General features: G+C 41.5%; 1 protein-coding gene across 1 annotated transcript; it reads left to right on the forward strand.

Annotated features, from left to right (window-relative positions):
* The first annotated feature begins 3739 nt into the window (after positions 1 to 3739).
* Positions 3740 to 82063, forward strand: LOC132390896 (disintegrin and metalloproteinase domain-containing protein 12-like). The gene is made up of 10 exons (XM_059963435.1): positions 3740 to 3936; positions 5564 to 5655; positions 15136 to 15212; positions 37237 to 37315; positions 38160 to 38236; positions 46754 to 46913; positions 60924 to 60989; positions 72901 to 72972; positions 80171 to 80337; positions 81971 to 82063. The coding sequence occupies exons 1-10, from the start codon at positions 3807 to 3809 to the stop codon at positions 81987 to 81989; spliced, it is 939 nt and encodes a 312-aa protein (XP_059819418.1). The 5' UTR covers positions 3740 to 3806; the 3' UTR covers positions 81990 to 82063.
* The last annotated feature ends 62116 nt before the right edge of the window (positions 82064 to 144179 follow it).

Raw genomic sequence — 144179 nt, forward strand, 5'->3', positions numbered from 1 at the left:
GCTTTCGCGCAGCAGAACTTAATAGTTAAAAAAGACAAATACTGGAGCGTACGGCGGCAACCAACAGGGAGTTCACGGGTAGATTGACCTGGCTGATGACGAACATTGAAAAACTGACTAACTCTGTTGTATTAATAAATCACCTTGTTAAATGTATAAAACATGTCTGCATCCGTGTTATCTTGTATTTCCATACAATGTTACATTAGGCTGTTACACATCTATTGTCAGAGAAGTACTTACATAAATGGGTAAACCACCTTCGTACGAGCAAGGACAGAAAACAGGGCAAAGTGAGTATACTTATTTATTCAGTAAGTTATGCATCAAAGTACTTGGTGAGTACATTTCTAACTCTTCTGGTGTTAGTTTCATTGCCATCTATTCTGAAATTGTTAGGTTGCATTCAAGAAAACAATGAAATAGTGCACTGCTGTCTGATAGTGTTTTCAGAAGTCTCCGGTTACCCTGTTCACACTGATCCGGCTAATCCAGCATTTTCAAAATTACACACTTTGGAGATCGTTTCTGAAAAGCTCCGATTTCGGGGGACGAAAATGCTGTTTTAGTGTGGACGAAGGGTGAAAACGAAGGGAAAAAGCTTTGGTTACGGATTTATCCGGTGTAGTGTGGATGTAGCCTTAATAATTTAGATAAGAGACTCTACCGAAATTAGGAAAGGAATATAAGAAATGCCTTAACTCCAGCTTTTGTCAAAACCAGAAAGTTGTGAAAAGTGAGGAGACATCCTGTCTGTGTGAGCTTTTAATCCTTATCTCCACTCAAAAGAAGTAGCTACACAGGCACAGTCCGTATTCAACCTTAACCCATTATTTACAGGAATCTGAGAATCCCCCAATTCCCTTAAAACTTTTATCGGTAAGGCATGACCTGCCTTTGACAAAGCCCTAATCATATTATGCATCTCCAAATGTTCATAATCCTGCCTCTCAGGATCTTCTCCATCAACGTACCAACCACTGAGATAAGACTCACTGGTCTATAATTTCCTGGGCTATCTCTACTCCCTTTCTTGAATAATAGAACAACATCCGCAAACCTCCAATCCTCCAGAACCTCTCCGGTCCCTATTGATGATGCAAAGATCATAGCCAGAGGCTCAGCAATCTCCTCCCTTGCCTCCTTGCCTGGGGTACATCTCATCCAGTCCCAGTGACTTATCCAACTTGATGTTTTCCAAAAGCTCTTGCATTTCCTCTTTCTTAATATCTACATGCTCAAGCTATCAAGTCTCTTGGTGGCCTCTCTCATTAGTCCCCTTGCATCAGTTTTTGGGATGGCCTGCTATAGGCCGATTTACAACTGTGTCATACTCTTCTATTTCTTGATGATTGACTTAACTGTACTCAAGGAATATTCAGTGACTTGGAAATGTTCTTGCATCCATCTCCTGACTTGTGCTTTTCAATAACCTTTCTGTGGAGATGCCTGTAGTGATCTTTTATCATCGTTGTGTAATTTTTGCCAGGATACTGACTCACCCACAGTTGGACTTTACAGGTGTATTTTTACTACAATCAATTGAAACAACTTAACTGCACACACATCACCAAAAACAGATCTCTATTTAATTAAAAACACAAAATGCTGGCAGAACTCAGCAGGCCAGACAGCATCTATGGGCCAAAACATCGTCACTACCTCCTCCCATAGATGCTGTCTGGTCTGCTGAGTTCTGCCAGCATTTTATGTTTTTATTTATTTCCAGCATCTGTGGATTCACTCGTGTTGCCTCTCGATTTAATTAATTATGTGACTTCTAAAACCAGTGGGCTGCACCAGTGATGGTTTTGGTGTGTCATATTAAAGAGGGAAATAGTTATACAATTATCTATTTTGTGTTTTATATTTGTAATTAATTCAGATCTCTTTCTAGAGATCTGTTTTCACTTTGACATGAAAGAATCTTTTTCTGTTGAACAGTGTCAACAAATTAAATCCACTGTGATCCAGTGTTGTAAAACAAAACATGAAAACTTCCAAGGGAAAGGAATACTTTTTATTATCACTGCATTAGCAACAAGCAGGAAGCTGTATTCACCAATGAGAGGGACATGGATGATAATGAAAACAGTGAGGGCTATGTTCGTACTAACAAAGACGAGGAATTGGGTCGCTTCAGAAATTTTACTATGTTTAAGTTCTAAGTGTCTGATGGGATCTGTGCCAGGATACTGAAGAAGGCAGAGGTGGAGACTGCTGGAGTCTTGACAGAGTTCTTTGTATCTGTAGGCAACATAATACAACTGCGGCTAACAAAAGAATTTAAAGTCAACATAAAAGTCAAAGAGAGGACATATCATAGAGCAAAAATTAGTGGGAAGTTAGAGAATTGGGAAGCTTTTAAATACCAATAGAAGGCAACTAAGAAACATTATTAAGATGGAAAAGATGAAATACAAAAGTAAGTGAGCCAATAATATTAAAGGAGATACCAAATGTTTCTTCAAATGTTTATAAAACTCTTGTCCGTCCAAGACTTGAATACTGTAGTGCCTTTTGGGATCCCTACCAAATCATTCACATCAATAACCTTGAGGAAGTCCAGAGAAGAGCTGCCAGGTTTGTAAACAGTGATTATAGAAAGACCAGTAGTGTTACAGATATGTTTCTTGACCACAAATAGGATACCCTCCAGAGACGCCGCACAATAGGCAGGCTTACTACAATTCACAAGGAAACTCATTCATTAACTCCATCCAACATTAGTCACTTTTTGTGTAACCAGAATAACAGACCAGCAACCCGACAAAGCCAATCCCTGAACTACAAGACCATCTAGTGTAGAGGGTAGTGAATTTGTGGAATTTATTACCACAGGCAGCTGTGGAGCCCATGTTGTTGAGTATATTTAAGGCAGAGTTTGATAGGTTCTTGACTGGACATTGTATTAAAGATTACAGGGAGAAGCCAGGGAAGGAGCCAAAGGATCGGCTATGTTTTAAAGGTGGACCAGACTCAATGGGCCAAATAGCCTAATTCTGCTCCAAAGTCTCATGGTTTCCAGACGAGACCTTTCAACAGGACTGGAAAGGAAAGGGACAACAATCAGGTGAAGGTGGTGGAGGAAGACAAGCCAGAAGATCTGAGGTGAAAAACAAGATAAAATCTGCAGATGCTGGAAATCCGAACAACACACATAAAGTGCTGGGGGAATTCAGCAGGTCAGGCAGCATCGATGGAATAAAGCACAGACGACGTTTCGGCAGGACTGCAGGAAGACTCCATCGATTGCAGAGCAGAGGTGAGCTCGGGTGAATTGGGTGGTGACGAAGAGAGAAACTGGGAGGCGACAGATGGAAACGGCAAAGGGCTGAAGAAGGAAACTGACAGGAGGAGAGGAAACCATGGGAGAAAGGAAAGATCTCGTCCCGAAATATCGACCGTTTATATCCCGTATATAATTTATACGGTTATACAATTGTAACGAACGGACCTGCATGGACGAGTATTTCGGAACAGTAACAATAAACCAAATCCATATTTGTTTCGACAGATACTGCGGGACTCACTGAATTTCTCCTGCAGCTTGTTAGTTGCTCCAGACTGGCCGCGCGGGCGGGGGCGCGCCGCGCGGGAAGGCTGCGCGCGGGCGGGGGCGCGCCGCGCGGGAAGGCTGCGCGCGGGCGGGCCGCGAAGGGAAGGCTGCGCGCGGGCGGGCCGCGAAGGGAAGGCTGCGCGGGGGCGCGGGCGGGGCGGGCCGCGCGGGAAGGCTGCGCGCGGGCGGGCCGCGCGGGAAGGCTGTTTGAACCGAGCTGGCGGTTGTTCCTCAGTTCAGCGTCGCCATGCCTCGTTACCTTGGCCTGATGGGCTTCGCCATTTGTGGCCGCCTTCTCACGGCCCTGTGGACAGGCAGCCCCGAGCCCATGCCGCAGAGTAGCGCAGAAGGTCCCAGCGGTCACGGCCGGCTGGCAGGTGAGGAGCCTCGCCTTTAGTGGGCTGCCCACCGCTCCAGGCCTTCCTTCGCACCTCCCCTCCTACCCACCTTCCCATGTTTGTTGTTTTTTGCTGGATGGTGCAATTATGGATTTATTATGTCCGCAAGAAAATTAATCTCAAAGTTGTATCTGGTGACATATGTATTTTTATAAATTTATTTTGAACATTGAAGCCTCATTCTCTGGTATTCGAAATTTCGATCCTAGGAAAAACACTTATATCCATGTGAACACAGGGAAATCTGCAGATGCTCAAAATTCAAGCAATACACACAAAATGCTGGTGGAACACAGCAGGCCAGGCAGCATCTGTAAGCACCATGGACGAGTCCTGATGAAGGGTCTCTGCCCGAAACGTCGACAGTGCTTCCTTCTCATAAGATGCTGCCTGGCCTGCTGTGTTCCACCAGCATTTTGTGAACATATCCGTGTATATGACTTCCCGAAATTCAAAGCACAACAGTTGTCCGTCCATATTTCCAATTATCTGGGGCAAAGAAGAGACCTGATACGAGTCTAAAATTACTGAGGGACATGCACCGTAGCATAGCAGTCAACCCAACACTTACAGCTCGGGGCATCGGAATTCAATTCCACCACCCTCTGTAAGGAGGTACCCCATGACCAGTGTATTTCATTTCAGTCCAAAGATGCACTGCTTAGCTGGGAGTTGCTGAATGGTGTGGCTCGTTAGGCCAGAAGGGCCTGTTCTGTGTTGTTTCTCTTCTAAATAAAAAGTAAAAAGAAAATAACCACACAATATTTTTCTCCTGAGTAGAAATGGCAAGCACTGGAGGAAAGGTGCTTGAGCCGAAAAGGAGATGTGAGGAGCACATTATCTTTTACAGAGAGTGGTTGGTGTCTTGAAGGGCTGTGGCAGTTATTGGTGGAAGTAGACATCATAGTGATTTGTAACTTTCAGACAGACACTTGAAAATGAAGGGATAGGGATCATTTTCAGACAGAATATGTGTAGTTTAATTTGGCACAAACATCATGAGCCAAAGGGCCTGTTCACATGACACTGATCTATGATCTATATCCTGCTGTCTGCTTTGACAACCTTCCTCCCTATCCTCAACTTTTTTTGTTGTTCTTGTTTGCATACTTACTGATCACTCCCCTGATGTTTTTATTCAAAGAGGTCCCAACAATGATCTCTGAAATACCACTGGTCACAGGACTCCAGTCAGAATAACACCCTATCATCACTCACCCCACCCAGTTTTGAATCTAATCTCCCAAGTCACCATGTTTTCATTTTCTGAATCACCTTACCGCGATGGACCTTGTTGAAAGCTTTACTTCATGCATATAAAACAGCCCTCAATCATCTTCATAACTCCTCAAATAAGTCATTTGTAGGATATGATCACCCTCAAACAAAGCCAAAATGAATATCCACAATAAGTCCATGGGTTTTTTCCAGATGTTAATAGATCCTATTACTAAGAATCTAATAATTTTCCAATCACTGATTTGAGGTTCTCTAGCCTATAATGACCTGGTTTGTTTTTGATAATTGTTGTTCAGCTTATTACTCAACAATAGCTAATTGAAATAATGATATCTTGTTTTTTTCTGACAATGAAACATACTCAAAGAAAAGCTTCTTGGAGAAGATCCACAGTACAGAGTCATCTCACCATTCATTATATCAGGAGGTCAGATGCGAAACATGGATCATTTACAACAGGTAAATAAATCTACAGATCTGTTCTGAATGCATTTTAATATTTCAGACGTTTTATGGGAGGCACAGATAGAGTCGGCAAGGGTTGACATGCATTTAGGGTGAGGAGGTAATTTCAAAGGAGATGTGAGGGGTACATTTTTTACAAAAAGAGTTGTGGGTGTCTGGAGTGTGCAGCCTGGATTTGTGGTAAAAGCAAGTGGTACGTGGTGGTACAGACTTTTAGATAGGCACGTGAATGTAAGGAAAATGGAAGGATATGGACTTCATGTGGGCAGAAGAGATTCATTTGGTTGTCCATTTGATTACTCCTTTAATTGGTTTGACCAAACATTGTGGGGTGAAGCACCTGTTCTGTGCTGTACTGGTCTGTAGAACATCCTCTCTCTTACTAGATATACAGAAATGGGACCTATAGCCTGGCTGATTGATGTATACTATCCCATTTACCAGCAGTTAGTCCTAGCCATAACTTACCAGTTCAGTGTCTCTCAGGATATGACTGAGAGGACTGTTGTAGAACAGAAGACTCTTGGAGTACAAATGGAGTCATGGGTAGCTGGCTGTTGACATACTGTCCTTCAGTGATCAGGATAGTGAGTATAGAAGTTGGGAGGTTCTGGTGAAGCCTCATTTGAAGTACTGTGCTCAGTTGCCTGCTATAGGAAAAAAGTTATTGAATTAAAAAGATTGACAAGGAGATTGCCAGGACTCAGGGCACTGGGTTACAGGGAGTGGATGGACAGTATAAAATCACAAGAGTTAGAGTTAGGGTAAGTGCACTCGGGGTTGCGGAAGCAAGAGTTACAGGCAGTAGACAGACCTTTATTGATCCCGAGGGAAATTGGGTTTTGTTACAGTCGCACCAGCCAAGAATAGTGTAGAAATATAGCAATATAAAACCATAAATAATTAAATAATAACAAGTAAATTATGCTAAGTGGAAATAAGTCCAGGACCAGCTTATTGGCTCAGGATGTCTGACACTGAGGGAGGAGTTGTAAAGTTTGATGGCCACAGGCTGCAATGACTTAGTTTCTGGAGAAAGGTAAAAATTTAGTCAGAACCATGTACAACATTACACAGAGGCAGATCAGTAATGGAGTAAGCTGGTTGAGATTTGTACAATGGTTATTCAGAGGTGGGGAGGGAATGTGGGTTTATCAGAAACATCCAACAGCTCCCTTCCTGTTTCTGACTTCCACCTACACTAATTCAGTAGACAATCCTTCCATGACATTCTCCCTTACTGCGGCTGTGATACTATCCCTGCTTAGCATGCCAGTAACCCCCACCCAGTTACTTCCCTCCCTGTCCCTTTTGCAACACCTCAACCCTGGAACATCCAGCAGCCATTCCTGCCTTTATAACAGCCAAACCACCATAATGGCCATAACATCCTCATTCCGTGTACTGATCCACATACATCACCCTTTTTAATATAATCATATTTAAAATAGGCACCTTTCCACCCATTCAACTGGCTGTATTTATGCCCTGTCTATTGCCTCTCCTTCCTCACAGTCTCTCAACACATTGCATTTATCTTTATGCCAACTGCTCCATCCTCTGACCTAACACTGGCTCATAACCCCGTGCCAACCTAGACAAATAGGCCTCACATTGTCCTTGTGTTTAATCCATCCCTGTTACAGTACCAGTTCATTGGAACCTGCTCCCTCTTGCTAGATAGACACGTTTTAGGAGCATTGCAGCACTTCCATTGGCTGCCATTTAACCATATAACAATTACAGCACGTAAACAGGCCATCTCGGCCCTTCTAGTCCGTGCTGACGCTTACACTCACCTAGTCCCAGTGGCCTGCACTCGGCCCATAACCCTCTATTCCTTTCCTGTCCATATACCTATCCAATTTTACTTTAAATGACAATACCAAACCTGCCTCTACCACTTCTACTGGAAGCTCATTCCACACAGCTACCACTCTGAGTAAAGAAATTCCCCCACATGCTACCCTTAAACTTTTGCCCCCTAACTCTCAAATCATGTCCTCTTGTTTGAATCTCCCCTACTCTCAATGGGAAAAGCCTAGCCACGTCAACCCGATTTATCCCCCTCATAATTTTAAACACCTCTATCAAGTCCCTCCTCAACCTTCTACACTCCAAAGAATAAAGACATAACTTATTCAACCTTTCTCTGTAACTTAGGTACTTAAACCCAGGTTACATTCTGGTAAACCTTCACTGTACTCTCTCTATGTTGTCGATACCTTTCCTATAATTTGGTGATCTGAGCTGTACACAATGATAGAATAGAAACCTAGCGCACTGAGGGCTTTGCTTTGAGGGCTTGCTGACAGACTGTATTGTGACCAGTGCTGCGGGAACAGTGGAAGCATGCCACAGTGAGAGAGGGCCCAAGCCCACAGTTTAGATAAATATTTGTAACTGGGTGTAATTTGGTTTGCTGAATATTTAGTATCTGTCTTGTGTAAAGTAGCACTTAACTTGCCATTGGTACCGAGTGTCTTCTGTCCCCACTCGCCGAACCTGATTTCACACAGCAATCCCTCACCCACCCTGTCAGTAATTTAAAACTAATCTGATAAACAAGTACTGCACAAGCTAGAAATCTGAAATAAAAATGGAATATTCTGGAAACCTCAGCAAGTTATGAACGTGTATTGTCAGAGAAACAGTGAATGTTTCAAGCTGAAGGTCAATTTCCAGATGAGATGGTAACTTGGTTTCTCTTTCCACAGATTCTGTCAGACTTAGTAGGTGTTGACTATCTACCTGTGACATTCAGTGATACTGCTGTTAGCACATCCCACTAACAACATCATAAGGGCTACCATTAATCTGATATTTTAGTCGAATGCGCATAAAAACTGGCTTCAGGGCAAGTCTCTGGCTGAGGATTTTGTAAAGATTGACTAAACTCCCATCCATGAGATTTCACAACTTATGAAGCAGAATCTGGAGTGTGTGCTGAAATACTCCCAGGCCTATAAACATAATAACCTCAATGTGATGCCGTGCAGGACAAAATAGTCCATTTGTCTGGTCAACGGATCCACACCCAACTTCTCATAACCTGAAGACTTGTGAGTTCATTGGCTGGAATGTAGATTCATGATAGAATCTAGGGTAGAAACTCATCATCACCTCTACTTTCTGATGAGGCTTGAAAAAGCTGGACTATGCACATCTGCAGTGCCTGTAAAAGGTATTCACCCCCTTCACCCCCCCCCCAGGAGCTTACATGCTTTATTGTTCTACAATATTGAATCAGTGTATTTTTTTAACCCAGAGAGTTCTGGATCTATGGAATTGTCAGCCTCAGAAGGCAGTGGAGGCCAATTCTCTGGATGCTTTCAAGAAAGAGTTAGATAGAGCTCTTAAAGATAGCAGTGTCAAGGGATATGGAGAGAAGGCAGGAACGGGGTACTGACTGTGGATGATCAGCCGTGATCACATTGAATGGTGGTGCTGGCTCGAAGGGCCAAATGGCCTTCTCCTGCTGCTATGGTCTGTTGTATTTAATTTGGCTTTTTCGACACTGATCGACAGAAAAAGACTCATTCATGTCAAAGTGAAAACAGACCTCTACAAAGTGATCTAAAGTAATTACAAATATAAAACAGGAAACAATTGATTGCATAAGTATTCACACCTTCAATATGACACCAAATCGTCACTGATGCAGCCAATTTGTTTTAGAAGTCACATTATTAGGTAAATGGAGATCTGTTTCCGGAGACTTGTGTGCAGTCAAGGTGTTTCAATTGATTGTGGTAAAAATACAGCCATATCTGGAAGGTCCAACTGTTGGTGAGTCAGTATCCTGGCAAAAACTACACCATGAAGACAAAAAACACTCCAAAAAAAAGCACAATTCAGAGATAGATACAAGAACATTTCCAAGTCACTGAATATTCCTTGGAGTACAGTTAGGTCAATCAACAAGAAATCAAAAGAATATGGTACAGCTGTAAATTTGCCTAGAGCAGGCTGTCCTCAAAAATGTAGTGACCGTGCAAGAAGGGGACAAGTTTTGGGGGCCACCAAGAGACCTATGACAACTCGAGGAGTTACAAGCCTCAGTGCTGAGATGGGAGAGACTGCACATACAACTGTTGTCCGGGTGCTTCACCATTTGCAGCTTTGTGAGAGAGTGACAAAGAGAAAACCACTGTTGAAAAAACCTCTCATGAAAATTCAAATGACATCTTGGCTGGAATTTGCCAGAAGATGTGGGAGACTCTAAAGTCAGCTGAAAGAAGGTACTATGGTCTGGTGAAACCAAAATTGAGCCTTTCGGCCATCAGATTAAGCATTATATTTGGTGTAAACCAAACACCGCACATCAAAAGCACCCCATCCCTACCCTGAAACATGATGGTGGCTGCATCATGCTGTGGGGATCCTTCAGTGCAACAGGCCCAGGATGACTTGTGAAGGTAGAGGATATGATGAATGCAGTAAAGTACAGGGAAACCCTGATACAGTCTGCAAGAGAACTGTGACTTGGGAGAAGATTTGTTTTCCAGCAAGACATTGACCGATACCAAGCATAATGCCAGAGCTACACAGGAATGGCTTAAGAAATAACAAAGTCAATGTTCTGGAGTGGCCATGTCTGTCTAGATCTCAATCCAATTGGGGCTTTGTGGCTGGATGGACTTGAGAAGGGCTGTTCACTTATTCATTTGTCATGTAATCTGACTAAACTTGAGCAGTTTTGTAAGGAAGAATGGGTAAAAATTGCAGTGTACAGATGTGTGAAGCTGATGGAGACCTATCCACACAGTTTCAATATCAACTTGAATGGGGTGAATAATTATGCAATCAATTATTTTGTGTTCAATAATTATAATAAATTTAGACCAATTTGTAGAAACTTGGTTTCACTTTGACACAAAAGAGTGTTTTTCTTGATCAGTGTCAAAAAAGCCAAATTAAATCCACTGTTTAAATTAAAACAATAAAACATGAAAACTTCAAAGGGGTGGTGAATACCTCTTATAAGCTATATACTCAAGTCCTTTTACAAAGGCACAGTGGAGAGCATCTTAACAAGTTACATCACTGCTTGGTATGGAAACTGCACTGACAGACTACAAAGCTCTACGATGGGTAGACAAAACTGCCTAATGCATCACAGGCATCAGTCTCTCTGCCATCAAGGATATTTATACAGAAAGGAGCCCGAAAAAGGTAAGTAACATTATGAAACATCCCCCACACCCTGTTCATGGACTATTTGTCCTACTCCCACCGGAGAGAAGATACGCAACATCCATGCCAGGATCACCAGACTCAAAATCAGTTATTTTTCCCAAGCAGTAAGGCTGATTAACACTGTCACCCATTAACCTATCCCTCCACACCCCCAACTGCCACTATTTTATCATTTCCTGTCAGGGTCACCTTATGTGCTTAGCATCACTTTATGGACAATTATTTCGTTCTCCTTTACACTTGTGTACTGGAAATGACTTTAAACAATCTTGAATGATAAATTGAATTGAATTGACTATTTCTTACAACCTTCACATACATGAGTAAAAATCTTTACGTCATGTCTCCATCTAAATGTGGAATCATAGTAATTTATAATAAATGGAACAGTCAATGTAACAGAAATATACTCAAAATCTTGATGGGAAAGTGGGGAGAATAAAAATGGAAGTAGTGTGGAATCAGGGTAAATGGGTGCCTGATGTTTGGTTTAAACTCACTAGGCCAAAGGGACTGTTCCCACAATCAACGATTATGCCTCTACTCTATACTCTTGCAGTGGTGTAGTGGGTTTCATTCCACAGTCCAAAGACATACTGGTTGGTAGGTTAATTGTCATTATCAATTGTCCCGTGATTAGGCGAGGGTTTAATCAGGTGTTGCTGGGCAGTGCAGCCCGAAGTACTGTAGCGGCTTATACCATGCTGTGTCTCAGTAAAGAAATGCCCCTTTCTATAGCTCTAGCCAACCTTTCTAATAAATTCCCACTCCAGTATCTTGCTACTAGTCTTGTTCATATTGTTCAAAGCTCAAATTAAAGTTATTATCAAAGTACATATATGTCATCACTGAGATCTGTGTTCTTGTGGGAATACTCAATAATCCCATAGAATGATAACCATGACAAAATCAATGGAAATTGCCGACTTGGGCATTCAGTCAGAATACAGAAGACAACAAACTGAAAATACAGAAAGAAAGAAATTAGTAAATAATAAATGTCAAGAACATGAGATGAAGAATCCTTGAAAATGAGTCCATTAATTTTGTGATGGGGCAAGTGAAGTTGAGTGAAGTTATCCCCTCTGGTTATAAAGTCTGATGATTGAGAGGTAATAGCTGTTCATGTACCAGGTGGTAGTGAGTCTTGAGGTCCTGTTTTTGTTTTAATGCCGTCTTTAACTTCGTTAGTAAGCCGCAGAATAGGCCAGTACTTCACAGGGAAAGCCCTCCTGACTGTTGAGTACATCTGCATGAAACACTGTTATAGGAAAGCAGCATCTATTATCAAAGAACTTCACCACCCAGGTGTTGTGATGGAAAATAACTGGTTCTTTGAGTCTCAACAGTAGAGGCCTGGACACACACAGTTTTAATAATAAGGAATTTATTTACAAGGGGAAGTCGGGTCAACACAAGCAACTACAATACATGGGAAGTGGTATGGGGATAGGGTACGGTTACACAAACAAAGAACAAGGGAAAAGCACTACAACAGCTATCCCCCTTGACCTTGGATAGCTGTGGCTCCCTTACCAGGACAAACAATGGACCTTCCCAAGCATAAATCAATGCACTTACCTCCAATGTGGTGGTCTGTAAGAGAGGGCTAGCCAAGGGCAAGTCTCACCTTTTAAAGCATGGGGCTGGGCGAGATAATCCAATTAAGGTGACCAATAATTTAGGTGTGCATTGATTAGTTGGGAGGGACTAAATGTTGATTGGCATGTGGTGTGTCCTCCGACCAGCCAGGTGCCAGTGCATCTGTCATGTGGCCGGTATCTCTGGATACACCAGGCCATGCTTTTTCTTATGCTGCCATGAGGTAGAAGGTAAAGAGTCTCAGAACTCCGCCACCAGGTTCAGGTTCTTGACTAAGAAGGGGTAACTATATTCACTTGTCCCACAATCAATCATTTCATTTTAAGGACTCATTATCTTGTTATTCCATGTTCTTGTTATTTATTGTTACTTTTTTTGCATTTGCAGTTTGTTGTCTTCTGGTGGATCTTTCATTTATCCTTTTTTAGTTACTATTCTATAGTTTTGCTGAGTATGCCCACAGAATAATGAATTTCAGAGTTGTATGTGGTAGCCTACTGTATATGTACTCTGATAATAAAACATTATTTTGAACTTTTGAACATCCTCCTTCTTCCCACCAGAGCAGATCAGATGTATGAAATAAGTCACTACATTTTGAGGGCAGAATAAACTATAATGTAAAACAAGATACTAAAAGTTTTTTCAGTTATAGAAAAAGTAAAAGGGAGGTGATAGTTGATACTGGACATCTGAAAAATGATGCTGGTGAGGTATTAATGGGGGACAAAGAAATGGCTGATGAACCTAATGAGTACTTTGCATCTGTCTTCACTGTGGAAGACACTAGCAGTGTGCCAGAGGTCAGTGAGTGTCAAGGAGCAGCAGTGACTGCCATTGCTATTGCAAAGGAAAAGATGCTAGGCAAACCAAAGGTCTTAAGGTCGATAAGTCACCTGGGCTGGATGAACTAAATCCCAGAGTCCTGAGAGAGGTTGCTGAAGAGATAATAGATGCATTGGTCATGATCTTTCAAGAATCACTTGATTCTGGCATGGTCCTAGAGGACTGGAAGTTTGCAAATGTCACTCCACTAAGAAGGGTGGAAAGCGAAATAAAGGAAATTATAGGCCACTTAGCCTAACCTCAGTGGTTGGGAAAGTGTTGGGGTCTATTATTAAGGATGAGGTTTCGAGGTACTTGGAGACTAATGGTAAAGTATGTCAAAGTCAGCATGGTTTCTATGAAGGGAAATCTTGCCTGACAAATCTATTAGAGTTCTTTGAGGAAGTCACAAGCTGGGTGGACAAAGGAGAGGCAGTGGATGTCATTTACTTGGATTTCAGAAGGCATTTGATAGGGTGCCAAATGAGACTGCTTAACAAGATAAAATTGTATGGTGTTACAGGAAAGATACTAGCTAGTGGAATGGTTGATGGGCAGGAGGCAACAAATGGGAATAAAAAGGGCCTTTCTGGTTGGCTGCAGGTAACTGTTGGTGTTCCTCAGGGGCCAGTATTGGGACTGCTGCTTTTCACATTGTTTGTCTATGATTTGGATAATGGATTTGATGGCTTTATAGCAGAGTTTGTGAATGATATGAAGATAGATGGAGGGTAGGTAGTGCTGAGGAAACAATGCGATTGCAGCAGGACTTTGACAAGTTGGAAGAATGGCCAAAAATGTGGCAGATGGAATACAGTGGTGGTTAATATATGGTAATGCATTTTGGTAAAAGGGACGATAGTACAGACTGTTATCTAAATGGTGAGAAGGTTCAAACATCAGAGGTGCAGAGGGACTTGGGAGTTCTCATGCAAGACTCCCAGAAGGTTAACTTACAGGTTGAGTCTATGATAAAGAAGGCAAATGCAATGTTGGCATTTATTTCAAGGGAAATAGAATAGAAAAGAAAAGAGATAATGTTGAGCCTTTGTAAGACATGAGTCAGGCCGTACGTAGAGTATTGTCAACAGTTTTGGGCCCCATATCTCAGAAAGGATGTGTTGGCATTGGAGAGAGTGCAGAGGAGGTTCATAAGGATGATTCTGGGAATGAAGGAGTGAACATATGAGGGACGTTTGACAGCTTTGGGCCTGTACTCACTGGAATTTAGAAGAGTGTGGGGAGATCTCATTGAAACCTACCAAATATTGAAAGCACTAGATAAGGTGGATGTGGAGAGAATGTTTACTATGCTGGGGGTATCCAGAACTAGAGGGCACAGCCTCAAAACTGAGGGGCAACCCTTTTGAACAGATGTAAGGAGGAGTTTTTTTAACCAGAGACTGGAATGTTCTGACGTAGACTGCGGTGAAGGCCAAGTCCAAGTGTATATTTAAGGTGGAAGTTGATCATTTCAAGATCGGTTAGGGCATCAAAGGATATGGGGAGAAGGCAGGTGTATGGGATTGAGTGGGATCCGGGATGAGCCATGATGGAATTGTGGAGTAGACTTGATGGGCTGAATGGTCTGATTCTACTCCTATGTTGTATGGTCTAAACATCTGCTCTGCTGATCTATCATCTTACTCTTAAATGCTAGCAAGAAACAATGATTGCAGGGATCACATGTTTAAGTCTCTGTAGAATGATAAAGGGAATAACAATATGCTGCATTAGCGTCAAGGAGGGATGATAGAATATATTTGTCCTGCGGTGTTTCTTTGCTCAAATGTAATCAGAATTATCTTCGCTCAGAATTCTGATTAAAAGCCCTCTTTTTACAAGCAGAACAATTATACTGATGACGTTGAAATTTGGATGGAAATAGAAGAACAGCATTTAACTCTGGACCTTAGAAGAAATCAGTAAGTAAATTGGGATCCTGGCCTCTACTGGGTAAAAGGTAATTGCTTAATAGACATGAGAAGCAATACACAGTCAGGGGTTGGGCATCAGTGGCTCAGTTGGTCTGAGCCAGACTGCTGAAAGCTGTGACTGAAACTACACGTAAATCTGAGACAAGTTGTGTGTAGAGTTGCCTCTTGCCTGATAATTTGATTTTACTAATCAGAATCGGGTTTATTATCACTGAAATGTGTTGTTTCGCAGCAGGAATACAGTGTAAGATATAAAAGTTACCGTAAGTTACACAAATAGGTAAATAGTGCAAAAGACAGATAATAAGATAAGTGTTCATGTTTTCATGAACTATTCAGAAATCTAATGGTGAAGGGGAAGAAATGTTTCTAAATTGTGTAGGGATCTTCAGGCTCCTGTACTCTTCCTCTGTGAATAGGGCATGTCTTGAGGGTCTTTAATGATTGAACCACTACTCCGTTCTTGATCACATCCTTAAATAAGGTAAAGGGGTCAGAAATTTTGGTCATTTTAATATTTTGCAGTTCTGACTAATGTTTTATATTAATCAGGAAATTTGATAGGAAGGATTATTTGGATTTAAAAGAACAACTGGAAACATTACTATAAGGAACTATTAAATTAGTTAGGATTTTCACCATAGCTGCTGGATAATCACTGGCAGAATTTTAATTAGAAATTTTAGGAAAGAAAATTTTGATTCCATTTGTGATGGGATGAAAAGGAGGGGAGGTTGAACTATTGATTAGGGATGTCCTGGAAGAAGAATGACCCAACAGGTGATATGAGTCAAAATTAGGAAGAAGAAAGGTGCACTTACTTTACTGGGGTTGTTTAAGCCTTCCTTGGTGTGCTTAGCCCACTACTCTACTCTCTGTATACCCATGACTGTGTGGCAATGCCATCTATAAATTTGCTAACAATACAACCATTGTTAGTGGAATCTCAGCTGGTGTAGGGTGTACAGGAGTGAAATATGCCAACTAGTGGAATGCACCCTTTTTATGGTTTCCACATTGTTCCTACAGTGAGGTGACCAGAACTGAGCACAGTATTCGAAGTGGGGTCTGACCAGGGCCCTATATAGCTGTAATAACATCTCTTGGCTCCTAAACTCAATCCCACGTAATGAAGGCCAATGCACCGTATGCTTTCTTAACCAGAGTCAACCTGCGCAGCAGCTTTGAGTGTCCCATGGACTTGGACCCCAAGATCCTGCTGATCCTCCACACTGTCATACCAAATCCCTTCAAACTCCTAATGAAGTATAGTCGTTGTTTTGCCTTCTTTATAACTGCATTGATATGTTGGGACCAGGTTAAATCCTCAGAGATCTTGACACCCAGGAACTTGAAACTGCTCACTCTCTCCACTTCTGATCCCTCTATGAGGATTGGTATGTGTTCCTTTGTCTTATCCAACCTGAGGTCCACAAACAGCTCTTTCGTCTTACTGACGTTGAGGGCCAGGTTGTTGTTGCGACACCATTCCACTAGTTGGCATATTTCACTCCTGTACACTGGAAGGGTGTATGTAATAAACAGTAAACGACCCTGGCAGCTGGAACCCATGGTGTTCACAGACCTCTGATGTCCTGATGAGCTGGGACTGTTGAAGCCGTAAGGTGCTTGTCACATTCTAGCATACGTAACCAGGGTCGTTTACTGTTTATTACATACACCCTTCCAGTGTAACACAGATGCTCAAGTGAGTGTGACCCAACAGGTGACACTGCATCAGTGGGTGATGTTAGTCATGGGAATTCGTCCTGGCTAAAGTGGCTAGACTTCTGCTCAGTGCAGATTTCGTGTGTGCCCAGGACAAGGAGTCGATCTTAAGAACTGTCGCCTTGTGACATCATGGTCAATCATGGAAAACCCCGAACATCCTCTGCACAGCACCATCCAGAGACAGAGAAGCAGCTTCAGCGGCAGGTTGCTGTCAATGCAATGCTCCTCAGACAGGGTGAAGAGATCATTACTCCCCAACGCCATTCGGTTCTACAATTCAACCACCAGGGGCAAGACATGTTAAAGTGCCGGGGTTAGGACTGAGCTTAAGTTACCACTCAATGCACTTTAGTAAAATATTTAAGAACTTTTTAAAAGCTATTTATTAATGCTTTTTGGGAGGGTGATTTTATATGCATATCATATTTATTCTGAGTTAAATACTGTATGTAATTAGTTTTGCTACAATAAGTGTATGGGACACTGGAAAAATGTTGAATTTCCCCTTGGGGATGAATAAAGTATCTATCTATCTATCTTGTGGGTGTCAAGGACTTTGGATTGTTACTCTGTTCCTGCAGTAAGTTCCCCACAGCGACTCTATGAAGTAAATATACCGCCACCTGTGAGTTTCTCGACTGTTGGGTGAGTTCCCAAGCCTCACCAAGCCCACATTCTCCACTACAAGCCCCACATTTCTACATCTGGCTGGCCAGTCCATTCCTGCACATATAAACTGGACCCAGAAAAGCTGGCAACCTTGAAGGCTAGGTTTGCCAATATGGAAAGACTCGGCCTTGTATGCGGGTCGAATTGCTGCTGTGCTTCACCCCTCCCATGGCTCCTAAGTCCGATGATGGTTGCTTCTTATGTGTGACTGCCAACACCTTAATAAGGTCACCACCCCCATTGTTACCTGGTCCTATACTACCAAGACTTTTTGGCACACTTAGCTGGAAAGTTAATTTTTTCCAAAGTTGATCTAGTTAGGAGCTACCATTAGGTATCCGTGTGCTCGGAGGACATTTCCAAAACAGTTGTGATAACCACATTTGACCTCTGAGTTTCTGTGCATCCCATTTGGGCTGAAAAATACAGCCCAGACTTTACATCGGCTGATAGACTCTGTATTGAAAGACTTAGATTTTCTTTTTGTTTATCTGGATGATTTACCTGTCGCCAGTGCATCCAAATCCGAACACGTATCACATCTCCACACATTTGGAGCACTTAAGCCAACAAGGGTTGATTTTTAACCCTGCTAACTACCAGTTTAGGTTGTCAAGCATTGTATTTCTTGGTCATCGCATTTCCACAGAAGGTCCAAAATCACTCCCCTCAAAAGTAGCCGTAATTGTGTATTTCCCACCACCCTGCACTACTAAAAAAAACTACAGGAGTTTTTGGGCACAGTGAATTTCTATCACCGATTCATTCCACTTGTGAACTTGTGCTTCCCCTGTATAGTGCACTTAAGGGCGATAACTCTTAATCACATGCTTGACTTGTCAGTGAACAGGGCAAGGGCCTTTGATGATGCCTAATAAGCTGTTTCCATTGCGACCCTACGGGTGCACCCACTCTCCAACTCACCTATAGCAATTACTACTGCTGCTTCAGACTTTGCTCTGGTTGCTGTGCATGAACAGTTGGTTAGAGGCATGTGGCAGCCACTTCAACTGGTAGTTCCATCCTCCCAAAAGAAACTACAGCACGTTTGACCATATGCTTCTCAGTCCCTATCTGGCTGTCCACTATTTTCATGCTGTTCTAGAGGGTCGCCATTTCACAGTGTACATTGACTCATGCATACGATGACCAACTGATGTAAATATCAGAGTTCACAAATGATATACAACAAATCAAGGGGAATAATAGTGCCGAGGCTGATTGCCTCTCGTGGCCGGCCATTGAGGCCGTACACACAGCGGTTGGGTATGCTGGCATGACAACTGACCAAGCTACTGACCCAGAAGTCCAGGCTTCACGGCAGCAGTCACAGCGTGAGGTTGGCTGACATTAAGTTCAGGAAATCTGGAGTTTCTCTCCTGTGTGATGTCTCATATGGTCACCCTCGCCCCATAGTGCCCGCAAACTGGAAGTGGACGTTTTTAATTCCGTACATGGCCCCTCGCATCTGAACTGGAAGGATCACAGAAACTGGTTGCATTCAAGTTTGTGTGGCATGGCCTCAGAAAGGACGTGAGCGATTGGACTGCAGCCTGTGTGGAGTTCCAGCAGGCGAAATTAACCACCATCTTCAAATGCTATCGGCACTTTCTGAATGACCCTTTGAACGTGTCAATGAGGACCATTGATCCTCTTTCTCCACTCCGGCAGTTTCACGCACCTCCTTACCATGGTGGATCATAGCACCAGATGGCCAGAGGTTGCCCGTCTGGTATTGATGATGGCCATAGACGTGGCTCAGGTGTTCATCAGCACCTGGATTGCTTGGTTTGGCACCCCACCTGATATTTCCTCTGACCGCAGTCCCCAATTTAAATAGCTGTGGTGTGTCCTTCATGCCGGATGTTGGCATCTCGGGAGACCCAGAGTCTACCAGGGAACTACATCTCCATGAAATGCATCTGGCTGCAGCTCCTTAAAAACTGTGTTAGGGATCTGGAGCAGCAACTTGTACAAGAGAGCGAGGATATAATTGATCAAAGTTACAGGGATGTAGTCACCCTGAAGTTGCAGGAGGCAAGCAGCTGGGTGACTGTCAGGAGAATGGAAATAGGCAGTTAGAGTAGAGCACCCCCGTGGCCAGTTCCCTCAAAAACAAGTATACCGCTTTGGATACCTTTGTGGGTGATGACCTCCTGAGACTAGGTTACAGGCACTGAGCATGGATCTGAGGTGCAGGAGGGAAAGAGAGAAGAAGGGAGTGTTAGTGATAGGGGACTCAATAGTGAGGGGAACAGACAGGACACCCGGATGGTATGTTACCTCCCAGGTGTTAGGGTCAGGGATGGCAGATCGGGTCCACATTTTGGAGAGGGAGGGGGAGCAGCCAGATGTCTTGGTACATATTGGTACCAATGACATAGGAATGAAAGTAATGAGGTCCTGAAAATAATTTAGAGACCTAGGTAGAAAGCTGAGAAGCAGGACCTCCTGGGTAGTAATTTCTGGAATGCTACCCGTGCCATGCTCCAGTGCGGGTAGAAACAGAATGATTTGGCAGATAAATGCATGGCTGAGAAGCTGGTGCAGGAGGCAGGGCTTCAGTTTTTTGTATAATTGGGATCTCTTCTCTTCTGGGGGAGGTTACAACCTGTACAAGACTGATGCGTTGCACCTGAAGCCAAGAGTGGACTAATATTCTCACAGGCAGATTTGTTAGGGCTGTTGGAGAAGGTTTAAACTCATTTGGAAGGGGAGTAGGAACTGGAGTGAAGTAACAGGATGGGACAGAAGGTAAAAAGTAAAGATAACGTGCAGTCATACTGTCAGGTAGGACAGGCAGGTGACGGAACTTAGTTGCAATCAACTGGCTGAGTATCAAATTGTGAGGGATGCAGAGTCAGAAAGGACAGCAAATATGGTATTCAAAGTGTTGTATCTAAATGCGTGCTATAGAAGAAATAATTTTGTTGCAATATTACAGAATGCCAGGTATGATGTTGTAGCCATTACTGAAGCATGGCTGAAGGATGGTTGCAGGTGGGAGCTGAACGTCCAAGGTTACACATTGTATCAGAGGGATAGAAAAATAGGCAGAGGGGGTAGTGTGGCTGTACACCAACTCTCACATAGTCCCACCCCTACAATCTCACCATCCTTACCAAGTTAAGAGCCCATGGTATTACAGGAAAGTTACTAACATGGATAGAGCATTGGCTGATTGGTAGGAGGCAGTGAGTGGGAATAAAAGGCTCGTTTTCTGGTTGGATGCCAGTGGCTCGTGGTGTTCCACAGGGGTCAGTGTTGGGACCATTTCTTTTTATGATGTATATGAATCAGAATCAGGTTTATCATCACCAGCATGTGACGTGAAATTTGTTAACTTAGCAGCAGCAGTTCAATGCAATACATAATCTAGCAGAGAGAGAAATAATAATAATACATAAAACAATATATAAACAAGTAAATCAATTACATATATTGAAAAGATTATTTAAAAATGTGCAAAAACAGAAATACTCTATATTAAAAAGTGAGGTAGTGTCCAAAGCTGCAAAGTCCATTAAGGAATCGGATGGCAGAGGGAAAGAAACTGTTGATGGTAACAGTAAGAAAAGGGCGTGCCCCAGGTGCTGGAGGTCCTTAATAATGGATGCTGCCTTTCTGAGTCACCGCTCCCTAAAGCTGTCCTGGTTACTTTGTAGGTTAGTGCCCAAGATAGAGCTGACTAGATTTACAACCTTCTGCAGCTTCTTTCAGTCCTATGCACTAACCCAGGGGTCGGCAACCCGCGGCTCCGGATCATCTCTGTGCTGCGGCTCCCCGTGGTTTGTTAGTTTTTGAAATGTAATTCGAAATTTGAAGATTATGGTGATCTTGTACAATCTAAATAAAACGTTGTGGAGACCCCATTTCCTGGCACATCTGAACCGGCTCACAATTAGCCACCGTTCCGGCTAAGGGAGATAGCCTACGGGGGTTTGTGAGTACGTGTCTTTTGGAGCATCCGCGCCCACGGGGACGGGTTAAGGGAGGCTTTAAAGCAAGGCTGTTTAGTTCGAATAGTTATCTTTGACTGCAGAGTCTTTATTTTAGCGCTGTGTGTAGCACACTGCTACAACGTGTTTTTTTATCGCTATTAATATACATCACCACTGCCAATGCCTGACACCCGCCAGTGCGCGCTTTCTTTTAATTCTTCGATCCTAGGTAGGCTAACTATGGAGTAACCTTCAACCCAATGTCTTTTTTTCGGAGTTCAAAATGTTTTTGTTGCATGCAGAAATGTCATTTCGTTTTCTCTGCAGGAGTTCATCAATTTCATAAATGCAACACATTATAGTTTGTTTATACATCGCATAAAGGCAAAAAAAAACCGTTGTATGCAGTGTTATTTCATTTTAAATATCAAATGGGTTTTGTGTCTCCCAATGTTTTCTTTTCTGTGGGAAATGGGTCCATATTGGCTCTTTCAGTGGTAAACTTTGCCGACCCCTGCACTAACCCCTCCATACCAGACACTGATGCAGCCTGTCAGAATGCTCTCCACGGTACAGCTAGAGAAGTTTTTGAGTGTATTTGTCGACATGCCAAATCGCTTCAAACTCCTAATTTAGAATAACTGCTGTCTTACCTTCTTTATGACTACATCAATATGTTGGGACCAGGTTAGATCCTCAGAGATCTTGACACCCAGGAACCTGAAGCTGCTTACTCTCTCCATTTCTGATCCCTCTAAGAGGATTACATGTTCTTTCTTCTTACCCTTCTTGAAGTCCACAATCAGCTTTTTTGTCTTACTGACACTGAGTGCCAGGTTGTTGCTGCTGCACCATTCCACTAGTTGGCATATCTAACTCCTGTATGCCCTCTCGTCACCACCTGAAATTCTACCAACAATGGTCATATTGTCAGAAAATTTGTAGATGGTGTTTGAGCTATGCCTTAGCCACACAGTAATGTGTATACAAAGAGTAGAGCAGTGGGCTAAGCACACACCCCTGAGGCGTGCCAGTGTTGATCATCAGCGAAAATGATATGTTATCACCAATCTGCACAGACTGTGGTCTTCCAGTTAGGAAGTCAAGGATCCAATTACAGAGGGAGGTAGATGATAGAATAGATGGCTTTGTTGCCAAGTTTGCAGATGACATGAAGATTGTTGGAGGGGCAGATAGTGTTGTGGAAACAAGTAGGATGCAGAAGGACTTAGACAGGTTAGGAGAATGGACAAGGGAGTGGCAAATGAAATACAATGTTGGAAAGTACATGATTATACACGTTGGTAGTAGATATAAATGTGCAGAGTATTTTCTAAATGGGGAGAAAATCCAGGAATCTGAAATGCAGAGGGACTTGGGAATCCCTGAAGGTTAAGGTGAGGAAGGCAAATGCCATGTTAACATTCATTTCAAGAGGTCTAGAATACAAGAGCAAGGATGTGATGCTGAGGCTTTATGAGGCACTGGTGTGGCTTCACCTTAAGTATTGTGAACATTTTTGGGCCTCTCATCTTAGAAAAGATGTGCTTGCATTGCTGAGGGTCCAGAGGAGGTTCTCAAGGATGATTCCAGGAATGAAAGGGTTATCGTACAAGGGAAGTTTGATGGCTCTGGGTCTGTACTCACTGGAATTCAGAAGAATGAAGGTGGTGGGGGGGGAAATCTCATTGAAGTCTTTTGAATATTGAAATGCCGAGCCAGAGTAGATGTGGAAAAGATGTTTCCCATGGTGGGAGAGTCTAGGACAAGAAGGCACAGCCTCAAGATAGAGGGGCGCCCTTTCGAAACAGAGATGCGGAGAAATTTCTTTAACCAAAGGGTGATGAATTTGTGGAATTTGTTGCCACATGCAGCTGTGGAGGCCAGGTTGTTGGGTGTATTTCTGGCAGAGTTTGATAGGTTCTTGATTGGACATGGCATCAAAAATTCGGGAGAGAAGGCCAGGAACTGGAGTTGAGAAGGAGAAAAATAAAGGACATGCTCCGAAATTATTTGCTTACTTTGCTGTTTAAACCAATCTCGGTGAGAGCACCATGAGTAGAAACCACTCTAAAAAAGAGGCTACTTTAGAGACTTTGACTGAAATGTTTCAACAAATGTCAGAGAGACTCAAAAGATTAGATAAACTGGATGGCTTGGAATTCCTTCAACCTGGTTAAATCTGAACTGAAAACGCTTAGTCGGAAACTTGCTAACAGCAAACCGTGAATGACCATGAAATTCGTATTAAGCTACACGAAGAATCTCTGCTGGTGTTGCAGAAGGATTTCGAAGGTTTCAAGAAAATTTCTAAGGAACAACTTAAAAAATACGATGCATTACTGAAGAAACTTACAGATTTGGAGACCAGGAATCAAAGGTGCAATATCAGAATTCTTGGGCTTCCTGAAAAACTGGAGGATAATCAACCTATCGATTTTTGTGCTCAAATGCTGAAAGATTTATTCCCTGATATATTATTGGAACCAAAATTACCAAAATTTGAGCGCGTTCACCGAGTTACCTAATTGGGATCCTGCCAAACCTCGCTCTATTACCATTCGCTTTTATGACTATCAGATTAAAGAACAGATCCTTCGAGAATCAAGGAAGAAATGCATATTACAATTTCGTGATCAACAGTTTCAGACCGTTCAAGATTATCTACCAGAAATTCTAAGAGCTAGACAGGCTTTTAAAGAGGTCATGTCTGATCCTTTTAAGCTTGGCTGTCGCCTTTCTCTCAGAGATCCGTGTAAACTCAAGGTTACTACTTCTGATAATAAGGTTTCTTGGTTTACGAAGCCTGAAGAAGCTAAGAAATTTTTACATAGTCTCCATACTTAAATTCAACCTTGAATATTTCTTTTTATGCCAAATGTTTTCATTTCAGGTGCTCAATCAAGTAATTGGTGCTTTGTTGATAACAAGGTTTCTTGGTTTACGAAGCCTTAATCATTTGATTGAGTAATTGGCACCTTGTTATCTTTCAACTATGTAAAATATGCAGGCAGACCACATCCATTTTCTCTTTTGCTGTTTTCCGCCTTTATACGGGTCCTCTAATGTTACTTTTTCGCAGCTCTTTTTAAACTATACGTTATATTCTTTGTGTTATGTTGATTTTTACCTTCCTTTTAGTAATTTGACTGAAAGTCATTATGTAGGGTGTACATGTAGTAATTACTGAGGAATGAAACTATAGGGTGTTTTGCTCTACTTTAAATTCACTCTGATCTTTCCTATCTTTTGATTATTTATATACCTTTCGGTCTTTTACTGTTTTTCAATAGTATACAATATTCTGTATTTCTTATTGCTGGTTTTTGGTTTTTTCATTATTTTACCATTTTGTCATTTTGTTTTTTCTCTCCCTTGAATGCCTTAAATTAGTCATGTAGGAAGCTATCTAAACTGCTTCCCTTTCTAATTATTTTCTATTTGTTTCTTTACTCTTTTTTTGCACCCGCAAGTGTATGTTGTTTTCCTTATTGGTTTCTACTAATATTTGATTTTATTGTCTTTCCTTTTTACCGAGACTAATAATTATATTTTTTCATGGTTTTTTTTCATAAATAGCGAACTTATTTACTTTGATATTTTGTTTTTGTATATATATATTTACAATTGTTTATTCAGCACAGCTATACATATATATTTTCTGGAGCCACCAGAGTTTTGGGTTGGGAACGTTAGATTTAGTCTTCAGCCTCCCTTGGCTGATTTCTTTCTTTGAGGGAGGGAGGGGGGAAATGGGTTCTTCCAGAAAGCTGATTGGATGCTTTTACTGTTTTATTTATTCGCTATCTACATGTCTCTGATTACCTTTTATACATTACTAAAGGATACTTTATGGATTCTTTTATTAATATACTCAGTTTTAATGTGAAAGGTCTAAATAACCCTGTTAAACGAAATAAGATTTTCTTATATCCGGAAACTTAAAATTCATATAATCTTTCTTCAAGAAACCTATATTTGTAGTGATATTTCATGTTCTTTCAAAGGATGGAAGGGTATACATTTTCACTCACCGTCTCAATCTAGATCGAGAGGCGTCTCTATCCTGTTTGATCAGAATGTATCCTTTATTCACATTCAGATTCAGTTTATTGTCATTTAGAAACCACAAATGCAATGCAGTTAAAAAATGAGACAACATAATTCAACATAATTAATTTATTCAATATAATGTAATTTCTGATACAAATGTCCATTTTATTATTGTTTTGGGTAATTTTGAGAATAAACTAATGGTATTTGCGAATGTATACGCTCCAAATACAGATGACTCCTTGTTCTTGGAACGTCTTTTCTCTTTTCTGCCTGATTTGAATCGGTTTTCCTTAGTGATGGGTGGAGATTTTAATTTTTGGCTTGACCCTGTATTAGACCGCTCTTCAAGTAAATCCCCTGTCACTAATAAATCAGTCCTACTTTTTAAATCTTTTCTATTTCAATGTGGTATTCTCGACGTGTGACGTTTTTGCACCCACATGAAAAGGAATATTCATATTTCTCTCAGGTTCATCATATGTATTCTTGGATTGACTACTTTTTTATAGATAGAAACTTGCTTCCACTGGTATGATCCTGTGATTATAAGGAGATTGCTTTGTCCGATCATGCACCTGTGCTTTAAGATTACCTGTTTACTCTGTACCAAATAGAAGTTGGCATTTTAACTTATCATTGTTATCTGATAAAAATTTTCTAAAGATTTTGGAAAACCATATTAATTTTTTCTTTAAAGAAAATTTTAAAGGAGATACTGCTGGTACTATAGTCTGGGATACTTTTAAAGCATATATTCATGGAGAAATTATCTCTTGCTCTACCTATATAAAGAAAAAAGCTGACAAAGAAAGGTCTGACCTAGCAGCGATATTAAAAGATCTTGATCGAAAGTATGCCCTATCTCCAGATCCAAGTATATATAATAAGCGGATCGAAATCCAATCCAAGTATAATCTTCTGCTGACTTACCCAATTGAACAACAGCTGTTGAGAGATAAAACTCAATTTTACATTCACAGGGATAGAACAGGTAGTTTATTAACCAATCGCTTAAAATCTTTTACAGTTAATCGTCAAATCACCGAAATTTTTAAAGATAATGGTACTAAGATATCCGACCATTCTGAAATTATCAACGAATTTAAAGACTTTTACTTTAAATTGTATCCATCTGATTCTTCTTCCGATGATACCTATATGAATGCTTTTTTTCAGTAATATCAACATTCCTACATTGTCTGCTGATAGCCTAATACAGTTAGATCAGCCTATTTCCAATGAAGAAGTGGCTGAGGAGATGTCACTCTGCCTCAATCTTTTTATGAAGCTTTTATTTCTCTTATTCTTAAAAAAAATAAAAATCCAGCTGAATGTTCTTCATACAGACCGATTTCTTTATTAAATGTTGATGCAAAAATTTTATCCAAAATCTTAGCTCGAAGACTTGAAAATCTTTTACCATCTATTATATCACATGACCAGACAGGATTTATTAAAAATCATTACTCACATTTTAATATACATCGGTTATTGAAGGCGATATATTCACCATCCCAAAAAAATCAGCGTGTATATTATCCTTAGATGCAGAAAAAACCTTCGATAGAATTGAGTGGAATTATCTTTTTAAGACCTTAGAAAAGTTTTATTTTGGGGCTAATTTTATTTGTTGGGTTAAATTAATTTACTTGTCTCCTACCGCTCAGGTTATTACTAACTCTCAAATTTCTAAGCCCTTTAAATTACAGCGGGGAACTAGACAAGGTTGCCCTCTTAGTCCTTTACTTTTTACTTTAGCTATAGAACCCTTAGCAATAGCATTTTGAGAATCTAAGGACATTTCTGGTGTACTAAGGGAAGGTATGACTCGTAAAATTTTATTATACGCTGATGATATTTTACTTTTTATCTCTAACACTGAAACTTCTTTAACTTCAGTTCTTTCTTTAATTTCCCAGTTTAGTTATTTTTCAGGATATAAGCTGAACTTACATAAAAGTGAGCTATTTCCTTTAAATGACCTAATGTCATCAAATGCCAAATTTCCAATCCAAGTTGTTATAAGTCAATTTACATATCTAGGTGTAACAATTACTAAAAACTTCAAGAAATTACTTAAAGAAAACTTAAACCCCTTATTGAATTATGTGAAAAAGACGCTTTCTAAATGGTCTCTTCTTTCTTTATCCCTAATTGGCCAAATTAATTCAATTAAAATGAAGATTCTTCCTAAATTTTTATATCTTTTTCAGGCTTTACCTATTTTTATTCCCAAGACCTACTTTGATTCTTTAGATTCAATCTTAACACCTAATATTTGGAATAATAAACAAGCTTGTTTAAGTAAAGTTTACCTACAAAGAAATAAGGAGATGGGTGGATTAGCCCTACCCAATTTTAGGTTTTACTATTGGGCTGCCAATATAAGGAATATTACTTTTTGGTCCTTGTGGTATTCTATGTATACCTGTCTGGACACGCCTCTCTGCTGACTGCTCCTGTGGCTCCTCCCACAGACCCCTGTATAAAGGCGATTGGGGCACTGCTCCTCCCTCAGTCTTCAAGATGTCGTGCTCCCTTTTGCTGTTAATAAAAGCCTATCATTCACTTCTAGTCTCCGAGAGTTGTTGATGGTGCATCAATTTTACTAACAGCAATTTTAAAACATGGAGAGCGTTTAACGACCCGACAGATTGGATCTTGACCCTCAATCCCAGGAAGCCGGCAACGCTTTCGAACTCTGGCTAGCATACTTCGAATCGTACCTGGAGGAGATTCATATGACTGAGCCTGCCATGGTGCACAGAGTTCTCCTTTCCAGGGTCAGTCCACGGATCTACTCAATGATCAGGGACCAACTGAACTACCAGGGCGCGCTGGATGCCCTCAAAAGACAATGCCTGCGGCTGGTGAACACCGTCTACGCAAGACATCGCTTGACGCAGCAGCAGCGGGCCGGAGAGTCGAGCGCTGAGTTTGTCCGGGCCCTACAGACACTCATGTGGGCCTGCATTTGCAGGGGGCTGACGGCGGAACAGCATGAGGAGCTCCTAGTAAGAGACGCCTTTGTTACGGGGATCAGGTCAGCGTACTTGTGCCAGCGGCTGCTGGAACACGCCGATCTTACCTTACATTCAGCGATTGAGCTGGCCGACACGCTGGAGGCCGCTCTGCACAACGCTGATGCTGTCCAGGCGCCCTATCTCCCGCCAGCCTCATGGATGTTGCAGACCCTGTAACCTGCCAGCGAATCGACCTCGGCTGCTGCCAGTTGCGAGTCCGTGAAGTTCCCACAACCTGCTGGCGAATCGACCTCGGCTGCTGCCAGTCACGAGTCCGTGAAGTTCCCACAACCTGCTGGCGAATCGACCTCGGCTGCTGCCAGTTACAAGTCAGTGAAGTGTTACTTCTGTGGACTCGAGAAGCACCCCCAGAAATGCTGCCTGGCCTGAGAAGCTACCTGCTCTAGCTGCGGAAAGAAGGGCCACTTCGCCAAAGCCTGTAAGTCCAAACCGCGAGCGAGATCGAACAGCACCGCGTGCGAGGCATGGGGGTCGCCATCTTGCCTCCCTGCCGCATGCAAGGCATGGGGACGGCCATCTTGGTCACCACCATCTTGTCTGCCTACCGCGTGCGTGGCATGGGGGCGGCCATTTTTGTCGGCGCCACCTCGCCCCGCCTCTGACCCACGGGTGCTTACTGGGCACCAAGACAGCGATTCAACCTGGCCTCTGTGACCCTCAACCAAAGCACTCCACACCAGGTCGCAAGGTCAATGATGGACATCCTGGTGGAGGGGCACGGGACTAGCTGCTTGTTTGACACAGGCAGCACTGAGAGTTTTATTCACCCGGACACGGTGCAACGCTGCGGACTCGTAACACGGCTGGAAAGCCAGAGGGGTCGCCATGCCTTCTGGGTCGCATACAACAGACATCCAGGGGTTTTGTGTAGTGACACTAGTGGTGCAGGGCACAGAGTATCGGGACTTTGTCTTACTGGTCATGCCTCAACTGTGTGCCCCTGTGCTATTGGGGCTCGACTTCCAGAGCCACTTGAAAAGTGTGACAATGGAGTATGACGGGCCCCTCCCATAAATCACTGTCAGAAATCTTCAGTTCTGTGGGAATTCATCACATACCCCGCTACTGCCCCCACACACACACTGACCCGCACAGGCCACCCAACGCCATGCCAACAGCCACGCTACGGACACCACTTGCAACCTCTCCACCCTCAAGATCTCTCCCACATTGCTGTTCACCAACCTGACCCCCGACTGTAAACCTGTGACAACTAAAAGCAGGAGGTACAGCATGGGGGACAGGGCCTTCATTAAGTTGGAGGTGCAGTGGCTGCTCAGGGAGGGGATCATTGAGCCAAGCACAAGTCCTTGGAGGGCCCAGGTGGCCGTTGTTCAGAACGGACAGAAAAATAGGATGGTCGTGGACTATAGCCAGACCATCAATAGGTTCACGCAGCTTGACGCGTACCCCCTGTCCCGCATCGCAGATATGGTCAATCAGATAGCTCATTACAAGATGTGCTCGATCATAGACCTGAAATCCGCTTACCACCAGCTCCCCATCCGCCCGGAGGACCACCCCTACACTGCCTTCGAGGCGGACAGCAGGCTCTATCACTTCCTGCACGTCCCCTTCGGTGTCACAAATGGTGTCTCTGTCTTCCAGAGGGAAATGGACTGGATGGTGGACCAGTGCCAACTGAAGGCCACATTCCCATATCTGGATAACATCACCATCTACGGTCACTACTGGCAGGATCACGTCACCAACTTCCAACTATTTTTCCAAGTGGCCAAAGCTCTTAACCTTACCTATAACAGGAACAAGTGTGTGTTCGGAACCACCCAACTTGCTATCCTTGGGTATGTTGTGGAGAACGGAGTCATTGGCCCTGACCCCGACCGTATGCACCCCCTGTTGGAACTCCCTCTTCCCAACACCCTCAGAGCCCTCAAACGGTGCCTTGTTTCTTTTCTTATTATGCCCAATGAGTCCCTCACTACGCAGACAAGGCCCGACCCCTGGTCAAGTCCACCACATTTCCCCTCTCAGCTGAGGCCCGCGCAGCCTTCAGCTGCATTAAAGGGGACGTTGCCAAAGCAACGATGCATGCAGTGGACAAGACCATTCACTTCCAAGTAGAGAGTGACGCCTCTGACTTTGTGCTGGCTGCTGCCCTCAATCAGGCAGGAAGGCCTGTAGCATTCTTCTCTCGTACCCTTCAAGGCCCTGAAATTCAGCACTCCGTGGTGGAGAAAGCAGCCCAGGCCATAGTGGAAGCTATTAGGCACTGGAGGCACTATTTTGCCAGCAAAAGGTTCACCTTGCTGCCTGACCAGCGCTCAGTTGCGTTCATGTTTAGCAACCAACAGCGAGGCAAAATCAAAAATGATAAAATTTTGAGGTGGAGAGTCGAACTCTCCACCTACAACTATGAAATCCTGTACCGGCCTGGAAGGCTCAATGAGCCCCCTGATGCCCTATCACGGGGAACATGTGCCAGCACGCAGCTCAACTGGCTATACGCCCTCCATGCAGATCTTTGCCACCCGGGGGTCATCTGACTTTTCCATTTCGTGAAAGCCCAGAACCTGCCTTACTCCCTTGAGGAAATCAGGACGATGACCAGGGACTGCCAAGTCTGCGCTGAGTGCAAACCGCACTTCTGCCGTCCTGAAAAGGCACAACTTATCAAGGCCACCCGCCCCTCTGAGCGACTGAGTGTCAACTTTAAGGGCCCCCTTCCCTCCACCGACCGCAATGTGTACTTTCTTAACATAATCGAAGAGTACTCGCGGTTCCCCTTTGTCATCCCCTGCCTCGATACCACTGCCACGTCCATCATAAAAGCCCTGCGCCAGCTCTTCACTCTGTTCGGATATTCCTGCTATATCCACAGTGATAGAGGGTCCTCATTTATGAGTGATGAGCTGCGCCGATACCTGCTGGCTAGGGGCATTGCTACTAGTAGGACCACGGGCTATAATCCCCGGGGGAATGGACAGGTGGAGAGGGAGAATGCCATGGTGTGGAAGACCACACTCTTAACCCTTAGGTCAAAGGGATTGCCGGTCTCTCGCTGGCAGGAGGTCCTCCCCGAGGCACTCCACTCCATCCACTCCCTGTTATGCACATCCACCAATGCCACCCCTCATAAGCGACTCTTTTCTTTTCCCAGGAAGTCCGCCACTGGGACCACCCTACCGGCTTGGCTGACATCCCCAGGGCCAGTACTGCTCCGGAAACGTGCGAGGAGCAATAAATACTCCCCAATGGTCGAGAGGGTTCACCTACTTCATGCGAACCCCTAGAATGCCTACGTGGTCTTACCCGATGTGCGGGAGGACACGGTCTCCAGCTGCGACCTGGCACCCGCAGGAGCACCAGACCACTACCCCGAACACTCCACGGTGACTATGAACCCCGTACCCACCAATATATATACCCATGAGACACCGTGCACGCCAAGCCCTACACAGACTCCTCACGACACTCCCATACCGGGCACTACGCACACGCATGAGGGGTTACTGATGCCTAATGGGCTGGCACCTCAAGTCAGGCTGGAGCCAGCATGACCACCGGCACTGGTGCAATCACCATCGGTGCTACGTAGATCGCAGTGACAGACTCGACCGCCTGATAGACTTGACCTGTAAATATATTTGCCCCCTGGGACTCTCTCTTAAAACAAAGGAGGGGTGAATGTGGTAAACTATGTATACCTGTCTGGACACGCCCCTCTGCTGACTGCTCCTGTGGCTCTTCCCACAGATCCCTGTATAAAGGCGATTGGGCACTGCTGCTCCCTCAGTCTTCGAGATGTCGTGCTCGCTTTTGCTGTTAATAAAAGCCTATGGTTCACTTCCAGTCTCTGAGAGTTAGTGATGGTGCATCAGTCCTATTATATTTATCATAAAGATTGCCCATCATGGGTCTCCTTAAAAGTTAATTCTGTTAAAAAATTCCTCTATTGTCTCTCTTCTTGGATCATACTCTTCTTTTTCAGCAAATAAAACAACAGATAACATAATTGTTAAGCAAAGTTTAAGGATCTGGTCTCAATTTAGAAAATTTTTTGGTTTAGCGAATTTTTCATTATCATCTCCCATTCTCCTTAATTATTTTTTTATCCCTTCCATGACTGACAATGTCTTTAAGGATCGGGATGAGCTAGGTATTAAGTGATTTTGGGACCTGTTTATCCCAGGATTTCTTGCTTCATTTGACCAGTTGTCAACTAAATTTGCACTGCCAAAAACACATTTTTATAGATACCTTCAAATTAGAGATTTCTTAAGTTCCCAATTAACTATTTTTCCTATAGGTCCTGATAAAAATTTACTGGACGATCTTTTAAATTTAAAACCTTTTGTTAATGGTTCTATTACCGGTATCTATAACTTGTTGATTGATTCTAGACAAGACTTTTTAGATAAAATAAAAAAAGCTTGGGAGGATGACCTAAATTGTCAGATTTCTGATGAAAGATGGAATAAAATTCTTAAATGGGGTAATAAATCATCTTTCTGTGCTCATCATTCTCTTCTACAATTTAAAGTGGTTCATAGAGCTTACATTTCTAAACAGAAGCTGTCCTGTTTTTATCCGAACGTTTCTCCACTTCATAATAAATGCAACTCTGCTGATGCCTCTTTAATTCATATGTTTTGGTTTTGCCCTAAAATTGAAAAGTTTTGGCGGGAAGTATTCCATACCTTCTCACAACTTTTTAGGGTCCAATTTGACCCAAATCCCCTTAACGCCTTGTTTGGTATTATTTCAAATGAAGATATAACTTTAAATACTCCTAACCTACAGGTTTTAGTTTTTACCTCTCTTTTAGCAAGGAGAGCAATCTTGCTTAAATGGAAGGAGTCTACCCCTCCTACAGATCTTCAATGTCTACGTGATATTATATCTTATTTAAATTTAGAGAAGATCTGCTGTTCAGTCTTAAATTCCAAACAATCTTTTTATGATATCTGGGACCTTTCCTAAATTACTTTTCCAATTTATAAAGTTTAACAGTGCACAGAATTTTATGTATATTTCTATCTTCTCTTCTTAAGCGAATATGGTTTTTTTTTCTAATTATCCATTATCATCCATCAGCTTTTTTCTTTGGTAGTTGGTAGAGGGTTGATTTTTTTATATAAAAAATTTCATTTATGATATATGACCTATCTTTAAATTTTTGATTAAAGAGTGGTATACCTTTATGTGATATGCTATAACATTTTGATCAATTTTCTTACAATATATGAATGTACACAATTTATGTTGAGATGTATCTATGTGTTGCACTCTGTAAATCTTGTTTTTTCTTCTGAATAAAAATACTGTAAAAAGAAAAGAAAGATTGTCTCCCGTGAGTTTTGCTGGGCCTCAGAACAGCTGCAAATGAGTTCCACCCTTCTCAGTAAATTCAATTCCTTTGCACTTACTTCTACCTCTCATCATGGCATACTCAATCATACTGTGATTCTTTCCAAGAGGATCCCTACCTACAGGATCACGAACTTTACCAGTCTCATTGCACAGGACCAGATCTAAGATAGCACACTGCCTTGTAGTGCATACAAAGTCACCAAGAGTAGTGGAAAACTAGAAGATTGGGAAAACTTCAAAAAGCAACAAAGAACTACTAAGTGAGCAATAAAGAAAGGGAAGCTAGGTTATAAAAATAAACTAGCATAATATATAAAAGCAGATATTAAATGTTTTTATAATTATATAAATCCAAAAAGGTGGCTAAAGTGAATGTAGATCCCTTGGAGGACGAGAAAGGGGAATTGATATTGGGGAATGAGGAAATGGCAGAGGCTTTGAATGAATATTTTGTATCGGTCTTCACAGTGTACGACATGCCTAACATGCCAATGAGAGATGTTATGGATGCAATGGGAGGCGAGGACCTTGATACAATAGCTATCACTGAAGAAGTAGTGCTGAGCAAACTTTTGGGCCTGAAGATAGATAAGTCTCCGGTCCTGATGGAATGCATCCCAGGGTACTGAAAAAAATGGTAGAAGTTATAGTAGAGGCTCTGGTGGTAATTTACCAAGATTTTCTGGACACCAGGCAGGTCCTGGTGGATTGGAATTCGGCAAATGTCACTCCACTGTTTAAAAAAAGGATTGTAGGCAAAAGGCAGATAACTAACATCTGAGATTGGGAAAATGCTTGAAGCTATCATGAAAGAAAAAGTTTCGAGGCATCTGGAAAGAAATGGATCCATCAGGCAGATGCAGCATGGGTTCAGCAAAGGCACATCCTTTTTGACAAACTTACTGGAGTTCTTTAAGAATATAACAAACACAAAGGATAGAGGGGAACAGATGGATATTATTTATTTGGATTTCCATAAGGCGTTCGATAAGGCGTTGTATAAAAGACTTATCCATAAGATAAAGATGCATAGAATTGGAGGTGATGTATTAGCATGGATAGAGGATTGATTAACTGATAGAAAGCAGTGAGTTAGGATACATGTGTGTTATTCTGGTTGGCAATCATTGGTGATCGGTGTGCTGCAGGCGTCGGTGCTGGGCCTGCAACTGTTTATGATATACATTAAGGATTGGGAAGAGGGGACTGAGTGTAGTGTATCTAAGTTTGCTGGTGATACTAAGTTGAGTGGAAAAGCAAATTGCAGAGGATATGGAGAGTGCAGAGAGATATGGATAGGTTAAGTGAGGCAAGGGTCTGGCAGATGGAGTAGAGTGTTAGTAAGTGTGAGGTTGTCCACTTTGGAAGAAAACATGAAATAGCAGATTATTATTTAAATGGTGAAGAATTGCAGCACGCTGCTGTGCAGAGGGACTTAGGAGTGCTTGTCCATGAATCACAAATTGTTGGTTTGCAGGTCCAGCAGGCTATCAAAAAGACAAATGGAATGTTGGCCTTCATTGCTAGAAGGATTGCGTTTAAGAGCAGGTAGGTTTTGTTGCAACTGTACAGGGTACTGGTGAGGCCGCACCTGGACTACTGCGTGCAGTTCTGGTCTCCTTATTTGAGGAAGGATATACTGGCTTTGGAGGCAGTGCAGAGGAAGTTCACCAGGTTGAATTCAGAGATGACCGGGTTAGATTATGAAGAGAGATTGAATCGCCTGGGACTGTACTCGCTGGAATTCAGAAGAATCTTTTGGAATCATATAAAATTATGAAAGGGGTAGATAAGATAGAGGCATGGAAGTTGTTTTCACTGGTAGGTGAGACTAGAACTAGAGGACATAGTTTTAAGATTCAGGGGAGTAGATTTTCAGCAGAGATGAGGAGGAACTGCTTTTCCCAGAAAGTGGTGAATCTGTGGCATTCTCTGCCCAATGAAGCAGTGGAGACTACCTCAGAATTAAAGGTTATGGGGAAAAGGCACATAGGTGGAGATGAGTATACGGCTAAGTTGGCTGTGATCTTATTGAATTTCAGAGCTGCTCAATGGGCCAGATGACCTATTCCTGCTCCTATTTCTAATGCTCCAAGCACTCTTGGATTCTTACACTGCACATCATTTGTTTTTGTCCGCCACGATGCACATCGAAATCCCCTTAGGCCCTCTTCTGATGGCTTGTTCTGTGTTTTGGAACAGAGAGAAAAGACTTTTGTCATAGGTAAGAGGGGTAAACCTGAATATTTCGGTAGATCGCCTTCAACCGGCCCACCAAGATTTGGTGAATTCCGCTACCATTCCCTGCTGTCACAACGTGACCATGAGCGTGTCAACACCCTCTGGATAAGCCAGAGGTACCTGCTGTTCCTCCACCATGGAACAGAGCTGGGCAGCTCCTCCAAGCTCCAGAAAGGCTCACAATGCCATTTTTAGTAAATTCTGGGAGGGGCCTGGTAGGGTAATGTGGTAATGTAATTGATGGAAGCATAATTCACAACCACTGAGATTGAGTTGGGGCTCACTTTCAGAGGCTGGTCTGATGTGGTGACATATTATGTAAAGTACTTTTACCATGCTTTGTGTTCAGTGTTTGGAGTAAAATAAATGAGTTGTTATAGAACATGGAATAGTACAGCACATTACTGGCCCTTTGGCCCACAATGTTGTGCCGACCCGCAAACCCTGCCTCCCATATAACCCCCCCACCTTAAATTCCTCCATATACCTGTCTAGTAGTCTCTTAAACTTCACTAGTGTGTCTGCCTCCACCACTGACTTGTTTTTCTATATATAAAATGCCTCACATTCTTTATTTTTGTGAAAACCTGCAATGAAAAAAGAAGAATAAATCAGATTTTAGCAGTATCTGATTTAGGTAAATTAGTTCCATACGAGTTTAGCTTTTATTTTAGAAGTCACCTGTTAAATATATGAACAACACACACAAAATGCTGGAGAAACTCAGCCAGCCAGGCATCATCTGTGGAAAAGGGAATGAAGGGTCTCAGCCTGAAATATCAATTGTACTCTTTTCCATAAATGTTGTTTTGTGTGTGTTGTTTGAATTTCCTGCATCTGCAGATTTTCTTCTTTGTTAAGTATATGAAATATTTTGTTGGAGACAGGCTTAACTGTCTTTTATTGTGATGAAGAAAACCTAAACAAAGTAAAATGGTTCAAGTGCTCCACAGAGCTGAAGAGCATGCTTGCATAAAACTTCCGTGTTTCTTGCAGCTTCCTCATACCAGAAAGTCTTCACGTGTCATATTATGATGCAAATGGAACACTGGTGACAGAACAAAGCAGCAGTTTGGTGAGAGGACGCATTACATAAAGATAACATTGAATGTTGCATTCTCTTGTGAGATCAAACTTTGAAACTATAAGCTACTTTGATAGTACATCAAATAGTTAAGACCAGCAAATGTGAGGAAAATCCTAACCCCTGTGCCTACTGATTTACTTTGTTTTAAATGTTTAAGGTCCTGAAGGAAACAGTAGATTCTTCTCAGAGGAAGTGTCTTTGGTTACTTATTCCCCACAAAGGGACATCAGTGGCAATGTATTGATGAGCTCTCTCCATGAACCCCTGTGCACTGCATAGAGAAGATACTGTTTGGAAGTTTGATACAGCCCTAAGCGAAACAGAAGTCCTCTTTTCAAGGCGCAAACGGAAAGGGAAGGGTTGGGTTTGCAACAATCCAAACTCCCAAGCTCTTGAACTCAGTCCCTTGACAAGTAAAGGCCAAACACAATATATCTAATAACCTTACCAACTTGTGCAGCAACTTTGATGAATCTGCGATCATGGAGCCCAAGATCCCTCTGTTCCTCCACAAGCTTCACTGGATCCCACACCTCCTGACTTCCTTAATGAGCCTTTCATGGGGAATCTTATCAAACATCGTACTAAAACCCATATACAACCCATCAGTTACTCTGCTTTCATCACTGTGCTTTCTCACATGCCCAGAGAATTCAATCAGGCCCCTTTGATGTGATCTGCTCCTTGAAAAAGTCAGAAAATTTCACATTTTAGCTAAATGCCTTTTGTCATTTTTCATTTGTTTGGCATGAACAAAGTGACAAAGATTGGCATTTCTTTTCTCCCAAACATCAATGTCAGCTTATTTAAAAGTTTATTGTCTTCTCTCCAGACTCACTGTTTCTATGAAGGGACAGTAAGAGGATTCCTTGGATCCCAAGTTGCAGCAAATATATGTTCAGGACTAAGGTAAGTATTAACCTGCTTTTGAAACTCTATTGCCTCATTAATTCCGCATCACCCCGCAAACGCTTATCACACTGAAATTAAACTATACCTGTTTGCAATCAGATTGCAATGAACAAAATTGATCCTATGGAAGATCAGAATGGCAATTCATTTGTGGAGCCAAAAGAGATAGGGGAGATCTTAATTGTTTTTTTGGGTCTGTATTTACTCAGGAGACAGACCAACAGAGTCTATAGAAGAAAGGCAAAACAGTATCAACTTCATGGATCCTGCAGATTACAGAGGAGGAGGTGTTTGCTGTCTTGAGGCAAATTGAAGATCAGAGTGGTCGGCTATGTATGCAACCAAAAGAAATGGGGGAGATCTTAAATGGGGTTTTTGCATCGTATTTACCAGGGAAACTGGCATGGAGTCTATGGAAATAACTAAGGAAACAAACTGGAACTAAAAGGATGGAGTTAAAGGGAAAGAGAATAAGAAAAGTTAAGAAAGACAACAGAATTAAAGGGGCAGAAAGCTCAGGAATGGATCGGAGAGTATGTCCAAGTGCAATAGGGATCAATGTGAGAAGCGAGGGGGGTAATGGATTAAAGGTAACCCTTTTGAATGCACAAAGTATAAGAAATAAAGTGGATGAGCTTGAGGCTCAGTTGGAAATTGGCAAATATGATGTTGTAGGAATAACAGAGAGATGGCTGCAAGAGTACCAGGGCTGGGAAATGAATATTCAAGGGTATACGTCCTATTGAAAGGACAGACAGGTGGGCAGAGGAGGTGGGGTGGCTCTGCTGGTGAGGAATGAAATTTAGTCCCTTGCGAGGGATGACATAGAATCAGGTGATGTAGAGCCAGTATGGATAGAACTGAGAAATTGTAAGGGCATAAAAGACCCTAATGGAAGTTATCTACAGGACCCCAAATTAGTAGCCTGGATATAGGGTGCAAGTTGAATTAAGAGCTAAAATTAGCGTGTGGCAAGGGTAATGCTACAGTTGTAATGGGGAATTTCAACATGCATATAGACTGGGAAAATCAGATTGGTACTGAACCCCAAAAAAGGGAGTTTGTGGAGTGCCTCCGAGATGGATTCTTAGAGCAGCTTGTACTGGAGCCTACCAGGGAGAAGGCAATTCTGGATCTAGTGTTGTATACTGAACCGGAGTTAATAAGGGAACGAGGTAAAGGAGCCATTAGGACGTAGTGACCATAATATGATAAGTTTTAATCTACAATTTGAGAGGGAGAAGGGAAAATCAGAAGTGTCAGTATTACAGTTGAACAAAGGGGACTATGGAGCCATGAGGGAGGAGCTGGCCAAAGTTGACTGGAAGGATACTCTCGCAGGGGTGACAGTGGAACAACAATGGCAGGTATTTCTGGGAATAATACAGAAGGTGCAGGATGAGTTCATTCCAAAGAGGAAGAAAGATTCTAAGGGGAGTAGGGGGTAACTGTGGCTAACAAGGGAGGTCAAGGACAGTATAAAAATAAAAGAGAAGAAGTATAACATAGCAAAGATGAGCAGGAAGCCAGAGGATTGGGAAACTTTTAAAGAGCAACAGAAGATAACTAAAAAGGCAATACAGGGAGAAAAGATGAGGTACAAGGGTAAGCTAGCCAAGAATATAAAGGAGTATAGTAAAAGCTTCTTTAGGTATGTGAAGAGGAAAAAATTAGTTAAGACCAAAGTTGGGCCCTTGAAGGCAGAAATGGGTGAATTTATTATGGGGAACAAGGAAATGGCAGACAAGTTGAACAGTTACTTTGGATCTATCTTCACTAGGGAAGACACAAACAACCTCCCAGATATAATAGTGGCCAGAGGACCGAGGGTAACGGAGGAACTGAAAGAAATTCACATTAGGCAGAAAATGATGTTGGGTAGACTGATGGGACTAAAGGCTGATAAACCCCCAGGGCCTGATGGTCTGTATCCCAGGGTAGTTAAGGAGGTGGCTTTAGAAATAGTGGACGCATTGCTAATCATTTTCCAATGTTCTATAGATTCAGGATCAGTTCCTGAGGATTTGAGGGTAGCTAATGTTATCCCACTTTTTAAGAAAGGAAGGAGAGAGAAAACTGGGAATTATAGACCAGTTAGCCTGACATCAGTGGCAGGGAAGACGCTGGAGTAAATTATAAAAGATGAAATAGTGGCACATTTGGATAGCAGTAACAGGATTGGTCCAAGTCAGCATGGATTTACAAAGGGGAAATCATGCTTGACTAATCTGGAATTTTTTGAGGATATAACTATGAAAATGAACAAGGGAGAGCCAGTGGATGTAGTGTACCTAGACTTTCAGAAAGCCTTTGATAAGGTCCCACATAGGAGGTTAGTGGGCAAAATTAGAGCACATGGTATTGGGGTTAGGGTACTAACATGGATAGAACACAGACAGGAAACAAAGTGTAGGGATTAACGGGTCCTTTTCAGGATGGCAGGCAATGACTAGTGGGGTACCGCAAGGCTCGGTGCTGGGACCACAGCTATTTACAATATACATTAATGATTTAGATGAAGGGATTCAAAGGAACATTGGCAGATTTGCAGACGGCACAAAGCTGGGTGGCAGTGTGAAATATGAGGAGGATGTTAGGAGAATGCAGGGTGACTTGAACAGGTTGGGTGAGTGGGCAGATGCATGGCAGATGCAGTTTAATGTAGATAAATGTGAGGTTATCCACTTTGGTGGCAAGAACAGTAAGGCAGATTACTATCTGAATGGTGTCAAGTTAGGAAAAAGAAGTACAACGAGATCTAGGTGTCCTTATTTATCAGTGACTGAAAGTAAGCATACAGGTGCAGCAGGCAGTGAAGAAAGCTAATGGCATGTTGGCCTTCATAACAAGGGGAGTTGAGTATAGGAGCAAAGAGGTCCTTCTGTAGTTGTACAGGGCCCTGGAGTGACCACACTTGGAGTATTGTGTTCAGTTTTGGTCTCCAAATTTGAGGAAGGACATTCTTGCTATTGAGGGAGTGCAGCATAGGTTCACGAGGTTAATTCCCAGGATGGCATGACTGTTGTATGTTGAAAAATTGGAGCGATTGGGCTTGTATACACTGGAATTTAGAAGGATGAAAGGGGATCTGATTGAAACATATAAGATTATTAAGGGATTGGACACGCTAGAGGTAGGAAACATGTTCTCAATGTTGGGGAAAGTCCAGAACCAGAGGCCACAGTTTAAGAATAAGGGGTAGGCCATTTAGAACAGAGTTGTGGGAAAACTTTTTTACCCAGAGTGTTGTGAATCTATAGAATACTCTGCCTCAGAAGGCAGTGGAGGCCAATTCTCTGGATGCTTTCAAGAAAGAGTTAGATAGAGCTGTTAAAGATAGCGGAGTCAATGGTTATGGAGAGAAGGGAGGAACAGGGTACAGATTGTGGATGATCAGCCATGATCAGATTGAATGGCGGTTCAGGCTCAAATGGCCGAATGGCCTACTCCTACACCTATTGTCTATTGTCTAAATAAGGCAAACAGGTAGTGAGGTCATGGATCCTATACAGATTGAAGAGGAGGAGGTGCTTGCTGTCTTGAGGCAAATCAGAGTAGATAAATCCCTAGGACCTGACAGGGTATTCCCTCGGACCTTGAAGGAGACTTGTGTTGAAATTGTAGGGGCCCTGGCAGATATATTTAAAATATCGGTATCCACAGGTGAGGTGCTGGAGGATTAGAGGATGCCTCATGTTGTTCTGTTGTTTAAAAAAGGTTTCAAAAGTAATCTGGGAAATTATTGGCTGGTGAGTTTGACGTCAGTAGTAGGTAAATTATTGGAAGGAGTACAAAGAGATAGGATCTGCAAGTATTTGGATTAGGAAGAGTCAACATGACTTTGTGTGTGGTAGGTCATGTTTAACCATTCTATTAGAGTTTTTCGAGGAGGTTACCAGGAAAGTGGAAAAGGGAAAAGCTGTGGATGTTGTCTACATGGACTTCAGTAAGGCCCTTGACAAGGTCCTGCATGGGAGGTTAGTTAGGAAAATTCAGTTGCTAGGTATAAATGATGAGGTAGTAAATTGGATTAGACATTGGCTCAATGGAAGAAGCCAGAGAGTGGTAGTAGAGGATTGCTACTCTGAGTGGAGGTCTGTGACTAGTGGTGTGCCACAGGGATCAGTGCTGGGTCCATTGTTATTTGTCATCTATATCAATGATCTGGATGATAATGGGGTAAATTGGATCAGCAAATTTGCTGATGATACGAAGATTGGAGGTGTAGTGGACAGTGGGGAAGGTTTTCAAAGTTTGCAGAGGGATTTGGACCATTTGAAGGAATGGGCTGAAAAATGGCAGATGGAATTTAATGCAGACAAGTGTGAGGTATTGCATTTTGGAAGGTCAAACCAAGGTAGAACATACAAGGTAAATGGTAGGACACTGAGGAGTGCAGTAGAACAGAGGGATCTGGGAGTACAGATACACAATTCCCTAAAAATGGCGTCACAAGTAGATAGGGTTGTAAAGAGAGCTTTTTGTACATTGGCCTTTATAAATCAAAGTATTGAGTATAAGAGTTGGAATGTAATGGTGAGGTTGTATAAGACATTGGTGAGACCGAATTTGGAGTATTGTGTGCAGTTTTGGTCACCTAATTAAAGGAAGGATATTAATAAGGTTGAAAGAGTGCAGAGAAGGATGTGTCCGGGACTTGAGAAACTGAGTTACAGAGAAAGGTTGAATAGGTTAGGACTTTATTCTCTGGAGCTTAGAAGAATGAGTGGAGATTTGATAAAGATATATAAAATTATGCTGGGTATCGATAGAATGCTTGCAAGCAGACTTTTTCCACTGAGGATAGGAGAGAAATTAAACCAGAGGACATGGGTTAAGGGTGAAGGGGGAAAAGTTTAAAGAGAACATGGCGGGGTGGGCTTCTTCACACAGAGAGTGTTGGGAGTGTGGAACGAGCTGCCCGATGAAGTTGTAAATGTGGGCTCACTTTTAACATTTAAGAAAATCTTGGACGGGTACATGGATGAGAGGGGTATGGAGACATATGGTCCAGGTGCAGGTCAGTGGGACTAGGCAGGAAAATGGTTCGGCACAGCCAAGAACGGCCGAAGGGCCTGTTTCTGTGCTGTGATGTTCTATGGTTCTAGAGTAGATAAATCCCTAGGGACTGGCAAGGTGTTCCCTCAGATCCTGTGGGAGGCAAGTGCAGAAATTACTGGGGCCCCAGTAGAGATATTTAAATCATTCTTAGCGACCAGTGAGGTGTCGGCAGATTGCAGGATAGCCATTGTTCTTCTGCTGTTTAAGAAAGGCTCTAAAAATAATCCAGGAAATTATAGGCCAGTGAACTTTACATTGGTAGTGGGAAAGTTATTGGAAGGTATTCTAAGGGACTGGATATACAAGTATTTGGTTAGACATGGACTGATTAAGGATAGTCAGCATGACTTTGTACGTGGTAAATCATGTCTAACTTATCTTAAAGAGTTTTTCAAGAAAGTTATCTGGGAAGTTGAAGGCAAGGCAGTGGATCTTGTTCACATGGAGTTTAGTAAGGCATTTGTGAAAGAAGCCAGAGAGTGGTAGCAGATGGTTGCCTTTCTAACTGGAGGCCTGTGATTAGTGGAGTGCCGCAGGAATCGGTGCTGGGTCCGTTGTTGTTTGTCATCTATATCGATGATCTGGATGGCAGTGTGGTTAACTGGATCAGCAAGTTTGAAGATGACACCAAGATTGGGGATGTAGTGAACGGTGAGAAAGACTATCAGAGCTTGCAGCGGGATCTGGACCAGCTTGAAAAATGGCAGATAGAATTTATTGCAGTGAAGTGTGAAGTGTTGTACCTCGGTAGGGCCGGTCAGGGTAGGTCTTACACAGTGAATGGTAGGGCACTGAAGAGTGCGATTTCAGAACACAGGTCCAGAATTCTTTGAAAGTGGCATCACAGGTTCAAAATGTTTATAGTTTCAAAGCATTTATTATCAGAGGATGTATAAATTATACATCCTTCAGATTTGTTTGCTTGCAGGCAGCCAAAAAGCAAGAAACCTGAAAGAACCTAATAAAAGAATTAAGATAAAGGCCAATACCCAATTCGCAGAGATAGGGGGAAAAAACAACTGAAATTATGCGTGCCACCCCCCCCCCCCCACCCTGCCGGTAAGCCTCAGCTTACACATACAAGATAGCATTACAATTCTCCATTGGTTATTCCCCCCTTATCGGTAGCCATAACCCAAACATACCAGACACAGAAACCCATTACAGCATTACAGTGAAGCCATTTTGTTAGCCTGAACAGTTAACACCACTGTTACTGGTACTGAGAGTCCTACACATGCAAACAATAGAAGTGAGCTTGAATGTTCTGAATCAAAGTGAGTCCTTAGATTCAAGCCCTGGAGCAGCCCAGAGTAGTCCCAAAGCATTGGTATTAGTACATCAGATTAGTGGGCAGCCTTCATAGCCTTAGTGCCATGGAGAGAGGAGTGAACATCATGGGAGAGCAAGCAAAATCAACTCTCGTTTCCAATCCCAACATCCTGCCTTTCCCAGCACCTAGGCCGGTATTTAAGTTGACCAAACAGTGTATCATACCTTGCACTGGGACCTGGGACAGCGAAAGGCTTCAGCCTAGACCACACCGCCAGTGATGTGTTCAGGTGCTAGAAACACCGCCCAGCAATAAGTTAAAACTTTGAAACTTTGGAAGGATATAAATAAGCTTGAAAGAATACAGAGAACATTTACTTGGATGTTGCCAAGTCTGGATGACCTGATTTACGTATATGGAAAGATTGAACAGGTTAGGACTTTATTCCTTAGAATGTAGCAGACTGAGAGGAGATTTGATAGAGGATGTAAATTTTTAAGGGGTATAAATAGGCTAAATGGAAGCAAGTTATTGGCACCAAGTTTGGTTGGGCTACAACTGGAGGTCATGGGTTAAGGGTGAAAGGCAAAAAGTTTAGAAACATAGAAAACCTACAGCACAATGCAGGTACTTCAGCCCATAAGATGGAGCTGAACATGTCCATACCCTAGAAATTGCTTGGCTTACCTACAGCCCTCTATTTTTCTGAGCTCCATGTACCTATTCAAAAGTCAGTTAAAAGACCCTATCGTATCAGCCTCCACCACCTTTGCCGGCAGCCCATTCCATGCACTCACCACTCTCTGAGTAAAAAACTTACCCCCAACATTTCCTTTGTACCTACTCCCCAGCACCTTAAACCTGTGTCCTCTTGTAGCAACCATTTCAGCCCTGGGAAAAGCCTCTGACTATCCACATGATCAATGCCTCTCCTCATCTTATACACCTCTATCAGGTCACCTCTCATCCTCCGTCGCTCCAAGGAGAAAAGGCCGAGTTCACTCAACCTATCCTCATAAGACATGCCCCCAATCCAGGCAACATCCTTGTAAATCTCCTGTGCACCCTTTCTATGGCTTCCACATCCTGTAGTGAGGCGACCAAAACTGAGCATAGTACTCCAAGTGGGGTCTGACCAGAGTCCTGTATAGCTGCAACATTACTTCCCGGCTCCTAAATTCAATTCCACGATTGATGAATGCCAGTACACCGTATTCCTTCTTAACCACAGAGTCAACCTGCACAGCTGCTTGAAGCATCCTATGGACTCGGACCACAAGATCTCTCTGATCTTCCACACTGCCAAGAGTCTTACCATTTCTGCCATCATATTTGACCTACCAAAATGAACCACTTCACACTTATCTGGATTGAACTCCATCTGCTACTTCTCTGCCCAGTTTTTCTTCCTATCAATGTCCCACTGTAACCTCTGACAGCCCTCCACACTATCCACAACACCTCCAACCTTAGTGTCATCAGCAAACTTACTAACCCATCCCTCCACTTCCTCATCGCGAAGAGTAAGGGTCCCTGAGGCACTCCACTGGTGACCGACCTCCATGCAGACTATGCTCCATCTACAACCACCCTTTGCCTTCTGTGGGCAAGCCAGTTCTCAATCCACAAAGCAATGCCCTCTTGGATCTCATGCCTCTTTACTTTCTCAATAAGCTTTGCATGGGGTACCTTGTCAAATGCCTTGCTGAAATCCATATACACTGTATCTACTGCTCTTCTTTCATCAATATGTTTAGTCACGTCAAGTTTAAGGGGAACATGAGGGGCAACTTGTTCACTCAGAAGGTCATAAGAGAGTGGAATGAGCTGCCAGTGCAAGTGGTGCATGTGAGCTCAATTTCAACATTTAAAAGAGGTATGGATAAGTACATGGACAATAGGGGTGTGGAAGGCTATGATCCCTGTGCAGGTTGATGGCAGAAGGCAGTTTAAATGGTTTAACATGGACTAGGTGGCCAAAGGGCTGTTTCTGTCCTGTAGTTAACTATGACTCTATCAGGACTAAGGTGATGGAGAGCTGATTGAGCTTTCATATGACCTTTTGGTGCTTCCAATAACTTGGATGTCTTCGTGAGAACACAATATCAGAACTAGACTCTTCAGCATTATTTTTATCAACGTTCAAACAACATCTAATGCTCATTTTTTTTTCTTGTCAGCGGTCTAGTTATCCTGAGTAATGAGAGTTATGTTATTGAGCATGTTGAGCGAGAGGGACATGGTTATCACCTGCTGTTTGGACCTAAGCATCTGAAGCTAAAGGAGATGAAGAGCAGTAGCAAACACCTATTTTCTGAACATACTCAACACCCACTTCGGGTAAGCATTCTACATCATTTTTTTTTCATCTGGGTTGATTGATAAAGGTGATTTGCAAATCATTGATACACCTGCTGATGGTTATAGTCCAGAATCATAAGGAAAAGGGTCTTTTTAGTGCACTGCACACACAAGACTGCGGATGCTGGAATCAGAAGCAATACAGTCTGCTGGAAGAGCAGGACAAGCGGTATTGATGGTGTTACATTACTGCTAAAGCTTTTCATTCAGGCTTGGCAGAACAACATGGACTCCAATTATCTATGTAGAACTGCAAAACTTTTGTTTATTAGGACAGATTAATAAACATTAAAACACTTCTCTAGATGTGCACAGGCTCCTCTCACTGCAACGCAGATCTCACTCTACAAAATCTGCGGTGCCGTGTATGAACAGCCTTTTGATGAGGCCTCAAAGAACTACCCTCAAGCCCACCAAGCGCTCTACTTCTATATGTGTATCACTGATATGCAATGTTGAAGTAAGTGGACCAATCCATCAACACCAGCTCGAACCACTGAACCAGAACCAATCACATGTCACCACTCTCCACTCGCCCCTGTGTTCACCTGAGATTCATGTTTTCTACAGCTGTAATCTCACAGACATATTGCACTCCCAAGTTCTCTGGACTGTATTGTATTCCTACAAATTATTGCAGTCCCATATTTACGGGATCGTATTGTACCCCTACAGAATATTGCATTCCCAGCTTCGCTAGATCTGAATGTGTCCATACAGTGTATTATTTTCATGTTCATCTATTCTATCCTTACAGTATATTGCATTCTCATGTTCATCAGACCATATTATATCCCTACAAAATATCCCATTCCTAGATTCGCTGGTATTGAATCCCTAGAGTGTATAGCATTCCCATGTTCGCCTTATTGTATCCCTACAGTATGACATTTCCATGTTTGTATGACCATATTGTATTCCTACAGCATTTTGCAGCCCCATGTTTGTCGGACCATATTCTATTTCTAAAGTATATTGTATTCCTGTGTTTGCCATATTGTATCCCTACTGTATATTAACCATACAACCATATAACGATTACAGCATGGAAACAGGCCATCTTGGCCCTTCTAGTCCATGCCAACGCTTACACTCACCTAGTCCCACTGGCCCGCACTCAACCCATAACCCTCCATTCCTTTCCTATCCATATACCTATCCAATTTTACTTTAAATGACAATATCGAACCTGCCTCTACCACTTCTACTGGAAGCTCATTCCACACAGCTACCACTCTCTGAGTAAAGAAGTTCCCCCTTGTGTTACCCTTAAACTTTTGTCCCCAAACTCTCAAATCATGTCATCTTGTTTGAATCTCCCCTCCTCTCAATGGAAAAAACCTATCCACATCAGCTCTATCTATTCCCCTCATAATTTTAAATACCTCTATCAAGTCCCCCCTCCTTCTACGCTCCAAAGAATAAAGACCTAACTTGTTAAACCTTTCTCTGTAACTTTGGTGCTGAAAGCCTGGTAACATTCTGGTAAATCTCCTTTGTACTCTCTCTATTCTGTTGACATCTTTCCTATAATTCGGTGACCAGAACTATACACAATACTCCAAATTTGGCCTCACCAATGCCTTGTGTATTGCATTCACATATTCACTGGACCGAATTGCATCCCTATATTGCATTCCCATATTCACCAGACCGTATTCTATTCCTGGACCTTATTATATCCCTACATTATTGCATTCCCATGATCGCCGGACTGTATGGTATCCAACAGTCCCATGTTCCCTTGGAATTAATATTCCCATGTTAATTCTATTCTATCCTGACATACATTCCCATGTTTGCTGGACAGAATTGTATCCCTATGGAATATTGCGTTCCCAAGTTCGCCAGATCATATTGTATCCCTATGGAATATTGCAGTCCCATACTTGCCAGACCATATTGTATCCCTACAGTGTTCTCATATTCACTGGATGGAATTGCATCCTTACAGAATATTGCATTCCCAGATTTGCTGGACCGTGTTGAATCCTTACAGTGTATTGCATTTCCATGTTCACCATACTTTATCCCTACAATATTGCATTTCCATGATCATCCGACCGTATTGTGTCCAACAGTATATTGTACTCCCATGTTCACTGTAACATATCCCTACAGTACATTGCATTCCCATGTTTGTCGACTATATGGTATCCCCACAGCATAATGCATTCCCATGTTTGGCAGACTGTATAATATCCCTACAATATAAGACTTTCATGCTACAGGACTGCTTTGATGGCATCGACTGAATTGTTTTCCATGATGAAGATGTCTCCAAATTTACAGAAGGGGTCACAAGCTCATCTGGAAGTGCATCGAGGATATTGTCTCCCAGAAATTGGTCAGGGTCTACCCAAACCAGAAACACTAGTTTAACAGTTTTGTGTGAGCAGCACTTACCGTGCGAGGCAGAGCTGACATTGCCAGTAATCAGCAGGAGCCTCAAGAAATGTAGCTACGATCTGTGCAAAGTCATCAAGGTAGTGATATGTCAATACAGTGACAAGATCTAGACACAACTCACCACCAACAACACACGCAGCTTATGCAAGGTCTGCACATCATCACAGACTTCAAAGCTAAGCACAGTGGTGCTGCCAACATCACTGCCTGTCTCCCAGATGAGCTAAATCTTTTTTACTCAGTTTGATATCACCAACACTGAGCCCTTGAGGAGAGCCTGCACTTTGGTCATCTCTGAGGCTGAAGTACACGGATGTTTCCAATGGGTGGACAGTCGCAAGGCTGCAGGACTGGACGGCATCCCAAGGCGAGTACTCTGGACTTACATGGCACAACTGGCAAGTGTGTTTACAGACATTTTTAAACTCTTCCTCTCCCAGTGTAGAGTGCCTTCTTGCTTCAAAACATACACCTTTGTCCCTCTACCTAAAAAAACCAAGATAACATGTCTGAACAACTGGCGTCCTATCACACTCACCTCATAATAAGCAAATGCTTATGAATAGAGGCTGGTCAAGGACTTCATCTGCAGCATGCTACCACCCACACTGGACTCCCTACAATTCACATACCAACACAACCAATTGACAGATGACGCAATAGTCAGAGATGCGGAGAAATTACTTTAGTCAGAGGGTGGTAAATCTGTGGAATTTGTTGCCACGAGTGGCTGTGGAGGCCAAGTCATTGGGTGTATTTAAGGCAGAGATAGATAGGTTCTTGATTAGCCAGGGCATCAAAGGGTATGGGGTGAAGAGAGGGGAATGGGGATGACTGGAAGAATTGGATCAGCCCATGATTGATTGGCAGAGCAGACTCGATTGGCTGAATGGCCTACTTCTGCTCCTATATCTTATGGTGTTATGGTCTTACATTGATTGGCCTGATCTCAAATAATAACGAGTGGTCTATAGAGAAAAAGTCATCACCCTGACACAGTAATGTCAAAAAAACAACCTCTCCCTCAATGTCGCAAAAGTAAAAGAGCTGGTTGTGAATTATAGGCGGAATGGAGACAGGCTAACCCCTGTAGACATCAATGGATCTGGGATTGAGAAGGTAAACAGCTTTAAGTTCCTCAGCATAAACATCACCGAGGATCTCACATGGATTGTACAGACCAGCTGCGTGGTGAAAAGGACACTACAGTGCCTCTTTCGCCTCATACAGCTGAAGTTTGGCATGAGTCTCCAGATCCTAAGGACTTTCTACAGGGGCACAATTGAGAGCATCCTGACTGGCTGCATCACTGCCTGGTATGGGAACTGTAATTCCCTCAATCGCAGGACTCTGCAGAGAGTGGTGTGGCCAGCCCAACGCATCTGTAGACGTGAACTTCCCACTTTTCAGGACATTTACAAAGACAGGAGTGTTAAAAGGGCTTGAAGGATCACTGGGGACCCAAGTCACTCCAAACACAAACTGTTCCAGCTGCTACCATCAGGGAAACAGTACCGCAGCATAAACGCCAGGACCAACAGGCTCCGGGACAACTTCTTCCACCAGGCCATCAGACTTCAGACTGATTAATTCACACTGATACAATTGGATTTCTGTGATATATTGATTGTCCTGTTGTACATACTATTTATTACAAATTACAAAGGTTTTTACTCCTCATTGATGTGAAGGATGTAAGTAATAAAGTCAATTAAAATCAATTCAGTATTGCTTTCCCATGTTTGTTGTGTTCTTTTCCTACAGTATATTGCATTCCCATATTCATTGGAGCATATTGTATCCCTGTAGTATATTACATTCTGACGTTAGCCGGAGCTTATTGTATCCCTACTGCATATTGCATTCACATGTTCATCATACTGTTTTGCAACAAAATACTTAATTGTAAAGTTCACTGTTTTGTATCCCTACAGTATATTGCAATCCCATGTTCACCAGACTGTATTCTATACGTACATATTGCATTCATAATTTCGCCAGACCATTGGAGAACCTGAGACCTGACAGAATCAGGCATAAAATGGTGATCAGCGGGTCCATTGCTGGGGTCAGGCTTCCTTTACTATGAACTCAATCTCCCAAATGAAAGTGGCCACCACGCAGGATGGTGGGAAGATAGTCTCTGGGCTAGAAGTATCCTTCTTGGAGTTGTATTGGCGGGAGAGCATGCCCGGCTTCCTGTTCTTGGACCCTGGACGGTATGTGAGGGAAAACCTGAACCGTCCAAAGAATAATGCCCAATGGGCCTGGCAGGAGTTCAAATGTTTGGCGATCTGAATATGTCCCAAGTTCTTATGATCAGTCCAAACAATAAACGAGTGTTCTGCCCCCTCCAGCCAGTGCCTCCACTCCTCTAATGCTAGTTGACTGTCAGTAGTTCCCAATTCCCCACATTGTAATTCCGCTCGGCAGGGGACATCGGTGAGAAAAGAAGGCACAGAGATGAAGCTTATCATCCAGACTTAATGGTTGGGACAGGATTGCTCCTATCCTGGAGTTGGAGGCATCAACCTCAACAATGAATTGACAGGAAGGGTCCGGTTAGATCAGGATGGGAGTGGTTGTGAACTGCCTCTTCAGGTCAGTGAATGCCTAATCAGCCTTGGAGTCCCAACAAAAAGGTGTTGTAGGTGAGGTAATTCAGGTAAGGGGTGCCGCCACCTGACTGTAATCCCTGATAAGTCGGCAATAAAAGTTTGCAAACCCCAAAAACCGCTGAAATTGCTTGCGGGTTATGGGTCTGAGCTATTCTTCCACCACCTGGATCTTCTCGGGATCTGCCCTCACCTGCCTGCTCTTGAATATATAGCCCAGTAAGCTGACCGAAGGGACATGAAACTCACATTTCTCCGCCTTCACAAATAACTTGTTCTCTCACAGTCTCTAGAGGACTAGACGGACATTGTGAATGTGTTCCTGGGGGCTGCTAGAAAATATTAAGATATCATCTAGGTAGACGAACATGAAGCAATTAATAAAGTCCTTCAGCACATCATTGATTAGGGCTTGAAAAATGGCAGGGACATTAGTGAAGCCAAGCAGCATGACCAAGTATTCGAAGTGGCCCAAAGGTGTATTAAAGGCCGTCTTCCACTCGTCTCCTCCCTCATCCTGACTAGATAGTAGACACTACAGAAGTCCCAACTTCAAGAAGATGGTGGCTCCGTGAAGTGGTTTAAATGCTGTTAATGAGGGGTAGTGGGTACTTCCTTTTAACTGTCATATTGTTTAGGCCACGGTAATCAATACAGGGAAGAAGCGACCCATCCTTCTTCTCTACAAAGAAGAAACCGGCACCCAGTGGGGAGGATGAAGGTCAAATAATGCCCGCCGCGAGAGTCACTAATGTATTTCTCCATGGCCTCTCTCTCTGGTCGGGATAAGTTATAAAGATGACTGGTGGGTAGCGAGGTAGCGCAATCATACGGGCGGTGTGGAGGCAGGGAAAGAGCCTGTTGTTTGTTGAATACCTGTCCCAGGTCATGGTATTCTGTAGGGTCTCCAAACAAGTCGAGGGGTTCCAAGACAGGTGAGGTTGCAGTAGCCTCCCGAGGGGATGGAGCTGACTTCCGACAGGTGGCATGGCAAAAATGGGCTCCAGCTGGCTAAACTCCCGGTAGACCAGTCGATGTTGGGGTTGTGGTGGTTTAGCCAGGGATATCCTAGAACTGCAGGGATTTGAGGAGAATGGAGGAGATTAAATTGTACTTCCTCTCGATGGTTTCCGGACAGAATCAAGGTCAGGGGTGTCGTACAGTGGGTAAACCGAGCCAGCAGTTTTCTGTGCAGTGCCTGGGCCTCCAGAGGGGTACTTAACGGCACCTGAGGCATTCTGGCCCGGGAGGCTATATCCTCATCTAGCAGGTTTCCCTTGGCACCAGAATCCTGATAGAGGCAGCAACTGTTGTTGCTAGTTCACGGTAGCCGGGATCTGCATCCAGGTCTGTGGGACTGAAGGGAGTGTCATCTGACTCAACAAAACAGTAGGAGCGGGAGATCTGCTAGGAATGGAAGGGAGAGAGAGGTTATGGCTGGTTAAAGTTAGTAAAACGGGCCATGGGGTGACCTGAGGAGTGGGTCGACCGGTTTTCTCTCTCAGACACTCTCGAGGCCGATTATCTAGCCTGGTGGCTAGAGAGTTCAGAGAGTCCAGGATGTCTGCGTCATCCCTCGCTGCCAATTCATCTTTTATCTTATCTGAGAGGCCCTGTCGAAACACTTCCCGTATGCCTTGTCATTTCACCCAGATTCAGCTGCTAATGTTCAGAACTCGATGGAGTATTTTGCTACGCTTTGCAAACCTTGACAGAGAATTAGCAAGCGTTTAGCGGCATCCTTACTGCGAATGGGCTGTTCAAAGACCTTTTTCATTTCAGAGACGAAGGAGGGGAAGGAGGAGCAGACCTCTAGCCGGTTGTCCCAGATCATGGTAGCCCATGCCAAGGCATCGCCTCGTAATAGCCCCATGATGTACGCAATCTTTGATCTATCCAAGATGTATGTACTTGGCTGTTGCTCATAGACCAAAGAGCATTGTAATAAGAAGGCTCAGCACTTCCCTAGGTCACCAGCGTAGAGTTCCGGTTTGGGTACGTATGGCCGTCGAGGTGATGGTATTGCTGACCCAAGTGGAGTAGCCATCACAGGCTGTGCGGTTTGGTTGGTCAGGGTTCTTGGAAGGGATGGAGTACAGGAAGCGGATACCTGGTCAACCTTCCTCACATTTGTGGACAGCACACGGAGGTTTTCCGTGACATCTCTGAGCGGTTGGTTGTAGGCGCCCAATAGACAGACTGGCTGGGCTCCGTGTCCACTGGGTTCATTCTTGGCCAGTTCGTTCTGTTGGAAGGATGAGGCTGCGGACAAACCCAAGTGCAGGACACGGGTGCGGAGGCAGAGTAGTGAGGCATTAGCACAGTTGCGAACGGGGAACCAGTATCCAGGAGAGTCCAAACACGGAGACAAGGTTTACGTACCTTCAGGGTTGGCAGAGGTGCAGTTAGTGAAGGAGTGAGTGCAGGGATTGGCTGAGAAGGTAAGCTCTTGGGAATCTTTTTTCTGTTGCTTTCAGGGGTGCTTGATTTAAAAACCAGTCGGGACCAGCCTGCTACAGCTGTGAAAAGTGTGTCCAGGTCCAGCTCCTGAAGGACCGTGTTGGGGCACTGGAGAAGCAATTGGATGACCTCGGGTTCATCCGGGAAAACGAGAGTTTTCTGGACAGGACCTACAGCGAGATCATTCCACTGAAGATACCGGAAGAGAGAAGGGGGGCGACGATGAGGAAAGGATGGATGCTTGGCATACAGGAGAACCCGGCGGATGTACCTCTTGAAAACAGATTCACCCTCTTGGAAGCTGTCGGGACAGAAGACACTGCCAGTCTGAGAGGCGGACAGGTCTGTGAGTCAAAAATTGGCACTGAAGCAAAGCCAAGGAGACAGACATCAAGCAGAGCCGTGGTTGTAGGGGACTCCGTAGTGAGAAGTACAGAGAGGGGCTTTTGCGGCAACAGGCAGGTGTGTTGCCTCCCTGGTGCCAGGATACAGGACGTCACGGACCGATTGCAGGGCATCCTCAAGGGTGAAGGGGAACAGCCAGAAGTGATAGTGCATGTCGGCACAAATGACGTCGGGAAGAAGAGGAAAGAAATTCTGCAGTGTGATTTCAGAGAACTCGGAAGAAGGCTGAAAAGCAGGACTTCCAGGGTGGTTATCTCTGGTTTTGTTCCAGTTCCTCGTGCTGGTGAGGGCAGGAACAGGGAGATAGGGAACTGAATGTGTGGCTGAGGAACTGGTCCAGGAAGCATGGATTTAGATTCGTAGACCACTGGGAGCTGTTTTGGGGTAAGGATGAATTGTACAAAAGGGATGGGTTGCACCTTAACAGGCGGGGGACCAGTATTCTGGCAGGCAGGTTTGCCACTGCTGTGTGTTCACAGGTGTGTTTAAGTTGGTGGGGAGGAGACTAACTGGAAATATAAGGATGGAGTAAAAAAGGAGAGTATAAGAAAAGTTAAGAAAGACAACTGAATGGGGTAGAAAGCTCAGGAAGGGATTGGAGAGTATGGCCAACTGCAATAGGAATCGATGTGAAAGGTGAGGGGAGTAATGGATTAAAAGTATTATATATGAATGCACGAAGTATAAGAAATAAAGTGGATGAGCTTGAGGCTGAGTTGGAAATTGGCAAGTATTATGTTGTAGGAATAACAGAGACATGGCTGCAAGAGGACCAGGGCTGGGAAATGCATATTCAAGGCAATACGTCCTATCAAAAGGACAGACAGGTGGGCAGAGGGGGTGGGGCGGCTCTGTTGGTGAGGAATGAAATTCAGTCCCTTTTGAGGGGTGACATAGAATCCAGGAGATGTAGAGTCAGTATGGATAAAAATTAGAATTGTAATGGCAAAAAGACCCTAATGGGAGTTATCTACAGGCCCTCAAACAGTAGCCTGGATATACAGTGAAAGTTGAATTACGGGTTAAAATTGGCATGTCAAAAAGGTAATGCTACAGTTGTTATGGGGGATTTCAACATGCAGGTAGACTGGGAAAATCAATTTGGTACTGGACCCCAAGAAAGGGAGTTTGTGGAGTGCCTCTGAGATGGATTCTTAGAGCAGCTTGTACTGGAGCCTACCAGGGAGAAGGCAATTCTGGATTTAGTGTTGTGTAATGAACCAGATTTGATAAGGGAACTCGAGGTAAAGGAGCCATTAGGAGGTAGTGACCATAATATGATAAGTTTTAATCTACAATTTGAGAAGGAGAAGGGAAAATCGGAAGTGTCAGTATTACAGTTGAACAAAGGGGACTATGGAGCCATGAGGGAGGAGCTGGCCAGAGTTGACTGGAAAGATACTCTAGCAGGGATGACAGTGGAACAACAATAGCAGGTATTTCTGGGAATAATACAGGAGGTGCAGGATCAGTTCATTCCAAAGAGGAAGAAAGATTCTAAGGGGAGTAAGGGGCGACTGTGGCTCACAAGGGAAGTCAAGGACAGTGTAAAAATAAAAGAGAAGAAGTATAACATAGCAAAGATGAGCAGGAAGCCAGAGGATTGGGAAGCTTTTAAAGAGCAACAGAAGATAACTAAAAAGGCAATAAGGGGAGAAAAGATGAGGTATGAGGGTAAGCTAGCCAAGAATATAAAGGATAGTAAAAGCTTCTTTGGGTATGTGAAGAGGAAAAAAAAAATCAGTTAAGACCAAATTGGGCCCTTGGAGACAGAAATGGGTGAATTTATTATGGGGAACAAGGAAATGGCAGACGAGTTGAACAGGTACTTTGGATCTGTCTTCACTAGGGAAGGCACACCCAATCTCCCAGATGTAATAGTGGCCAAAGGACCTAGGGTAATGGAAGAACTGAAGGAAATTCACATTAGGCAGAAAATGATGTTGGGTAGAGTGATGGGACCGAAGGCTGATAAATCCCCAGGGTACTTAAGGAGATAGCTCTAGAACTCGTGGACACATTGGGAATCATTTTCCAATGTTCTATAGATTCAGGATCAGTTCCAGTGGATTGGAGGGTAGCTAATGTTATCCCACTTTTTAAGAAAGGAGGGAGAGAGGAAACAGGGAATTATAGACCAGTTAGCCTGACATCAGTGGTGGGGAAGATGCTGGAGTCAATTATAAAAGCTGAAATAGTGATAGATTTGGATAGCAGTAACAGGATTGGTCCAAGTCAGCATGGATTTACGAAGGGGAAATCATGCTTGAATAATCTTATGGAATTTTTTGAAGATGTAACTATGAAAATGGTCAAGGGAGAGACAGTGGACGTAGTGGACTTTAAGAAAGCCTTTGATAAGGCCCCACATAGGAGATTAGTGGGCAAAATTAGAGCACATGGTATTGAGGGTAGGGTACTGACATAAATAGAAAATTGGTTGGCAGACTGGAAACAAAGAGTAAGGTTTAACAGGTCCCATTCAGAATGGTAGGCAGTGACTCGTGGGGTACCGCAAGGCTTGGTGCTGGGACCACAGCTATTTACAATATACATTAATGATTTAGATGAAGGGATTAAAAGTAACATTAGCAAATTTACAGATGACACAAAGCTGGGTGGCAGTGTGAAACATGAGGAGGATGTTAGGAGAATGCAGGGTGACTCGGACAGGTTGGGTGAGTGGGCAGATGCAGTTTAATGTGGATAAATGTGAGGTTATCCACTTTGGTGGCAAGAACAGGAAGGCAGATTACTATCTGAATGGTGTCAAGTTAGGAAAAAGAAGTACAATGAGATCTAGGTGTCCTTATTTATCAGTGACTGAAAGTAAGCATACAGGTGCAGCAAGCAGTGAAGAAAGCTAATGGCATGTTGGCCTTCATAACAAGGGGAGTTGAGTATAGGAGCAAAGAGGTCCTTCTGCAGTGGTACAGGGCCCTGGTGAGACCACACCTGGAGTATTGTGTTCAGTTTTGGTCTCCAAATTTGAGGAAGGACATTCTTGCTATTGAGGGAGTGCAGCTTAGGTTCACAAGGTTGATTCCTGGGATGGCGGGGCTGTCATATGTTGAAAGATTGGAGCGATTGGGCTTGTATACACTGGAATTTAGAAGGATAAGAGGTGATCTGATTGAAGTATATAAGATTATTAAGGGATTGGACACACTAGAGGCAGGAAAAATGTTCCCAATGTTGGGGGAGTCCAGAACCAGAGGCCACAGTTTAAGAATAATGGGTAGGCCATTTAGGATGGAGTTGAGGAAAAACTTTTTCACCCAGAGAATTGTGGATCTATGGAATGCTCTGCCTCAGAAGGCAGTGCAGGCCAATTCTCTGGATGCTTTCAAGAAAGTGTTAGATAGAGCTCTTAAAGATAGTGGAGTCAAGGGATATGGGGAGAGGGCAGGAACGGGGTACTGATTGCAGATGATCAGCCATGATCACAGTGAATGGCGGTGCTGGCTCGAAGGGCTGAATGGCCTACACCTGCACCTATTGTCTATTGTCTATGCCACAAGTAACAATCCTGAGATCACAACCCTGAAGGTCAGCCCTTTAGGTTAGCACCTAACTCCCTAAACTCGCTGTGCAGAATTTCATCATTTGTGCTACCCATGTAATTGGTGCCTACATGGACCACGACTTCTGGTTGTAAACCCTCCCACTTAAGAGTGCCGAAGACTTGATCTGAGATATCCCATACCCTGGCACCCGGGAGGTAACATACCATCCAGGAATCTAGATCTCGTCCACAGAACCTCCTGTCCATTCCCTTCAGTAATGAATCCTCTATCACCATGCTGTACCTCTTCTCTTCTCTCAGCAATATCCTTTCATTTTCTCATTACCTGTTATATGTCTATATCTCCTTCTTTCTCTCTTTTCCCTTGACCAATCCCTTCCTGCTCCTTCTTCCACTCCTCCTTCCACTACCCCCCCGCTCCCTGTCCCTCTCCCTCTACACTCCCACTTCCTCTTCCACTCCCCATTGCCCACCCTCTACCTCTCCCACCCCTCCGTAATATATTATCACCAGCTTATTGCCATGGATGTACTGGCCTCACAGGTATTCCCCCTCCACCATCAATTCCCACTCTATAGCCTTTCTAGGGAACTTAGCTTTTCAACCTGAAACAATAACTCTGTTTCCCTTTCCCTGGCTACTGCCTGACCTGTCGGTTGTTGGTGTTAACTCTGTCTCTCTTTCCCCGGCTACTGCCTGACCTGTCGGTTGTTTGTGTTAACTCTGTCTCTCTTTCCCCGGCTACTGCCTGACCTGTCGGTTGTTGGTGTTAACTCTGTCTCTCTTTCCCAGGCTGCTGCCTGACCTGTCGTTTGTTGGTGTTAACTCTGTCTCTCTTTCCCAGGCTGCTGCCTGACCTGTCGGTTGTTGGTGTTAACTCTGTCTCTCTTTCCCAGGCTGCTGCCTGACCTGTCGGTTGTTGGTGTTAACTCTGTCTCTCTTTCCTAGGCTGCTGCCTGACCTGTCGGTTGTTTGTGTTAACTCTGTCTCTCTTTCCCCGGCTACTGCCTGACCTGTCGGTTGTTGGTGTTAACTCTGTCTCTCTTTCCCCGGCTACTGCCTGACCTGTCGGTTGTTGGTGTTAACTCTGTCTCTCTTTCCCAGGCTACTGCCTGACCTGTCAGTTGTTGGTGTTAACTCTGTCTCTCTTTCCCCGGCTACTGCCTGACCTGTCAGTTGTTGGTGTTAACTCTGTCTCTCTTTCCCCGGCTACTGCCTGACCTGTCAGTTGTTGGTGTTAACTCTGTCTCTCTTTCCCCGGCTACTGCCTGATCTGTCAGTTGTTGGTGTTAACTCTGTCTCTCTTTCCCCGGCTACTGCCTGACCTGTCGGTTGTTGGTGTTTACTCTGTCTCTCTTTCCCCGGCTACTGCCTGACCTGTCGGTTGTTGGTGTTAACTCTGTCTCTCTTTCCCCGGCTACTGCCTGACCTGTCGGTTGTTGGTGTTAACTCTGTCTCTCTTTCCCCAGCTACTGCCTGACCTGTCGGTTGTTGGTGTTAACTCTGTCTCTCTTTCCCCGGCTACTGCCTGACCTGTCGGTTGTTTGTGTTAACTCTGTCTCTCTTTCCCAGGCTGCTGCCTGACCTGTCAGTTGTTGGTGTTAACTCTGTCTCTCTTTCCCCGGCTACTGCCTGACCTGTCAGTTGTTGGTGTTAACTCTGTCTCTCTTTCCCCGGCTACTGCCTGACCTGTCGGTTGTTTGTGTTAACTCTGTCTCTCTTTCCCAGGCTACTGCCTGACCTGTCGGTTGTTGGTGTTAACTCTGTCTCTCTTTCCCCGGCTACTGCCTGACCTGTCGGTTGTTTGTGTTAACTCTGTCTCTCTTTCCCAGGCTACTGCCTGACCTGTCGGTTGTTGGTGTTAACTCTGTCTCTCTTTCCCCGGCTACTGCCTGACCTGTCGGTTGTTGGTGTTAACTCTGTCTCTCTTTCCCCGGCTACTGCCTGACCTGTCAGTTGTTGGTGTTAACTCTGTCTCTCTTTCCCCGGCTACTGCCTGACCTGTCGGTTGTTGGTGTTAACTCTGTCTCTCTTTCCCCGGCTACTGCCTGACCTGTCGGTTGTTGGTGTTAACTCTGTCTCTCTTTCCCCGGCTACTGCCTGACCTGTCGGTTGTTGGTGTTAACTCTGTCTCTCTTTCCCCGGCTACTGCCTGACCTGTCGGTTGTTGGTGTTAACTCTGTCTCTCTTTCCCCGGCTACTGCCTGACCTGTCGGTTGTTGGTGTTAACTCTGTCTCTCTTTCCCCGGCTACTGCCTGACCTGTCAGTTGTTGGTGTTAACTCTGTCTCTCTTTCCCCAGCTACTGCCTGACCTGTCGGTTGTTGGTGTTAACTCTGTCTCTCTTTCCCAGGCTGCTGCCTGACCTGCTGATTGTTGGCTACGGTTTTTGTATTTAATGAAATAGAAGTTTTTTCTGATCATGTGTGCATCAATACTCTTCTATCAAAGTGGACATCAAAAGGAGATTTCATTTGGGAAAATACAATGAAACTGAAAGTATGTGGTCTCCACATTAATTTGTTCCTGTTATGGATTGAGTAAATATTGTCTAATTTTAAATTTTATTTTTCAGTTAAAACGGTCCCTTGGTCCAGAAATGAAATATTTGGAGTTGGTACTTGTGGCAGACAAAGTGGAGGTGAGTGATATATAAAATTGACATTGTAAACATCTTTCATCACAATGAAGTCTTTCCACATGCTTTATAACAAATTACTTTTAAATAGTATCACTGTTGCAGTCTGTGAGAAGTGAAACCAAATAGTATACATGGAATGAAAACTTCACAAAAAGGCCTTGGAACGTTACCTGCTTGAGCTTGCCAGTACTTGGTGGTGTTGTTCAGATATGGTAAAGTCCCACTGCATCAGAATCACATAAAAATTGGAGCACAGAAATAAACATTAGATTTTTCACATGTGCTGCCAATCCTGTTAGTTTAGACCATAAGATATAAAGCAAAAGTAGGCCATTCAGCCCATCGAGTCTGCTCTGACATTCAAACATGGGCTGATCCAATTCTTCCAGTCATTCCCACTCCACTGCTTTCCCCCCATACCCAATGATGCTCTGGCTAATCAAGAACTTATCTATCTCTTTTTGAAATACACCCAGTGACTTGGCCTCCACAGCCACTTGTGGCAACAAGTTCCATAGATTTATTGCCCTCTGACTAAAGTAATTACTCCGCATCTCTGTTCTGAAAGGACGTCCTTCAATCCTGAGGTCATCCCCTCTTGGCATAGAATTCCCTACCACGGGAAATAACTTTGCCATATCCAATCTGTTCAGAGCTTTTAACATTGGGAATATTTCTATGAGATTCCAAGGGCTGCCAGATGTTCCTCATAAGGTAACCCTTTCATTCCTGGAATCATTCTCGTGAATCTCGTCTGAACCCTCTCCAGTATCAGTATATCCCTTCTAAAATAAAGAGCCCAAAACTGCATGCAATACTCCAAGTGTGCTCTTATGAGTGCCTTATAGAACCTCAACATCACATCCCTGTTCTTATATTCTATACCTCTAGAAATGAATTCCAACGTTACGTTCACCTTCTTCACAACCGACTCAACCTGGCGGTTAACCTTCAGGGTATCCTGCACAAGGACTCCCAAGTCCCTTTGCATCTCTGCATTTTGAATTCTCTCCCCATCTAAATAATAGTCTGCCCGTTTATTTCTTCCATCAAAGTGCATGACCATGCACTTTCCAACATTGTATTTCATTTGCCACTTCTTTGCCCATTCCCCTAAACTATCTAAGTCTCTCTGCGGGCTCTCCATTTCCTCAACACTACCAGCTCCTTCACTCATCTCTGTATCATCGGCAAATTTAGCCACAAATCCATTCATACTGTAGTCCAAATCATTGACATACACCATAACAAACAGCAGTCCCAGAACCGACCCTTGTGGAACTCCACTGGTAACCGGCAGCCAGCCGTACTAGGATCCCTCTACTTCCACTCTCTGTTTTCTGCTGACCATCCAATGCTCCACCCATGCTAATAACTTCCCTGTAATTCCATGGGCTTTTACCTTGCTAAGTAGCCTCATGTGCGGCACATTGTCAAAAACCTTCTGAAAATCCATGTATACCATGTCTACAGCATCTCCTTTGCCTACTCTACTTGTAATTTCCATAAAGAATTGCAGTAGGTTTGTCAGGCTGGATTTTCCTATCAGGAAACCATGCTGGCTTTCACCTATCTTGTCATGTGTTTCCAGGAACTCCATAATTTCATCCCTTGCAATCGATTCCAACAATGTCCCAACCACTGATGTCAGGCTAACAGGTCTATAGTTTCCATTCTGTTGCCTCCCACCCTTCTTAAATTGTGGAATAACATTTGTAATTTTCCAGTCATCCGGTACAATGCCAGAATCTATCGATTCTTGAAAGATCATCATTAATGCCTCCACAATCTCTCCAGCTACTTCCTTCTGAACCTGAGGGTGCTTTCCATCAGGTCCAGGTGATTTATCCACCCTCAGACCATTAAGCTTCCTGAGTACCTTCTCAACTGTAATTTTCATTGCAGAAACTTCACTTCCCTGACACTCTTGAATGTCCGGTATACTGCAGATGTCTTCCACTGTGAAGACTGATGAAAAATACGCATTCAGTTCCTCAGCCATCTCTGCATCTCTCGTTACAATATCTCCAGCGTCATTTTCTATTGGTCCTATATTCACCCTCGACTTTCTTTTACCCTTTATATACTTAAAAAAGCTTTTAATTATTTAAGAAAGCTTTTAAATATGGAGATATCAATGGAAGTGTACCAATTCACAGAAATGGAGGGAGTTTGGATGGAAAAACTTGATAAGATATTTTATTACACCCTCTCAGAAATCCCATTATGATAGTAACCTCCCTGTTTGCTGGAGAAATTGTGGAAATCAAAATGCAAATCATCATATTTTTTGGGACTGCCCTGTTAACAAAAACTATCTGAGGGGGATACACAATGCCCTACAAGACATCTTTAAATGTGAAATACCCTTGGAGAGTAAGACCATATATTTTGGATATATACCTCAAGAATGGTTGAAAAGAGATAAATATTTAATGAATATACTGTTGGTGGTTGGTAAAAAGACCCTTACTAGGAAATGGTTATCACAGGAGAGCCCAACTTTAAATACATGGATGGAAATTACAATGGACATTTACAAAATGGAGAAGATAACAGCATCTGTTAATTATAAGCTGGAACAATTTGATTCATACTGGGAAAAATGGTTTAACTACATAATGCCTCATAGGCCTGATTTTATTCTCACAAATCAGTGAATCTATTGTAAAAAAAAGATCACTCCCTACTTGTACACAGTTCTTTCTTTTTGCTTGATTTTTCTTTCCACTCTTTTCCATAAGTGTATACCCCAGATAAGTACTTTGTGGAGATTTTGTGATATATATGATTATATGATATATATGTACAATATCTGAAATACATCTTATGGAAATGTTTGTTTGATGAACTTCAATAAAAAAATAAATTACATTAAAAAAAGCTTTTAATACCTTTTTTGATATTAGTTCCCAGTTTCCTCTCATAATTCATCTTTTCCTTCTGAATGACCTTCTTAATTTCCTTCTGTAAGTTTTTAAAAGCTCCCCAATCTTCTATCTTCCCACTTGCTTTGGCTTCCTTGCCTTCCTCTGGCTTCACTTGTCAGCCATGGTAGTGTCTTTCTTCTCTTTGAAAATTTCTTATTTTGAATATATCTGTCTTGCACTTCCCCCATTTTTCATAGAAACTCCAGTCATTGCTGCTCTGCTGTCCTTCCTGAAAATGTCCCTTTCCAGTCAATTTTGGCCAGTTCCCCTCTCACTCCATTGTAATTTCCATTATTCCACTGAAATACCGGCACATTGGATTTTATTTTTTCCCTCTCAAATTTCAATGTGAACTAGATCATATTGTGATCATTGTTCCCTAAGGGTTCCTTAACCTTAGGGAACAGTGATCTCTTGAGGTCCAGCACTGTTTTCCCAATCCACTTTCATGTTAAAATCCCCAATGATTATCATGACATTGCCTTTCTGACACGTCTTTTCTATCTGTTGCAGTAATTTGTAATCTACATCCCGACTGCTGTGGGGAGGCGTGTAGACAACTGCCATTATGGTCCTTTTACCCTTGCCATTTCTTAACTCAACCTACAGAGACTCTACATTTTCCAATCCTATGTCATTTCTTTCCAATGATTTAATATTATTTCTGATACACAGAGCCACACCACCCCCTCTGCCTACTAACCTGTCTTTCCAAAACACCGTATATCCTTGGACGTTCAGCTCGCAATGGCAGCCATCCTTGAGCCAAGTTTCAGAGATGGCCACAATGTCATACTTGCCAATCTGTAGCTGAATTTCAGGATCATCCATTTTATTCCTTATGCTGCGTGCATTCAAATACAGCACTCTCAGTCCAGTATTTGTTGCTTTCTGTTGTAACTGCTCCATGCCTCTCTTGCCCTGTAACTCATGGCACTGTCTGTGATTAAGCCTCATCTCCTGCCTGTTCTTTCTATAATCTCTGTTGCAGGCTATCTTTGATTTATTTCTGTTTTAGTTTATTTCTGATTTATCCCCTCTTATAAAGCTGCAGTTTTTTGTCCACTTTAAGTAAGGCTAGTTGCTGAAGAAATCAATTTTAATGATGTTGTTTGGGATGTGGATATAACTTGGTATAACAGGAAAACTCCCCAACACTTAAAGTAGTGTTGTAGTGTGCTTATAGAAGAGGGTTATCCTCGGTTTAAGATATGGAGGAAGATATTGGTATCAGAATCTCACAGAATGCAGTAGACAGTGTCAGAAAAGATGAAGGAAGTTGAGAATGGAATGAAATAACCTGTATTGCAGCTATATAAAACTTTGAATTGGCTATGCACACTCTTGTGTGGTTCTGCTTTTCACAATCCAGGAAGGATGTGGAAGCTCTGGAAAGGGTACAGAAGAGGTTTATCAGGATGCTGCCAGGATTACAGCATTGAGCTACAAGGAGAGGCTGGACAAACGTGGGTTGTTACTTTGGAGTGTTGAAAGTCGATGGGAAATCATGAGACACATGGGTAGACAGCCAGTGGCAAGAGAGAATTATGAGGGATAAGATATGCAAGCATTTAGAAAAGAATTCATGAAGGATAGTCAACATGGCTGTGTGCGTCGTAGATCAAGTTTCGCGGATCTGAGTGTTTTTGAAGAAGTAACCAAGAAACTCAGTGAGTATGGTGAGGATGGGGTGGTAGATGTGGTCTGTCTGGTAGGTTCTACATAATAGGCTGCTAGGGGCTCCAGTGGGAACTAGTGAATTGGATACATATATGGTCACTTAAGCTACATCTGGTCTTACCAATATCGAGCACTGGACAAAATAACTGACATCCCAAAATTTGCATGTGATGGACTGATTCACTGTGAAGGGGTGTTCTGGACCCTGGATGGCAGTGAGGGAGGAGGTGCAGAGACAGTGTCCCGGGTTTTGTGGTTACAGGGGAGAGTGTCTGGGTAGGGAGGGGAATAAGTAGGCAGAGATGAGCTGAAAAAGGAATCACAAAAAGAGTGATCCTGCAGAAAGTGGAGAGTGGAAGGTCTGCTTAGTGGAGCGATCCTGTTAAAGGTGGCTAAAGTTGTGAAGAATATGTACATCACCATTCCTGTACTGAGGGCTGGTGAGGTGGTCAATGACAACCAGTGTTACACCATTTCTGTTTTGAGGGCTGGTGATGTGGTCAGTGAGGATGAGGATTACACCTTTTCAGTTATGACTACCAGTTATGAATACCCTATTTCTGTTCTGGTGAGGACTAATGTTACACTCTTTCCATTCTGAGGACTTGTGAGGTTGTAGGTGAGGATGAGTATTGCACTATTTCTGTTCTGAGGACTGCTGAGGTCATTAGTGAGGACTGATATCATACTTTTTGTGTTCTGAGGGCTAGTGAGCTGGTAGGTGAGGATAATGTTGCATTATTTCTGCTCTAAGAGCTGGTGAAGACTGGTTTTACACTATTTCTGTTCTGAATTATTTGGTGAGGATTGACATTACACGGCTTCTGCTCTGGGGGCTGGAGGAGTGGTCTCTGAGGACTAATGTTACAGTATTTCTGTTCTGAGGGCTGGTAATGTGGTGGATGAGGATGAGGATTACACTTTCACTTATGAGGGCTGGTGTGGTGTAGGTGAGGAGTAGCATTACACCATTTCTTTTCTGATAGCTGGTGATGTGGTCGTTGAGAACCAATGTTACACCATGTCTGCTCTCTTGGCTGTGAGGTGGTAGGTGAGAACTAGTGTTGCACTATTTCTGTTACGAGAGCTGGTGAGGTGGTGGTTTAGGTCTACTGTTACTCTGTCTCTGTCCTGATCGCTGGAGAGGTGGTTGGTGAGGACTAGTATTCCACTATTTCTGTTCTGAGGGCTTGTGAGGTTGTTGGTGAGGACGGTTGTTAAACTATTTTTGTTCTGAGTGATGGTGAGCAGTACCTAAGGTCTTGTGTTACACTATTTCTCTTCTGAGGTTGGTGAAGTTGTAGGTGAGGACTACTGTGACACTATTTCCGTTCTGTGAGCTGGTGAAATGATGATGAGGACCCGTGTTACACTCTTTTTGTTCTGAGAGCTTGTGAGGTGGTAGATGAAGACGGTATTACACCATTTTTGTTCTGAGGGTTATGGAGGTGGTAGATGAGCACCAGTGTAACATCATTTCTGTTCAGAGAGCTGGTGAGGGCTCCAATAGCAATAGGGAGGCAGGGCCATCCCCATATTTTCAAAAAGGATGACATCTCAGATGTACTGGAGTATAAGTTCTCAGCACAAGAAAAGATGTGGGGGAGACAGAGGAATGGCATCATTTCAGGTGACATGGTGGGGAGGTGTACTCTGTGAGTCAGTGGGTTTGTAGAAGGTGTTAGATATTCTATCTCCTGAAATGGAGACAGAATGGAGATATGTTGGGGATGGACCAAGTGAATTTGAGGACAGTGTGCATATTAGCAGTGAAATTGATAAAATTGATGAGCTCTACACAAGTGTAGAAAGCAGCACCAATGCAGCAGAGTAAGAGTTGGGGAGTGGTGACAGTAGGTTTGGAGCATGGATTGTTCACAAATAGGCAGACATAATGGGGGCCTGTGCCAGTGTGGGTGTCTACACCTTTGTTTTGATGATAGAGTGAGGAGCTGACATAGAAATTGTTGAGGGGTGAGGACCAGTTCTGCCAGACAGAGGAGAGTGTTAATAGAGGGGAAATAGCTGTGTGTGTGTTCCAGGAAGAAACAGAACCTCGAGACCCTTCTGCTGGGTGACAGAAATGTACGGGGACTATATGTCCTTAGTAAAAATGAGGCAGTCAGGGCCAGGGAACTTGAAGTTGTTGAAGTGGTGGAGAGCATGTGAGGTGTTGCAGATGTAGAGGGGGAAGGGATTGGTACAAGATGGAGTCAGTATGTGAGAAGACATACTGAGTAGGTTAATTGGCAATTAAAAATTGTCCAATGATTAGGTTAGGTTCAATTGGGGTTATTGGGAGTTGCTGGGCAGCATGACTTGAAGGACTGATATAAACATATAACCATATAACAATCACAGCATGGAAATAGGCCATCTCGGCCCTTCTAGTCTGTGCCAACGCTTACACTCACCTAATCCCACTGGCCCGCACTCAACCCATAACCCTCCATCCCTTTCCTATCCATATACCTATCCAATTTTACTTTAAATGACAATACCGAACCTGCCTCTACCACTTCTACTGGAAGCTCATTCCACACAGCTACCACTCTCTGAGTAAAGAAGTTCCTCCTCGTGTTACCCTTAAACTTTTGCCCCCAAACTCTCAAATCATGTCCTCTTGTTTGAATCTCCCCTACTCTCAATGGAAATAGCCTATCCACTTCAACTCAATCTATCCCCCTCATTATTTTAAATACCTCTATCAAGTTCCCCCCTCAACCTTCTACACTCTAAAGAATAAAGACCTAACTTGTTCAGCCTTTCCCTGTAACTTCAGTGCTGAAACCCAGGTAACATTCTAGTAAATCTTCTCTGTACTCTCTCTATTTTGTTGATATCTTTCCTATAATTCAGTGACCAGAACTGTACACAATACTCCAAATTCAGCCTTACCAATGCCTTGTACAATTTTAACATTACATCCCAAATCCTATACTCAATGCTCTGATTTATAAAGGCCAACATACCTAAAGCTTTCTTCATCATCCTATCCACATGAGATTCCACCTTCAGGGAACTATGCATTAGTTCCCTGAAGGTGGAATCTAGGAACTATTCCTAGATCACTCTGTTCTACTGCATTCCTCAATACTCTACCATTTACCATGTATGTCCTATTTGGATTATTCCTTCCAAAATGTAGCACCCCACACTTATCAGCATTGAACTCCATCTGCCATCGTTCAGCCCACTCTTTTAACTGGCCTATATCTCTCTGCAAGCTTTGAAAATCTACTTCATTATGCACAATGCCTCCTACCTTAGTATCACCTGCATACTTACTAATCCAATTTATCACCCTATCATCCAGATCATTAATGTGTATGACAAACAACATTGGACCCAATACAGATCCCTGAGGCACACCACTAGTCACCGGCCTCCAACCTGACAAACAGTTATCCACCACTACTCTCTGGCATCTGCCATCTGCCATCTAGCCACTGTTGAATCCATTTTACTACTTCAATATTAATAGCTAATGATTGAACCATCCTAACTAACCTTCCCTGCAGAACCTTGTCAAAGGCCTTACTGAAGTCCATATAGACAACATCCACTGCTTTACCCTCGTCAACTTTCTTCATAACCTCTTCAAAAAATTCAGTAAGATTTGTCAAACATGACCTTACACTCTCAGATCCATGCTGACTATTCCTAATCAAGCCTTGTCTATCCTGATAATTATATATACCATCTCTAAGAATACTCTCCATTAATTTACCCACCACTGACGTCAAACTGACAGGCCTATAATATTGCTAGGTTTACTCTTAGAACCCTTTTTAAACAATGGAACCACATCAGAAATACGCCAATCCTCCGGCACCAAACCCATTTCTAATGACATTTGAAATATTTCTGTCAAAGCCCCTGCTATTTCTATACCAACTTCCCTCAAGGTCCTAGGGAATGTCCTGTCAGGACCCAGAGATTTATCCACTTTTATATTCCTTAAAAGTGCCAGTACTTCCTCCTCTTTATTTGTCATAGTTACCATAACTTCCCTACTTGTTTCCCTTACCTTACACAATTCAGTATCCTTCTCCTTAGTGAATACCGAAGAAAAGAAATTGTTCAAAATCTCCCCCCATCTCTTTCGGCTCCACACATAGCTGTCCACTCTGATTCTGTAAGGGACCAATTTTATCCTTCACTATCCTTTTGCTATTAATATAACTGTAGAAACCCTTTGGATTTATTTTCATCTTACTTGCCAAAGCAACCTCGTATCTTCTTTTAGCTTTTCTAATTTCTTTCTTAAGGTTCTTCTTACATTCTTTATATTCCTCGAGCACCTCATTTACTCCATGCTGCGTGTATTTATTGTAGACATCCCTCTTTTTCCGAACCGAGTTTCCAATATCCCTTGAAAACCATGGCGCTCTCAAACTTTTAACCTTTCCTTTCAACCTAACAGGAACATTAAGATTCTGTACCCTCAAAATTTCACCTTTAAATGACCTCCATTTCTCTATTACATCCTTCCCATAAAACAAATTGTCCCAATCCACTCCTGCTAAATCCTTTCACATCTCCTCAAAGTTAGCTTTTCTCCAATCAAAAATCTCAACCCTGGGTCCAGTCCTATCCTTCTCCATAATTATGTTGAAACTAATGGTATTGTGATCACTGGACCCGAAGTGCTCCCCAACACATACGTCTGTCACCTGACCTATCTCATTCCCTAACAGGAGATCCAACACTAGTCTCTAGTCGGCACCTCTATGTATTGCTGCAGTAAAACTATCCTGCACACATTGTACAAACTTCAAACCATCCAGCCCTTTTACAGAATGGGCTTCCCAGTCTATGTGTGGAAAATTAAAATCTCCCACAATCACAACCTTGTGCTTACTACAAATATCTGCTATCTCCTTTCAAATTTGCTCCTCCAATTCTCGCTCCCCATTAGGTGGTCTATAATACACCCCTATAAGTGTTACTATACCTTTCCCATACCTCAATTCCACCCAAATAGTCTCCCTAGATGAGCCCTCTAATCTATCCTGCCAGAGTACCGCTGTAATATTTTCTCTGACAAGCAATGCAACACCTCCTCCTCTTGTCCTTCCATTTCTATCACACCTGAAGTAATGAAATCCAGGAATATTTAGTTGCCAATCACACCCTTCCTGCAACCATGTTTCACTAATAGCTACAACATCATATTTCCAGGTATCAATCCATGTTCTAAGCTCATCCACCTTTCTTACAATGCTCCTAGCAATAAAACAGATGCATTTAAGAAAATTTCCACCTCTTCCTCTCTGTTTATCTCTAACGATGCGATCAACTTTATTATCTTTTTCTTCCTTCTCCCCTACATCTTCGGTCTGAGCGCTCTCCTTCTCTATCACCTACCTATCCTCCCTCACACACTGTCTGCTAGCTTTCTCTATTTGTGGACTAACCTCCTCTCCCCTAGTCTCTTCAAATTGATACCCACCCCCCCCCCAACCATTCTAGTGTAAAGTCTCCCCATTAACCTTAGCAAATCTCCCCGCCAGGATATTGGTCTCCCTAGGATTCAAGTGTAACCCATCCTTTTTGTACAGGTCACACCTGCCCCAAAAGAGGTCCCAATGATCCAGAAACTTGAATCCCCGCCCCCTGCTCCAATCGCTCAGCCACGCATTTATCCTCCACCTCATTCCATTCCTACTCTCACTGTCACGTGGCACAGGCAGTAATCCCGAGATTACTACCTTTGTGGTCCTTCTTCTTAACTTCTTCCCTAACTCCCTATATTCTCCTTTCAGGACCTCTTCCCTTTTCCTATCTATGTCATTGGTACCTATATGTACCACGACCTCTGGCTCCTCATCCTCCCACTTCAAGATATTTTGGACGCGATCAGAAACATCCTGAACCCTGGCACCAGGGAGGCAAACTACCATCCAGGTCTCCTGATCGCGTCCATAGAATCGCCTATCTGACCCCCTAACTATCGAGTCCCCTATTACTACTGCCTTCCTTTTCTTTTCCCTACCCTTCTGAGCTACAGGGCTGGACTCTGTGCCAGAGGCATGGCCACTGTTGCTTCCCCCAGGTAGGCTGTCCCCCCCCCCAACAGTACTCAAACAGGAGTACTTATTGTCAAGGGGTACAGCCACTGGGGTACTCTCTAGTACCTGACTCTTCCCCTTCCCCCTCCTAACTGTGACCCACCTTTCTGGCTCCCGTGGTCCCGGAGTGACCACCTGCCTGTAACTCTTCTCTATCAACTCCTCACTCTCCCTGACCAGATGAAGGTCATGAGCTGCAGCTCCAGTTCCCTAACTCGGTCCCTTAGGAGCTGCAGCTTGGCGTACCTAGTACAGATGTGGACTTCCAGGAGGCTAGGAGACTCCAAGACCTCCCACATCCAACACCGAGAACAACAAGTTGCCCTCACACTCATACTTCCCCTTTCCTCAAATAACAGGAAAAACTGAAACTTAAACCTACCTTGCCTCACCCGGTTCCTCATAAACCTGTTGAGCCCAAGCCCTTACTCCTTCACTCTGCTCCAGGCTCACTCCACTGCCCGCAAACGATGCTGCCCGCTGTATAAGGCTGTGCCCTTTTTAAAACTTCCCCGCTTCACTGCCCACCGTCACACGCCTGCGCAGTCCAGCTTCTCTTAACTCTGATCAGAATAAGAAAAATTCAAGCTAGCTCCCGTCGCACTCTTGTTCTGATCCTCCGACTCCCTTCTCCAAAAATCCAAAGATCAGAAGGGTCTGTTCCACACCATTGCTAAATAACTAAACATAATAAATAAGTAAGATGGGTTCAGCAGGGCAGGGGCAATGAGGCTACCAGGGTAGTTTTATTTGGCTTGGTAATGCTGGCCAGTTGTTTATCAGACTGAAGGCCTTTGACTATTTGTTGGCCCCTGACTAGTGGTGCTCCCTGGACCCAGTGCTAGACCCATTGCTATTTGTGACCTATATAAATGACTTGAATGAGAATATCCCTGCAGGCCCCTCCCCTCTATAGGACTTTTGCATTATACTGTTGTATCTGGCTGAATCACTATTTCTGGCATTTTATGTATTCATCTCCCTTAGTGAAAAAAGTTTCCCCTTGGATATCTTTCTTTTACTGTACGTTGCAGGTTCTCTATTTGAGACCATTGTCTAACACACCATTCATGCATCACCTGTCTGCTTACTGACCTTCCACTGCCTCTGGCTTACGTTTAAATCTGTCAGTGGCTTTGCTTTCACCTTTTACCGTATCAGTGAACAGACTTCTTATGGATTGACAATAAGTGACAATTTAATTTACAATATGACTTTCTCTTTCAGTATCAGAGTGCTTTCAGCAGCAAACGAAAAGTTCTCAATCGATTGGCTAATGCTGCTAATTATGTTGATTTGGTGAGTACAGCAACAGAGTGATTAAACAATAGTACAAGGAGTACAATAATTTTCAAAGTCAAGGTAAATTTAGTATCGAAGTACATACATATCACCATTTTCTTGCATTTACAGGAAAATAAAGATATACAATTGATTTTTATGAAAATCTGTACACAGAAAAAGACTAACAACCAATGTGCAAAAGAAGACAAATTGTAGAAATAAAAAATAAATAATATTGAGGACATGAGCAGTAGAGTCCATTAAAGTGACTCTGCAGGTTATAGATAAAAATACAAAATGCTGGCAGAACTCAGCAGGCCAGACAGCATCTATGAGAGGAGGTAGTGACGATGTTTCAGGCCGAAGCCCTTCATCAGAAGTGAAGTAACATGGGATGGTCGGCGGGTAAGAAGTGGGGGGAGGGATGAAGTAGAGAGCTGGAAGGTGATAGGTTGAAGGGAAATGGGCTGGGGGAAGGTGGAGAATTATGGGAAATAAATGAGAAAGAAAGTTAGGGCTAGGGGGAGATTATAGTGAGGAGGGGAAAGAGAGAGAAAGAGAACCAGACTAAAATTATAGATAGGGATGGGGTAAGGGGGGGGGGCAGGGGTATCAACGGAGGTCTGTGAGTTGGATGTTCATGCCGGCAGGTAGGAGGCTACCTAGGCGGGAGATAAGGTGTTGCTCCATCAAACTGCGTGTAGCCTCATGGTAGAGGAGGCCATGGACAGACATATCGGAGTGGGAGTGGTCTGTGGAATTGAAGTGTGTGGCCACAGGGAGATCCTGCCACTGCTGGAGGACTGAGCGCCAGTGTTCAGCAAAACGGTCTCCCAGTCTGCGGCGGGTCTCCACAATGTATAAATGGCCACATCAGGAGCACAGGCTAGGCCTCGATCAGAAGGACTTGGGCCCTCGAGCATCATCGGAGAAAGGAGATCTTCTCTCCCCCAACTTCTTATCCCCCCTCAACCATCCCATGTTACTTTCATCCCTCCCCCCACTTCTTATCCCCCCTCGACCATCCCATGTTACTTCACTCCTGATGAAGGGTTTCGGCCTGAAACGTCGTCACTACCTCCTCTCATAGGTGCTGTCCGGCCTGCTGAGTTCTGCCAGCATTTTGTGTTTTTATTTATTTCCAGCATCTGCAGATTCACTCGCGTTGCCTCTGTAGGTTATAGAATCAGTTTAGATTTGGGGTGAGTGAAGTTATCCACAATGGTTTATGAGCCTGATGGTTGAAGGGTAATAACTGTTTCTGAACCTGGTGGTTTGGTCCTAAGGCTCCTCCTGTAACTCCTGAGTGAAGGTGGCAGCAAGAAGAGAGCATGGCCTGAATGGTGGGTGCCCTTGATGATAGATGCTGCTTTCTTGTGGCATGCTTCATGTAAATGTGATCAGTGATGGCGAGAACTTTGCCCATGATGGACTGGGCTATATCCACCACTTTGTCCTCTTTTGCACATTGGATGTTTTGTGAACTTTGTTATTTGTGGATTCTATTGTATTTATTGTCCTGTCCTGAAAGAAAACAAATTTCAAGGTTATATATGGTATTCGTATATTGATAATAAATTTACCTTAAACTTTGTGTAGATTTTTCCATTTTTCTGTTTTTTCCATTTTTCCATTCTTGGGCATTCTCATAGAAACATTTCGAATGTTGAAAGGGTTGGACAGAGTAGATGTGGAAAGGCGGTGTCCCTTGGTGGGTGAGTCCAGGACAAGAGGTCACAGTCTTAGGATTAGAGGGTACCCATTTAAAACAGAGATGAAGAGAATTTTTTTTAGCCAGAGAGTCATGGATTTATGGAATTCATTGCCACATACAGCTGTGGAGGCCCAATCATTGAGGGTTTTTAAGGAGGAGAGTGACAGGTATCTGATTAGTCAGAGTATCAAGGGATATGGGAAAAAAAGCCAGAAATTGGAGCTAGACGGGAGAATAGTTTAGCTCATGGTGGAGTGGTGGAGCGGACTCAATGGGCCTAATGGTCTGCTTCTGCTCCTTTGTCTTGTGATCTTGTAATCTTGTTGTTTCCATGCCAGGCTGTGATGCAACCAATCAATATACTCTCCACCATACATAGAACAGTACAGCACAGAAACAGGCTATTGGGCCCACAGTCTTGTGTTGAACCAGCTAAAAAGCAAATCAATAACACACGAAGACTAATCCGCCCTACTTGCACTATGTCTATATCCCTCCATCTTACCTAAATCCGTGTGCCTATCCAAATATCACTTAGAAGCCTCTAATATAATTGCCTCTACCACCTTATGAGGCAGGGCATTCTAGGCATCCACCACCCTCTGAGTAAAAAAACACACCCCTCACATCCCCTTTGAATCTACTCCCTCTCACCTTCGATGCATGCCCTCTGGTATTAGACATTTCAACCCTGGGAAACAGATACTCCCTGTCTATTCTATCCATGCCTCTCATAACCTTATAAAACTCTATCAGATCTCCTCAAAGCCTTCACCATTCCAGAGAAAACAACCCAAGTTTATCCAGCCTCTCATGATAGCATGTGCCCTCTAAAATAGGCACCATCCTGGTGAACCTCTTCTACATCCTTCCTATAGTGGGGCAATCAGAACTGTATGCAGTACTCCAGATTTGGCCTAAACAAAGTTTTATAAAGTTGCAACATAAGCTCTTGGCTTTTGAACTCTATGCCTCAACTAATAAAAGCAAGCATTCTATAAGCCTTCTTAACCACCTTTGAAGCCACTTTCAAAGAGCTATATATTAACTTGCACCCCAAGATCTCTCTGCTTAGCAACATATAAGGACTGTCTCCTTGCATTTGCCATACCAAGGTGCAACATTTCACATTAACCTGGGTTAAATCCATCTGTCATTTCTCTTCCCAGATCTGCAACACATCTATAGAAGTTTGTCAGTTTTAGGTGACATGCCAGATCCACACAAATTTCTGAGAAAGCAGAGGTACTGTTGCGCCTTCTTTGTGGTGGCAGTTAAATGTTGATCCCAGAATTGATCCTGTCATGATAACACAAATGTATTTAAAGTTACTGACTCTCCTCCTCTGACCTCTAATGAAATTTGGCTTATGGATCTCCGGATTTACTCCTGTAGTCAATAATCAGTTCGTTGCATTTGCTGACATTGAGTGAGAGATTGCATTTGGATCCAGTGCAGTTATTGGCCTTCGAAGGTGGACTATTCATTGGATGGGCAAAGTGCAAGGATCCAAAGGTTTATTGATTTGTAAACAAGATTAATGAGAGAATTATACAGGACATGAGAGTGGATATAGTTACAGTGGTTGGAGATCTATAGATAATGGAGGCAGTGTTTGTAAGACAAGTTACAATGCTTGAAGAAAATTTATTGTCTTGTGATTTATCACAAGGTGACAGTGCAATGGAATGAGATGGACTTCCAGATAAGGGAGAGAAATATATATTGCATGTGTATGCAGTACAGGGAAACAAGTTTATTAGATATTAAACAAATTATATTTCATTACATCACAAAGAGGGAGTTCTCTATTTTTTCAAGTGTTGTAAGGAAAGCTCTTTCGTGTTATGGAATATGGGTTGTAGGAGCAATTGGAAGGGGCCACACAGTATTAGTATTTAAAACATGGGCAATTTATTAAAATTGGAACCAGTCAAAGCTGATCTATCTGAGTACAAATTTCATACAGCTTTTCAAGTTCAAGTTTATTGTCATCTGACTGTAACCAACCAAACAAAACAATGTTTCTCTGGACCTCACTGCACCCACAAAACATATGACACAGCAAAATGTAAACCAAAATATTACCATAAATAGGTTAATAAAATATAATTCAAAATGAATGCAACACAGGTAAACAGTTAACTGTACAGTAAACAGCTTACTGTCCTAGTTATGAGACTTTGGTAGGGGCAAGGTATCATTAGTCTCGCAAACTGAGGGAAAAAGATGATAGGGAGTTTGGCAGTCCTGGTCTTGATACTCCTGTATTTTCTTCCTGATGGTAGTGGGTCAAGAGATTGTGGGATGAGTGGTAGTTGTCCTCAACAATAATTTGGGCCCTTCATCTGCAACATCCCTGTAAATGTTACAAATGGATGGAATTGAGAGCCCAGTGATCCTCTCAGCAGTTTCAACCATACTCTGTAGGGTCTTGCAGTGTGATGCCTTGCAGCTTCTGTACCACACAATGATGCAGCCAGACAGGACACTCTCAATGGTTGTTAGAATCAGGCAGGGAGCTTTGCACACCTCAGATTCCTCAGGAAGTGTAAGTGCTGCTGTGCTTTCTTGATCAGTGAGGAGGTGTTGTGGGTCCAGCTTAGATTGTCTGTTATGTGCACCAAGGAACTTCTTGCTTTTCACTCTCTCTAGGACAGAACCTTGGCCTGTGCCTTCCTGAAATCCACAATGATCTCTTCTGTCCAAGTTGAGACTCTGGTTGTTCTTGCATCATTTGACAAGCCCCTCTATCTGACTCATCATGGTCAGTGAGGCCAGTTACTGTAGTATCATCAGCAAATTTGATGATGCAGTTTCAGTTGAATCTGGCAGTACGGTCATGAGTCAGCAGCAAGCTGAGTACATCGCCCTGGGGCATACTGGTGTTCAGTGTGATGGAGCTAGAGGTGTTGCTGCCAACTCAAACTGACTGGAATTGTTCAATTAGAAGTTCAAGATCCAGTTACAGAGAGGAGTGCAGAATCCCATTGAGGACAGTTTACCCACCAGTCTCTGAGGGATGATCATGCTAAATGCCAAGCTGAATTCAGTTAACAGTATCCAGACATATGAGGCATCCTTTTCTAGGTAAGACAGGACAGAGTGGAGGGCCAGGGCTAAGGCATCATCAGCGCACCTGTTTGAGCGGTAGGTGAATTAGAAAGGGTCCAATGTAGCTGGAAAGTGGCATTTTACATATATGATCACATTACCAGCCACTCAAAACACTTCATAATTATTGAAGTCAGTTCCACTGGATGATAGTTGTTCGGGTCAGTTACCATTGTGCTCTTGGGCACCAGCATGAAGCCTTGAAGCCCTTGAATAGTGGACTATTTCAAAGAGGTGTTAAAAGATATTTATTAATACTGTTTTGTTAGCTGATCTGCACAGTACCTGACCGGCTACTGTTTGTTGTCTGGCCCTGCAGCTTTGCCTAGGTTTACTCTGGCTAGGACCTTCCTCACCCCAGCTGTGAGATGGTGCCTGTTCTTCAGGGCTCAGGGGAAGGGCTCAATGTCACATCATTCAATGGATCAAATCACGTATAAAAGACATTCATGGAAACATAGAAAATCTACAGCACAATACAGGCCCTTTGGCCCACAAAGTTGTGCCAAACACGTCCCTACCTTAGAAATTACTAGGCTTACCTATAGCCCTCTATTTTTCTAAACTCCATGTACCTATCTCAAGCCTCTTAAAAGACCCTATCATATCCGCCTCCACCACCGTTGCCAGCAGCCCATTCCACATACTCACCACTCTCTGAGTAAAAAACTTACCCCTGACATCTCCTCTGTACCTACTCCCCAGCACCTCTTGTGGCAACCATTTCAGCCCTGGGAAAAAGCCTCTGACTATCCACACAATTAGTGCCTCTCATCATCTTGTACATTCAGCCTATCAGGAGGTGAGTTGTCACTGTGCGAGGTGGACTTGTAATCCATTACGGTCTGACTACTCCGCCGCATGTGCCACCTGTCCCTGTTGTCACAGAGGTGTCTGTGAATTTTCTGTGCGTACTCACACTCTGCCTTCGTGATGGCACAGGAGAGTGTGGCTCTTGCTGAAGTTAGGGATGACCCCAATCTGAAAGCAGTGTCTCAATTCCTAAGCTGTGCATAAGCCCTTGCAGTCAGTTTAGAACATAGAATGGTACCAGCACATGAGCCCACAGTTGTTCTCACCTTTTAACAAACTCCAAGGTCAATCTAACACTTCCCTCATACAAAGCCCTCCATTTTACTTCAGCCATGTGCTGAAGTAAAATGTCCCTAAAGCATCTGCTCTTTCCACCACCCATGACAGTGCATTCTCTGTGTGAAAATACCTACCTCTGACATCTCCCCTATACTTTCTTCTAATCACCCTAAATGGCTCGTATTAGCCATTTCAACTCTGGGAAAAAGTCTCTGGCTGTTCACTCAATCTGTACCTCTTATCATTTTATATACCTCGATCATCACCTCTCATCCTCCTTCAATACACAATCCACATCCCAGTTCTTAGACCTCAGTATTCTTTCCCCCACAACAGATATTTCTGTTGATAATTATCGCAGGAATTGGTGCTAGTGTCCATTGTTGTTTGTCATCTTTGTCAATGATCTGGATGATAATGTGGTCAACTGGATCAGCAAATTCGTGGATGACACCAAGATTAGAGGTGTAGTGAACAGTGAGGAAGACTAACATGGCTTGCACCAACTGGAAAAATGGACTGAAAAATGGCAGATGGAATTTAATGCAGACGTGTACGTCCCTTTAATAGGACCAGCCAGGGTAGGTCTTACATAGTGAACAGCACGGCACTGGTAGAACAAAGGGATCTGAGCATACAGAACCATAATCCATTGTAAGTGGCATCACAGGTCGATGTGTTCATAAGGAAAGCTTTTGGCATATTGGCCTTCATAGATCAAAATATAGGAGATTGGATGTTATGGTGAAGTTTTATAAGACATAATTTGGAGTATTATGTACAGTTTTGGTCACCTACCTGCAGGAAAGATGTAAACAAGGTTGAAAGATGCAGAGAAAATCTACAAGGATGTTGCCGGGTCTGCAGGACCTGAGTTATTATGAAAGATCGAATAAGTTAGGACTGTATTCTTTAAAACATGGAAGTTTGAGAGGGGATTTGATACAGATGTACAAAATTATGAGGGGTATAGGTCGGGTGAGGGGTAGAGGTTGGGTGGGACTACAACTAGATCATGGATTAAAGGGAACATGAGGGGAAAATTCTTCTATCAGAGGGCTGTGAGAATGTGGAATGAGCTGCCAGCACAAGTGGTGCAAGCTCAAATTCAATGTTTAAGAGATGTTTGGATAGGTACATAGATGATAGGGATATGAAGGTCTATGGCCCCTTGGCAGGTTGATGGGACTAGGTTGTTTAAATGGTTTGGAATGGACTAGATGGGCTGAAAGGCTTGTTTCTGTTCTGTACTTTACTATGACTCTAATTCCTGATATGTCCATCTCATTTCAGTTTTACAGACCATTGTACCTTCGAATTGCACTAATTGGTGTTGAGGTGTGGACAACAGACCAGATTGTGGTGGACGACAATGCATCGGCCACCATGAAACGATTCCTGACGTGGAGGAAAAGAAGCCTTCTACCAAGATTGCATAATGACAATGCTCAGCTTATCACGTAAGCTACTGTTACTGAGATAACTCAGTGGTGCAGGATGTGAATTAGATCCCTTTACCTCCACAGATCCTACTAAGCCTGCTGCGTTCCTCCAGCAGTTCAGCACTAAGAGGTGACAATTTACATGATTATGCGGTTATCGTTAAATCTGCTTGTTTGTCTATTTAGAATTACTTCTGCAAACCTTTTTACTTCTGTCATGAGGCTTATGTTTTCATTTTATATTATTTTCTGAGTGATTTTTCTGCTTGAAATGAGAAATGAGAAAGAAAATGGGTAACTATGATGTTGCTGCGATAACTGAGAAATGGCTGCAGGGAGATCAGACCTGGGAAATGAACGTACAAGGGTATACGTGCTATCGTAGGGACAGAAATGTGGGCAGAGGGGGTGGGGTGGCCCTGTTGGTGAGGAATGAGATTCAGTCCTTTGCAAGGGGGGACATAGGATCAGGAGAAGTAGAGTCTGTGTGAATAGAACTGAGGAACAGTAAGGGCAAAAAGACCCTAATGGGCGTTGTCTACAGGCCACCAAACAGTAGCATGGATATTGGGTGCAAGTTGAATAGGAGTTAACATTGGCATGTGGCAAAGGTAATGTTGCAGTAGTTATGGGGGATTTCAACATGCAGGTGAATTGGGAGAATCAGGTTGGTGCTGGACCCCAGGATAGGGAGTTTGAGAAATGGCTGCAGGGAGATCAGACCTGGGAAATGAACGTACAAGGGTATGCATTCTTGGAACAGCTTGTACGAGAGCCCACCAGGGGCAAGGCTACTCTAGATTTAGTCTTGTGTAATGAACAGGATTTGATAAGCGGTCTTGAAGTAAAGGAGCCATTAGGAGATAGTGATCATAATATGATGTTTTTATCTGCAATTTGAGAAGGATAAGGGCAGCTCAGAGGTGTCAGTGTTGCAGTTGAACAGGGGAAACTATGGAGCCATGAGGGAGGAGCTGGCCAAAGTTGACTGGACGGATATCCTAGCAGAAATGACAGTGGAACAGCAATGGCAGGTATTCTTGGGAATAATGCACAAGGTGCAAAATCAGTCCATCCCCCGGAGAAGGAAGGATTCAAAGGGGGAAGGGGGCCACAGTGGTTGACAAAGGAAGTCAGAGATTGCATAGCATTAAAAAAAAGGAAGTATGACAGAGTGAAGGTGATTGGGAAGTTTTTAAGGAACAACAGAACTTAACTAAAAAGACAATACAGGGAGAAAAAATGAGGTACGAACGCAAGCTAGCCAGGAATATAAAGGAGGATAGCAAAAGCTTTTTTAGGTATGTGAAGAGAAAGAAGATAGTTAAGAACAATGTTGGGCCCTTGAAGAACGAATTGGGTGAAATTGTTATGGGAAACAGAGAAATGGCAGAAGAATTTAATAAGTACTTTAGATCTGTCTTCGCTAAGGAAGACACAAGCAATCTCCCAGATGTATGGATGGGCCAAGGACATAGAGTAACAGAGGAAATGAAGCAGATTGACATTAGAAAGGAAACAGTGATGAGTAGACTGATGGGACTGAAGGCTGACAAATCCCCAGCTCCAGATGGTCTGCATCCTAGGGTACTAAAGGAGGTGGCCCTGGAAATAGTGGATGCATTGGTAATCATTTTCCAATGTTCCTTAGGTTCAGGATCAGTTCCTGAGGATTGGAGAATGGCTAATGTTATCCCACTTTTTAAGAAAGGAGGGGACTTCCGGTAAGATGACGATTGTTTAGTTGCTCCGAACTTTTGCTCCGTTATTCTTCTTACCTTTGCACTATATGTCTCCCTTTTTAAATCTTAGTTAGGTATTTTATTAGTTCGCTTTTACCTGCCTGTGAACACATCTATCTTATAATGGCTACCAGAAGTACTAAAACCAGGAAAAAGGAAACTTCTATGGCTTTGCCGGCTGACATTCTTGCTGTTCTGGAACAACATCGACAAGATACTTTTATGGATTTTAGAACTGAATTTAGAACTTATTTCAACCAGCTGAATGTCAAATTGGATCAGATTAATGCTAGAGTGGATGAACATGCTGAACATTTATATCGCATTGACATAACTTCTGAAGATTTAAAACGCCGTGTTCAATATCTTGAAACTCTCTGCTTCAGCCTAGAGAAGAACAGTAAACTTTTTTCCAAAATGGTGGATCTTGAAAATTGGAGCAGACGTTGCAATCTACGAATTCTTGGTTTGCCAGAGGCCACCGAAAAGGGCTCTCCCGTTGAATTTTTTTCTAAGTTTCTCTGTGAGATCTTCGGGAAAGAATTTCTTCCAACTCCACCTGAGCTTGAAAGGGCACACAGGATTTATGTTCTTCGAGCAATTCAGGGTTCCCGCCCACGGCCAATTATTGTATGCTTTCATCAATACCAGGTGAAAAACCGTTTGATGATGGAGGCACGCCGCAGAGGTACTTCTGCTTTTCAAAATATGGTCATTCGTTTTGTGGAGGATTTTGCCCCCCAGGTTCTGAAGATGCATGCTAAGTTTAAAGGTGTAATGAAAGTGCTTTTTGATCACGAATTCAGACCCTCCCTTAAAAATCCAGCCGATCTTCGAATTACGCTTACTACTGGAGACTATAAGTGGTTTAAATCAGTGAAGGAGGCTGAGGCGTTTGTTGGAAGTCTTCCAGCCACCTCGTCTTCTTCGGAACCGGCCTGACCTTCTAAAATGGTTGATAAGTACTTCTCGAAGTAAAACTATTTTTTCCGAACTCAGACTTGACTTGAATAATTCAGACATTATCTATTGAAACTCTAAGGGCTGTAGTCAATCTCTCCCTGGACTTGCTGCATTTTTTCTAAATAGATAATTTAAGTTTAATGTTTCCTTGCTAACTTTTAGATTTTACCTGTGTAATCTATTTTATTTTTGTATAACCTTATCTATAGAGAACTACAATTGTCTTTAACTTGTTTTGGAGGTTTGGAGTTTTTATTGAAGGCCTCCCTGTTGGTTGATTCATAGTTTTGCTTTTTTTTCTGTAAATGGTTGATAAGGACTCTCTTTGAATTTTATAATTTCCCCCTTTTCTCCCTCCCTTTTTTTCTTCTAATCTTTTATAATTTTTCGCAGGTAGGTTAGTTTTAGTTTTCTTCTGATTTTCTTTGTATTAAGTTTTATACTTCTGTTGAAGTTGTTCCTATTTGTAATTCTGTTTTCTATTGCATAAATTAGTTATTATTTGCTATATTATTTATACAGAACTTTTGTTAATGACACAGAACTGGAAGTCATACTTGGGCTAATTTTTTTCGGTAGAGCTAGCTGCTTTTTTAGGTAGCCATCTAATTTTGGGTTGCGGGAGTGGGTGGGTTCTCCAGTTCCAACACTACTCACTGTTTCTTTTGTTTTCCTTTGTTATTCAGGACATGTCTCTGTTTTGATTCTACGGATCTATGTTTACATTTTCGCTCCCAGACTGTTATTGTACTGCTTGATTTTTTATATAGACAATAGACAATATACAATAGGTGCAGAAGTAGACCATTCGGCCCCTCGAGACTGCACCGCCATTCTGAGATCATGGCTGATCATTCACTATCAATACCCAGTCCCTGCCTTGTCCCCATATCCCTTGATTCCCCTATCCATCAGATATCTATCCAGAGAATTGGCCTCCACTGTCTTCCGAGGCAACTCCACAACTCTCTGGGAGAAGAAGCTCTTCCTCAACTCTGTTTTAAATAACTGACCTCTTATTCTCAATCCATGCCCTCTGGTACTGGACTCTGTATATGCCTGCTACCTTATATGCACTAACAATTGATAATGGTTAATTCACTTAAATTTGTGAGCTGGAATGTAAAGGGATTGAATCATCCTGTTAAAAGAAGGAAGGTCTTCTTGCATATTAAACAACTCAAAGCTGACACTGCTTTCCTTCAAGAAACTCATATTCGTAGTTTTGATAATTCTCGGCTTCTGTCAAAGTGGGCGGGTCAGCATTTTCATTCATCCTTTGCTGCCAAAGCTGGGGGGGGGGGTCTCCATCCTTATTAATTTAAATATTCCTTTTGAACTCCATAATAAGATCTGATACAAATGGCCGTTTTATTATTGTTTCTGGTAAATTATATAATACTAAAGTTGTACTAGCAAACCTGTATGCTCCCAATTTTGATGATGTTAATTTTTTTTGAACGTTTTTTCTCCTCACTACCAGATTTAAACTCATACTCTCTTATACTGGGTGGCGATTTCAATTGTTGGTTAGATCCTAATTTGGATCGATCATCCTCTGTTACTAGACTACCTACTAAATCTGCCTTAGCTATTCACTCTTTTCTCTCTAATTATGGTATCTCTGATATATGGCGTTTCCTTCATCCTACTGAGAGAGACTATTCTTTTTTTTCACATGTTCACCATACCTTTACTAGAATTGACTACTTATTACTCGATAATCAACTTATTCCATTTGTCTATTCTTGTGACTATCAGAGTATACTGATTTCTGACCATGCCCCAATTACTTTGTCTTTAAATTTTCCCGGTCTCCCTCAGAGGAATAAACACTGGCGTTTTGACTCGACTTTACTATTAGATGATGATTTTCTAAAATTTATTAAAGATCAGATAACCTTTTATTTTAACACCAATACATCATCTGAAATGTCATCCCAGATTGTCTGGGATGCCATGAAAGCATATTTGAGGGGTCAAATAATTTCCTATACAGCAAATCTTAATAGAAAGTCCTGTGCAGATCGATTAGACCTCATTAATCAGATTAAAGAATTGGATCAACTGTATGCTCAAACTAAGAATCCTGAATTATATAAGAAGCGTGTAGAACTTCAAACTAAATTTAATCTTCTGTCTACTCAACCTGTTGAACACCAACTTCTTGAAAGTAAGAGTCGCTTCTATATTCATGGTGACAAATCTGGTAAACTTCTAGCCAATCAGCTGAGACGTCCCAAAGCCAAACAACATATTACAAAGATCCGGAAGGAGAATGGAGACTTTACATTGGATCATTTAGAAATTAATGACACATTTAAAAAATTCTATTCTCGGCTTTATTCCTCTGAATCTTTGAATGACAATATCTCTGTTGATCATTTTTTAAATAATCTGAATATTCCTTCGCTTTCATCTGATTTTAAAGCCAAACTTAATGCGCCTATATCATCAGAAGAAATATCTTTTGCAATTTCTGCATTGTCTTCAGGGAAATCTCCTGGACCTGATGGGTTCCCCGTAGAATTTTATAAATCATTCTCTTCATTTCTTTCTCCTCAGTTATTCTCAGTATTGTCTGACTCATTTAATTATGGTAAATTGCCACCCTCTTTTAATGAGGCATCTATTATTCTGTTATTAAAAAAGGGTAAATACCCAACAGAGTGTTCCTCATATAGGCCGATTTCTTTGCTTAATGTTGATGTTAAAATCTTGGACAAAGTTTTGGCTTATAGATTAGAAACTGTTATTCCCTCTATTATTTCTGATGATCAAACTGGTTTTATTAAAAACCGTCTTCCTTTTCTTAACATTCGGCGTTTATTTAACATTTTATATTCACCTCCAACTGGGATTCCTGAGTGTGTTATTTCCCTCGATGCGGAGAAAGCATTTGATCATATAGAGTGGAACTACCTTTTTGTAGTTTTAGAAAAATTTGACTTCGGTCAAAGTTTTATCTCTTGGATCAAATTGCTGTATTTGTGTCCTACTGCCTCTGTTTTGACTAATTTTCAGAAATCCCAGTTGTTTAACCTCAAACGTGGCACCTGTCAGGGATGCCCTTTAAGTCCCTTGCTCTTTGATTTGGCTATAGAACCTTTGGCGATAGCATTTCGAAATTGTCCTGAATTGACCGGGATTTGGCGAGGGGGTGTTGAGCATAAAGTTTCTCTTTATGCTGATGACTTATTACTTTTTCTTTCAAATCTGTCTACATCCTTACCTCCAATGTTTTCACTTCCTGATCAGTTTAGCCAGTTCTCTGGCTATAAACTTAATTTACATAAGAGTGAACTTTTCCCAATTAATAAAGAAGCACAAGAATTAACATTTTGTGATCTCCCTTTTAAAGTAGTTCATAATCAATTTACTTATCTTGGGATTACAGTCACAAGGAAGTTTAAAGATCTCTTTCGTGAAAATTTTGCCAATCTTTCATATACTGTAAAACAGAGTCTGTTACAATGGTCACCTCTATCTATGTCTTTGGTAGGTCGTATTAATGTTGTTAAAATGTATGTTCTCCCTAAACTTTTATATTTATTTCAATCAATCCCAATTTTTATTCCTAAATCTTTTTTTGATTCCTTAGAATCTATTATTTTGTCATATCTGTGGAAGAATAAGCGCTCTAGAATTAATAAAGTTTATCTCCAAAAATCTAAAAAAGAGGGTGGCATGGCTTTACCTAACTTTTGTTTATATTATTGGGCAGCCAATATACATTGTGCTACCTTTTGGTCTTTTTTCCACGGCCAACCCGAGTGCCCTAATTGGGTGGCAATGGAGTTGAGTTCCACGAAAGATTTATCTATCTCTGCACTTGGCTCTGTACTCCCTAGTAGTTTGTCCAGATTAATTGTTAATCCTCTTGTTAGACACACTTTGCGTATATGGGCTCAGTTTAGGAAATTTTATGGTTTCCATGGTTTTTCCTTTTCTAGCCCTATCTTACATAATCACCTTTTTTTACCTACTACATATGATTCAGCATTCCATGATTGGTATAGGAAGGGCATTAGACATTTTGAAGATCTTTTTATTGATAATCGCTTCGCATCTTTTCAACAGCTCTCTGCTAAGTTCAATCTGCCCAATGCTCATTTTTTTTAGATATCTCCAAATTAGACACTTTATTAATCCTTTAATTCCTAACTTCCCTGAAATGCCTGAGAAAAATATTATGGATTTCTTTCTTTCTATTAATCCACTAGGTAAAGGTTTAATATCATTTATTCGTGATAAATTAGCATCCTTACGGTGTGCCCCTGTGGATAAAATTAGAATGGCTTGGGAGCATGATTTAAATATCTCCTTATCTGATGAGACTTGGGACTCGATTCTCAAATTGGTTAATTCAGCCTCTCTTTGTGCTCGCCATTGCCTTTTACAGTTTAAGACTGTTCATAGAGCCCATATGTCTAAATCTAAACTATCTTGATTTTATGCTAATATTAGTCCTCTTTGTGATAAATGCAAAAGGGGCGAGGCCTCTCTCATTCGTATGTACTGGTTTTGCCCTAGCTAGGAGAAATTTTGGAAAGATGTCTTCACAATATTATCTTACATTCTGAATCACCACCTAGAACCTAACCCTTTAATTGCTTTGTTCGGTTTTTTGGATGAGACAGATTTACGTCTGAGTTCGACCAAGTGTCGGATATTATCTTTGGCTTCTCTCCTGGCTAGACATTTAATCCTCCTTAGATGGAGAGATGTTGCCCCGCCCACGCATGCTCAATGGCTTAATGATATTATGTCCTGCTTAGACCTTGAAAAAATTCATTATTCAGTTCTTAATTCGGATACAAAGTTCCATAAGGTCTGGGGACCTTTTATTGAGTACTTTCATAACCTTCCTCTTAACTAAGGTTTTTTTTTCGGTCCCTTGCTTTCAGCTCCTTTTTTTTTGGTAGTAAGCATCAATATCTTCTGTTGCTAAGTGTATTTACAGTTTTGGGGGTTTGAATGTCCTGATTTATACTCTCTATATTGTGTTGTGGTTGGTCTGGAGTTTTTTTTTGTTGCGGGGCTTGGGGAGGATACTAATTTTACATATCTTCAATTTGGGTGCTTTCTCAATTATCTTCTTTTGTATTATATTATTATTGTATGTTTATTTTTGCACTGTATTGATAATGCTCTTCATTTCGATCTGGGTTTTTTTTATCTGTAGCGATGTAGAAAATGTATTAAAAAAACTAATTAAAAAAAAAGGAGGGAGGGAGAAAACAGAACTATCAACCTGTCAGCCTGACATCGGTGGTGGGGAAGATGCTAGAGTCCATTATTAAAGATGAAATAGTGGCATATCTAGATAGCAGTGATAGGATTGGGCCGAGCCAGCATGGATTTACCAAGGGCAAATCATGCTTGACTAATCTATTGGAGTTTTTCGAGGATGTAACCAGGAAATTAGATGGGGGAGATCCAGTGGATGTAGTGTACCTCGATTTTCAGAAGGCATTTGATGTGGTCCCACATAGGAGATTGGTGAGTAAAATCAAAGCTCATGGCATTGACATGGATAGAAAACTGGTTGGCAGATAGAAAGCAAAGGGTAGCGGTGAATGGGTGTTTCTCGGAATGGCAGGTGGTGACTAGTGGGGTGCCACAGGGCTCGGTATTGGGACCACAGCTGTTTACAATTTACGTCAACGATTTAGATGAAGGCATTGAGAACACCAGCAAATTCGCTGATGATACTAAGCTGGGTGGCAGTGTGACATGTGATGAGGATGTTAGGAGAATTCAGGGTGACTTGGATAGGCTGGGTGAGTGGGCAGATACTTGGCAGATGATGTTTAATGTGAATAAGTGTGAGGTTATCCACTTTGGGAGTAAGAACAGGAAGGCAGATTATTATCTGAACGGTGTAGAGTTAGGTAAGGGAGAAATACAAAGAGATCTAGGAGTCCTTGTTCATCAGTCACTGAAGGTGAATGAGCAAGTGCAGCAGGCAGTGAAGAAGGCTAATGAAATGGTGGCCTTTATTACAAAGGGAATTGAGTACAATTGCAAGGAAATCCTTTTGCATTTGTACAGAGCCCTGGTGAGACCACACCTGGAGTATTGTGTACAGTTTTGGTCTCCAGGGTTAAGGAAGGACATCCTGGCTGTACAGGAAGTGCAGTGTAGATTCATGAGGTTAATTCCTGGGATGTCTGAACTGTCTTACACAGAGAGGTTAAAGAGACTGGGCTTGTACACGCTGGAATTAAGGAGATTGAGAGGGGATCTGATTGAAACATATAAGATTATTAAGGGATTGGACAAGATAGAGGCAGGAAATATGTTCCAGTTGCTGGGAGAGTCCAGTACCAGAAGGCATGGTTTGAGAATAAGGTATAGGTTATTTAGACAGAGTTAAGTAAAAACTTCTTCTTCCAGAGAGTTGTGGGGGTCTGGAATGCACTGCCTCGGAAGGTAGTGGAGGCCAATTCTCTGGATGCTTTCAAGAAGCAGCTAGATAGGTCTCTTATGGATAGGGGAATCAAGGGATATGGGGACAAGGCAGGAACCGGGTACTGATAGTAGATGATCAGCCATGATCTCAAAATAGTGGTGCAGGCTCGAAGGGCCGAATGGTCTACTTCTGCACCCATTGTCTATTGTCTGTTGTCTAAAAAAGGTAAGACCACCTTAATGGGGCTATATTATAGATCAAGCAACAAATTTGTAAAAGATAGTAGTCTGTGCAAGAAAGATAATGTTGTTACAGTAGGTGATTTAAAATTTCCACATCTTGGCTGGGAATCCAATACTGTAAAAGAACTAGACAGAGTTTGTCAAATGTGTTCTCGAAAGTTTGCTTTGTCAGCATGTAGACCTGATGACAAAGCATGCTATTCTGGATCTGCTGTTAGGGAGTGAGACAGGGCAGGTGATAGAAGTTTGTTCAGGGGAACATTTTGCATCTAGTGACAACAATGCCATAAGTTTCAAAGTAAATATATCAAGAGAAAGATCTGGTCCACAGGTTGAGATTCTAATAGAGCTTTGACCAGTGACCAATCCGGACTTCAGAAATTTCGAGAGGAAAGGACTTCAATCAGGTCTATTACCTGAGGATAAAATCAGCACCAGGTCGCAGCAGCATAATAGAGCTTTCACCAGAGGCCATTCGGTGTATCGGATTGATTAATAAGAGCAAATTAAAAGAAGCCAGGAGCAATAACAGTGGCTGTCATCTGTGTGGGCTTTGTCATAGTAGTGATATTAAGGCTTTTCGAGGCTTCTCTGCTTTATATCTGTTCAGGACAGTAGAGATGCCAGGCAGGATGGTTGAATGCTCCTTTTGCAAGATGTGGAGATTTCCAGCATCCCTGGCAACTACAACTGTGTGAAGTGCATTCAGCTGCAGCTTCTAACAAACCTGTTAAGGAGTTGGAGCTGGAAATGGATGAACTCTGAATCATTCAGGATGCTGAAGGGGTGATAGTTAGAACATATAGAGAGGTAGTTAAATTCAAGGTGCTGGTCACAGGAAACTGGAAGACAGTCAGGAAGGGGAAAGGGGTTAAGGAGCCAGTGCAGAGTACCCTGTGTCCATCTCCCTCAAAAACGGGTATATCATTTTGGGTATTGTTAGAAGGGGATGACCCAACAGAGGAAAGTCACAGTGGTCAAATCTCTGCCACTGAGTTTGCCTCTGGGACTTAGGAGGGAAGGGGAGAAGAGGTGCACTGTGCTGATAGGAGATTCATTAGTCAGGGGAATAGAAAGGAGGTTCTGTGGACAAGAATGAGATTTCTGGATTGTACTTTGCTTCCCGGGTGCCAGGGCCTGGGATATCTCAGATAGAGTCTTCAGCATTCTTAAGTGAGAGGGTGAACACCCAGAAGTTGTGGTCCATATAGGTACCAATAGCATGGGTAGGACAAGTGACGAGTTTCTGCATGTTCAGGGAGATGAGTGCAAAGATAAAGGGCAGGACCTCCAGGGTTCTGATCTCACGATTTCTACCCATGCCACATACATAGAAAACATACAGTACAATATAGGCCCTTTAGCCCACAAAGCTGTGCCGAATATGACACTACCTTAGGACTACCTAGGCTTTACCCATAGCCCTCTAGTTTTCTATGTAGCATTCCAGGAGTCCCTTAAAAAACCCTATGTTTTCCGCCTCCACCACCACTGGCAGCCCATTCCACACACTCACCACACTCTGCATAAAAAAACTTAACCTTGACATCTCCTCTGTACCTACTTCCAAGCACCTTAAGACTATGCCCACTCATGCTAGCCATTTCAGCCCTGGGGAAAAGCCTCTGACTATCCACACAATCAATGCCTCTCATTATCTTGTACACCTCTATCAGGTCACCTCTCATCCATGGGAAGGAGGGCATAAGATTTTTCAATTATTGGGCTCTCTTCCAGGGAAGGGACAGCTTGCACCTGAACCGGAGGGGGAAGGTTTGTTAATGCTGCACAGTGGGGTTTAAACTAGAGTTGTAGGGGAATGGGAATCTGAATGCTAGAATATTTAATGGAGAGGTTGTGGAGGCAGATGTTGGTAAGACCTCAGGTAAAATTGGAAGTCAAAAGGTTGAGCATGGTGCGACTACAGTCCTGAGCTCCATATATTTCAATGCAAGAAGTATCATAGGAAAGGCATATATTACTGCTGAAGATGAGGGATCTAGTTTATAGAGGCAATGTGTAATGAGGAAAGACTGTTGATAAGACAAAATTGCAGTCAGCAGCATGAGTTGCAACGTAAAAAGTGGACAATGTCGAAAAGGGTGAAAAAAGGACTGAAGGTGTTGTATTTGAATGCATTCATATACGGAATAGGGCAGATGAACTTGCCCCACAGTGCCAGATTGGCAGGTATGATGTTGTAGGCATCGCTGAATCACTGAAAAACTATAGTTGGGAGCTTAATGTCTAAGGATACACATTATATTGAAATAATAGGTAGGAAGGCAAAGGAGGCGACCTTGATCTGTGGGTAAAAAATGAAATCAAGTCATTAGAAAGAGGTTACTAAAGGGTCAGAAGGTGTTGATTTATTGTGAATAGAGCTAAGGAACTGCAAGGGTAAAACAGCCTTTTTTGAAATCATTGATATACAGCAAAAAACAGAAGTAGTCCCAACAACAACCCCGATCTTTTTATTCCCACTCACTGCCTCCTACCAATCAGCCAATGGTCTAACCATGTTAGTAACTTTCCTGTAATACTGTGGGCTCCTAACTTGGTAAGCAGCCTCAGGTGTGGCATGTTGTCAAAAGCCTTCTAAAAGTCCAAATATACAACATCCACTACATCCCCTTTATCTATCTTACATGGAATCTCTTCAAATGATTCCAACAGGTTTGTCAGGCAAGATTTCCCTTAAGGAATCCATACTGACTTTCTCCTGTCTTGTCCTGTGTCACCAAGTACATCCATAACCTCATCCTTAACAGTTGACTCCAACATCTTCCCAACCACTGAGGTCAGGCTAACTGGTCTATAATATCCTTTCTGCTGCCTTTCTCCTTTCTTTAAGGGTGGAGTGACATTCACAATTTTCCGGTCCTCTTGCACCATGCCAGAGACCAATAATTTTTGAAAGATCATTACTAATACCACCATAAACATTACTGCACTACTACACTACTACATAAACACCTCTTTCAGAACCCTAGACTGACTTATGTACTCTTAGGTCTTTCAGTTTTTTGAACACCTTCACCCTTGTAATATTAACTACACTCACTTCTCTTCCCTCACACTCTTTCAACATCTGGCACACTGCTAGTGTCTTCCATGTGAAGACTAATGCAAAATACTCACTTAGCTCATCTGCAATCTCCTTGTCACCATTATTATTTCTCTGGCTTCTGTCACGGTCCGGTCCATTGATTCCATATTCCGGCTATACTTGTTCCATTGGGCGCCTTAAATGAGGCACCTGATTCTCGTTTCAGGCCAGCAACATAAATAGCTCTGTGGTCCAGTGATTCCTTGCTGGACCGTCTTCATCAGTAACCCCATCAGAACCCACACCCAAAAGCTCAACGCTGTGTTTGGTGTCCAAGAAGAGTCCCGACTCTGAGTCTTGTGCCCAAGGAAGAGTCCCGACTCTGTGTCCTGTATCCAAGGAAGAGTCCCGACTCTGTGTCCTGTATCCAAGGAAGAGTCCTGACTCTGTGGCCTGTGTTCAAGAAGAGTCCCAGCTCTGTGTTCTGTATCCTCTGTCCAAGAAGAGCCCCGGCTCTGAGTCTTGTGCCCAAGGAAGAGTCCCGGCTCTGTGTCCTGTATCCAAGGAAGAGTCCCGACTCTGTGGCCTGTGTTCAAGAAGAGTCCCAGCTCTGAGTCTTGTGCCCAAGAACTGCCCGAGTCAAGTCCAGGCTGAGCCCAAGTCAAGTCCCTGCCAGGACCCGAGTTCCGGGACATGACCTGCATCCCCTGTCAAGTTCTAGTCCCAAGTCCAGGTTTTCCAGTTTGTCACTCTATATCTAGTTCATGTTTTCATTTTGTTCTCGCTCCTTGGCTTCCCTAGCATTCTTAATAAACATAGTCCAGTTCTTAGTAATTCAGTGTCTGTGCCTTGCATTTGGGTCAGCTACCAGCGCCACCTTGTGACAGCTTCATTTTCTAGCATTTCTCTACCCACTCTCATTTCTCTTTTTATTATTAACATTCTTGAAAATGTTTTTACAATCCACTTTAATATTATTTGCTAGCTTTTCCCTCCTAATGGCTCTTTTAGTTGCTCTCTGTAAGACTTTAAAAGCTTTCTGATCCTCAGTCTTTCCACCAATTTTTGCTTTGGTGTGTGCCCTCTTTTGCTTTTACATTAGATTTGACTCCCCTTGTCAGCCACAGTTGTACTACAAGTAGTCCCCGAGTTACGAATGTCTGACTTACGGACAACTTGTATTTACGAACCGAGGAAGGCGAACACTGCCCGCCATTTTAAGTCGGATAACGACGCCGTCTGCCATTTTAAGTTGTTGCTGTTGACACTGTGTTAAGTGTCTGTCTTTGTATTTGGCTTAACTTTTTCTTAGCAAGATTCACCCTGACCCCGCCCCCACCCCCTCCCCCCCTCCCCCTGCTGGTCAGCTGGTGGTGCAGTGAGATCAGCACTGGGCTTGAGTACGGATGTTCCCGAATTGGATCCAGTGAGAGACCACTCCCGTGCCGGGTTGATGTCGATCCAGTGACTCCTGTACCATCCATTCTGGGTTGATTTCGAGCTCGCAACTCAACCTCGTAAAAAAAAATACTGCCACTTCCAGTTTAAATTCCCACGCGGAATATTGTGGAGGATCAAATACAGTACCCAAACCCAGCACAGCCCCCACTTGTCCCATTTAACCTCACTCAATTCGGTGGACTTTCGAAATCGGGGAATTCAGAGTAGTGGTCCTTAGGACCCAGTGGACCTCAGGAGCCGACACAGGTCGGGACCTGCCACCCGCAGTGTTTCTGTTCCATTGATGGAAAGCGATCACGATTGAAAATAAAGTGGAAATGATAAAGCATTTGGAAAGGGGTGAAATGCCATTGGTCATTGGAAAAACGTTAGGCTACAGTTGGTCAACGATCAGAACAATTTTAAAGGATAATGGATAAAGTGAGAATAATGGAGCATGTGAAAGGCCCTGCCCCGATGAAAGCTACAATTATTACTAAGCAACACAGTGGTTTAATTATTTGAATACATACGTTTCTTTAGTGTTTTATATGCATAGAAAAGTAAAATATATACTATATACTAAGACAAACATTTGACTAACTAGGCTCAATGACAAACTGCTCTAAAAAGCCATCTCTTAGGCATTCACCAAACTCACTCTTTTGAGATCCATTACCAAGCTGATATTCCCAATCGGCTTGCATGTTAAAATCTCCCATGACTATTGTTACATACCCCGTAATGGGTTAAAAGAACCAGCAGAAATGGAACACACCTGGATTCTGGTTTTGCTACAAACAGAACACTATTTATTAGTATCTACGTAATACAGTAATATGAAACCAGATAAATCAAACAGGTTAGCAGAGCTTATGAATATATTAGTGTGTAAATATAAAACCCCAAACTTCTTCAAGCTTTGGTGGTAAATTTCAGCCTTACAGTGGTATAGGTATGAAGTCAATTCAGTTCAATGCATGGGGTTGCTGTTGTTGGTAAGAGAGAGAGATTTGTAATCCAAAGGCATATGTTGTGAGAAGGCAATTACATCGATATTCCACGGATTCCACGACAGCAATAACAATAGCAGTAGATTTTCTCTCCAAAGTTGTTCCACTCCACACACTAAGTATCACCAACAGTGATCTTCAACGAATATCCTTTCAACACAAGTGGTACCACACCCGAATTCAGCTACGGGACATCTCAAAGTGGTGGCCACAGGATACTCAAATGAAATCCGCATATAGATTATCACCAACAGTACCTTATCACAAAGGGGACCATCTTCAAGGGAACCACCACCCAGGCAAGGGTCGACACACCGGTAGATTCCACAAGGTTACCCCAAACACACAATGTGATAGCCACTTATCCAATTCCATGTCATACGAAATAACTTCCAACAGTGATTTGCCACAGGGGTGCCTTTCTTCAGTGAACTACCACACCTAGCCAAAGGGTAAACACCCAAGTGGTATTCACAAAGGTTTTCCCCTCACCTGAGAATTCACTCCTGTGGATTAACTAAGTGACAATGACACTTCCGTAGCTGAATGGAAACAAACTTGCCCTCACGGGAGAGAGAGAGTCCAAACAGTGAACTCTTTGTCTCTAGGTTTCTTCTGTTTCAAACCTTCCTCTCCATTCTTCTCTTCTTGCAAACTTGTTCTTGTTGCAGAAAACTTGTGAGAGTCATCTATCAATACTCACCCCCTTTTGGGCCACTAAAAATTTAAACCAGCAACCAACTCACTGGTGTCTTTCATTGACCGAATCCATCTTGACTCTAACTGTGTGTCTGTAAGAGGATCATCTGACCTAGCTTATTCAAAACAAGCCCCCACTTGTATAAACCATCGCTGCTCACCATAGCAACCCAGCAATTCTGCAGTCAGCAGAAATCCAAAAAAGACAAAAGTCTGTCTCAATTCTTTTGGCATTTTAAAGTGACAGTCCACAGAAAATTATGAACCCTAGGGGTACAGAACACTTCTCCCCAAGAAAGCAAAATTTTTCTTTCTTTTTCAATCTTTTTATTGAGTTTCATATATATATTAAGAAAAACATAACATAATAATGAATAGGTTATGAATACAATAGACTTGAAATTGCATTGGTAATAAGATAATAATATCCTATTAAACATCAACAGAAAAAAGTACATTAATCAATCAAGTCTGTATAACTATATATGAAAAAAAACAAAAATAATCGTCAAAAGAGAATAAAAAATTGAAAATAAGTAAAAGAAAATGTATATTGAAAAACAAAACACTAAACTAAACTAACATGGGCAATAATAACAGTTTATAAGTATATGATAGTGTCAAAAAAACTCCGGAACTCCATAACTGAACAAGAATAAGCAGAAAGAAGGTCTGGAAAAGGTCAGATTAATTCATATGAAAATGTTGAATAAACGGTCCCCAAGTTTCTTCAAATTTGACTGATGAGTCAAAAATAGTGCTTCTGATTTTTTCCAAACTTAGATATGAAATAGTTTGGGAAAACCACTGAAACATGGTAGGAGGATTTACTTCTTTCCAGTTTTGTAATATGGACCTTCTGGCCATTAATGTTACAAAAGCAATCATTTGTCTGATTGAAGGGGAAAACTGAATACCATCCTCATTTGGTATACCAAAAATTGCAGTAATAAAATGAGGTTGTAAATCGATATTCCAAATTGAGGAAATGGTAACAAATATGTCCTTCCAATAGCTATGTAAAGTGGGACATGACCAAAACTTGTGGGTCAATGAAGCCACTTCTAGATGACACCTGTCACATTGAGGGTTAATATAAGAGTAGAATCGAGCAAGCTTATCTTTAGACATATAAGCTCTATGTATAATTTTAAATTATATTAAAGCATGTTTAGCACATATAGAAGAGGAATTAACCATTTGTAAAATTTTTTCCCATTTATCTGTTGATATATTATATCGAAGTTCTTTTTCCCATTCTTGTTTAATTCTATTTGATATTTCTGGTTGTATCTTCATAATCATATTATAAATAAAAGCTACTAATCCCTTCTGACAAGGGTTTAAGGTAAAAATCAAATCTGAGAAATCCATTGAAGTTGAATTGGGAAAAGATGGTAGAACTTTATGTAAGAAATTTCTGATTTGTAGATATTTGAAAAAATTAGATTTAGGTAATTTAAATTTGTTGGAAAGTTGGTCAAAGGACATCAAAGTACCTTCAAAAAAAAGATCACGAAAACATTTTATACCTTTCCTTTTCCATATGCTAAAAGCTTGATCTGTCCAGGAAGGTTTGAAAAAAAAAATTAAGTAAGATAGGGCTATCAAGAACAAAGTTTTTCAGAGTAAAAAACTTACGAAATTGAAACCAAATTTGTAATGTATGTTTGATAACAGGATTAGATATCTGTTTATTGAATTTAACTAAATCAGCAGGAAGAAAAGAACCAACAACAGAGAATAGAGAATATCCCTTTACCTCGTTACATTCCAAATTTACCCACTGCGGGCACAATGGTGAATCCAAATCTAATTTCCAATACATTAGGTTACGAATATTATTCGCCCAATAGTAAAATCTAAAGTTAGGTAAAGCTAAACCACCATCTTTTTTAGATTTTTGTAATTGCTTTTTACTTAACCTGGGGTTTTTATTTTGCCACACAAATGAGGAAATTTTTGAATCAATGTTATCAAAAAAAGATTTAGGAATAAAAATTGGTAAGGCTTGAAATAAGTATAAAAATTTCAGTAAAATCATCATTTTAATAGCATTAATCCGACCAATTAATGATAGGAATAAGGGAGACCATCTTGTAGTAAGTTGTTGAATTTGATGAAGCATAGGTAAAAAATTCAGTCTAAATAAATCTTTATATTTCTTGGTAATTTTTATACCTAAATAGATAAAGTTATCAGCAACAACTTTAAATGGTATCCTGTCATTCATTAAAGTTTGTGCATTTAAGGGAAATAATTCACTCTTATCCAAGTTTAATTTATAACCAGAAAAGCTACCAAATTGAGCCAACAAGGATAAAATAGCGGGAATAGACCTGTCAGGATCAGAAATATATAACAGCAAGTCATCAGCATAAAGTGATAATTTGTATAACTTCTCATTACGGGTAATACCAAAAATATTAGGAGATTCACGAATAGCAATGGCTTAAGGTTCTAATGTGATATTAAATAATAAAGGACTTAAGGGACAGCCTTGTCTCGTACCACGAGATAATTGAAAAAAAGAGAATCTATAATTATTTGTAAGAACAGAAGCAACAGGTTTATAATATATTAATTTAATTCATGATATGAAGTTGGGACTAAAATTAAAATTTCTCAATGTATTAAATAAGTATGTCCATTCAACTCTATCAAAAGCTTTTTCAGCATCTAATGAGATAACACATTCTGGGATTGTGGGTGATGAAGTATAAATTATATTAATCAATTTTCTAACATTAAAAAAGGAATACCGATTCCTAATGAAACCAGTTTGATCTTCTGAAATAATCTGTGATAGTACCTTTTCTAATCTAATGGCTAAAATTTTTGTAAGAATCTTAGAATCTACATTTAATAATGATATAGGGCGATAAGATGCACATAAAGTAGGATCTTTATCTTTTTTAAGAATTAGAGAGATAGTAGCTTCATAAAAAGATTGAGGTAATCTCTTCTTAGCAAACGCATCATTAAAGATTTCACATAACCAAGGGGAAAGCAAAGAAGAAAAAGTTTTTAAAAATTCTACAATATAACCATCAGGGCCAGGAGCTTTCCCTGAATTCATTGATGAGATAGCCTCTCCTATTTCGGCCATAGAGATAGGAGCATCTAACAAGCTACAATCTTCATCTATCAGTTTAGGAATATTCAAATTGTTAAAAAAATTATCCATCATGGACAGGTCACCATCAAATTCTGATTGATATAAAGATTTATAAAAATCTTGAAAAGTGTTATTGATTTCTTTATGATCAGTAGTTAAATTACTGTCTTGTTTACGAATTTTAATAATTTGTCGCTTAGTCGAAATAGCTTTTAATTGATTAGCTAACAGTTTACCAGTTCGATCACTATGAATATAGAATTGAGCCCTGGTCCTAATTAATTGATTTTCAATTGAAGAAGATAATAGTAAACTATGTTCCATTTGAAGCTCAACTCTCAAAGTTCTTTGGTAGGAGTCACGGAATAAATCTTATCAATTTCCTTAATTTTATCCACTAATAAAGCAATATCTAAATATCTTTGTTTTCTTTTACCAATGGAATATGAGATAATTTGTCCACGGATAAAAGCCTTAAAAGAATCCCAAAGTATTCCTCTGTCAATTTCTTCAGTATAGTTTGTTGAGAAAAACACGTCAATTTGCTGTTTTATGTAGGTGATAAATTCTGGGTCTTGAAGCAAAGTAGCATTAAGTCTCCAAGATCTAATATTATTGGAAAAGTCTGAAATCTTAATAGATAACTTCAAAGGTGCATGATCCGAAATAGTAATAGAATCATATTTACAATCAATAACATCCGTTAATAACCGATGATCAATAAGAAAATAGTCAATTCTAGAATAGCTATGATATACATGTGAAAAAAATGAAAATTCTTTATCTTTAGGGTTCAAAAACTGCCATATTTCAGTAATTCCCGAATCAACCATAAAAGAATTAATAAGTGAGGCTGATCTATTCGGAAGAGTTCGGATAGGTTTAGATCTATCCATCGAAGGATTCAAACAACAATTAAAATCTCCACCCATTATCAACATATATTCATTTAGATTAGGAAGGGAAGTAAATAAACATTTAAAAAATTCAGGGCAGTCAAAGTTTGGAGCATAAATATTAACTAGAACCACTTTTCGACTAAAAAGTGAGCCAGTTATCAACAAAAATCTGCCCTGTGGATCAGAAATAATTTCATGATGTGTAAACGAAATTGAGGGGTCTATAAAAATAGACACACCCCTAATTTTGGCGGTACAATTCGAGTGAAATTGTTGACCCTTCCAGAACCTGAAAAAACGCTGATTATCCTCCCTCCTAATATGGGTCTCCTGTGCAAAAATAATATTAGCGTTCAATCTATGGAATACTTTAAATATTTTTTTACGTTTAATCGGATGATTTAAACCATTAGTATTCCAAGAGATAAAGTTAATAGATTTATCCATCATGCCAATATTAGTTGTGTATATCATAAAATGTTAAAAAGACACATAACCCATAATTCAGGAAGAAGGAAAATTGATTCAGGAGCAACCGGAGAACATGACACCTCAACAATATTAATAATTTAAAGTCGGCCCATAGACTAAAAGCAAAAAAATAAAAATCAAAAGCGTGAAAAAAGATCCCTCCCCCCTCCCCCCACCCTTTGAAAGAAAGCCAAGCGGCAGGCGCATAATCTAATACTAACATTACCCCCATTTCAAGATGGCAGCTCCATAAAAAGATTTAAAAAAAACTATGTAACACCCAGATTTAAATATAGGGTTGCGAAAAAAAATATATATATCAGTCAGAATGAAAAAACTAATATAATAAAACAAACAATCATTAATAAAAAAGTATAAACATTAAAATTTAAAAGTGTAATATACCTTTAAAAAAAAATTCCATGTTCAAATACAAGAAAGATGACGTTTCATAAGCAAAGGCTTATGGGAAGAAGAAACGACATTTTGAAAAGCCATATTACTAAATACAAATGTAAGTTCAGCAATCTATTAAAAGAAATTTAATTAAAAAAAAGTTATCAAAATAGGATTTTAAAAAAAGATTTAATAGACACTACAATATATAAAAAAAAGACCAAAAAATCCAAAACATTCGTCCCATTTCTAAGTACAGGCAAACAAATAAATGCTTACAGAAAACAAAGTCTTACGGGAAAAAGAAACGACATCTTGAAAAAAAAGTAAATCATTATTACAAAATATAAACGTGTATATCCGAAACAGAAAAAAGAATTAAAAAAAAGATATTATAAAAATTAAAAAGAGCATCTATAAACAATGATGATAGTAAAAAAAAAGAACCAGACCCGTAGATCAGGATAAGAAGTTATAACCCAGCTTCATAGGTTAAAACTTAAAATGAAATGGCATCCTCTCTCCGAAAAATCTTCAACATAACACATAGTTCAAGTTGCACTAGAAGATCGATATTCTTCAACAAATTTCTTCGCTTCTTCCGGAGTGTTAAAAAATTGCTGACTGTTGTTCAGCGTAATTCTAAGCTTCGCTGGATACATTAAAGCTTGTTTAAGTCCAATCGAATGAATCTCTGCCATCACTAGTTTAAAGGCAACTCTCGCCCTCATTACTACGAACAAATAATCTTCAACAATTCGAAATGTGTTGGTGTTGTAAGAAATCATAACTTTTTTACGAGCTAATCGAATTAAAAGCTCTTTCTCCCGAGGATAATGAAGGCGAACAATCACCGCTCGTGGTTTACCAGACACAGCCGAAAATCTCACAACTCTGTGAGCGCAGTCGATAACAGGTTTAGCTTGCAAACCTTCACCACCGAAAATTTCCCACAGTAATTTAGAGAAAAATTCAGTTAAATCACCGGACTCAACTTTTTCGGGAACCCCGATGATTCGCAAGTTCTGTCTGCGAGATCGGTTTTCGAGATCAGTAATTTTAAACTTATACTGATCTACTGTTTTAACAGTCGATTGTATCTTCTTGTCCAGCGCTTCAATTGTACGTACTTTTTCACAAATTAATTTTTCAAGAGTCGTGAACTTATCTTCATGCCGCTGAATATCCGATGCCTGCGATTGAAGCTTATTATCAAGCGATCTAACAACTCCTTCAAGTTCAGACATTTTCGTGGTAAGCTTGTTTTCCAAACTTGCCAGTTTACTTTCCAAACTTGTTGCTTTAATTTCCATTTTACTTTCCAGCTTGCTTTCCAAACTTGCAAGTTTAGCATCCAGAAGATTAGAAATTGCGTCGATAGATAAAGGCTCCTTAGACGATTTCTTGCTTGTAGCCATTTTAAGTTTGACAAAATTAGATCAAATATAGTTTTAGGAAAAAAAAGTTAATCGGAAGTATCAACTCATGATTAAATTCGAAAAGATTTGATTAAAGGGTGATTATAGTTGAAAAAATAAAGAGCGCCTAAAAGGCAGATGTTTACGTCGCCATCTTGAAACTCCACCCCCAGAAAGCAAAATTTTGATCTAAGAAATTTTTTTTTAATGTAGATTACATAGAATAGTACAACACAGTACAGCACAGTACATTCGGCCACAATGCTGTGCCGACCCTTAAACCCTGCCTCCCATATAACCCCCACCTTAAATTCCTCCATATACCTGTCTAATAGTCTCTTAAATTTCACTGGTGTATCTGCCTCCACCACTGACTCAGGCAGTGCATTCCACACACCAACCACTCTCTGAGTAAAACACCTTCCTCTAATATCCTCCTTGAACTTCCCACCCCTCACCTTAAAGCCATGTCCTCTTGCACTGAGCAGTGGTGCCCTGGGGAAGAGGTGCTGGCTGTCCACTCTGTCTATTCCTCTTAATATCTTGTACACCTCTATCATGTCTCCTCTCATCCTCCTTCTCTCCAAAGAGTAAAGCCCTAGCTCCCTTAATCTCTGATCATAATCCATACTCTCTAAACCAGGCAGCATCCTGGTAAATCTCCTCTGTACCCTTTCCAATGCTTCTGCATGTTTCCTATAGTGAGGCAACCAGAACTGGACACAGTACTCCGTGTGGCCTAACTAGAGTTTTATAGAACTGCATCATTACCTCACGACTCTTAAACTCTGTCCCTTGACTTATGAAACACCCCATAAGCTTTCTTAACTACTGTATCTACCTTTGAGGCAACTTTCAGGGATCTGTGGACATGTACCCCCAGATCCCTCTGCTCCTCCATGCTACCAAGTATCCTGCCATTTACTTTGTATTCTGCCTTGGAGTCTGCCCTTCCAAAGTGTACCACCTCACACTTCTCCGGGTTGAACTCCATCTGCCACTTCTCAGCCCACTTCTGCATCCTATCAATGTCTCTCTGCAATCTTCGACAATCCTCTACACTATCTACAACACCAACAACCTTTGTGACATCTGCAAACTTGCCAACCCACCCTTCTGCCCCCACATGCAGGTCGTTAATAAAAATCACAAAAAGTAGCGGTCCCAGAACAGATCATTGTGGGACACCACTAGTCACAACCCTCCAGTCTGAATGTACTCGCTCCACCACGACCCTCTGCCTTCTGCAAGCAAGCCAATTCTGAATCCACCTGGCCAAACTTCCCTGGATCCCATGCCTTCTGACTTTCTGAATAAGCCTACCGTGTGGAACCTTGTCAAATGCCTTACTAAAATCCATGTAGATCACATCCACTGAACTACCCTCATCTATATGCCTGGTCACCTCCTCAAAGAACTCTATCAGGCTTGTTAGACACGATCTGCCCTTCACAAAACCATGCAGACTGTCCCTGATCAGACCATGATGCTCTAAATGCCCATAGATCCTATCTCCAAGAATCTTTTCTAACAGCTTTTCCACCACAGACGCAAGGCTCACTGGTATATAATTACCCGGACTATCACTACTACCTTTTTTTCTTTTTTCTTTCCAAATCTTTTTATTATTATTATCCAAAATAACAAGAGTACATTGAAGTAGGTAACACTTACAATGTCTCAAGGGGATAAAAAAAAATGTTTTAAAGATTGAAAAATTTGGTGACACAAAAAAAAAGAAAAAAACCCTACTAAAGCAAAATGAGAAAAAAAACCCATGAGGTGTTCAACCCCAGAGCCATGCGTCATACAAAAAGCATCTAAAGGTAAACATCAAACCACCAGCAAGAAAAAAAGGTACCAAAATTTACAATTAGATCGTGGAGGAAATCTATCAATTAACTCAAATGATAGTAGCAAGCAAATGAACCGCATTATTTCTCAAAATCAAACATAGGTTCAAAGGTTTGGCTTCTAATTTTCTGCAATCTAAGACATAGCATCACTTGAGAGAACCAGTGCAACAGAGTGGGAGCCGATGTATCTTTCTGCTTCAATAGAATGGCCCTCCTAGCTATCAATGTAACAAACGCAATAGCATGTCGTTCAGACAAAGAAATACTGCGGATATTGAGGAATTATTCCAAAGGGCACAGTTAATTTATTAGGTTGTAAGTTAATTTTAAGTACTTTAGAAATTGTAGAAAAAACTGATTTCCAGAACTGCTCCAGTATAGAACAAGACCAAAACATATGTGTCAGTGTAGCTCTCACAGTTTTACATCTATGACAATAACCATCAACATCAAGAAACATTTTAGACAATCTCTCCTTCGTCAAATAGTAACAATTTTCAATTGAATCAGTGACTAACTAGCACAAATCGAAGAAGAGTTAACCAACTTCAGAATCCGCGTCCAGTCCTCCATCATAAAAGTCAAATTAAGTTCCTTTTCCCAATCTTGTTTAATCTTAAATAAAGAATGCTTATCCCATTCAAATAGTAAATTATAAATTCTTCCAATGGAACCCTTCATCAAAGGGTTCATACTCATAATAGTATCTAACAGGTCGGCATCCAATATGTAAGGAAAATTACTTAAGTATTTTTGTAATAAATGGCTAACTTAAAGTTATTGTAAAAAGTGAGTATGAAAGAGAATATTTATCAACTAATTTTTCAAAAGACATCAGTCTATCTTCTTTAAATAGATCCAAAAAAGAATTAATATCTTTATTTTTCCAAAGTAAAAAAATTGGATCACTCAAAGAAGGCTTAAAAAATAATTTTGATAAATTCAACTACAAAGTTTAAATCTTTTAAGATTAAAAAAATTACAGAACTGGAGCCAAATTTGTAAAGAATACTTAATCACAGGGTATAAATTTAAATTAGCAACTTTAGCTAATTGTATAGGTAAAGCAGCTCCCAATAATGAGGTTAAATAAAACTGTTTCACAGCTTTCAATTCCGAGTCTGCCCAAATTGGCCGCTTGCTCTTATCAACCCAATGTAACCAAAAGGACATATATCGCACATTAACAGCCCAATAATACATTCTTAAATTAGGCAAAGCAAGACCTCCATCCTTTTTCAATTTTTGTAAGTGACATTTACTAATTCTTGGTCTTTTATCATTCCAAGTAAAAGATGAGATGATAGAATCAATCCGATCAAAAAACTTAGTCAAAAAAAAAACAGGGATATTCTGAAATGAATATAAAAATTTTGGTAAAATCATCATTTTGACTATATGGATGCGACCAGCAAGTGAAAACGTAAGTGGGTTCCATCTACTAAGTAAATACTTCATAGAATCTACCAAGGGGTCAAAATTAGCTTCATAAAGATCCTTATATTTTTTAGTGATTATAACACCTAAATATCTAAAGGAATCTATAACTTTGAAAGGAGTATTATCATATATAGAAACAGATTCATTTAAAGGAAACATTCACTTTTATTAAAATTTATTTTAGATTCCGAAAAATCTCCAAATTCGTTAAATAATTTTAGCACGGAATTAGATATATAAACCAGTAAATCATCAGCATAAAGAGAAATCTTATGAATGGTCTCATTCACAAGAATCCCATGAATATCTTTTGCTTCATGAAGAGCGATAGCAAGGGGTTCTCATATTAAATTAAATAACAAAGCACTTAATGGACAACCCTGTCCTGTCCCCCATGAAAGCTGAAAAGGGGGGATCTAGTTATTAATAACAGTAGCAATAGGAGTTTTATATATCATTCTAATCCAATTATTAAAATTAACACCAAAACCAAATTTCTGTAAAACATTAAATATTTCCGTTCGACTCAATCAAACGCATTTTCAGCATCCAAAGAGACAACACATTGTGGAGTTTTAAAAGAAGATGAGTATATAATGTTAAGTAATCTCTGAACATTTGAAAAGGAATAACGACCCTTTATAAAGCCTGTTTGATCTTTAAAAATAATTTTACCCAAATTATTGTCCAACTGATCGGCCATTATCTTTGACAGGATCTTAGCATCAACATTCAATAATGAAATAGGTCTATATGAGGCACAATCAGTAGGATCTTTACCATTTTTAAGAATTAAAGAAATAGATGCCTCATAAAAAGTAGAGGGTAAATCACCTTTCACAAAAGAGTCCTTAAACATTTCCAACATATATGGAAAGAGCAATTTTCCAAATTTTTTATAAAATCCTACAGGGTAACCATCAAGTCCAGCGGCCTGACCAGGTTGCATTGAAAAAAATAGCTTTATGAATTTTTGCTTCAGTAATTTGGGCATCAAGAGTTTTTTGATCCTCAGCAGAGATTTGAGGAATAGCAATCTTTTGTAAAAAAGCATTCATTTTAGAAGATTCTACTCGAAATTGAGATTTATGAAGTTCAGTATAAAAATCTTGAAAAATCTTATTAATTTCTTCATATTCCAAAGCCAGGGTACCATCTTTCCTATGGATTTTCAAAATTTGTCTTTTGGCTCTGGCTGTTTTTAGTTGAGATGCAGGCAGTTTGTTATTTTTATCTCCAAACATATAAAATTGACTTTTTTAGCTTAAGCAAGTTGCCTTCAATAGGATGTTAATAATAAATTATATTGTGATTGAAGTTCCACCCTTTGTTTAAATAAGTCAATATTAGGGGAGATCACATAAAAATTATCAAAGTCTTTAATTTGTTTTGAAATCTTATCTATTTTTACTTTAGTCTGTTTTTTAAGCTTAGCTGAATAAGAAATGATCTGACCACGTAAAAATGCTTTAAATGTATCTCATATGATTAATTTAGACATACCCCCTACATCATTGAAAAGAAAAAATCTTTTATCTGGGTTTCAATGAAGCAAACAAAGTCAAAATTCTGCAATAGTGCCTGAGACAGGCACCAAGATGGGTGGGCAAGAATGACATCATCGAATTCGAAAGACAAACTCAAAGGTGCATGATCAGATACAGCAATAGCATCATATTCACAATTCTTAACATTAGGCAAGAAGCGAGGGTTGACTATAATATAGTTGATCCTCGAATATTTTCTATAAATGTGAAAAAACATAATATTCTCTATCATCAGGGTGTAAACATCTCCATTGTTCAATCAGTCCAAAATCAGTCAAAAAGGAATTAATAAATGACGCAGAGCGATTTGGAAGTCACTGGTTGGTTTAACAACAGTTAAAATCCCTGCCTGTTATCAACGTATATTCATTTAACTCAGGCAGTAAAGCAAATACATTTTTTAAAAAAGGATCATTTAAGTTAGGACCATACAAATTGACCAAAACAACTTTTCTGTTACAAATTACTCGTTAACAATTAAAAATGTACCATTAAAATCTGACTTAATATCCTCTTGAATGAATGAAGTATTGGATTTAATAAAAATAGACACACCCTTAGTTTTGCTTTGAGAAGTGGAGTGAAATTGTAAACCCTTCCACCATCCAAAAAATCTATTTTGATCTCCCGCCTTGATACGTGTCTCTTGGGCAAAAATTATATCAGGTTGGAATCGGTTAATGATTTTAAAAGTCTTTTTTCATTTGATAGGATGACTCCAACCATATCCATTCCAACTTATTACATTAATCCATTTAAATACCATACTGTGGCGACCCACTTTCTACGCAGGCGAACCGACTCACAAAATGGCGCGCACGTTGGCAGAGAGGCCAGCTCCAAAATGGCGCTGGGCCTTCTTCTTCACCAGCAAAGGGAGAAAGCCTGCGCGCGGGAAGAGACTTTTTTTATGCACCTGTGGCGTCACTTCTGCCCAGAGAAGGCGGGAATGGAACTGTATAATAGCCAGTGCCGCAAAGTTTGAATAAACTAGTCTGGAGTGCAACTTACAGACTGCGTGTCGGTATTTCTAGCTCTGTGTGTAGCACATCGCTACATTGGTGACCCTGACGGTCCAAACAGGATTTGGACCAAAGATGATTGACTCTTCATCTGTTCACGCAGTTTCGCTAAAACTGCCAATTTTCTGGACACTGCAACCACGCGTGTGGTTTGACCAAGCAGAAGCCCAGTTCCAGATTCAGCAGATATCTCCTGATTCCGCACGTTACTATTACGTGGTGAGCTCCCTTGACCAGGAGACAGCTGCCCAAGTTGAGAATTCCATACAGTCACCCCCGGAAGAAGGCAAATATGCAGCAGTCAAAGCGCTGCTAATAGGGACCTCTGGCATCTCACAACGTGAGCGAGGTGCCTGCTTGCCATACCTGGGCGGTTTGAGACAGGCCACCGTCAGCATTAATGAATGAGATGCTGGCCCTGGCTGAAGAACACAAGCCCTGCCTCATGTTTGAGCAGGCATTCTTAGAGCAACTGCCCGAGGACATACATCTGCTACTGGCCAACGCAGATTTTGACACCCAGAAGGTGGCGGCCCAGGCAGACGTGCTGTGGAAAGCTAAGAGTTAGAGCAGGGCATCCATCGGACAGATTACCAAGCCACGCACCTAACAGCAGGCCAGACCAGGCCCGGCAATGGACCGCACTCAACCCAGAGGCAAGAGTGAGGAGGCCAATGAACAGTGGTGTTTCTACCACCAGCAGTGGGGCACAGAAGCCCGCCGTGCAAGTTCCCTGGAAACGCCAGGGCCAGCCGCCGCTAATGGCTATGGTGACTGGCCACCAGGACAGCCTCTTGTACATCTGGGACAGTCGGGATGCCGCTTCTTGATTGACACCGGAGCGGAAATCAGCATCTTACCCCTGATGGGGTATGACACCCGCATTAAGGAGCCAGGACCCACACTGAGGGCTGCAAACGGCAGCATGATATGGACCTACAGCACCCACGCAGTGCAGTTGTAGCTCGGCGCTAGCCGGTTCATGTGGGACTTCACACTGGCCGTCGTGGCCCAACCACTCCTGGGGGCAGATTTCTTGTGAGCTCACAGCCTGCTGGTCAACTTGCAAGGGAAAAGACTAGTCCATGCCAAGACTTTCCAGATATTCTCCCTAGGTGAAGCCAAGTTGCCAGCCCCACACCTGAACTCCATCACACTGTCAGACAATGGATTCACCAGAATCCTGGCGGATTTTCCATTGGTTCTGGCACCGCAGTTCACAGCAGCCATACCCAGACATGGAGTACAGCACCACATTCCGACCCAGGGACACCCCTCCATGCCTGCACATGAAGGCTCCGCCTGGCAAAGGAGGAGTTCCAGAGGATGGAGGAATTGGGGATCATATGGCAATCCGACAGCCCATGGGCCTCCCCCCTGCACATGGTTCTCAAAGCAGTTGGGGGCTGGGGACCATGTGGTGACTACCGCAGGCTGAATGAGGTTACAACTCCAGACTGCAACCCCATGCCGCACATATAGGACTTTACAACAAACCCGCATGGGACAAGAATCTTTTCCAAAGTAGACCTCGTTCGGGGATACCATCAAGTCCCGGTACACCCTGAAGACAGCCCCAAAACAGCACTCATCACCCCATTCGACCTGTTCGAATGCCGTTTGGCCTGAAGAATGATTAACTTGGCATGATTAATTTATTAACTTATTATTTAATTACTTATGGTTTTATATTGCTATATTTCTTCACTATTCTTGCTGCAGCTGTAATGAACCCAATTTCCCTCGGGATCAATAAAGTATGTCTGTCTGTCTGAATGCTGCGCAGATGTTCCAGCGGCTAATGGATACAGTGGGACGTGACTTGGACTTTGCGTTCATCTATTTGGACGACATCCTCATAGCCAGCAGTAGTTGTCAGGAGCATCTGTCCCACCTCCGCCAGCTCTACTCCTGCCTGAGTGATCAACCCGGCCAAATGCCAGTTTGGACTTGACACCATTGACTTCCTGGGCTACAGGATTACCAAAGACGGGGCAACACCTCTGCCCACCAAGTTAGACGTGACCCGTCACTTTGCCCGGCCCAACACAGTCAAAGGCCTGCAGGAGTTTGTTGATATGGTGAACCTCTACCATCACTTCCTCCCCTCAGCAGCCTGTATCATGAGCCCTTTGTTCACCCTGATGTCAGGTAAAGGCAAGGACATTACTTGGGACGAAGTGGCTGCAGCCACTTTTGTTAAAGCCAAGGAAGCTTTGGCAGATGCTGCGATGCTGGTGCACCCCAGAACGGATGTTCCAACCACCCTCACAGTGGACGCATCCAGCACAGCAGTCAGTGAGGTGCTGGAGCAACTCATCGAAGGGCACTGGCAACCCCTGGCATTCTTCAGCAGGCACCTATGGCCACCCGAACTCAAGTACAGTGCCTTCGACCGGGAGCTGTTGGCACTATATCTGGCAATCCAGCATTTCAGGTACTTCTTAGAAGGCAGGCCTTTCACTGCGTTCATGGACCACAAACCATTGACCTTTGTGTTCACGAAGGTATCCGATCCCTGGTCGGCCCACCAACAGCGACATCTGTCCTACATCTCCGAGTACACGATGGACATCCAGCATGTCTCGGGAAAGGACAACATCGTGGTGGACGCACTCTCCAGACCAGCTATCCAGGCCTTGTCCCTGGGGGTGGACTATGCAGCACTGGCAGAGGCGCAGCAGGCAGACGATGAGATGCCCAGCTACAGGACCGCAGTCGTGGGTTTCCAGCTGCAAGACTTCTCGTAGGCCCAGGTGAGAGGACCCACCTGTGTGATGTGGCTACTGGCCAACCTCGCCCCATCGTCCTGGCAGCCTGGCGGCGGCGAGTTTTCAACTCCATACACGGTTTGGCGCACCCATCAATCAGGACAACTGTCCGCTGGTCTCCAGCAAGTTTGTGTAGCATGGACTTCACAAACAGATCAGCGAATGGGCCAAAATGTGCACACAGTGCCAAACAGCCAAGGTACAGCGGCATACCAAAGCCCTGCCGCAGCAGTTCAAACCCACCTGCTGGAGGTTCGACCACATTCATGTGGATATCGTGGGGCCCCTGCCAGTGTCGCGAGGAGCGCTGTACATCCTAACTATGGTAGACCGGTTCACGAGATGGCCAGAGGCGGTCCCACTCTGACACCACCGCCGATTCCTGCATCCGAGCATTGATTGCAACCTGGGTAGCACGCTTTGAGATACTGACCCACATTACCTCCGACAGAGGCGCCCAGTTCACCTCCAGCCTGTGGTCGGCTGTGGCCAGCCTGTTGGGAACACTGCTACACCACACAACTGCCTACCACCCACAGTCGAATGGACTAGTGCAGGGGTCGGCAACGTTTACCACTGAAAGAGCCAATATGGACCCATTTCCCACAGAAAAGAAAACATTGGGAGCCACAAAACCCGTTTGACATTTAAAATGAAATAACACTGCATACAACGGGTTTTTTTTGCCTTTATGCTATGTATAAACAAACTATATTGCGTTGCATTTATGAAATTGATGAACTCCTGCAGAGAAAATGAAATTACATTTCTGCATGCAACAAAAACATTTTGAACTCCGAAAAAAAGACGTTGGGTTGAAGGTTACTCCATAGTTAGCCTACCTAGGATCGAAGAATTAAAAGAAAGCGCGCACTGGCGGGTGTCAGGCATTGGCAGTGGTGATGTATATTAATAGCGATAAAAAAACACGTAGCGGTGTGCTACACGCAGCGCTAAAATAAAGACTCTGCAGTCAAAGATAACTATTCGAACTAAACAGCCTTGCTTTAAAGCCTCCCTCAACCCGTCCCCGTGGGCGCGGATGCTCCAAAAGACACGTACTCACAAACCCCCATAGGCTATCTCCCTTAGCCGGAACGGTGGCTAATTGTGAGCCGGTTCGGATGTGCCAGGAAATGGGGTCTCCACAACGTTTTATTTAGATTGTACAAGATCACCATAATCTTCAAATTTCGAATTACATTTCAAAAACTAACAAACCACGGGGAGCCGCAGCACAGAGGTGAAAGAGTCGCAAGCAGCTCCGGAGCCGCTGGTTGCCGACCCCTGGACTAGTGGAACACTTCCACCATCAATTGAAGTCGGCTCTCATGGCCCGCCTGAAAGGGCCTAACTGGGTGGACAAGCTCCCTTGGGTACTGCTTGGAATCTGCACAGCACCCAAAGAGGATCTGCACACCCCATCGGCCGAGCTGGTATTCAGCGCACCCCTGGTCGTCTCAGGAGAGTTCAAACCAGCCCCAAGGGAGCAAGAGGAAGAACCCGCAGCAGTCCTGGACAGACTACGTGAGAGGCTTGATAACCTGCCCCCATACGGACTTCACAGCATGGACAGATCCTGACCTGCATACCCAAAGACCTGCAGAACTGTAAGTTTGTATTTGTACGAAGGGGCGCACACCGGGCACCGCTGCGGTGGCCGTACGAGGGGCCGTTCAAGGTGATCAACAACAACGGGTTCACGTACGTTCTGGTCATTGGTGGGAAAGAGGAGGTTTTGACAGTGGACCGACTGAAACCAGCCCATGTGGACTTGGCACAGTCGGTCGAGGTTCAGGCACCGCGGCGCAGAGGAAGACGACCCAAACAGATACTGATCCAGACTGTGGAGATTGGAGGGTTTATCGCCAGTTCTGGAGGAGGGGGTTATGTGGTGACCCACTTTCTATGCAGGCGAACCGGCTCAGAAAATGGCGCATGCATGGGCAGAAAGGCCAGCCCCAAAATGGCTCTGGGCCTTCTTCACTAGCAAGGGGAGAAAGTCCGCACGCGGGAAGAGAATTTTGTAATGCACTTCTGATGTCATTTCCGCCTGGAGAGGGCGGTAATGGAACTGCATAAAAGCCAGTGCCACAAAGTTTGAATAAGCTAGTCTGGAGTGCAACTTACAGACTGTGTGTCATTATTTCTAGCTCTGTGTGTAGCACATCGCTACAATACTATAATCTTATTCTACTTTACACATGCGCAGAGCACATATCAATACGGGATGATCAAAAATGGCAGCGATAAAGAATACAACCACATAGACAACATATTAGAATATGGCCATGTCGATATTTGGAGATATAAACAGCCAATGATTAAGATTTCTCTTTTTTCTCACATGTCCATCACAAATATTCTCGAATTGATTTATTTTTTTTAGATACACATCTGTTAAACTCCGTTGTTGAATGTGCGTATGACAACATTGTGCTTTCAGATCATGCGCCTTTAAAGTTAACCCTTAAGCTTTCGGATAGATTTTTGAAAATCTCACAGTGGAGATTGAACCCCGTATTGTTACAGGATCCAGCTTTTGTTAATTTTATAAAGGAGCAAATTTCTATATTTTTTGAATTTAATACAACTGAAGGAATGTCAAATCTGGTTATATGGGACACCTTGAAATCTTTTCTTAGGAGACAGATAGTCTCATATTCAGCAGCCTTGAGAAAGAAAACTAAGGCAGAATTGTCAGTGCTGATTAATAAAATTAAACAGATCGATAAAGCGTATTCAGTTAAACCTACTGAAGATCTATATAAAGAAAGGGTCGAACTTCAAACACAGTATGATTTGCTTCTGACCTTTCCCATTGAACAGCAAATTTTTAAATCTAAAAGTTTATTTTATATACATGGGGAAAAATCTGCTAAACTTTTAGCAGGTCAGTTAAAGGCTGGGATGGTCAGAAGACAGATTTTAAAAATTTGCCGACCAGATAGAACAGAAACTTTAGATCCTTATGAAATTAATAAGATACTTATGGACTTTTATTCTAATCTTTATAAATCTGGATTCTCTGATAGCACTATTACTATGATTTTTGCAAAGGTTAAACATACCTCAAATTTTGATCCAAGATGCTGATATGTTAGATGCACCTATTAAACAAGAGGAGATAGCCAAGGCTATATCCTCTATGCAATTAGGTAAAGCTCTGGGACCTGATGGTTATACGGTAGAATTTTACAAGACCTTTCATGAAATGCTTATACCACATCTTCATCAAACGTCTACTGACTCTACATCCTCTGGGAACCTTCCTAAAACTTTTTATGAAGGACTAATTTCATTGATTCCAAAAAAAGGAAAAGACCCATTGGAATATGTATCCTATAGACCTATTTCTTTACTGAATGTAGATTTTAAAATCCTCTCTAAGATTCTAGCAAACAGGCTTGAGACTATCTTGCCTAATGTTATCTCAAATGATCAAACAGGATTTATTAAAAATAGGTACTCACATTTTAATATTTGAAGATTATTAAATATCATTTATTCCCCCTCAGCCAAAGAATCGGAATGTATTGTATCTTTGGATGCAGAGAAAGCCTTTGATAGGGTGGAGTGGCCTTATCTATTTGAGGTTTTGAAGAGGTTCAATTTTGGTCCAGGATTTATTTCCTGGGTTAAATTGATGTATCATGCCCTGGTAGCTGCGGTTCTAACTAATAATCAAAAGTCTCCTTACTTTAGATTATATAGAGGTACCCGTCAGGTTTGTCCCCTTAGTCCTTTATTATTTAATTTGGCTTTAGAACCACTTGCTATTGCTCTTAGGGATTGTAATTCTGTGCAGGGTATTAGGAGAGGGGATAAATTACATAAGGTTTTGTTATACGTGGATGATTTATTAGTTTACATTTCAAATCCTAAGAAATCTATTCCTTCTCTGTTATCTATAATTATGGAATATGGTACTTTTTCTGGATAAAAAATTAATTTACATAAAAGTGAATTATTTCCTATTAATAATTATTCTGATTATTATGATCAAATACCTTTTAATATTGCCAAAAACCATTTTACTTAACTTGTTATCAAAATTACAAAAAATTTTAAAGACCTATATAGATAATTTCTTCCCTTTAGTTGAATATACTCAACAGGCGCTTTCTAAATGGTCACCTATGTCGATGTCATTGATAGGTGGAATAAATGCTATAAAAATGGTTATTCTACTGAGATTTTTATATATATTTCAAGCAGTTCCCTCTTTTGTTCCAAAAGCATTTTTTGATAAATTAGATTCTCTGATTTTGTCTTATGTTTGGAATAATAAAAACGCTAGAGTGAATAAACATTTATTATAAAAATCAAAAAAAGATGGAGGACTGGCTTTACCAAACTTTAGGTTTTATTATTGGGTAATTAATATTCATTATATTACTTTTTGGATTTCTGATATAGACGACCAAGATCGCCCTTCATGGTTACAGTTGGAGGAAAATTCAGTAATGGGGTTTTCGTTAGCTTCTTTATTAGAAGCTCCTCTTCTGTTTTTGCTCTCCTGAATAGGTAGACAAGCTCTTAACCCTATTGTTAAATGTACTTTAAAAATTTGGTTTCAATTTCATAGATTTTTTGAATTAAATGATTTTTTACTTTCTAGTAATATTTATTCTAATTTTTTTTAAACCATCAACTTTGGATAAGGCTTTTTTAACATAGAAAATTAAGGGAATAAAAACTTTTTTAGATTTGTTTTTACAAGACAGTTTAATGTCTTTTTCACAGTTACTGGATAAATATGATATCTCTAATACACATTTTTTCAGGTATTTACAGGTTAGGAATTTTTTACGTGATTATTTTACCGAATTACCCCTTGGCCTGCTCTTCAAATTTGGCTTATGTTATTTTTCAGTTTAAACCTTTTCAAAAACGATTAATAGCTATCATTTATAAACAGTTAATGAATGCTCGCATGTTGCCTAATGATAGGGTTCAATGCATCTGGGAAGTAGAACTTCAACATTCTCTTTCAGATAATCAATGGAGTAAAATTTATTATTTAGTCAATAATTTATCTATCTGCGCACGCCATATCTTAATTCAGTTTAAGATAGTACAAGAGCAGGCCAAGGGGTAATTCGGTAAAATAATCACGTAAAAAATTCCTAACCTGTAAATACCTGAAAAAATATGTATTAGAGATATCATATTTATGTCCAAAGATAAATTGGCGCATATTTTTCTGAATATAAGCCCTATTTGTGACAGATGTAACACAGAAGTGGCTACTCTAACTCATATGTTTTGGTCATGTGTAAGTTTAAACTATTTTTGTAGGGATGTGTTTGGAATATTATCTAAAGTTATAGATATGGATGTTCAACCTAATCCACTTACAGCAATTTTTGGGATTATTCTAGAGGAAGCAAGCAAAGTGTCTGCTTCCACCCAACATGTGATAGCTTTTTCAACTTTACTGGCTAGGAGAGCTATTTTGCTACTGGAAAGAATCTTACCCGCCTACTGTTTTCTATTGGCTCTCCTCCATTACGTCTTTTCTAAGCTTGGAGAAAATTAGAAGTCGGACATTTGATACATCCTTCAATTTTGAACAAGTCTGACGACCCTTTATTCAATATTTTCACATGATTTCATTTATTTTTATTTATTTATTTTTCTTTATTTTCTTTGGGGGAAATCCTTATCCATGAAGGTTCGGAGATGACTGGAAGGATGTGTGTTTTTCGCTCTCTTTTTTTTCTAATTCAGTTGGACTGCCCAATCTTTCTTTCTTTTGCTTTCCTTTTTTTTCTTTCTCTTTTTTTTTGTTTCAGTTTAGTTAGTGGGTTTTTTTGCCTCTCAATAAAATTTTCAATTTTTTTTATGATTGCTATGAGGAGTTGTAGTTATTTTTACCATTGTATATATAACAGCATAATATTTTACCTATTTGATTTTGACATTATATACTTTCTGTTTTTACTATTGCTGTTTATATGTCTTTTATATTATCTACTTGTTAAACTCCTCTTCCAATTTGTATATTCTTTATTTGAAAATCAATAAAAAACATAGAAAAATGAAACGAAAATGAGAAAACACACATGCTCCGGAACCACCCAATGGAAAAAAACCCTAACTCTAACACCACCCCTCCCCCCACAGCCCAGAAAAAAGCAGGCACCCCATGATAGAATACAAGGCCAAGAATGCTCTGTCTTTACAAAAAAAAAGTTTAACAGGGTTCTCTATCCCTCGCCCTAATTGACAAAATGAAACCCACTGACCTTGTGAGAGGAACGACAGTCTCAACAAAAAAAAGTGTTTACATTCCAGCGTCTACAAACTACCCCGTGTGTATATTTTATATATATATCTTTTTTAAACAAAGAGAAAACTGAAAAATTGTTATCTCTTAAAAAGAAAAACCAGCAACATCTTAAATCCCTAAAAAAAGCTTGAAATTTAATTATAAGACACTATAATATTATATAAAAAACATACTAATATATTGAAAAGAAATTTTTAAAAATAAGCAGTTATTAAGATCTAAAATATATTACCTGGAAAAACCAAACATTTTTTAATAACGGATCAAAACAATTTTTCAAAAAAAGAGCAAAAAAGCAAAAAAAAGGTTAATAGCATATTTAACCCAACTAAATTTTCAAAAATACCAACTAGTAATATATAAGTAATTGAAACCTCCCCTAAGTATATATATAAAAAAGGAAATAGCCCCATTAGTAGGAAAAAACTACCAGTTAGTTAATTAAGAAAGAAACAAAAAAAACATCAAAACAGATATTAGGTTAAAGATATCCCCTTATCTTCTTTTTCTCAGTTGAATGTCCGAATAACCATTTCAACAGTCATACTTGAGCCATAAATCTTCTTTCCAAGAAAAACCAATGATATGCAATAATGAACAAGTCCCTAATCTTCTTTTAATAATCTCTCAATGAAATGTCCAAGTAGCCTTCATAAATATTCTTTCCAAAATGCTAATATGCAGTTAACCAAGCAATCTTCCAGACAGTTCAATTGGCAGTTGCAGCAGGTATAGTTTGAACTAACACCAGTGCATCTTTAGGATGAAATAATGTACAAGAAGGAAAAACTTTAATTCTTGTTGGGTAACGCAAGGAAGTAAAGTAGGTGGCTGTGATAATATAGTATGAAATAAAGTATGAAAAAGCTTACCAAAGTAATCTCCATTTTCGGCTCCTTCTTGCAGCCCAGCATTTCATGTATTCCTTCAGCGAGACCTAGTTTCCAGGTCTATAATCTCATTTCGATATCCTTCCGAACGAGTTGTAGTTTCAAGCAAATTTTGCTTAGTTATCTTCAATTCCTCTTCATGTGTAATAACTTGAGTTTCCAGGTCTTTAAGCTTTCCCAGAAATGACATCATTTCATTACTATTCTTTTCCAATTGGTCTTTAATTGAATTCAGTGTCCCAGCCATATCTTCAGCCCATGGTGGCATTTCATCAGATTTTTCCTTTTGCATCTTTCCTTTCCCGTTGCCTGTATGACTAGTTTCAGGCAAGTTCTTCCCACTCCCCAAAGTGTCACGAGGTGGGGACAAGGGTGCTGGGAGAGGAGCCACAAGCAGGACACAAACACATCTTTCTTAGGTACAATAAAATAATGTTTATTACTTGCTACACAGAAGATCGGGAAATCAAGGAGGACAAAGAAACACAAACCTCGTACTAGGGGATAGGGGGAGCATGGACAGCCACGAACCTTGGACATGGGCAGCCGCGGACCTTGGACATGGGCAGCCGCGGACCTTGGACATGGACAGCGGGAACATGGACAGCCGCGGACCTTGGACATGGACAGCGGGAACATGGACAGCCGCAGACCTTGGACATGGACAGCGGGAACATGGACAGCCGTGGACCTTGGACATGGACAGCCGCAGACCTTGGACATGGACAGCGGGAACATGGACAGCCGTGGACCTTGGACTTGGACAGCGGGAACATGGACAGCCGTGGACCTTGGACTTGGACAGCGGGAACATGGACAGCCGTGGACCTTGGACTTGGACAATGGGAACATGGACAGCCGTGGACCTTGGACATGGGCAGCCGCAGACCTTGGACAGCCGTGGACCTCGGACATGGACAGCGGGAACATGGACAGCCGCAGACCTCGGACATGGACAGCGGGAACATGGACAGCCGTGGACCTTGGACATGGACAGCGGGAACATGGACAGCCGCAGACCTCGGACATGGACAGCGGGAACATGGACAGCCGTGGACCTTGGACATGGACAGCGGGAACATGGACAGCCGCAGACCTCGGACATGGACAGTGGGAACATGGATAACCACGGACCTTGGACTTGGACAGTGGGAACATGGACAGCCGTGGACCTTGGACTTGGACAGCCGCAGACCTCGGACATGGACAGCCGTGGACCTTGGACTTGGACAGCCACGGACCTCGGACATGGACAGTGGGAACATGGACAGCTGCAGACCTTAGACTTCCGGACAGTGGGAACATGAGCAGCCGCAGACCTTGGACTTCCGGACAGTGGGAACATGGTCAGCTGCGGACCTTGGACTTGGATAGTGGGAACATGGACAGCCGCAGACCTTGGATATGGACAGTGGGAACATGGACAGCCGTGGACCTTGGACTTGGACAGCGGGAACATGGACAGCCGCAGACCTTGGATATGGACAGCCGTGGACCTTGGACTTCCGGACAGCGGGAACATGGGCAGCCACAGACCTTGGACTTCCGGACAGTGGGAACATGGATAGCCGTGGACCTTGGACTTGGACAGTGGGAACATGGACAGCCACAGACCTTGGACTTCCGGACAGTGGGAACATGAGCAGCCGCAGACCTTGGACTTCCGGACAGTGGGAACATGGTCAGCTGCGGACCTTGGACTTGGATAGTGGGAACATGGACAGCCGCGGACCTTGGACTTGGACAGTGGGAACATGGACAGCCGCAGACCTTGGATATGGACAGCCGTGGACCTTGGACTTCCGGACAGCGGGAACATGGGCAGCCACAGACCTTGGACTTCCGGACAGTGGGAACATGGACAGCCGTGGACCTTGGACTTGGACAGTGGGAACATGGACATCCACAGACCTTGGACTTCCGGACAGTGGGAACATGGACAGCCGCAGACCTTGGACTCGGACAGTGGGAACATGGACAGCCGTGGACCTTGGACTTGGACAGTGGGAACATGGACAGCCGCGGACCTTGGACTTGGACAGCCACGGACCTCGGACATGGACAGCGGGAACATGGGCAGCCGCAGACCTTGGACTTCTGGACAGCGGGAACATGGACAGCCGCGGACCTTGGATTTGGACAGCGGGAACATGGACAGCCATGGACTTTGGACTTCCTGACAACGGGAACATGGACAGCCGTGGACCTTGGACTTGGACAGTGGGAACATGGACAGCCGCAGACCTTGGACTTCCGGACAGCGGGAACACGGACAGCCGCGGACCTTGGACTTCCTGACAGCGGGAACATGGACAGCCGCGGACCTTGGACTTCCGGACAGCGGGAACATGGACAGCCGTGGACCTTGGACTTCCGGACAGCGGGAACATGGACAGCCGTGGACCTTGGACTTCCGGACAGCGGGAACACGGACAGCCGCGGACCTTGGACTTCCTGACAGCGGGAACATGGACAGCCGCGGACCTTGGACTTCCGGACAGCGGGAACATGGACAGCCGTGGACCTTGGACTTCCGGACAGCGGGAACATGGACAGCCGCAGACCTTGGACTTCCGGACAGCGGGAACATGGACAGCCGCGGACCTTGGACTTCCTGACAGCGGGAACATGGACAGCCGCGGACCTTGGACTTCCGGACAGCGGGAACACGGACAGCCACGGACCTTGGACATGGGCAGCGGGAACATGGACAGCCGTGGACCTTGGACTTGGACAGCGGGAACATGGATAACCACGGACCTTGGACTAGGAAACTAGGACCTTGATTCACCGCCACCAGACACTTGGACACCATGGATCGCTGCAGCCAGAAACGTGGACACCAAAACACAGGACAAGGAAGCTTGAACCAGGACTCCTCCTCCAGATCAGGCATCGAGCCGGGACTCTTCTTCGGGGGGTAGACACAGATACTGGGTAGGAACGTCGAGCCAGGACTCTGCCTCCAGATCAGGCATTGAGCTGGGACTCTTCGAGGGGTAGACATGGACTAGGGGCATGAAAGTCAAGTCAGGACTCCGCCTGTCTTGTATGAAACCACACTTGATGTGGTAACCGCAGGAAGGTTAACTATCTCAGTCCCAGGTTGAGCATTAGCAATGTCAGACTCACCCCACTAGAGGAATTCAACTTATGAAGTATATCCTGTTTCTTTGACTTCACCATTGAGGAAGTATTTTCCAGTTTAGTGAAGAACGCTGGTGAATAGCTTATGTTTCCTGGTGACCTCGAGTCACTCCTTGCAGCAGAATCTGGGGCATGACCTCTTTGCGCAAGCAATGGCATTGGAAGCCATTCATTACGTGGGGGCAGCCTCTGTTCAATAGGCTCTGCTTCCCTTTCCCATCGCTGAGGAGCCCGGACTACACTCCGGCGCAGGAAGGCGAATTGCTGGTACTCCGATGCGGGCTGGATGACTCTGGCTTGTCGTAGCGGCAGCGGTGACTTGCAAAGGCTTCTTAACACTCTCGACCCGAACGGCGAAAGCCAGGGGCTTATAAACTGCCGGTTCGGGTCAAGGGTAGATTACCTTGATTGCCAAGCTCAAGGGACACGTGAAGCGGAATTAGAAGGGAACAAGGAGTCAATGGTCTGGATCGCAACCTAAATAAATTTAAAGGGGAACTGATCCAGACCATGACACAAAGTCATATTGTTCCCCTTCAAGAATCAGCAAATAAAGATTTTAAATTTGAAGTTTAAACTAGAGGGAAAGGAACAAAACTGGGAGTGTCACAGAAACTGCTGTTACTCCATTCACAGACAGATGCAGTCCCTACCTTTTTTGAATAAGGGGACAACATTTGCCTCTGTCCAGTCCTCCAGTACCATTCCCGTGGACAATGAGGACATAAAGATCCTTGCCAGAGGCTCAGCAACCTCTTGGAGCAGCCTAGGGAATATTCCATCAGAACCCGGGGACTTATCCGTCCTAATGTATTTTAACAACTCCAACACCTCCTCTCCCTTAGTATCAACATGCTCCAGAACATCAACCTCACTCATATTGTCCTCACCATCATCAAGATCCCTGTCATTGGTGAATACCAAAGAGAAGTATTCATTGAGGACCTCATTCACTTCCACAGCCTCCAGGCACATCTTCCCACCTTTATCTTTAATTGGTCCTACCTTCACTCCTGTCATCCTTTTGTTCTTCACATAATTGAAGAATGCCTTGGGGTTTTCCTTTACCCTAATCACCAAGGCATTCTCATGCCCCCTTCTTGCTCTTCTCAGCCCCTTCTTAAGCTCCTTTCTTGCTACCTTATATTCCTCAATAGACCCATCTGATCCTTGCTTCCTAAACCTCATGTATGCTGCCTTCTTCCACCTGACTAGATTTTCCACCTCACTTGTCACCCATGGTTCCCTCACCCTACCATTCTTTATCTTCCTCACCGGGACAAATTTATCCCTAACATCCTGCAAGAGATCCCTAAACATCAACCGCACGTCCATAGCTATCATTTATAAACAGTTAATGAATGCTCGCACATCGCCTAATGATAGGGTTCAACGTGCCTGGGAAGTAGAACTTCAACATTCACTCTCAGATAACCAATGGAGTAAAATTTATTATTTAGTTAATAATCCATCTATCTGCGCACGCCATATCTTAATTCAGTTTAAGATAGTACATAGGGCCCATATGTCCAAAAATAAATTGGCGCATATCTTTCCTAATATAAGCCCTATTTGTGACAGATGTAACGCAGAAGTGGCTACTCTAACCCATATGTTTTGGTCATGTGTAAGTTTAAATAATTTTTGGAGGGATGTGTTTGGAATATTATCTAAAGTTATAGATATGGATGTTCAACCTAATCCACTTACAGCAATTTTTGGGATTTTTCCAGAAGAAACAAGCAAAGTGTCTGCTTCCGCCCAACGTGTGATAGCTTTTTCAACTTTACTGGCTAGGAGAGCTATTTTGCTACACTGGAAAGAATCTAACTCGCCCACTGTTTTTTATTGGCTCTCCTCCATCATGTCATGTTTAAGTTTGGAGAAAATTAGAAGCCAGACATTTGATACACCCTTTGATTTTGAGCAAGTCTGGTGACCCTTTATTCAATATTTTCACATTATTTAATTTGTCTTTACTTATTTATTTTTCTTTATTCTCTTTGGAGAATATCCTTGTCCATGAAGGTTCAGAGATGACTGGAAGGACGTTTTTTTTTCTCTCTCTTTTTTTTAAGTTTATCCTCATTTGGACTGCCCAATCTTTCTTTTTCTTTCTTTCTTTTTCTTTCTTTTTTTTTGGTTCAGTTTAGTTAGTGGGCTTTTTCTTTCTCTATGAATAAAATTTCCAGTCTTTTTTTTAATGATTGCTATGAGGAGTTGTAATTTCTCTCTGACCATTGTATATATAACAGTATAATATATTACCTATTTGATTTTGATATTATATGCCTTTTGTTTTTTAACCATTGTTATTTATATGTCTTTTATATTATCTACTTGTTAAACTCCTCTTTCGATTTGTATATTCTTTATTTGAAAATCAATAAAAAAGATTGAAAAATGAAATGAGAGATGCACACCATTTGGAGCACCTTATCGGTAGCAGGAACTTAACTCCACTACCACCCCCAGCTACGACAACTTCAGGAACCTTAGCATATCAATGCAGTTACAAAGAAGGAATGACAGCAACTATATTTCATTTGGAGTTTGATGAGATTTGGTATGTCACCAGAGACCTTTGCAAATTCCTCATGTAGAGTATTCTATGTTACTGGCTGCATCACAGACAGTATAACAGGAGGGGGACACTGCACAGGATTGAAAGAAGCTGCAGAAAATTGTAAGCTCAGTCATCTCCCCCCATACAGTAATTCTTGTTACCATATAACCATATAACAATTACAGCATGGAAACAGGCCATCTCAGCCCTTCTAGTCCGTGCCAAACGCTTACTCTCACCTAGTCCCACCGACCTGCACTCAGCCCATAACTCTCCATTCCTTTCCTGTCCATATACCTACCCAATTTTACTTTAAATGACAAAATCGAACCTGCCTCTACCACTTCTACTGGAATCTCGTTCCACACAGCTACCATTCTCTGACTAAAGAAATACCCTCCCGTGTTCCCCTAAACTTTTGCCCCCTAACTTTCAACTCATGTCCTCCTGTTTGAATTTCTCCTACTCTCAATGGAAAAAGCCTATCTACGACAACTCTATCTATCCCCCTCATAATTTTAAATACCTCAATTAAGTTCCCCACAACCTTCTACGCTCCAAAGAATAAAGACCTAATTTGTTCAACATTTCCCTGTAACTTAGGTGCTGAAACCCAAGTAACATTCTAGTAAATCTTCTCTGTACTCTCTCTATTTTGTTGACATCTTTCCTATAATTCGGTGACCAGAACTGTACACAATACTCCAAATTTGGCCTTACCAGTGCCTTGTACAATTTTAACATTACATCCCAACTCCTATACTCAATGCTCTGATTTATAAAGGCCAGCATACCAAAAGCTTTCTTCACCACGCTGTCTACATGAGATTCCATCTTCAGGGAACTATGCACCATTATTCCTAGATCACTCTGTTCTACTGCACTCCTCAATGCCCTACCATTTACCATGTATGTCCTATTTTGATTAGTCCTACCAAAATGTAGCACTTCACACTTATCAGCATTAAACTCCACCTGCCATCTTTCAGCCCACTCTTCTAACTGGCCTAAATCTCCCTACAAGCTTTGGAAACCTACTTCATTATCCACAATGCCGCCTATCTTAGTATTATCTGCATACTTACTAATCCAATTTACCACTCCCTCATCCAGATCATTAATGTATATGACAAACAACATTGGACCCAGTACAGATCCCTGAGGCACACCACTAGTCACCGGCCTCCAACCTGACAAACATTTATCCACCACTACTCTCTGGCATCTCCCATCCAGCCACTGTTAAATCCACTTTCAATATTAATACCTAAAGATTGAACTTTCCTAACTAACCTTCTGTGCAGAACCTTGTCAAAAGCCTTACTGAAGTCCATATAGACAACATCCATTGCTTTACCCTCATCAACTTTCCTAGTAACCTCTTCAAAAAATTCAATAAGATTTGCCAAACATGACCTTCCACGCACAAATCCATGTTGACTGTTCCTAATCAGACCCTGTCTATCCAGGTAATTATATATAACATCTCAAAAATACTTTCCATTAATTTACCCACCACTGACATCAAACTTACAGGCCGATAATTGCTAGGTTTACTCTTAAAAACCTTTTTAAACAATGGAACAGCATGAGCAATGCGCCAATCCTCCAGCACCATCCCCGTTTCTAAGGACATTTGAAATATTTCCGTCAGAGTCCCTGCTATTTCTGCACTAACTTCCCTCAAGGTCCTAGGGAATATCCTGTCAGGAGCCGGAGATTTATCCACTTTTATATTCCTTAAAAGTGCCAGTACTTCCTCCTCTTTATTTGTCATAGTTACCATAACTTCCCTACTTGTTTCCCTTACTTTTCACAATTCAATATCTCTCTCCTTAGTGAATACTGAAAAAAAGAGATTGTTCAAAATCTCCCCCATCTCTTTTGGCTCCACACATAGCTACCCACTCTGATTCTCTAAGGGACCAATTTTATCTCTCACTATCCTTTTGCTATTAATATAACTGTAGAAACCCTTTGGATTTATTTTCACCTTACTTGATAAAGCAACCTCATATCTTTTAGCTTTTCTAATTTCTTTCTTTAGATTCTTTTTACATTCTTTATATTCCTCAAGCACCTCATTTACTCCATGCTGCCTATATTTATCCCTCTTTTTCCAAACCGTGTCCAATATCCCTTGAAAACCATGGCTCTCTCAAACTTTTAACCTTTCCTTCGAACCTAACCGAACATAAAGCTTCTGTACCCTCAAAATTTCACCTTCAAATGACCTCCATTTCTCTATTACATCCTTCTCATAAAACAAATTGTCCCAATCCACTCCTTCTAAATCCTTTTGTGTTTCCTCAAAGTTAGCCTTTCTCCAATCAAAAATCTCAACCCTGGGTCCAGTCCTATCCCTCTCCATAATTATATTGAAACTAATGGCATCGTGATCACTGGACCTGAAGTGCTCCCCAACACATACGTCTGTCACCTGACCTATCTCATTCCCTAACAGGGGATCCAACACTGCCCCTTCTCTAGTTGGTACCTCTATGTATTGCTGTAAAAAACTATCCTGCACACATTTTACACACTCTAAACCATCCAGCCCTTTTACAGCTTCCCAGTCTATGTGTGGAAAGTTAAAATTTCCCACAATCACAACCCTGTACTTACTACAAATATCTGCTATTTCCTTACAAATTTGCTCCTCCAATTCTTGCTCCCCATTAGATGGTCTATAATACACCCCTATAAGTGTTACTATACCTTTCCCATTCCTCAATTCCATCCAAATAGTCTCCCTAGACGAGCCCTCTAATCTATCCTGCCAGAGCACCGCTGTTATATTTTCTCGGACAAGCAATGCAACACCTCCCCCTCTTGCCCCTCCGATTCTGTCACACCTGAAACAACGAAATCCAGGAATATTTAGTTGCCAATCACACCCCTCCTGCAACCATGTTTCACTAATAGCTACAACATCATATTTCCAGGTATCAATCCATGCTCTAAGCTCATCCACCTTTCTTACAATGCTCCTAGCATTAAAATAGATGCATTTAAGAAATTCTCCACCTATTCCTCTCTGTTTATCTCTAACAGTACAAAGAACTTTACTGTCTTCTTTTTCTTCCTCCTCCCATAATCTATTCCTACTCTGTGGTTCCCCTCCCCCCCCATATCTAATTTAAAATTTAAAAACTGGAGCCTCTCTAGCAAACCTACCTGCAAGAATATTTGTCCCCCTCCAGTTCAGATGTAAACAGTCCCGCTGGAATAGGTCCCACCTTCCCTGGAAAACTGCCCAATTATCTATAAATCTGAAGCCCTCTCTCCTGCACCATATCTTCAGTCACGTCTTGATCTGCACTATCTTACTATTTCTAAACCCACCTGCACGTGGCACTGGTAACAATCCTGAGGTTGCTATCCTGGAGGTCCTGTCCTTTAACTTGGCACCTAGCTCCGGAAACTCACCTTTCAGGACCTCCTCACTCTTCCTACCCACGTCATTGGTCCCTACATGGACCATGACATCCGGCTGCTCACCCTCCTTCCTGAGAATACTAGGAACTCAATCCGAGATATTGCTGACCCTGGCACCGGGGAGGCAACAGACCATCTGGGATTCTCAATCTCTTCCACAGAACCTCCTATCTGTCCCCCTAACTATCGAATCCCCTATCACTACTGCTCTCCTCTTTTCCCTCCTTCCCTTCTGAGCTGAGGGTCCAGTCTCTGTGCCAGAGACGCAACCACTGCAACTTGTCCCTGGTAGGTCGTACCCACCAACAGTATCCAAAACGGTATACTTACTGTTGATGGGAATGGTCACCGGGGTGATCTGCTCATTCTGTTTAGTCCCCTTTCCTCTCCTGATAGTCACCCAGCTACCTGTCTCCTGACTCTTAAGGGTGATTATCTCCCTGTAACTCCTGTCTACTTCTGCTTCTGCCTCTGGAATGATCCGAAGTTCATCCAGCTGCAGCTCCAGTTCCCTAACACGGTTTGTCAGGAGCTGCAGCTGGATGCACCTTTTGCAGGTGTAGTCATCAGAGACAGCTGTGCTCGCCCCGACTTCCCCCGTACTGCAAACGGAGCACTCAACTGCCCTAACTGCTGCCTCCATTACCTACTGTTAATTAGAGTTATTAAAGGAGCTTACCTGGCCTTACCTCACTGGGAGCAAGCTCGTCCTCAGCCTCTGCTCGCTTTTTGCTTTTCAATCTTTTTTTATTGATTTCCAAATAAAGAATATACAAATCGGAAGAGTTTAACAAGTAGATAATATAAAAGATATATAAACAGTAACAGTAAAAACAAAAAGAATATAATATCAAAATCAAATAAGTAAAATATTATGCTGTTATATATACAATGGTAAAAAAAACTACAACTCCTCATAACAATCATAAAAAAAGATTAGAAATTTTATTGATCAAGAAAAAAAACCCACTAACTAAACTGATAAAAAAAAACAAAAAAAGGAGAAAAGAAAGGAAAGGAAAAGAAAGATTGGGCAGTCCAATTGAGGATAAAATTAGAAAAAAAAGAGTAAGAAAAAAAAACCACTTCCTTCCAGTCATCTCCAAACCTTCATGGATAAGGATTTTCCCCAAAGAGAATAAAGAAAAAAATAAAAAATAAAAATAAATTAACGTGAAAATATTGAATAAAGGCTCACCAGACTTGGTCAAAATTAAAGGATGTATCAAATGTCCGACTTCTAATTTTCTCTAAGCTTAGACATGACATAATGGAGGAGAGCCAATAAAAAACAGTAGGTGGGTTAGATTCTTTCCAATGTAGCAAAATAGCTCTCCTAGCCAGTAAAGTTGAAAAAGCTATCACATGTTGGGTGGAAGCAGACACTTTGCTTGCTTCCTCTAGAATAATCCCAAAAATTGCTGTAAATTGAACATCCACATCTATAACTTTAGATAATATTCCAAACACATCCCTCCAAAAATTATTTAAACTTACACATGACCAAAACATATGAGTTAGAGTAGCCACTTCTGTGTTACATCTGTCACAAATAGGGCTTATATTCGGAAAAATATGCGCCAATTTATCTTTGGACATATGGGCCCTATGTACTATCTTAAACTGAATTAAGATATGGCGTGCGCAGATAGATGAATTATTGACTAAATAATAAATTTTACTCCATTGATTGTCTGAAAGTGAATGTTGAAGTTCTACTTCCCAGGCACGTTGAGCCCTATCATTAGGCAACATGCGAGCATTCATTAACTGTTTATAAATGATAGCTATTAATCATTTTTGAAAAGGTTTAAACTGAAAAATAACATAAGCCAAATTTGAAGAGCAGACCAAGGGGTAATTCGGTAAAAAATTCCTAACCTGTAAATACCTGAAAAAATGTGTGTTGGAGATATCATATTTATCCATTAACTGTGAAAAAGACATTAAACAAATCTAAAAAAATTTTATTCCCTTAATTTTCCATGTTAAAAAAGCCTTATCAAAAGTTGGTTTAAAAAAGAAATTAGAATAAATATTACTAGAAAGTAAAAAAATCATTTAATTCAAAAAATCTACGAAACCGAAACCAAATTTTTAAAGTATGTTTAACAATAGGGTTAAGAGCTTGTCTACCTATTCTGGAGAGCGAAAACGGAAGAGGAGCTCCTAATAAAGAAGCTAACGAATACCCCATTACTGAATTTTCCTCCAACTGTAACCATGAAGGGCGATCTTGGTCATCTATATCAGAAATCCAAAAAGTAATATAATGAATATTAATTGCCCAATAATAAAATCTAAAGTTTGGTAAAGCCAGTCCCCCATCTTTTTTTTTGATTTTTATAATAAATGTTTATTCACTCTAGCACTTTTATTATTCCAAACATAAGACAAAATCAGAGAAATCTATTTTATCAAAAAATGCTTTTGGAACAAAAGAAGGAACTGCTTGAAATATATATAAAGATTTCGGTAGAATAACCATTTTTATAGCATTTATTCGACCTATCAATGACATCGACATAGGTGACCATTTAGAAAGCGCCTGTTGAGTATATTCAACTAAAGGGAAGAAATTATACCTATATAGGTCTTTAAAATTTTTTGTAATATTGATACCAAGGTAAGTAAAATGGTTTTTGGCAATATTAAAAGGTATTTGATCATAATAATCAGAATAATTATTAATAGGAAATAATTCACTTTTATGTAAATTAAGTTTATATCCAGAAAAAGTACCAAATTCCATAAATATAGATAACATAGAAGGAATAGATTTCTTAGGATTTGAAATGTAAGCTAATAAATCATCCGCGTATAACGAAACCTTATGTAATTTATCCCCTCTCCTAATACCCTGCACAGAAGTAGAATCCCTAAGAGCAATAGCAAGTGGTTAGAAAGCCAAACTAAATAATAAAGGACTAAGGAGACAACCCTGACGGGTACCTCTATATAATCTAAAGTAAGGAGACTTTTGATCATTAGTTAAAACCGCAGCTACCAGGGCATGATACATCAATTTAATCCAGGAAATAAATCCTGGACCAAAATTGAATCTCTTCAAAACCTGAAATAGATAAGGCCACTCCACCCTATCAAAGGCTTTCTCTGCATCCAAAGATACAACACATTCCGATTCTTTGGCTGAGGGGGAATAAATGATATTTAATAATCTTCAAATATTAAAATGTGAGTACCTATTTTTAATAAATCCTGTTTGATCATTTGAGATAACATTAGGCAAGATAGTCTCAAGCCTATTTGCTAGAATCTTAGAGAGGATTTTAAAATCTACATTCAGTAAAGAAATAGGTCTATAGGATACACATTCCAATGGGTCTTTTCCTTTTTTTGGAATCAATGAAATTAGTCCTTCATAAGAAGTTTTAGGAAGGTAAACATTTGATGAAGATGTGGTATGAGCATGTCATGAAAGGTCTTGTAAAATTCTACCGTATAACCATCAGGTCCTGGAGCTTTACCTGATTGCATAGAGGATATGGCCTTGGCTATCACCTCTTGTTTAATAGGTGCATCTAACATATCGGCATCTCAAATTGAAATTTCTGGTATGTTTAACCTTTGCAAAAATTTATTCATAGTCATAGTACTATCAGAGAATTCAGATTTATAAAGATTAGAATAAAAATCCATAAATATCTTATTAATTTCATAAGGATCTAAAGTTTCTGTTCTATCTGGTCAGCAGATTTTTTAAATCTGTCTTCTGACCATCCCAGACTTTAACTGACCCGCTAAAAGTTTAGCAGATTTTTCCCCATGTATATAAAATAAACTTTTAGATTTAAAAATTTGCTGTTCAATGGGAAAGGTCAGAAGTAAATCATACTGTGATTGAAGTTAAACCCTTTCTTTATATAGGTCTTCAGTAGGTTTAACTGAATACGCTTTATCTATCTGTTTAATTTTATTAATAAGCACTGACAATTCCACTTTAGTTTTCTTTCTCAAGGCTGCTGAATATGAGATTATCTGTCTCCTAAGAAAAGATTTCAAGGTGTCCCATGTAACCAGATTTGACATTCCTTCAGTTGTATTAAATTCAAAAAATATAGAAATTTGCTCCTTAATAAAATTAACAAAAGCTGGATCCTGTAACAATACGGGGTTCAATCTCCAATGTGAAAGTTTCAAAAATCTATCCGAAAGCTTAAGGGTTAACTTTAAAGGCGTGTGATCTGAAAGCATAATAATGTCATATGCACATTCAACAACGGAGTTTAACAGAGGTGTATCTAACAAAAAGTAATCAATTCAAGAATATTTATGATGGACATGTGAGAAAAAAGAGAAATCTTTATCATTGGGGTGTTTATATCTCCAAATATTGGCCATATTCTAATAAAAAAGAGTTAATACAAGCTGCCACTTTATTTGGAAGTGATGGATTGGTTGATGACCTGTCAATCGCCGGATTTAAACAACAATTAAAGTCACCACCCATGATCAGCTTATATTCATTGAGATTCGGTAATTCTGAAAAAAAGTTTCTTAAAAAAATCAGAATTATCTACATTAGGTGTATATACACACACCAGAGCTGCCTTCTGCTCGCATAATAGACTAGTAACAATTAAATATCTTCCAATTGAATCAGTTGTACTATTAAGGTGTACAAAAGGGATTTTGGGACTAAGGAAAATAGAAATGCCTATTTTTTTACTATCTGACAGTGAGTGAAATATAGGCCCTTTCCAGAAGCGGAAAAACCTGTCCTCATTTTTTTTCGAATATGATTTTCTTGCGCAAAAATAATATCAGCATTAAGTGTTTTTAATTTCTTAAAAATCTTTTTACGCTTAATGGGATGATTGACACCGTTCCAATTCCAAGATATTACATTGATTTTATTAACATCCATGTTTAAAATTGAGTTTAACAGTCTATAAAAGAAATGTTACACAAGTACAGATTAAACCAAAAGGCGCAGGTACAACCAGAAGGAGTGACGCATTTACAAAAGAGAAATCCATCAAAAGAACTGCCCAATCAAGAAAAACCCTACTCTAATAGACCCCTCCCCACCTCCCAATAGATAGAAAGGAAGGAGCCAATAGGCTGGTCCCATGCTAACTAATAACCTCTGACCCTGTTCTCCATCTTGCAAGCTCTGTATAATAAAAAAAAGCAAAAATCCCACGGAAAATAGCCATAATAAAAGGCACAAACAGAATTCAACTACTATAATGTTATGTCTAACATTAATAAAAACATAATCAACAATGGCCATCTTAGAATCAGCTAAAGTAGCTTGAACATATATTCAAAAGAAGGAATAAATCCGGGCAAATAATGTTACAAACAATATTTTTTATCTCGAAAAAGAAAAGTGAGTATATATATATAACAGACCTAAAACTATAAGTATTGAAGCAAATAAAAGAAATAAAAAGATTAATACACAACAGGTCCTACATAGACCACTAAAGTACAATACTATAAAGGTTCCCTACAAGACAGTTATATATGTACTAATTATTAATAAGATAAAAAAATTAAATCAACCACATCCCATACCAGAGAATGAAAATGTATAACATGTACTTAACTCAAAAGCTCCATAACCAACTCATACAGCAGATACTTCAAAATTGCCTATTGAGTAATCGGAGTAACTTTAATATTTTATTCAGTAGGCTTAACTTTAAGGTTATTAATATACTCCCATTCTTCCTGAGGAGAGTAGATTCTCAATGATTGAGTTTTTTCAGGAAAAATTATCAGCTTTGCTGGAAAGTGAAGGGATGGATTTAAATCTAATTTATACATTTCACTCATAACTTCTCGATATTCCTTCCTTTCGGCAAAGATCTTGGGTGAACTATCTTCGACTATACGAATTTGTGTTGAATTGAAGAATAATTTCCATTTCTTTCTGGCTTCTCGAATAATAGCTTCTTTAGTCGTGTAATAATCCAAAGAAAGTACAACTACTCGAGGACGTAATTCGGCTGAACGCTGAGAAAATGGAATTCTGTGAGCTCTATCAATTAAGGGGCTAGTTTCGAGGGTTTCATTGAAAAGTGAGTACAGCATATCTGAAAAGAATCTTAACAGATCACCAGCTTCAGTATTTTCAGGCAGTCCCAGAATACGCAGATTCCTCCGACACCCTCTACTATCTAAATCAACCATTCTTTTCTTCGTTTTAGATAGTTCCGAGGTAATTTCATTGATTTTCTTTTCCATTGAAGATATCTTCATTCCTTGATCTTTAATAGTTTGCTTCAATACATCATGTTCACTCTCAATTCGGGTTGTAGTCTGCTGAGGTGTTTGAAGTTGAGAGTCCAGGTGTTTCAGAGAGTCTTGAATCGTAGAAATAGCTTTTCCGAACTTCCCGTTTGAACCGGCCAGCTTATCAATTTTAATATTAAGCGATCCAAATTCTGACTTCATGTCCTGTATTGAAGAAAATATTCCCGCTAGTGTAACAGGTTCCTCCGCTTTCTTGGTTTGTTCCATTTGCTCCATTTCAGGGAAAGTCTTGCCGCTACACAATTCAATACCAGAACGACTTTTTTCGGCCATTGTAATTAAATCGTAAATCCTTCAGTAAAAATAATAAATCCTTCAGTAGAAGTAGTAAATCATCAAAGCTAAAAGGGATCTGCTAGTGGGATATAAAATATATTAAAAGAGAGAGAGCCACTAGGAATGCAACCTACTCCATGTGCTACAAGGTGGAGAATCTCTGCTCGCTTTTTAAATTCTCTGGCGGCCTCACGGGCCAACTTTCACTCACTTACGCAGTCGTGCCCCATTCAAACTTCACCCCTGCCTGTTCTCGCTACTCTGCCTCAGTCTACTCTGATGATGGCCACTGTATATGATGGTCTTTTTTTTAAACCTCTGGCACACTACGTCACGCGCCTGCGCAGTCTATCCTCTTTTCCCCGATCAGTTAAAAAAAGGCCTCTCTCCAAGATGCCTTTACTTCTTCCCTCTCCATCTCTTGCTTTGAATTAAAATACCGTAAAAGAATTCCTCTCCTTTTTAAACCTTTGGCATGCTACGTCACGCACTTGCGCAGTCTAACCTCTTTTCCCCGATTAGTTAAAAAAAACAGCTTTTCTCCAAGATGCCTTCTTCTGTCTCTGCCTCTTACTTCACAGTTATTATGCATTGCAATGAACTACTGCCACAGAGCAAGCTTCACAACACATGCTGGTGATATTAAAACCATAATATGAAGGAGCAGAATTAGGCATTTGGCCCATTGAGTCTGCTTCACCATTTCATCGAATTGTCCTCTCAACCCCAATCTCCTGCCTTCTCCTCGTCTCTCTTCATCCCCAGACCAATCAAGAAACTGTCAACTTCTGCCTCAAATATGCATAAAGACTTAGCCTTCACAGCTGCCTTTGGCAAAGAATTCCACAGATTCACCACTCTCTAGCTAAGGAAATTCCTCCTCATCTCTATTCTCTAAGGACACCCCTCTAATCTGAGGCTATGTCCTCTGGTTTTGACTGTCCCACCATAGGAAACATCCTCTCCACATCCACTCCATCAAGACCTTGCACCATTTTCTAGGTTTCAATCAGGTCATCCCTCATTCTTCTGAATTCTAGTCAATACAGGCCCAGAGCAATCAAATGCTTTTCATATGAGAAGCTGTTCAATCCTGGAATCATTTTAGTGAACCTCCTTTGAACCCTCTTCAGTTTCATTGCATCCTTTTGAAAATACTGAGCCCAAAACTGCTCACAATACCTCAACATGAGGCCTCACCAGTGCTTTATAAAGTCTCAACATTATGTCTTTGCTTCTATATTCTAGTCCTTTTGAAATTAATGCTAATATTACATTTTTTTCCACACAACAGACTCAACCTGTAACAAGGACTCCCAAGTCCCTTTGCATCTCAGATTTTTGTATTTTCTCTCCGTTTAGAAAATAGTCAGCCCTTTCATTTCTTCTACCAAAGTGCATGACCATAGACTCACCAACACTGTATTCCATCTGTCATTTCTGCTAATCAGTCTAAGTCCTTCTGTGATCTTCCTACTTCCACAAAACTACCTACCCCTCCACCTATCTTCATATCATCTGCAAACTTTGCAACAAAGCCAATAATTCCACAATTCAAATCATTGGCACATAACGTAAAATGAATTGGTTCCAACACAGATCCCTGTGGAATATCACCAGTCACCAGCAGCCAACCAAAAAAGTCTACCTTTATTCCCACTCTTTGCCTCCTGCCCATCAGCTACTTCATTATCCATGCTAGAATCTTTCCTGTAACACCATGGGCTCGTAAATTGTTAAGCAACCTCATGTGTGGCTCCTTTCCAAAGGCCTTCACAAAATCCAAGTATACAATATCAACCAATTCTCCTTTTTCTCTCCTGCTTGTTATTTCTTCAAATAATTCTAACAGATTTGTCAGGCAAGATTTCCCTTGAGGAAACATGTCTATGGTCTATTTTATCATGTGCCTCCAAGAACTCTGAGACCTCATCCTTAACAATTGACTCCAACATCTTCCCAACCAGTGAGGTCAAACTAACTGACCTATTATTTCCTTTCTTCTCCCTCTCTCCCTTCTGAAAGAGTGGAGTGACATTTGCAATTTTCCAGTCTTCTGGAACCATTCCAGAATCTAGTGATTCTTGAAAGATCATTACTAATGTCTGCACAATCTTTTCAGCCACCTGTTTCAGAACTCTGGGGTGTACCTTAAGACCTCTCAGTTTCCCAAGAATCTTCTTTCTAGTAATGGTATCTTAACACACTTCATGACCCATGACACATGGAACTTCAACCACACTGCTAGTGTCTTCCACAGTGAAGACAGATGCAAAATACTTATTCAGTTTGTCTGTCATTTCATTGTTCCCATTACTATCTCTCCAACATCCTTTTCCAGTGGTCAGATAACCACTCTCACCTCTCTTTTACTCTTTATGTATCTGAAGAAACTTTTGGTATCCTCTTTAATATTATTGGCCAGCTTACTTTTGTATTCCATCATTACCTTAATGACTTTTTAGTTGCCTTCTGTTAGTTTTTAAAGCTTCCCAATCTTCTGACTTCCAACTATTTTTTGCTCTGTTATATGCCTTCTCTCTGGCTTTTATGTTAGCTTTGATTTATCTTGTTAGAGCCAGTTGTGGCATCTTCCCTTTAGAATACTTCTTCCTCTTTGGGATGTATATATTCAGCGCCTTCTGAATAGCTTCCAGAAATTCCACCCATTGCTGCTCTGCTGTCATCCTTGCCAGTGTTCTTTTCCAATCAGCTCTGGCCAACTCTGCTCTCATGACTCTATAATTCCCTTTATTCCAGTGTAATACTGATATATCTGACTTCAGCTTCTCCTTCTCAAATTTCAGGATGAATTCTTTCCTCTACAGTTCTTTTACCTTCAGTTCTCTAATCAATTCTGGTTTGTTGCATGACACCCAATCTAGAATAGGTGATCCCTAAGGGTCTCAACCATGAGCTGCTCTAAAATGTCATCTCGTAATCTAGAAATCTCCTCTCCTGGAATCCTGCACCAACCTGATTTTACCAGTCTACTTGCATATTGAAATTCCCTCATGATTATTGTGACCTTGCCCTTTTGGCATATATTTTCTATCTTTCATTGTAATTTGTAGACTACATCCTTATTACTGTTTGGAGTCTGTATACAACTCACATCCAGGGTTTTTTTTTACCCTTACAGTTGTTTAGCTCTATCCACAATAATTCAACACCTTCCAACTCTATGTCACCTTTTTCTTTTTTTTTGTAATTTACTTTTTTATTGAAGTTCATCATCAAACATTTCCATAAGATGTATTTCAGACATTGTACATATATATCATATAATCATATATATCACAAATCTCCACAAAGTATTTATGAGATATACGCTCATAGAAAAGAGTGGAAAGAAAAAACAAGCAAAAGGAAAGAACTATGTACAAGTAGGGAGTGATCTTTCTTTTTTACAACAGATTCATTGATTTGTGAGAATAAAATCAGGCCTGTGAGGCATTATGTAGTTAAACCATTTTTCCCAGTATGAATCAAATTGTTCCAAATTGGATAAAATTCTCTTACATTTGATTGGATTTAATAGCCCATTGACATTAAAAGAAATGAATTTTACCTTGTCCTTAGCCATCTGTATTTATCTGTCAGTGTACCATTGAAATTAGAATAAAACTTAATCAATCTACTCCCTGAACAAATAAGAACCAAAAAATGCAAATAACAACAAAAATGGCAAAGATTCCAAGGCTGAGGTCTCTAGTAGATGACCCTGCGTTGAGCTAGAGGAAATGTCTAGCTGTGGGGGATAACCCCTCCTACTTGTGAATTGAGGGCCCCCAATGCAGTATTCATAAAAGTTAGTGAACAAATCCATTACACAGAAAAGATTTCTCTGTGTACTCCTATATATACACACATACAGACATACACACATATATATTCTCATTTAGGTGGGGAAAAAGGAGTAAGTGAGAGAATACAGAATAACAACTAAGTAATATAAAATCCACATTATAATAAGTATTTCTCGAGATTGGTATATTACCGTGTACTTTTGCTTCCGTTTAGCTTCTCAACATTTTTAAAGTTAGCCAAACCTTATGGCTTTTCTGAAGGGGGTGAGGACTGTCTTTGGGAAACTCCCGGTCTCTTCCTGATATATTTTTCTCGGCCTCCTCCCGTCTCCTGCCTTCTTGATTTTCGCACTATTTCCCAAGCAGAGCAGGATAATTCCTCAGTCAGGCTTTCCCTCGTTTTGGTGACACTAACAGGCAACTCTCTGGCCTTCATGTCTGTAGTCGCCTCTTCCACCGTCTGGTACAACCACATCCCATTGTCATAAAACACTTGAAGTTTAGCAGGATACGGAGTTTGAAATCTAATCTTGTTTTGCTTTAGTACTCACTTTACTTCAGAGTATTCTTTGCGTTTCTGCAGGACCGCAGGGGGGGTAATCTTGGTCGAAATATGTTAATTTATCATTGTAAAACACTCTCTTCTTACCCCAGGCCCTTTGTAGAATCTGTACCTTGGTGCTGTACCACAGGAATTTTATTATTATTGAGTGTAGCTTTCTATCCTGGGTAGGTTTCGGGACGAGCGCATGGTGGGCTCTCTCGACTTCCAGCTTCATAACCGAGGGAAGATTCAGCACGTCCTGCAGTAACTTTTCGACAAACTCCGTCATAGACGAGCCCTCCGCTCCTTCAGGAACGTTGTAGATTCTGATATTTTTCCGCCGTGATCTTCCCTACAGATCAAGCAGTTTACCTTCTTGGTGATGTATGATTTTTATTGACTTGCTCAGTACCCATTCCACGTTTTGAACGTGATCTTCCACCTTCTCAATTCGAGTCTCTGCCACCGCTATTTTTTGATTAACACTGGCGAGCTCTGCCTTAATATCACGGAGCTGCTGCTCCATGGACCTCCATTATTTCTTTCAGGATTTCGAAAATATTCACCACTTCATCTGAACGAGGCCTGGCGGCTGCCTCGCTCACGCACAGTCAGGTCGGAGAGCCGCTCGCTGCACTCCTCTCGGACGCAGGCTCCGCAGTGTCACTTTTTTTATTTCCATTTCTTCTCCCCATTCTTGCCCCTCTTTTCAGTTCAAATATTTTTCGAAAAATATTGTATTTAATGGGATAATGGAGCTTAATACACGTTTTTCTGAAGGAGCTTGTGACTTAAGCTGCTATTCTCGACAATGACGTCACCGGAACCATGTCACCTCTTTCTAATGATTAGATTTCATTTTTGCCAACAGATCAACACTGCCTCCTCTGCCTTCCTGCCTTTCCTTTCGATTCCACATGTACCTTTGGACATGGTGTATCCTATCTTCTTTCATCCATGATTCAGAGATGCCTACAACTTCATACCTGCCAACGTGCAACTGTGCTGCAAGTTTATCTATCTCATTCCATATACTGCGCTCATTCAGATAGAGCACCTTCAATTCTATATTCACCCTTCCCAATTTTGTCTACATTTTACATTGCAACTCATCCTGTTGACTGCAATTTTGCTCTGTCAACAGCCTCTCCTCACTACACATTGCCTCCATCTGTAAGCCAGCTACCTCATCTTCAACATTATTATCCACCTTTCCTACAATACTTATTGCATTGAAATAAACGCAGCTCAGAATGCTAGTTGCACCTTTTGATTTCATCTGAGGTCTTATGAACCACTGCCTCCACAACCTCTCTACTAAGTATTCTGACAAACTGGTTCCCATCCCCCAGCAAATCTTGCTTAAACCCCACCTCACAGCATTAACAAACCTTGCCACTGGTAATGAGAGTAATCTCTCCCCATATAAGAACTTATTGAAATGTTTTACACCCTAAACCAGACTCAAGGCCTCTCTGTCAATTTTTTTCTCTGCATTGGTAAGGGAACGTGATATAAAGGTTCACTTCCATTTCTCATAATATCTGACATGACTGCACCTACATAGAAACATAGAAAACCTACAGCACAATACAGGCCCTTCAGCCCACAAAGTTGTGCCGAACATGTCCCTACCTTAGAAATTACTAGGCTTACCTATGGCCTTCTATTTTTCTAAGCTCCATGTACCTATCCAAAAGTCTCTTAATAGACCCTATTGTATCCACCTCCACCACTGTTGCCGGCAGCCCATTCCAAGTACTCACCACTCTCTGAGTAAAATGCTTACCCCTGACATCTTCTCTGTACCTGCTCCCCAGCACCTTAAACCTGTGTCCTCTTGTGGCAAGCGTTTCAGCCCTGGGAAAAAGCCTCTGACTATCCACACGACCAATGCTTCTCATCATCTTATACACCTCTATCAGGTCATCTCTCATCCTCCGTCACTCCAAGGAGAAAAGGCTTAGTTCACTCGACCTATTCTCATAAGGCATATTCCCCGATCCAGGAAACATCCTTGTAAATCTCCTCTGCACCCTTTCTATGGCTTCCACATCCTTCCTGTAATGAGACGATCAGAACTGAGCACAGTACTCCAGGTGGGGTCTGACCAGAGTTCATGAGGTGTCACAGGCAAGCTTTACTGGGCAATGTGGATCATAATGTTTTAGTACATTGTCTGACGTTACCACTTAGTTTGGCTTTTGGAAAGCCACATCACTCTGCTTTGTCCATTCACATTTCTTCCTCAGTAGCCAGGATTGCAGGAACCTGTTATAGTCATTAACAAATCCTAAAAAAGGCTACACCTGTGACACATCCTTTGGCCTTGGAGCATCCACCACTGCTTGAGTTTCCGAAGCACACTTGTGTAATCCCTGTGTGTTATTGGTGTGATTACTGTAAATGATAGTTGGTTTAAATAATTCATGTGTTGCATTGTGCTCCGAGCCCAAAATCTTTTTACATTGTCTAGAAATTTTGGAGATGTTCCTTTTCATTCTCACCAGCAACAATGATGTCAGCCAAGTAGCATTGAATGCTTGGACAACCTTGCAGCACCTGGTTCGTAGCTTTGTGGTGGATGCTGCTCCAAAAATAAGCCTATTATAGTGATAAAATTCTTTGTGAGTCTTTATGGTGAGAAAAGCTTAGGACTCTTCTTCCATCTCCTGTCGGTAGGCCTCAGCTAGGTCCACTTTGTTGAAGTGTTTCTCCCCAGGTTTGCAAAGTTACCCTCTATCCTGAGCAGAGGGTATTGATCTACTTTTAGTATTGGGTATTTAGGACCTTAGGTCCTGACAGGACCATTCTTCTTGGTTACTGGAACCACTGGCATTACAGATGGGCTCCACTCAACCTTGGAAAGGATTCCTTCAGCCTCCATGCAATCAAGCTCATTGGCTACTTTTATCACTGATGGTATAAGGAACAGGATAGGCTTTGTAAATCCTGGGTGTGGCATTTTCGCATAACATGGTTTTACTTTTTGATATGTTTGAGTTTTCCCATGCTATCATTGCTGTGACATCAACCAATACCTTTCTTAATTCACTTTCAGTTGACTCTATTGCAGGGGATGTGGCATGTAAGTAGTGGATGGATCTCCAAGCAAGTTTTAGTTGTCTCAGCCACTGATGACCCCACAATGCTGGCCCTCCTGTTTTTACCATATGCAGGCCCAATGTGGCTTGCTGGTGTTTTATCTCACTGTTATGAATGCCATTCCCACAGGATTTATCTTTTCTCCAGTATAAATTGTTAGTTGGATATCTACAGGCTTCAGTTTAGGATCTTTGAAATGCTGTTGAAACACTTTGTTGAATGAAACAGCCAAGCCAGTGTCCAATTCAACTTTAATTAATTTGCCATTTATTTCAGTTGTAAACCACATTGCTTGTCTATTGTTAGTTTTCACAATGTAAATCTCAAGGCTACAAAGTCCTGTATCACTCGCATCATTATCAGATTTTTCATCAGCGGCATGCAGGTGAGTGCTCCTTTTGAAACTGCAGTTTGACTTTTCATCTTTTTCTCTGCCCTATGCAGTCCATTTTTTTTTCTTCCCGACATGCTCTTTGTATGTGTCCAACTTTGTTGCATTTTCTGCAAGTTTTGCCTTTAAACATGCATTGGTCTGGTGTATGTGAGCACCTCCCACAATGGTAACACAATTTGTTCGGCCAGGCAGGGTTCTGTTGAGATGTTGCAATCGCTCACTCTTTTAAAGGTGAGTTGTGCTTCTGTTAGGAGCCATTTTTGAATGCTTTCTTGTAAGATTCCACAAACTAAACAATCTCTCAGTGTTACACAGCATTCTTTGTTGCTTACATAATTCATTACAGGTTATTTGAAAGAAGTATGTGATTGGCATACATCATTACAAAGAGATGCACTGCACTTTTTAACTCAGTCCTCTCTCTCTCTCCTCTTGTGAAGAAAAACATGCAGCACTTCAACAGGTAGGTAGTTTTCTCGGGTTTGTTTTAAAACTACTTCATTGCCACTGTTTTCTAACTCCAGAAAACTAATTGAAAGAAAAACACGGAAGCCCAGGGATATTCATGTAGTTTATTTTACTTTTAGTGAGGCACACACATATGATGTGATGGCGAAGTGACATATGCCATTCACACACTTCTTACAAATAACCCATAATGAATTATGTAAACAACAAAAGTGCTTAATCAATCAATATACTTACAATATTACTCAAAATTACTGTCCCCAGTCATAGAGGCAACTATTTATAACCACACTCTAGCTCCTTCTGTGAAGCCAAAGTAAAATCCAATTTAATACTTCATCTTGAATGCCTAGTGACTAAACCTTTTCGGCCAATCTCCCAGGTAGGAACTTGTCAAAGGCCTTGCTAAAATCCATGTACACAACATTCACTTCTTTGCCTTCTTCAACTTTCATGGTAACTTCCTTGAAAAAAACTATAAGATTGGTTAGACATGTTTCACCACACACACACAAAGCCATGCTGACTATCCTTGGTTAGTCCCTGTCTATCCAAATACACATATATCGAGTCCCTTAGAATACCTTCCAATACCTTTACCACCGCTGATGCCAAGCTCACTAGCCTATAATTTCCTTTCTTTCTTTTTATCTTTATTAATCTTTTTATTGATTTAAAAGGAGTGTAAATACAAACAAGAGGAGAATTATCTCATATATATCAATAACAATACAAACAGAAGGTGAAATAGACATTACCAAAATCATATGTAGTGTTAAGCTAGTATGTAGTATATAATCAAAAAGAAGAGAGCTAATTCTCCTCTTATCAATTCATGGAAAGAAAAAAAAAACTTTAAATATTTAAAGGAAAAAAAACACTACACTATACAAAAAAGAGGGGGGGAAAGGGACTGGGCAGTCCATTCTGAGGATACGACCAAAAAAAAGGAAGACTTTCTGATCAAATCTAAAGCTTCAAAAAAATTGGAAGAGTAATAAATCAAATCAAATGAAAATAGTGAATAAGAGGGCAGCAGATTTGCTCAGATTTAAAGGGTGTATCAAATGTACAACTTGTAATTTTCTTTAAACAGGACATGATGGAAGAAAGCCAATAAAAGACAGTAGGTGGATTAGACTCCTTCCACTTCAGCAAAATGGCTCTCCTGGCCAATAAAGTTGAAAAGGAAACAGGAATATTTCCTGGTTCCGATAGGATAATCCCAAATATTGCCGTAATTAAATTAGGTTGTAGGTCCATATCCTAGACTTTTGATAACATTTTAAATACATCTCTCCAAAACTTGTCTAGCTTTATACAAGTCCAATGCATAAGAGTTAAAGTGGCTACCTCAATATTACACCTGTCACAAATAGAATTGATGGTGGAAAAAATACGTGCTAGTTTATCCTTTGACATATGGGCCCGATGTACTACCTTGAACTGTATCAAGGAATGGTGGGCACAAATAGATGAGTTATTAACCAAATTAAAAATTTTACTCCATTGATTATCTGAAAATGACTCTTGAAATTCCAATTCCCAAGCACGTTTCATTTTATTGTTAGCTATCATTTGTAAATTCAATAGCCATTTATAAATTATAGCTATCAACTCTTTTTGAAGTGGTTTAAGCTGAATGAGAGCATCTGTCATATTAGGTGGATAAGCAGAAGGATAATTTGGCAGCAAACCACGTAAAAAATTCCTAAATGTACAAATAATTTCCTGCCTTCTTCTCAGAGCCTTTCTTAAACAATGGAACAATAGCTATCCTTCAATTATCCAACATCTTGTCTGTGGCTAAAGAACATATTGTCAGGCCCACGATAGAGTGGAGGTGGACAGGATGTTTCCTATGGTAGGGGAGGCTAAGACCAGAGGACACAGCCTCAGAAAATAATCCTCAAAACAAAATACATTGTTAATCACTGTATTTCTGGCAAACAATCATTGCAAGTAATAGTCTGTAACTTCCCTTTAGACTTGAAGGCAATTTGATGTGGCAGAACTGAGGTAAGGCAAGGCGACAGCCCTGTCACCTGAGGAAGACCCATGGTTCAATGTTTTCAAGTGCCAAGTTGAAGGCTGAATTGAGGTGACATGGTTCAGGCACCAGAGCATTCCAAATCAACTGAA

Source organism: Hypanus sabinus, chromosome 3, assembly GCF_030144855.1.
Source record: "Hypanus sabinus isolate sHypSab1 chromosome 3, sHypSab1.hap1, whole genome shotgun sequence".
Classification (NCBI taxonomy): domain Eukaryota; kingdom Metazoa; phylum Chordata; class Chondrichthyes; order Myliobatiformes; family Dasyatidae; genus Hypanus; species Hypanus sabinus.

Bases quoted from the DNA above. Each gene is read 5' to 3' on its own strand.
- LOC132390896 (XM_059963435.1), top strand. From the start codon at position 3,807: ATGCCTCGTTACCTTGGCCTGATGGGCTTCGCCATTTGTGGCCGCCTT. The intron at 5,656-15,135 runs GTAAATAAATCT...TTTTACAAGCAG, and splicing joins ACATGGATCATTTACAACAG to AACAATTATACTGATGACGT. The intron at 15,213-37,236 runs GTAAGTAAATTG...TGTTTCTTGCAG, and splicing joins CTGGACCTTAGAAGAAATCA to CTTCCTCATACCAGAAAGTC.